The sequence below is a fragment of the Buteo buteo genome, chromosome 12, assembly GCF_964188355.1.
Source record: "Buteo buteo chromosome 12, bButBut1.hap1.1, whole genome shotgun sequence".
NCBI lineage: Eukaryota > Metazoa > Chordata > Aves > Accipitriformes > Accipitridae > Buteo > Buteo buteo.
Window position 1 is genome coordinate 17,797,588 of NC_134182.1, and position 111,333 is coordinate 17,908,920.

The 111,333-nt window shown below is 40.6% G+C and overlaps 3 protein-coding genes and 1 long non-coding RNA gene across 7 annotated transcripts; 2 read left to right on the forward strand and 2 right to left on the reverse strand.

Moving 5' to 3' along the window:
* Nucleotides 1-8,512: 8,512 nt before the first annotated feature.
* On the reverse strand, nt 8,513-11,250 carry LOC142037986 (uncharacterized). Its single transcript, XR_012652489.1, has 3 exons — nt 11,170-11,250; nt 9,490-9,726; nt 8,513-8,827 (listed from the first exon to the last, which is right to left on the reverse strand). It is a non-coding gene; the product is annotated as an uncharacterized LOC142037986 (long non-coding RNA).
* Nucleotides 10,476-35,850, forward strand: RHOQ (ras homolog family member Q). 2 transcript variants are annotated; one of them, XM_075042861.1, is made up of 5 exons: nt 10,476-11,071; nt 11,241-11,299; nt 26,983-27,147; nt 27,907-28,002; nt 28,755-35,850. In XM_075042861.1, exons 1-5 carry the CDS (start codon nt 10,930-10,932, stop codon nt 28,785-28,787), a joined length of 495 nt encoding a protein of 164 aa, XP_074898962.1. In that variant the 5' UTR covers nt 10,476-10,929; the 3' UTR covers nt 28,788-35,850. The 2 variants fall into 2 exon arrangements, with proteins under 2 accessions (XP_074898962.1, XP_074898961.1); XM_075042860.1 differs by having other exon boundaries at nt 10,490-11,071; nt 28,751-35,850.
* Nucleotides 29,088-51,273, reverse strand: PIGF (phosphatidylinositol glycan anchor biosynthesis class F). 2 transcript variants are annotated; one of them, XM_075042858.1, is made up of 6 exons: nt 51,213-51,273; nt 50,497-50,746; nt 48,803-48,894; nt 48,064-48,180; nt 40,507-40,615; nt 29,088-29,463 (listed from the first exon to the last, which is right to left on the reverse strand). In XM_075042858.1, exons 2-6 carry the CDS (start codon nt 50,722-50,724, stop codon nt 29,350-29,352), a joined length of 660 nt encoding a protein of 219 aa, XP_074898959.1. In that variant the 5' UTR covers nt 50,725-50,746; nt 51,213-51,273; the 3' UTR covers nt 29,088-29,349. The 2 variants fall into 2 exon arrangements, with proteins under 2 accessions (XP_074898959.1, XP_074898960.1); XM_075042859.1 differs by lacking the exon at nt 51,213-51,273 and adding an exon at nt 51,084-51,180.
* Nucleotides 51,274-51,292: 19 nt separating this feature from the next.
* On the forward strand, nt 51,293-56,414 carry CRIPT (CXXC repeat containing interactor of PDZ3 domain). Of its 2 annotated transcripts, none has more exons than XM_075042863.1 (5): nt 51,293-51,351; nt 51,586-51,651; nt 52,053-52,107; nt 52,739-52,842; nt 55,655-56,414. In XM_075042863.1, the coding sequence occupies exons 1-5, from the start codon at nt 51,336-51,338 to the stop codon at nt 55,717-55,719; spliced, it is 306 nt and encodes a 101-aa protein (XP_074898964.1). In that variant the 5' UTR covers nt 51,293-51,335; the 3' UTR covers nt 55,720-56,414. The 2 variants fall into 2 exon arrangements, with proteins under 2 accessions (XP_074898964.1, XP_074898963.1); XM_075042862.1 differs by having other exon boundaries at nt 51,304-51,468.
* Nucleotides 56,415-111,333: the final 54,919 nt, after the last annotated feature.

The following is a 111,333-nucleotide window of genomic DNA, read 5'->3' on the forward strand; positions in this document are numbered from 1 at the left end:
TCAGACATCACAGAAGCTGATGTAACTGGGCTGACTCATGCCACCATTGAATTTTTTTCAGAGTCTACTACTGTAAGGCAAAGTCTATATCAGTTTTATCTCCTTGAGCTCTTGTTACTGCCCAGCATCAACTGTCACTTTCTGATGATGGTTTAATGGGTGGAAGGAGCAGTGAATTTGGTAGCAGTGCACTCATGCATATTCATGAATACATGAACTGCTGAGGTGTTTTGTCATTCCTAAGTTGGCATGATAATACCAGTTTTCCAATGGAAAACATTTCTTCATGTTACTCTTTAAAAATTTCATTTTAAATGTTTGAATTGATCTTTAAAACATTTTTTCTCTGCCCTCATCACCACAGCTTTTTCCAGCCATCCTGGGAGGAGGTTTTTCAGACTGTGGAAATGGAAGGTCAAGAAGGTTGCAGCCACCTTTAAGAGATGGCTGTGGTATATAGTTTACATCACAAGATGGAGGTGGCGAGAGGTGTGCATCCCATTTCCACTGACACCATTGATCCTTCACCCCTATTATCCTCATTACTGACAAATGTCAACATTAGTGATGTGCCACAGCATTTCCATCCTATTTTAGAGATGTAGAACTGAAAAATTAAGTGATGAGTTAATGGCTGAGTTTTGATAGACCTTGGACTAAAGGGTTAGATAACCTGTAGTCCTAGGTCAAAACTTCAGCTTCACTCTATCTTTCATCTAAAACATAGCCCCACACTAGCTACTGTGAAGAAAATTAACTCTACCCCAGCCAAAACCAGCACAGTCATGTACCACACAAAGAGCCCACTAAGGTACTTCTGAAAATCCAGCTGCTAAATGTGACAGTGATATCCACTGAGTATTTTGGGATAACTATGCTTTTATCTTTCTTATTTTTTTTTCAGAGAGATAGGAGCTGAACTCTGTTGAAAACAGGTGCAGTGTTTGTGGCTTCAAACAGTTACACATACATTTTTAAAAGCTAGTTTCTCTACATATACCTGCTGAAGAAGCCTACTCATCCTTAGCTCAGTGTTTTCTGACTGCCATTAAAGACAGAACCCATGAAAGCAATAAAGAAAATAGCAAACCAGTGGTGAACCCCACCGCCAGTATAAAAGAGCCAGTCAGCAGGAAAATGTTCAAAACCAAATCACCACCCCACACATAGCAAAAAACCCCCAGCCTACCACTCCCTCATGCATCTGGTCCTTACTAGAAACTTCAGGACTCCACTAGCCTCAGATTTTTTTTCTCATCCTGAATCACAGACCAATGCTTTGCAAAGATGCTCAAGCCATATTTTGAGGATGAAGGAAAGAGTGAATTTCAGGCCCTTAAAGCATCTTTCCTTCTTACTGACTGACAAACCCCCTTAATTAATGCAGAGTTAGGATTTCCTGGCAGTAGCTGGAGCCCTTATAAAATATCAGCTTCAGCAAAATTCAGACTTTCAAAAGCCAGGAAATACAGAGTTTAGGTCAACATTCAGGCAACCTTTATTTTTCCCTCCTGGGAGCTGGCAATAGGAATAGAGAACTGGCAGTATTTGCTGAGTTGAGTATTGCTGTGTTGAATGGTAGCAGACTTGGTAAACTATGATAGTAGGAAAGATGGGAGGCCATACCTCTCAGATGGGGCTGCAGCCCCATCACTTCTGTGGGAGGGATCAAAAGAACAACATATATATATAGATATATATATATACCCTGAGATATCTGTGTCCCTCTTTTCATGACTGAGTTCTGTACATTGAGTCAGCTCTGGGAGACAGAGACATTTTAGCCCCTGGCACTTGGGTAAAGTAAAATAGGGAAAATATTCTGTGGACTTAATAATATATATGTGACCAAATATTGATACCTGATGAGTAATGGGAAAGAAAAAAATTAATTATTATGGAATTGTTTCTAGGAAATTGTATCAGAGTATGCGTGTAAAGGAAGTGTCACTGTAAATACAGCCCACTTCTCCAAAGAGAAGGTGTGCCTATGCTATAGTAGGTACATACTATGTTCTCTGAAAGACACTCACTGAAAAGGTGAATTATTTCCATTACAGATATATTGAGGCATTGCTATAAATGTTGGAGTTAATATTGCTTTATTATCCTCTGTATTTCCTGGTTTCTCAGAGGTTTGAATTATGCTGAGCTTGACTTTATGGAAGCAAGTGAGCAATCTTAACCATATGTTAGCAAATCTTTCCAGCAAAGTAATGTTTTTAATAGGGACATATTTTTTGTAGATCTTAGAGGTTCTTCAGGTGGTTGTAGTTACTATTACAACAACGGCACTACTGAAGTGAAGGGAGCCCTGTGACTCTGTAGCCCTGTTCTCCATTGTTATATGGAAAGTCACCACTCACTGAAATATTTGGAAGGTAAGTTATTGACAGTGTGATGAGAGAATCCTCAGAAATTATGGTTGATTACAATAAAAATCTAAGAAGAAAATTATGCGTCTCTCCTCCCTCCCCTTCATTTCCTATCAGGATATACATAACCCGACCTGAGAAAATTTCCAACATGGTTCTTCTCTTCCAGCCTTATTAAGCCATTAGCTTTTTAGAAACTATTAGCACTTAAAGAGTTTCTCTTTGCTCTCTGATACTCTGCTGCTGCAAGCGTGCTTCACAGCAAGCCCCTTACAGCCCCATGCTCCCCTGTATATGCTAGATTCCCCAAGTCTGGATTTCTGTCCTCAGGTCTGCTTTTGAGTCCCTTCCAGCGTTCTCCACATGACAAATTACATGACAAGTTGTTGAAGAGGACAGCCAAGGAAGGACTTATCCTTTCCCTCCTAGTGCAGGGTGGGTTTAGGTCCTAGAGCAGGACTGAGCGGGGGTACTGCGGGGTTCCCTGCCTTCCCATTCACTTCTCCCGTTCTCTGCCATCCACCCCCATTTCCCAGCATCCCATCCATCACCATTCTTTACCTCCACATGACATTAGACTTTACAAGGCACTTCACTAGGAAGCTGCTAACTGGCATGGGTTAAAATATGGCTACATTTTTCTGTGTGAAACACCCTTAAATCAAGAAAGGTGTTTGTATCAGCATTTGGCTTTACAATTGAATCTTACAGTTATACAGAAGATTAACTAGTTTGTGGGCTTTCTTCCATCTATCAAGCAGATCAAGAATCAGCTTCAAAGAAGCTGATGGAAGAAGTTCAGACTTCATGAAAATTCAACCCCAAATCCAGACTTCATCAAAGGTTGGGGAAAATCCAGAGGTCAGCTTTAGGCACAGATTCATGTGTAATAAGTGGAATTTAAAAAGGTGTTTTTTCATGTATATATGTTTAGAGCTGGAGGATTTCTTGGTTGGTTAGTTGTTTTTTGCATGGAAGGAAACATTACCAGATTTACCACAATTAATCAGTAATAAATACTGGTAAGAACCAAGGGAAATAATTTGCATTGGAATTAGTACAGCTCAGTAAAAATGAGATTCAGAACACATAGGCCTTGCAATGATGACACCTATACTAGTAAATTAAACAAAGGCAGGGTATATTCTTGAATGCTAAGACTCAGCTGTCAGCACTGTGATATCCCTAGAACATTTCTGGGGGTAGTTTCAGGTGGAGCAACACCAGGATTCTCCCAGGGAACTTGCCAATGCCACGCAGAAGTCAGCTTTGACAAGGCACCAGTCCCAACAGGGTACGAGACATCAATGTCATGGACATGGCCAGATTGTGCCTGCTGGTCCCAGAGCCATGGAATAGGCTCAGGCACAATTTAATTTAGTTGAAGGGTTACAGCTTGTGGCCTTTTTGGCTCCTCAAAGATTGCTTTCCTTTAGCTAAAATGAGAGATTGCTAAAGTTTTAATTTTGCCCTCCAAGTGCCACATCTGGGATAATCACAGGCATGAGCAGCAACCTGAGACACAACACAGCAGTGATCCTGGTGCCCTCTGGAAATCTAGTGTACAGTGAAGTACACAATGGGAAAACTGTTATCTCACGGATTCATCGTACGATGCCCTTAGCATCCAGCAAGGCCAGTAGAACTGGAGGATGATTTGTAATGAACAAAAAGATGCTAAATTTTAACTTTCCAGAACTAGGCATTTCAGGGGATTAGTTTTGTTCCAAAATACACGGTGTCAGGAAGGAGTCAGTATTCCCTATGCAAATCCTATTCTGTTCCTGTAACAAGAATACTTCTTCTGATGTCTGGTATTGAGCCAAGGTTCAAGATCTTATTTAATTCTCCTTTTTGGTACACCGTAGTACATAACAGCCATGCCAGACTATACAGTCTTCAGCGCTGGAATGAGTCAGAGGTGTGCATTTCTTAGCAACCATGAAAGGGATATTCTTATACTGTGGTGATGTATGGAGCTGTATAGGTAGCATCAACAGAGGATGTTAAGTGCTTAGAGGAAGTGTTTTGCTTGCTTAGTCCTCTATTCTGTGCCTGGGAATGGTGGTGACTGTAGCTGTACAAAAAGCCCACCATGATACAGATTTTATTTCCAACAAAATGTCTGGTGAGCTGCAAGTAATTGTCACCAGGTTGGCCTGAGGAAGAGAATTGCTTCTTTTTGACACATAGCCCAGTGCTAAATAGCTGAGTAGTGATTTATTCTGTTCAGGCTCCTTCACTGAATAGGGAACAGCACCAAAAGAGTGCTAGCATCATTTATTTTATAGTTTAATACTATAGCTTGAAATCCTAGATTTTTCAAGAAATCTGTGGGAGGTAGGTGCCCTAATCTCACCAAGTTTCCAAGGGATTTATTGTCTCCAGTGCTTAAGTGCTTGTATAGAAAACAGCAATATAGACTAGGCTAGACTAGACTAGACTAGACTATTTCAGTTGGAAGGGACCTACAATGATCATCTAGTCCAACTACTGTTTTTGTTGGCCTGAATGAAACACAAGCTTAATTTTAGGCATGGGCCTGGGTCTCTGAGCTTCTCATATTTGAAACTAAGTGCCCTCTCAGAGGTTAACTGAATCAGACAGTTTTGTTCCTTTTTTGTTTGGCTATTTCTTTTTTCTTTTTTTCATATCTCTTCTACCTCTACTTTCCTATCCATCATTTCCTCATTCTTCCATTTCTCTCCATTTCCTGCAGCATCCTTCACCCTGCTTTGGCTTTGGCTCTCTTTTTTCCTTCCTTTCTCCTTCAGGAATCTTCTTTCCAACTGTAGTAAAGTAGTGTTATATTTCTTGTGTTCCTTAATTTCCTAGGAGGGGCTGGCAAATAGCATGCTAATGAATTTGGCAGCAAACACTAATTTGGGAGGTATTACAGGGGTCAGCTTGGGATAAATAACCCTAGAGAAATCAAGAAAAAGATTAAGTAAGATCTTAAGAAACTTATTTGGGGGAAACCAATCAAATTCACAGCTATTTCTTAGGACAGAGAAACCTGGAAAGCTGGGCATGTACCCATGGTTTGTATCAGCTCACTCACTCTCCTTTTTATGTGTTGTGCACTAGTTGAATTCCTTCAGGGATTGGACCATAAACTCCACAGAAGATAAACTGTTTTCCACTCTATATTTGAGCAGTTCCTACTCAAATCAAACACTCGCCTTAATTAAGGACATGAGACCCTACTGTGATACAGTAGAATAATTATTAACAATAGTGTGGTGATACAGCATTGCTGCAAAATTGGATGTATTCTTGGAACGTATATCTAAAAGACTTGCAGCTCAGAAGTGGACAGCACTTGTTGGGTGGTTATACTTGGATGATGCTGTTGAAAACTGGGCACTTCATTACTGAAAATAATGACAAACAAAGAGATTTCAAGTGAAAAAAGTTATTATGAGTTAGAAGGAAACATACTATCTTACCATAGCATGAGGGAGTGCATAAGAAGTGCAGACGATGAAATTCAGTTTTATGAATATTTTTGAGGTTTGTCTTTGTCCTAATTAGGAATGCAACTATTGAAATGCCTTAAAAAAAACTTCTAGAAGAAAAATGAGGCTGATTGATTGAAATGTTTAATGATGTCACCTTTCCATTTATGTTACACTATATTCTAACACTATGCTGACTTAAACTGAAACCATAGTGATTTAGAAAAGAAAATGTTTTTCTCTAAAAATATAAAAACTGGATGCTTTGAAGCTGCCAGAACATCTTTCTGCTTTCCTTAAAACATTTTCATGGGATTCACATGATTTCAAAAAGTATTCACCTCAAAGGAGCTGCCTCTTCAGAGAAAAGGGTTCCACTGATGTGTTTTCTTTGACCATCTTTAAAGCTCCTGCACTACAGTTATTAAGAAAAAGCACACAGAGTAGCGATTGTGACACTTTCCAGTGTCTAGTGCCGAATTTATTTTTAAAACATTGTACCTCATTCTCAGCAGTGGGCTTTAGTTTTGGTCCTGGTGCCACTGTTTTGTTACTGGCAAGCCATGTATGAAGTCCACTAAAGACTCCCATCTCAGTTACATCCATGCAAAAAGGAAGGAAATTATTTAGGGTGGTTAATAAAGTATCACAAGCTATAATAGCATAACAGAGTAAGATTAGACAATTCAAGAGACCTCACAGAAGCTTTCCCTATAGTGGACCACACTAGGTTGCTCCCTGAAGAGAACAACTGATGTTTCCCCTGCTTGTGACATTCAGCCCCATTCTGGGAAGAGGACCCCTACAGGTACAGTAAAGAGCCAGTGTGCTCTAGCAATCAGATGACTACAGCAGATGACCTAAAATGTGTCATCCTGTTTTATTCTGATTTTATATACTGCATGCCTTTGCTTGGAGACTTCACCGTGTTCATGAAACATATCATGAGGGAAGCAAGCACACAGTTGAGACCCTTTAAATGGAGACAAAATTAGTACCAGTGCTCTTGTAAATTATTAAAAAAATATTTGGGATAGACTAGAGACTGACGTTCAGAAGGAATTGGATCTGCAGCTACTGAATTGCCTATCCATTTCTGGCACATGGGAAACGTGATTTGTTTCCTCTGTGTTAGCTGGGATACATAAACATTCTCTGCTTTACATAATCTGGGGTAGAGAAGCAAGACTGTAATGATCAGATTCATAAATTGTAAAAATGGTGTTCTCACCATATATAACAACAGTAAATCATTCTGACTGAAAGCCAGGCTTGTGTTATGTCCATTCAGGTGTTACCTTCTGCTGCTTAGAGACAGGTCTGCGTGAAAATGAGAGATTGATTGGTCTGAAAGACAATGTGCTGCAAACAGGGCATTCAGATGACATTGCCCTTTTCACTGACTTTCCCAAAGACTTAACATTCCTTATAAGTCTAAAAGTTTTTTTAGAGAATCATAAACCATGGTTCCAATCTTTCACAGAGAGGGTTGCCTAAAAAAATGAATCCTCCAGTGAACTTTTGTGGTACTAATTTGAGTGTTTTTCACACATCACTTTGAGCTTTGGCAGGGACCTGGCATTTTTAGGGGTGTTTCTTCAAATATTGGCTACTCCCATGAAGTCATTTCACCTAATACAGGAAGATGTCCACCTCTGTAGTGAGAAGCATGGCCACTCTCTAGCCATGCACACCAATGTGATGATGAAGTGAGGCGCTGTGGCCTGTCTGGCAGGGTGAACAAGAAGATTTGGACAGAGAAATGCTGGAGTGTACTCACAACACAGAGTGGCAGCACAATTGATGAAAATAACCATATTGTGTAAATTCTGAGGTTAAATTTAGAGACATGTTAATAACTGAGACGGACAGATTTATCTTTTCAAAATGTGTTGAGTTTAGATGATTAAAAACACTTATTCCCTGGTTCCATAGACCAAACAGGTCTTTTGCTGCTTACTAAGGTCTGGCTCCATCACTTCCATTTTTCCTGCTGCTGGTAATTTCATACTAAGGACTTTGCAGTTCTTTTTCATGGTCCCATTACATGTTCTCACTTTCAGAAGTCTGTATACCCCAGAAATTGCTTCCAAGAAATGTTTATCTTCTGTTGTCTAGCTGCATGGTCATCTATGGGGTTTCACTAGGCTTGTGTCCTCATAGGCCTCCCACCATTTATTACACCTTCTTCTCTACACACTTTCCTCCATTTACTGACCTAAACTATTTGGAACAGGCCTGATTTCTAAGGGTAATCTAGCTGTATTTCTTCCTTCTAGTGAATGCTCAGCCTCATATATATAAGGAGGCCTTACAGAAGTCCTACAAAGCAAAATTTTAATTCCTAAAATAAAAAAATGGACTGTTTAGCACTCAGATGTGATGCTGAAGTAACTGTTCAGTGCATAAGCTAGAACTAGTCTCAGACTGTCCTTAGAAATTAAATTTTTTGTGAAAAATTAGATTTTTCTGAATGGTTTTTCATTTCCTAACAACTTTATAGTAAACAATGAGAAATAAAAATACATTTTAAATATCAATAAGATGATAAGGGTTTCCTTTTAACATTTAATACCAGTTTATTTTACTACTTTATGAAAGAAGTTAGGGAAAAATGGTTAGATTTAGTGTCTTTAATAAAAATATTTAAAATAACATTTGCCACAGGTAGGTAATTATTTTAACACTTTTTAATAGGCTTGTACTGCTGAAAAATGGAAGTGTACTACACAGATCAGATTGTTAATCTATCTGAAAAAAGGATGTGATTCCTGGTAAGGTATTCATTGTGCCAAGACACAGCCGAGTTGAATTTGTCCACCAAGCCATGTCACTTGACACCAGCAGAGGCTCTAACACATTCTTAGGGAGCTGCTGAAGTTCAGAAAAGTTTAAGAGAAGAAATCAACTTCCAGGAAGTCTCAGTGAGTGTATTCTCCTTATTGTTGCACCCTCCTTATTGAACTGCTGTGGGTGCTTGCTCGAAAACAACATCTGCAAAGGGTGAAAAAACAAGCACAGGAAATATGCTGTGTATGAAACCACCCGAGCACTTACAGTCCTATGCCCCTATGGGTGATTCCACAGAGCCATATTGGCTGTGGGACTTGTGTGAGGTTTTATGAGGTCTCACTCCTGCAGCTATGCGACTCCCCATGGCTGCACGACTGGCCAGGCTGGTGAGGAGAGTCGAGGCGAGTGTTTCAGTTTACCAGTTCCATATCTACATTTTCTCTAAATATTTAATGCAGAATAATTGGACATCCATTGTCTGAGAAAGATGGGGGACTGGATGAGAATAATTTGGTTGAGATTGTGTAAGTTCAAAATGATGATTACAGGATTTGAGAAGCAACACTAGCAATTAAGCAAACAGCAGACAGGAGGAAGTGTACTTCCCATTGATTGCGCAGGCAGCCTGGGGTGCTGTTGCCCAGGGGTGCAGGTGTTGGGTGTTCCTGAACGTATGCATGGGCAAGTACAACACAAAGGAAGTGGATGTCACCTGAGCCACTGAGTATTTGCACGCTTTCAACAACCTCACAGGTACCTGGGAACATCTAACCTCAGGTAGCCTGAGTCAGATCACTGTAAAGCAGTTTTCCTGGACCTAGTCCCAAAACCCACCCCAAAATAGCTGCTCGTGCAGGACATACCTGCTCATTAGGCAAAGTTGCTCTCTGGGAGACCTGTGCGCCAAGTCCTGCACTGGCTGCCTGCTGACTTCTCAGTAAATCCATCTTTCTTTTATAGCTGGCATTTTAGGAGGGCTGAGGAAATACCTCCTGGGACAGCCTCTGTCTGCTCGTGGGTTTGGGTTGATGCTCTCTGGATGAATCAGGAGGAGATTGCAGCAGCGCAGGCTTGGATGTCCTGCTTTCCCCTTCTGTGGTCTGGAGGCATGAAAGTTTGATTGACTAAGCTGAAAAGCTTGCAAAGTAATAACTTTTCTATTTTGTTGTGATTTGAAAATATGTTTTATTGAATATTCAGATAAGCTTTGTGCAATGTGGGATTTGCATTTATTTTCTCCCTCAAGCATATCAGATCAAATAGAAACACAAACTACACGACACAGAGGCCTCCTCGTGGTTTGCGCTGTTGTGTGCCATCTTTTGTCGTAATTGGATAAGGCTTATAGCATAAATCTGCAAAAAAATACCGGCTAAAAGGCAATTGTTTTCTGTCTGACTCTAAGTGTATTTCACACCATTTGAAAATGTGAAGTTGGAAGCAGCTTGCTAGGGTGAAAGCCCAGTGTCACTGAATGGTGGGATTTTTGACACTGAGATGAGCGGGAACACGATTTCACTCATTTTTCATGCAGTATCTGATCTCTTTAGCTCTTGTCCTCTGGTCCTTCATCCTTTCAAACGGGTACTCAAGGCTGTTGAAACCACACGCGTTGGTGTTCTTAAACACACGGCCACTCCTGACTTTCAGACCCAAAGACAATAAGCTCAGTGCAGAAAAAAAATCCTTTCTCGTCCCATTGATTATTTTCATACTGATGCAGTTACGGGCTAACGCCAGAGGATGCGACTGAAGTTTCCTTTGCACGTAGCGGGCGATGGGGGGGGGGGGGGGGGGCAGTGTGCGTGGGGGGGCGGGGGGTCAGCGCAGGAGAATTCACGAGCCCCCGCTGCTTTCTCGGGGCAGGAGCTGCCCGCAGCGCCCGAGTAACTTGCGGAGCGTGCCTGCGCCCGGGCAAGAGCTGGGTGTTGCTGTGCATGCGTGTGCGGGCGGCGGGGCCGGGGCCAGCGGCCGCTCACGCACGCCGGCTCCAGCCCCGCAGCCCCGGCGGCCGCCCGCCCGCCTCGCCCCGCCACCAGCCCACGCGTGGGCCTCCGCCCCGCGGAGGGGGGGGGGCCCGCTCCCCGCCTCCGCCCGGCCCCGCGCCCGAGCGGGCGCTTCCCCTGCGCGGCGCGGCCACGGCCGGGGGAAGGCGGCTCCCGCCGGGCCCAGCGCGGCGGCGGATGGCGGGGGGGCCGCGCCCGGCGGGGGCCGGCGGGGGCGCCCGCTGAGCGGCGGCGGCGATGCCGGGGGGCCCGGCGCGGCGGGGCGCGCCCGCGGGGCCATGAGGGCGGGCTCCGGCCATGGCCCATGGCAGCGCGGCGGTCATGCTGAAGTGCGTGGTGGTGGGGGACGGCGCGGTGGGCAAGACGTGTCTGCTGATGAGCTACGCCAACGACGCCTTCCCCGAGGAGTACGTGCCCACCGTCTTCGACCACTACGCAGGTGAGCGGGCGGGGGGCCCGGCCGCCGGCGGTGGCAGCCGCCCTCTCTCCCTCCCTCCCTCCCTCCGTCCCCCCCTCCCTCCGTCCCCCCGGCCTTACCCTGCCGGGGGGCGGGGGCGTCGGCCGGGCTTTGCCCCCCTTCACCCGCTGTGTTTCTTCCCCCCTCGCAGTCAGCGTTACCGTCGGGGGCAAGCAGTACCTGCTGGGGCTGTACGACACCGCCGGCCAGGTGAGTGCCGAGCGCTGCCCCCGGCCCCGGCCCCGGCCCCGGCCCCGGCCCCGCGCTGAAGTTACTTGCAGGGCTGCGGTCCGGGCTGGGTGATTCAGAGGCGGGTTGGCGGCGGGGGTGGGGGTGCCGGGGGGGAGGGCGACTGATAAAAATCGGCTTTAGAAGAACACCGTGGATCCGACCCTTACTCTCGAGGGCGGGGAGGCGGAGACGGGCTTTATTTTTAGCGGTGCGTGGCCGGCTGCGGGGGAACTGCGGCCGGGGGGCCACGGCATCGCCCGGCGCTGGGCGAGGCGGCGCGCCCGGCCCAGGCTGTGCCAGCGCTGGCGGGGCATCGCCCCGGGCCGGGCATCGCCCCCGGTCAGATCCCCCCGGAGTGCCGACGGTCCCGCCGGCCTTCAGATGGGGGAAATGTGCCTCCTTTAGCTGGGAGGGAACTTGCTGCCTTAAACGCGGCGGGTCGGATAGAGACCCACAATGCCGCAGCTTGCCTTGTTTACGCTTTACAGCTCTTAAATAGCTAAAAAGAGTTGTCCAACTTAGAGGTGCAAAATAATAAAATGTAATTCTCAGCCACTGCCTTTCAGATAACCTGGGTTTCTTCTGCTATCCCAGACAATTCAAGTGACTCATTTGGTTAAGATTATTACAGCCTGTTGTGAAAGACGCTATGTCAGCATGTATCTTAAGTAACTTTAATGATGGATAAAATGCTTGATGTTTGGAGGGCTCACTGGTGTAGCGGCTACTGAAGGGCTCCGTTATTCAAGTCAATTCTTGGTCAGCTGAACTTGCACGGCACCAGCCGTGGGCCGAGCACAGTCTCCTGGCTTAAAGCAGTCCCGGCTCTGGGGAGATGCCTTGTCGGAAACAACATAGTTTGTGAAGGGCCTGACCCTGGGAGGTGCAGGCATCTCCCAAGGAGGTGCAGAGCGTATATACGGAAATGCCGCATGGTTTTTGTAAAGTTGTGTATTCCTTATATTAAAACTTCTTCTTGCGGTATGAGCATGTGTTTTGGTCTCACATGACCTCAGACATGCTTCCGTGTTGTAAAGAGCAACTAGTAAGATAATCTCACTGGACTTGCATAGACTGAAGCCATATTTTTTAACCATGTTATTCCTATACTTAATTGAACAGCTGCTGCCTATATTAGTGTACCTTTTTAGATCTGCATACAGCCTGAAGAAAAGGAAGCAGCATTTGACCAGTCTTGTATATCTTTGTTAGGCCTGAAATAAGTAATAAAATTAATTCCATGAGAATTGTAGGAAACCGCTCCGTTTCCAGAAAGCTGATACCTGACGGGTATTCCCAAAAAGACTGACTTCATGGTTGTCATCTCACTGACGTAAATACAAACTAGTCAAATTTATGCCAACTAAGTGCATTTCTTATTACTGTCATAGTCCTTTTTTTCAGTAGTAATTGGTTCACAGCTTGTAAAATATTGCTTAAGTAGGTTACAAAATGAGGATCTAGTGCTCAGGCAAATAAAGCATTTGGTTAATATGCAACTATTTTTCTCTTTTTATATAATGAGCATTGGAAAATGTGAAAGTGACCCTAGCACTACTGTACATATGCATCACTTATTTGTGGATGCTGTCTCAAACTGCTTGTGCTGGCTTGTTGCTATTAATGGGAATGTGTGTTGTTAGCTCTGTGTGGTTTTGTGGTATCCCACTCTGCCTGAATGTGCTGAGTACAAAACCGAGTGACCTTTGGCCTCCTCAAAAGCTAGTAGGGTGAACCGGCCAGTGTACAGCAAACGGCTAGTGAAGGTATTCCTGTTACACTAAGAAAAACTTTTTAGTGTGAAATTGTATATCCAGATGTGTAAAAAATTCAGGTAGGCTTTTTTTTTTTTTCCCAAATTCTGAGAAGCTGAAAGCTTAAGTTTGAATTACAGAGCAGTTTCTGATGTACCCAGGACCAGATCTTGCTGGCCTAATTCAGAGGAGCATCAGCTCACATAGGGTGTTTTAATGAGGCTACCTTTACAAATATATCTGGTCTTGGCAAAACTTCCCTTTTAGTCAGACCTGCAGTGCTAATAAAGTCTACCATTATCCCCATCCCACTTCAGCATGTTTGGGGAACTGGTGGACGTCTGGGGCTGCCCACGGGAGCCCCATCCCAACATCCAGCACACCTAAGGAGGGGAGTCTGTGTGAAGATGCCAGCCCAGCAATTTCATTCAGCTAAAAGCTGCTTTGTCAGAGAGTGTGCTGACAAGCCCATCTTCCCAGAGCTATGCGATAACAGAAAACTTACTTTAAAGCTTAAACATATATAGTAAAGAGCAGAAAAGACATGAGCTGATGGTGTCGTCTCTGTGTTGAGGAAACAGCATGCTGCATCTGGTACACACCTGCAATCAGCAGGTGCAATTGCACAGACTTCTGTACGGCTCGGATTCTTTGGTGCTTGAAGTTGGGATTTCTGTGCCAGCATACATCAGTGCTTTAATTTCTAATTCTGTCACCCCCAAATAGTTTTACTGTAAAATACTGGCCTGATAGTATCATTTTATCAAAACTTGGCAGTGCGTGATCACTGTGGTATCTAAGCAGCTGCCAGTCTTCAGCATGTTTATACTCCCGGCTCTGCACAGAGTACATAGGTACAATCTGCAGATCTCATTTCGGGGGGGAGTGAGGGGATAAATGGAGGTTCAGACAGTAACGTACTCCAAATCCATGCAGGAAGCCCATAGCAGAGCAAGGATTGAAGACCTTTTGATTTCTAGCTGGTGCACAGCAGGCTCATCGCACTGAAATACTGACTTACCAGCCTGTGGGTCTCTTTAACTTGCGTGGTTATGTATTTAGAAACTTGTGACAGGCTTCTCTTTGGCAGAGGAGTTGCAAGCTTTTGAGTTCATGGCATTAAGTACTCTTTCTAGCTCACTTCTTCACAACACACACAGAATCATGTGTAGTAACTATACTGATGACATAATGCCTCATATCTTTGTGAGTTTAAAGGAGGTTGAGAATAAGTCTATGAAAATCCCATTTTTTTCCAGGTTAAATATAGCAGGGAAAAATGCCACTAGTGGTTCACAAACTTCAGTTTATATGCAGACAGACCTTCCCTGCTTTGGGTGTGTGTGAGTTCAAGCAGGCTTTTCTCTGGCTGAAAATACTGAGGCCGTGGTTCAGCAGAAAATAGTCAGTACAGCTGCTGGGCAGTGGAGGTTCTTGGAGCCCCTTTGGGTTTGCAGCTGTGGAGGCAGGCTCCCGCGCCAGGGAGGCAGGTGGGAATTTGGTGCTGGTGGTGTCCGAGAGGGCATTCCTCCAGCAATTCCTCCCAGAGGTGGAGCCGGCAGCTCCTTTTAGCCTTGCTGCTGCACATAGCCATGCGCTGAGACTGGGTGGGCTTGGAGTGGGTCCTGGTTTCCCCAGGAAGATGAGAACTGCAGAACCTGCCTATATTGCCTGGAGCTGGGAGCATCAATGCACTGAAGTTTAAACGTGAGGTGCTTGTAAGACTGATGCTTGGATGCCTTTGGCTTTGCAGTAGCCTCTCTTGCTTCGGGAGACTAACTGCCTGTCGGTACTGCTCTTCATTGAGCAGGGGTATGTGGCAAAATCAGCCTGGGAAGAGGACCGTGGCTTCATCAGGGGTCTGTTAACTTCACCGTGTTGGAGTGCTTTTGAACTAGTGACAAGTAATTATCCTTTTGATTTTCCATAATACTAAAACAATACTGCCAACTCTTAGGATATTAAAAGTTTCAGAGAAGTGTCTGTAAGCACTAATGAGGAGGTGTGCTGCGTGTCCCCTTGCCATATCCCAAATGATCGGGATAAGTGGGAGGACACACAGGATTTACCTCTTGGAGATTTTGCTCCATATTGAAGGCTGCTGCTTAAAATGGCAGTTGGGGTCCATCCTCTCAGTCTCTTTTGTTGTGGGGTTTTCATTCGTGGTGTCCCTTTCCTTCAGTAAGTACTGACCACACAGAGATAGAAGCCTTGCTCTTCTCCTGTGTCTTTGCTGTGAAGGACTGTCAGGACCGGGAGGGAGAATGGGGGGGATGCAGGAGCAGAGCCTGTGCTGCTTCCACTGCCCCAGGAAGAGAGATGCTGAGGCATAGCATGGCTGCCTGGTGCAGGTTTGGCACCAAGCCAGCATCTGGGCAGTGCAGAGTGCGGTACAGCCAGAGCAGAGTGAACCTTACTGTGGTGCAGTGCCTAATAATAACATTTGTATCCCTCAGCATCACTTACGTTGTGATACTAGCGTGGCCTGGTTGGACAAAGCTGACGTAAACTGTGTTCCTTGGCTTTCCACTTTTATTTCTGTGCCTTAAAGGCCCTAACACGTGTAGGGCAAGCTGTAGGTCTGGTACTGGGATGCACTCAGTGCCTTCTTAATCATCACCAAAACAGTAGCCACAAAACATGCTAAAGCAGAAGAGCAGACCAAGCCACTTCTTGGTTCCTCTCAGCTCAGATACCGATGGCTACTCTGGTTGCAGCCGCAGCCATCTTAATTCAGAAACGCTGATTTTTCGGTTGTAACGGAAGCCCTGATGTTAAAAGCAATTTTATATTAAAGTTGGTTGGGCTGCTGAGGTGTGTAAAGCTAACTCAAATATTAGCAAGATCAGTGCTTGCATTAAGGCCAGGTGTAAAACCAAATGGTTATAACTGTGAATGTGCCTGTGGGAAAGAGAGGGGTAGAGGTGTGGTTATTAAAATGGATGGTCACCAAACTTGCAGTGGTTGCTATAAATAAAACAAGAAATAGCAGTATTTTTTCTACTTCTTGCTGGCTACTTCTCTTGGCTTTGGTAGGTAGCCCTGGTCTAGCAGGTACCACTTCAGTATCCTGCTGAAAGGAGAAGCAGCTGCTGATCATTTTGGCTGGTCTGTTGTGGAATAGAAACGTCCCTCCTCAGACCAGATTACTCCTTCCAAGTTGCACCTACGATGCAGCTGTAGTGCCAAATGTGAGCCTGGAACATGCAAGCACGGTCTCACGCAACATGAAGCCTGCCACCCTTTACTGTAGAGTTGTAAACACCGAAACCTATAATGTGATTTTGGCAGACCTAAAAATGATATGTTAGCAATTAACATCCTGTCCCCTTTCTGTCCCCTGCTGTGCCTCCCTCCTCCCACATGCATTTTCCCTCACTCCCTTTACATTGTCCCAGCCGAGCTGGCAGCTGGCGCTGGGAAGCTGTGAGCTCACTCAGTCCCGGCTGGCCAGTGTGCTGGCCTATGAACAGCTCAGCCTCTGCTGAAGCTGCTCTGTGCTTCAGGATGTTGCCAGCCACGTAGGTTTAACAGCTCTGCAGCAACAACTGGATGTATGCAGATAAAATAAAAACTTGCCTAGATTCTCCCTTCGAAATTTAAGTTTTTCAACGCAAAAAGAGGTGAAGTGCCTGAGCTTACAATCTCTACGTTGAGAGTTCTGTAGACAAGTGTGTAAGCAAAGACAGGCTTTCCCTTTAAAAGGAAGGGGACTTGTACCTTCAGATTTGCTTTTAAAAATGACCTTCCAACAATAATAATAGCAGTGCAAAGCTTACATTCAGACACCTCATTGTGAGCTGTGACTCACACTTCCAAAGCATTGTGGCTTTCCTGTAAAGATTGGTAAGTATTGTTATCACCAGATGGGGAGTCTCAGGATAGGAGATGCTGCTCTGAGTTCCCCAAAGGATCCACTAAATACATGTTGGAAACTCAGGACAGTTATGTTTCATTTTCAGTGTGTCAGAAGCCCCACAGCACTTCTGAATAGAGGCACTGAGTTATGTTAAAATCAAATGTAAGGGATGTGTTTGAAAATGTAGATCCAGAATGTCTTTGCCAATTTAACAGTAAGTTAATGGCAGACCAAAGTAAAGAACCCAAAGCAAACCAAGTTTGAGAGGTTCTCTGAAACTTCAATTTTTGATATGTTAAAAGCACATTTTTATGAAGACTACTGACCTAGAGAGATTCTTGCTAAACATTGATTATGTGGTCACATAAAAATCCCTTTTTTCTGGGTTAAAAGTCAGTAGATATCCTTTAGTTTGTGACAGTTCTCTCTGAATTTTACTCATTCATAATTTCTTCGAGGTACAGTGACATCTTTCACTGCTATCCAAACATCACCAGCTAAAAAGGCAACACTGAATACAAGCAATAATTATTGCTCTTCCAGCACAATGTTATTGTATATCCTCTTACTTGCTGACTTCATTTTAAGATGGTGTGTGCATCTGTACTCATTTGAGTATCATATATGCTACAGCTATATTGCAGGAGGCAAGAGTGATGGAATAGGGACAACTACGTAAGGTGGCATGAACTGGCAGAGTTTTTCTGATAGAGAACATATGAGACCCTGGGAGTTTTCGGCAGGTCTGTAGTCAGACTTCTTGATTGAATCCATTCCTTTGCAAAGAGCTCTTTATTTTTTGGTAAATATGAAAAGTATAAAAATTGCATATTTTTCATTTATAGCCTAACTCCTGACTCAGCCTCCAAATACATCTTAAAACAAACTAAAGATAATTTAGACTAGAGTACTGCCTCCATAGCGCAGACCTGCAATGCAAAAGGATGTACAATGTGTGTTAGGGTCTGATCCAAAGCTCTGTGTTAGCAGGCACCCCATTGCTGATTTCAGTAAGCATTGTTCCAGTTCCTTTATTGAGAACACATGGACAAAGTGGATGTAAAACTTCAGCAATACTGAGGTTTTGTCAGTCCCAGGCATTCAAAATGATGAGTCAGCTATTTCTATCCGCAGACACCACTACCTAAAAAACCTAGGAAATCAAAATGGTTTGAGACTTTTTCTTTTGCCCTTTGCTGGATGTGGGTTTTCTTTAAGCCTTTGGGCTTCAAGTGTTCAAGTTTTCTCTGTATCTGTGGGGTACTAGAAATTTATCTTTCATTTAAAGGCGAAAAGGATGTGATTTTTCTTTATATAATCATGAGACTCTAGGAACCTGGGCTTTAAGAAATAATATAAAGCACACTGATTCCAAATCCTGCAGTTTTATTGTGAATTACTAAAACCAACATTACTAAAATGGATGCTTTGGGACAAAGCTTCAGGACTTTTTTTTAAACCTCCAAATTAGCAGTTACATTTCTAACAAAACTGCCCTTCCTCTAATTAGAGAAGATGCAAATTGAGGGAAGAGAGGAGGGGAACTGTATCTTTTTACTGCTCTGTTCTGTGGTTTTATAGGCAGTCTATTGGTTTGGATTGGCTACTGCATGATTTTTGTTAAGAAAAATGTGTCTGAACACTACACAACACTTTCAGCAGTTCTGAAGAGGTTGTGTCATTTGATGTGTTAGCGGCTACTGTCCTCAGTCTGTTCTAGTCCTGCTCTGTGCTGCATCCATGTTGTGGCACATGTGCAATAATTCTTTGCGATGGCTGGCACTCACTGGTGTGTGTATAAAAATGCAAGTGGCAGCATTATTCTCCAGAGCAAAGGACCATCTATCAGCATTCTAGGTGAGCTTACTGCTTCATATGAATAAAACACAGACTGAAAGTGCCTCAGGCAGCTTGCGCTCTAAATTAGATATAGCTGTGAATGCTAAAAGATCATCAGTAGGTCTTAATGCTAGTTCCTTGTTGGTCTGATTTCCATTTGGGATGCAGAGGTGGAGTCAATAAGGGATGGATACCAGGCATGAACTGGGTGGCATCTTTAGCTATGACCAACAGATAGCCCAGCCATGGGCAGTGAGATGGCTTACATATTCCTCACTTAAGAAAGAAAAATCGTAGGCAGTTTTTCAAATGCCTAAACATCTGCTGCAGTGAAATCGTTGAGTGTTTTACTACCTTCTTCCATGGAAGCTGTTAGCCCTGACAAATCGGGACTTGACGTAAATGAAGATGCAGAATACTCTTAGGAACTCCTTTAATTCCAAAAATTGTTTCACCATTATGTGTTTATTCAACGTGCACATGATGGCACCAGTACTCTGGCACTTCGTCTTCTGAGAAGTTGCGTAATGGGAATTAATCTTGAGGAGTCAGTGTGAAGGCTTAGTCTACTGTCTTACAAAGCTGTTGCTCAACAGTAGACTGAAGAACATGGGTTTGGGGTTTATTTGTAAAAAGTGAAAGGGAATGGGACACCTAACTGATCAGTCTTTCTTGTCTGGGCAGGATTTATATGATTAGTAAATGAAAAGACATGTCTGATATGATATGGAGAACTATACTAAACCATCTTTATTCCATAGTCTGTTTTCCCTGTGAGAACAGATTTATTGATGGTCACATTCCTCTGTAAAAACAAAGTGAAAGAACCCATCTTTACAAAGAGCAGGTTCTTCAGAGGGTAGATCTGACCAGATCCCCTGAGCCAGGGTGAATTTTGTATTTTTCCTTTGCTTGCCCATATCTGAAAGAATGGAAAATACTGATTGTTCATGGCTACAGTCACCAAAACCAGGGTGAATTCCTTTCCTGGAGAAAGTGGAAATCCTGTGTGGGAAGAGTGCTGTTCATGACGTCACTGTCGGTGAGAAAGGAACCAGCACAGGAACGCACCACAGCCTTGTGATTTCTCATGGCTAAGGAGTGAAAAGGCTTGTCTACGGCAGTTACTCTGCCACTTCTTAAGAGCTCCACAGTGGATAAGCAACTGATACAAGGTTTTTAAGCAAAGTTGTGCTTGGTGATACTGCTTGCAGTCAGTTGAATTCATCTTCTGTTGTTACAGATGCTAAAATAGTAAGTCTTACAGAGAAAATTCAGGGACTTCCACTTTTATAAAACCATGAAGAAGCCAGCAAGTTGAAGTTCCTTTGGTGATGGAGTGGAGAGAAGGAGTGTTCTGTTAAGACTGTCTAGGAGAATAGTTTAGCATCACCACATGGCAAGATGTAGGATTTGGACAGTATTTAATCCCACATTAAGACTGGGATCAATTCTGATTGCCTAAAGGCAATTTGGTGTATAATTAAAGGAATATTCTGTCCTTGTCTCTAATGCTCTAAAATCCATCTTACTAGGCTCCAGCTTCCAGGTAGTTACTTCTCTCTATACAGAAAAGGTTTTCAGACATGTAAGCAGCTGCACAGTCCTCAAATATGCCAGAAGGAAAGTTTTGTCAAAAAAAAAAAAATCCGTAATTCACAAACCCTGGCTTTTTCAATGTATAATTCATACCTCCTTTGAACAGTCCTCCTCACAGGAATTTAGAGATGGATTTAGATCAGCTTACTTCATTTTTAGAATACAATGGAAGAGCACTTACCCTGCATTCTTGCAGCCTGTTCTATAAATTAAACATAGATGCTGGGCCCAAATCGGCAGCTTTTTGCACTCCCTAGGAAACCTGTGCTAACAAGCCACAACAGGACAATTCTGCTTTCTTTAGCAATGCAAGCTATATCGCCAGAAGCCTGTGAAGAGACAGAGGGTCTGTAGTGCACTTTTCCCCTGCAGCCAGGGAATAATCACCACATCTTGTTTTGCGTGTTCAGAAGCTAGTGGCTACAGATGCAGGCAACTGAAAAAGAAAATGTAGCAATCAGTGTTAACAGGGCTTGGGTTGCAGAATTGGACAAGCAGATGTTTTATGGCAATGCTGTGTCAGACCAAATTGCAGCTTGCCAAGTGGTCCTGCATTAGTGGTGCCTTGTGGGTGGCAGTGCCAGGAAGCCAGCATCCTGGGGACACTCCACCCTCCTTCCTTGCAAAGGGTTACAGCATTATACAGCCCAGACTGAAAAAATTCGGAGAGTTTTTTTAGCCAGGGAAGCAGTTTGTGCTTGGCATGGGGCAGTACAGACCACTTCCCTCTTTCTCCTGCCCCACCCAAGCATCTCGTAGGATCAGAAACCACAGGGTGATTCAGTGGGATGAATCTGTTTCCTGGTGTGCTTCTGGAGTAGGCAGTTGCTCTAGGAGGCTTTCCCTGGTGCTTATGGCAAAGCTGCAGATCAGCCTTTAATTCTAAATAATCTGGGGGAGATGGCAGGATGTGTCCACTGGGGTAACTGTGAGCTGGTACCAAGTCCCTAGGGCACATGTTAGATACAGTAGTCATTATGGTTCACTTGTTAACATTTTCTGAAATATTACAGGGGGCCTTCTGAAACAAATTTATTTTCAAGGAGGAAAAATATGAAAAATGCAGTCTTGAAGGACAGCTTTGAAATGCACTTCAAAAGTTAAAGCATGGCAATTCATATTGAGAGGACTTTCGACTGTCGTTACCGAGACCTAATATGAAATGGGCTAAAACTTGGACTTTTAGCTGGGATTTTGCTACGCAGAAACCAGCTAGTTACATATGTGTACCTCACTGAGACCCTCTGAGCAGCAGTAGTGATTACCCTTCCCTGCATGAAGGTTGGATTCCTCTAGCAACTCTGCCTGATGTCTATTTTTGGCTTCCCCTCTAAAAACAGATGGTTGGGAGTGAGAACTCCCTCTTATGATTGCTGTTGTAAGCTCTGAAAGCAACAGATGGTTGCTAACACAAGAGATCACAAACCTAGAGTTGTTGAGCTCCAGTTTTTCTTCCAGTGGCACAAGCTCTATTTTGTTCCCTCCCATCCACTTTATACCTTCTCAGAATAGAACAGAAATAGGCCTAGCCTTTGTTTATAAGAGTATGTCAGTATGATATAACTGGAGATGTATTGTTAAAATTTTGTTCCTAAGCTGCAAAACACATAAAATCATTAACTACTTCAGTTCTGTCAGAATACAAAACACTGGGCCTGGATTGAAACACAAGCATGACATACCTTGCTCAGGGCCCTTGCCACAATGTTAATAACATACCAGAATTTGGTTTCTCCTGTTTGCTTAAAGACTCTAGCCCTCATGTTTGCAAGGAAAAAAAAATCAAACAGATCTAGGTTAACATCTTCTTTGCTACCTGTAACAGTAGATCTGAGAGGTATGAATTTCCCCAAAGGTCTTGGTCAAGGTGTGGGAAGGTATTGACTGCAAAGGTGACTCCTCTAATTGCCTTTCATCTCTCCAAGTTGGATAAAGAGACCCTAATACCATTCCAGAGGAGAAGGAGGCCTGTGGTCTTACACATTACTGAGAGGGGGTAAGGACCTCTGTCCCCATCACTTGAACTTGGGCAGGGAGGAGTGTGATACCATAAAACAGGGGAGCTACAGGCACTATGGGATCTCATGCCTGCACCTCTTACTTCTGTTTTCTAATACAAGGAAATAATGCTTTTTGTGGGTCAAGTAGGTTGTCCAGAAATTATTAGACTTCACTTTGTCTTAGCTTTTTTTTTTTAAAAAAAATCCCACTGCACATAAGCTATGTACATCAGAGGCTTTTGGAATGCTTTACAAAGACTAATGCATTATTAAGCTAGCAATCCCCTACAGATGGGAAGATGCAAGTAGAGAGAGGATAATAATTTGCTAAGGGCTACATATTGTGTCAGTGGCAGAGTTAGGAATACAGTTTGTGTGTTTTTAACTATGTCTCTCAGGTGATATCCGTGGAATTGGGCAAGAGTATTAGTTCAAAATCAATTGTACAGCTTGAAATATGGCACTGCATTCTGCTTTTAGTCTGAGAAAACCCTTGAAATGAAGAAGAACATAATGCTGCAGAATTGCAATACCATTCTTCAGTCTGCATACAAAAAGTTCCTCAAGACCTCTGTTTTTGAGCAGGTAAATGTCAGGAAAAGAAGTAGCCAAATTTTGAACATGTTAAAACAAATCCACCTGAACATCCAAAATACAATGAAAATTAGTGATTCAGTATTCAAGTACAAGGCAGCAGAAAATCTTAGAGGCAGATTATGAGATACTGTAACATGGAAAAAGAGACCTAAAGGAGAGATTTTAAGGAGCTAAGATAAAGGCAATGCTAGACTTACCTGCAGAATATAAAAACTAGGGCAAAATGAAAATTTGAAAGTATGAATTTCCATTCTCCCCTCTTAAAAACAAAACAAAAAACCCAAACAGTACTTCCCAGTTTGTAGCTGAGAAGCTAAGTCAAGTCATTAGTTCCTCATCTCCTTTCCCATGTCTGTTCTGTATTCGCAGCTGTCCTGGGTTACCACAGAGATACTAGGTAAATGATGAATGGTCCTGCTGCAATGTTGTATCTTTTATAAGCATCGCAGCTCCATGTAACGTTAATTAAGCCAACATACTTGTGTCCAATTTGCTTAAAGTTCTTACAACTCATATTTTCAGCGTGTTTTTCTATCTGTATTCAACCGCTTCAGTAAACAGCGAACAATTCTGTTTAAAAGTCCAGAGTATGTTGGAGAATGAGCCATTTCATTATTACAGCCTGGAGTTTTTGAGACTTCTATTGCATATTTTGAACCTTAGTGGCTTTCTTACCCATCTAATTCACATTCTTAAAATATTCCAGTTAAATTCTTTAAATATTTTTAATGCCTAAATATACACGCAGTGCCTCCCCCAATTAGATTGGAAGTGTAATTGCTGTACAGTGTGGTGTGTACATGCACTCAAATTGGAATTTATATTGACTGGCGAGTATAATTAGATTTCACCATTGCATTTAATTTTAGAATAAACCACATTTATTTCCCTTACACTAGATTCAGGAAATAAATTACAGTTGAAGCAATCAGATTTTTCCAGGCTTCTCTAATTTTCAGTCTAAATTCATTTGGTATTTCAGATTCTTCTGCCAAGCGCAGCAGTTATTTAGACCCAATACATCAGAGGAAGTTTTCATGTTTGATTGCTATTTCTGAGGGGCTGTTGGGGAACAGGAGTCTTTAAGCAGAGATGGCCATGCTGGTAGCATTTAAGCCAGGGTCTCTCTTGGAGAACCCAGGACCAGTCTAATTGTGTGGTGGGAGGCTTTATTAGAATTATCTGCCATTATTAGTATTAACATGAACCTAATTATCATAGCACAGACAAGACTTAAAGGAGAGCCTGACAGCACTGACTTGTTTCAAGCAGCAGGATTGGCAGATATAGCCAAATTCTCTGTTAATTTAAGTAAGTGTAAATGCAGTGAAGTCACTGTAGTGAATACCACATACATCTTTGGCCATGATACATGATGTATCCAATCACACTGTACTTGCCTTCATTTTAACTTCTTAATTACACAGGATGGACCCATGGCTTGCCCAGTGCAGATGGGACAGGGTATAAATCAAAAGGCATATAAATAGATGCAGGGACAGGGAAGGAGTTCAGCAACGCACATGCCTTAAAAAGCAGTAACACTGCTCACTCCCAGATGACTGCTGATGAATATGTGGGAAGTAAGGTGCAGTACCAAGATGTGGCTAAATGTACAAGGATTTGTATCCAATGGGATTTTAAAAGATAAACTAAATATGGAAGTTTTGAAGTAAACCATGCAAATGTAACTCAGCTTTGAGATCAGAAAATGATTAGTATTTGCTATGAATAAAAGGTCTGTCTGTAATTTGAAATGGATTAACTAAAGACATTTTTTTAAGGTCAATGGACTAACAGTAACTTCTGGTGACAGTGAAATGTTTTCTCCATTCCAGCATTTAATGCTGACAATATTCTAGTTACTGTAACTCAGATGTGAGATTTTTAGAAATGTTGAGTGTAGTGAAGGCAGCGCTTTGGTGGTAGGACCAAAATACAATTTTAAACTAGATTTTTTTTTTTAAGAAAACCTCTTCTGTAATACCACACATACAGTTTATTAGAACTGAATTTGAGAGCAACTGATGGATCTGCCTGCGTGTTCTTGCATGCAGATTTTGTACTCCAGGGACCAGTGTAATTTGCAGTTGGGAAGCTTCTTTTAGGATTTTGATCTCCACCCCAGAAAACAGAGTGGCAATCCTGAGCAGGATCTAACTATATTCAGTAGTAGAAGTGAAACATAAAAGAGATGCTTAAAAAAAGAATTGAATGTTGAATAGTTTCAAGTTGCTGTTGTGAAGTTCTTAAAAGTTATTTCTGCTTTCCATGATGAACATCCACAGATGTGGAAGACACAGTTACTGTTTTTTTCTTTTGACTCAGGATAGGAGCCTGACACTAGAAGGGAAACAACTAATCTTCAGAAAGGCCTGAAATGTTGTAGTTTCACAGTAGTGTCAGTTACTGTGGTTGTGAAATTGAGAGCCCATGTTTACAGCTAAGCATGCTCTAGGTAATTGACAAAACTGAAGAGCATACAAGAATGGCAGTAGAGTGTATAATCAAAATGGCACATGAGAATACCGATTACAAATAAGAATATTATATAAATAGACACCGAAGAGTACTGGCCAATGGTCACCTCATTGCTAGTGCAGAGTCTCCTCCAGTGCTTGTCTTTTCTCCATTTCATGATGAGGGTAATGGTCCTCTTCCCATAGCTGTTGACTTCCAAATGAAAAGATGGGTCTAGCAGAAACTGTTCTGAGGAAGTTCTCACACGTTTTCTGAAATTCTAGTGACACTATATTTAAAACTTAACAATCAATGAAGGGCTTTTTTGAGGGTGCAACTATAGGTTAATAATCTGGTAATGTGACTGTTGCCAAGGAGATGAAAATTTAATTTTCTGGCTTGTCTGAAACGTGGAGTTGAATTACATTTCTGTCTCTACATTTAATGAACAAATCATTCCAATATTTGTGAGATTTAATTAAGATGGGGAGCTTACATGGGGAAGAGGGAGGCTGCTGCAGCAGCCATAATAAACTGGTGTTTATTGTGGAAGAGGAAGTATAAACCCAGCATTCTTCACTGTCTCTGCAATGCCAGGGCTCAGTCTTAGTTATCTATGTTAAAAAAGAAAAAAAAAAAAGTAATGTAGGAATGATAAGGCATTGTTTCACTGCCATAGACCAAAGGAAGCCTTGCAGAGAGAAGCTGGGGCATGTTGCCTCCTGCTCTTAGCTAAAAAATAGGGCAAAATCCACTTTCTCTCTTGCTAGAAAGAACTCTGTTTTACAATAGGGACAATGCTCCTAGGTGCCTCTGTTGCCACAGTATTGTATGTCCTGGCTATGCTCTAAATGACCCAAATAATAATCTTTTCACACTAACTTTCCCCCAAAAAGGGCATTAATGTTCCCCTGATGGTGTTCTTGATCCTTAATTTCTGTTCCCTCCCACTCTTTGCTGGGCTTGCTTACAGAAAGCAGAGTCTGGACAGAAGAGGTCCCTTCTGATTCTTACTTTGTCTGAACACTAGCAACAGGACAGTAAGGTTTCTAAGAGACAGAAAGAAAATTCTAAGGAGAGCTTTAAATATCACCTCTACATACAATCCAAAAGAGAACATTTAAGTGCATTAAATAGCCTTAATCTAGCCTAGCTTTGTATCACCTGTATAACCTATAGCAGCCACATCTGCTTATTTCTTTTTGGTTAAACAAATGCTAAACTTTGATCTGCAAGTATGTTTGAACCATAAGACTTTTTTTTTCTTTAAGTGAAAACTTTTTAAAAGGTAGTCTTCTGTATATTCTTGTACAGAAGTAAGTTTCTATCAGCATTAACACACTTTCTGAAATATTTATATTCACATATAGTTACCCTCATATGCAGATTTTGCTCTAACAGCCACACTAACTAACGTGGAATAGTTGTAAACATTCAAAAAGTTTGCCTCAACAAAATTCCTGAAATGCAAATACAGCTTCTGAATGTAACTGTTAATTAACAAAATACAAGCAACAATTTAATATTGCAGATAACAGAATTTTTCTTTCTCAGGAAGACTATGATCGTCTGAGACCTTTATCTTATCCTATGACCGATGTCTTCCTTATCTGCTTCTCAGTGGTAAACCCTGCTTCATTTCAAAATGTGAAGGAAGAGTGGGTACCGGAGTTGAAGGAATATGCACCTAATGTTCCCTTTTTACTAGTAGGAACACAGGTATATCTGATTCTGTTCTACTTTATTTAAACAATTCAGATCATTGTATGGTGCCTTTTCTTTGGGCTGGAAGTTCAGGCCCAACAGGACTTGAGCCGCACCTCCTCCTGGCTTTGGAAGAATGACCCTAACAAGTGGCAGAAAAACCTAGATCTCTGTTGTTCTCTAATGAGCTACCTCCATTTTGTTAAAATAGATTCACTGTAAACAGGGTGGCAAGATTGGCTACATCTCTCCGTGTGACTTTATAGAAAGTAATAGGAATAAAATTGTCCGGGAATAAAATTGTCTGTTCCTACCCATGTTACTGGAATTACTTGGGTCTACAACTGTTGGTCATATCCAGTACCTGCTGAAGCAAAGGAGCAAGGGGAGAAGTGAGACAATTTCCTCTTGCTTCTTGTGGGCAGTGGACTGGGCTTCAATTACAAAGTGACCCACATGTTGGTATTATGTTTGGGTTAATCTTTCTGCCACTGCTGGATATACATTCCGGTATCCCGAGATGATCACATCTAATTGAAGAGCTGAATTACAAAATAAATATATGTTCCTTCTGGATTAAAGGTAGTAGTTCACAGCTTAAATTTCCAGGTCTTTTGGATCAGGAAGGGTCCATGATCTGAGTCATGATGTGACTCCATTCTTATACATGTAATATTCCACTAAATTATTCTGCTTTAAAAAGAGGGTATCATATAGCCTGCTGACTTTTGTTTAGAAAAAGTATTCCAACATAACTGCAATCTTTCTTGCTAGATTGATCTTCGTGATGATCCAAAAACTTTGGCAAGACTGAACAATATGAAAGAGAAGCCCATATCTGTGGAGCAAGGACAGAAGTTAGCGAAAGAGGTAAACCGGACACTCTTAAATGAAACCAATTAGCAAAGAAGCAAAAAACACTATTTCAATTGACTTTTTCTTCCTTTACTGCTTTGCCCATTTCTTTTACCAGTCAACATATGAAACCTTATGACTGGTTACCAGTTAACAATATTTACTTACATTGTTGAATACAGCTAACAAGCAGACCTGTGTAATAGTACTTCCCTGTTAGTAATAGTTCTAACTTTCTGTGTAGACACTTGTAAAAACTACATAAGCATTAGTCAGAGAGAATTAAAATCATGGAATGGTTGAGGTTGGAAGAGACCTCTTCTGCTCAAGCAAAGTGTTGGAAGCATCTTCAAGAAATTATTTGAGAATGCTGTACTACCATTTTAACACACTGCGTGGATAATGCTTATCAGGACACTTATTTATAGAGTCTTATTTTTGAAACATAAATTGGTCATGTAATTCTGTAATTCTTTTTTGCTGTTCAATTATCAAAAATACCTTAGGACCCCACTGCTAATCCAAAGAGCTTGTTTAATATGCTTCCTTTATAAATGAAACCAACTTAAATACATTCCAGATCTTTGGCCAAAAGACAAACCTTCTTTTCTCCCACGGGGGGATGCACATGCAGATAATTTTTCTAGATCACAGCCAAACATTGTGATGTCACTATAGAAAAAAAACCAAAAATGCAGAAGTGCGCAGATAGAATTGAACATCTAAAATACATTACTATTGAATTAACTTATTTTCTTGACAGATAGGGGCCTACTGCTATGTGGAGTGTTCAGCTTTAACACAGAAAGGACTGAAGACCGTTTTTGATGAAGCTATTATAGCGATCCTAACTCCAAAGAAACACACAGTGAAGAAGAGAATAGGCTCAAGATGCATAAACTGCTGTTTGATCACGTGAGATATATTTGGCAATGGCCAGACTTACTGTGAAATTCTACTGAATTTAAATACAATGCATTAAGTACACAGCAAACTTCTTACAGGTCTGAAAGCTAAAACTACATTTCTGCCTTCTACAACCAGTGAAATCCGGAGGAATAGAATCAAACTCAATGAACTTGTAATAAGAAGCCACCACATCTGTTAGAAATATTTTATTCAGACTGGAAGGTACAATCTCTCAGGGTTACATAGTCTAGAGGAAGCAAAAACTGAACCATGCTGAAACAGCATCTGTGTGATTTTATTGAGTGGAGATGCTTGGTCTGAAATACTCTAAATGAATTTGGATAGTCTTCTGCTTTGACTATACATATCTCTCTCTCTCTTAAAAAAAACAACTTTTGCACAGTCTGTATGGAATCTGCACAAAGAAATACCTTGTCTCTCTCTTAGCTCCAGTTATCTGCTTTTGTATGTAAGCTGCTTCCGGTTCCAGTGTATCCACAAAGGTGCAATAATCAGACCAGCCATATATCCAAAGGTAGCTCCGAGGGAACAGGAAATGGGCCATACCTGAGGGGAGAACACAAGGTAAAAGCAGGCAATGAGGAAAATGTGTTTTTTTGTACTTCGTGAGCACAAATTCTCAGTGTAATCTAGGTACTAAAAGACAGTACAGTCTTACTCTACTTTAAAGTTTGACGTGCTTTCCTAAAAATGCCAAAAGTGTAAACAATCATCTTCATGAACACTAAATGCTGTTGTACAGGTTTTAATTAATATGCATTAAAATGTAACCAGGCTTCTGGCTATTGCAGACTTTAGTTCGATATTCCCAAAACTGTGTGAAAAAACTTACAACTATTTATATTCTCTGAAGTGTTCAGCTAATCTAACTTCCTGTTCTGCTGCACACGTTTGGAAATCTACAGATTTCTTGGCAATCTCTCCTTCCAATCTCCCATGGTGTTCTGAAACTTTTAGAGGTGTGTATAAATGAATGAATATCCCAATAAGGCCAGAGACTGAGGTGGATAGAGGGTTTTTCTTTCTTTTTTTTGTCTTGAAAAGTAGGCAAACAGATGAATTTCCCTCCGGCTAGCAGTAGGGAAGGAACATAAATTTGGAAACTGACTGAACATCTTGCACCCAGTTCAGCAAACATAGTAAGCCAAGTTATGCTAAAGAGAGCTTATAATTAAAGCTTTATGCCCTAGTATAATAACAGGGAACTGACTCAATACAGCTGACTCACTTTAACAAACCACCTAGTACTGAGGCATAGTAGTAATGGGATTCTCCCCCTGCCCCCTTTTATTTTTAAAATTGGTATTAATTTGCAGGGAGGATTGGCCAAAACAAAACTTAACCAGTCTGTCCTCAGATGTAGCTTATATTACCAGTCAACTGTGTACTGCATTTGACGAAAGTCTCAACTAAGTTAGTGATTAAAAATATTTATTGTAAAATAAACTGAATTCCCATCCCTCTTCAAAATTCTCCTTTGCATATTTTTTTTGCAAGGACAATTTTGCACTTCCTGCTGTACAGTGCACGTTCCTGAAGCAAGTACAGACCGCACACTCCTATTTTTTTAAGTTTTAAATTAAGGGGGATATTTCCACCTTCTGTCGTACTTGAGACTGAGAAATGCACTAGACATTAAAGAAAATATCCACATCTCTGTGTCCAGCCTTCTTTTCTACTTCATTTTGACTTGCAATTCATGAATATCGAATGAACTTGCTCTTAATGGTACTGGTTCCTCCTAGCTCTGATTTTTCTCTTTACTTCATTATCACTTGGAAAAACATATTTATTCACATCCTTTGATCATGGGAATTTTAACTAGGAATAAGAGTAACGTATTTTGTCCTCTGCTGTTTCATCTTCATAGTCTCCTCAGTTGTTTCATCTTCACATTCCTTAGCATTTGCAGTTTTTATATTATTTGGAGGTCTTAAGGAGTGTAGCAAAGATGACTATAAACAAGGTGCCTTAGGTACTCTTTATTGACCTTGTTTCATTCTTCCGTTTCTGGACATTCTGTCTCTGCTACTTGTTTTTGTTGCTGAATATTTTGGCTGTTGCCTCTCAAACCAAAGACTTGCTTGTTTTCATTCATTTAACAGTGGTATTATAGATCTTCTATAAAAAGCCTTGAGAACCTTTGGCATGGTAAGACACTATGTGTATTTAAAACTCACATGAGTTTGTGGCCTTGGCTAAACCTACACTTCAGGTGGATCTTTTCAACTTTTAGATGAAATGTAATTAAGTTATTTCTAGCACTTTGCATATTACACGTCTAAAGGATAAAACAATAAAAAAGTCCCTGCAACCCCAGCTGCTTATTCAGTAATGTTCAGTTGGAACAGGAGCCGTACTTTCTTATCCATTGGTGAAGTCAAATACCACTCTAATATCTATAAAACTATGGACAGAGGGTTCATAACTCAGTGGTCTTTTTATATCAAATTCTCTGAGTGATCAATGATCCTTCATTAAATTTTACCTACATTAGGTGAATCTGTAGTTGCCTATTTGGTTTTCAGAAGCATAGGTAGATGTTGGACTCCAAATTTTTCATGTTCCCTTAACTAGAGAGTCAATATCCCTGATGACCCATTGACCCTGTACCTTTTGGTATTTTGTGTATAGTGGGTGACTGCTGGTATGATTAAAAGGATCTCTGGTGATTGTTGTAGCTTCTTTTACCAGACTGAACTGCAACTTGGAACATGGTTTTTCAATAGTTATGTAACTTTCAATATTAATTATGCCTCTGCCTGTCTTCCAAAGCATTCAATTTTTGCTTTGCTTTTTAAAAAAAGTGTTACCTTACAGAAGTTTCAGGCTGTCTCTCACTTAACACATGAGCCTCTGACCTCTGAAATCCAACCCTCACCGATGGCAGTTGGCAAAGATACGGGTCAAAGCAAAGAAACCATAAAACACTTCATCTCACTGTCTATGAATGAGACAGAAAAGAAACACCACCTCATCCCTTCCAGTGGCATAGAACAGAAAGGTACTAGGCCAGGTACTCATTATGCTGGTCAGATGGCCCAAAGTAGTTCTGAAGACAGTTTAATTGGCCTTTTGAAAACTCCCTAAGCACAGGAATTAAAAGCCTGGACTTAAGAGCGTTGCTGTCCTTATGCTATTTTCTCTAACCCTCAAGGCAGGGCAAAAAAGACCCTAACAAACAGGTAATGATACTAGTTCTGCACCTTTAATTTTGACTGCTGGCCTTTGGGCTACATATAGCCGGATGCACCACCGATGGGTGTATCTAAAGCAGCAAGTTATCAGAGACAGATAAGATGTGGCTCTTAAGCACATCAGCTGCGCTAATGTAATAACCCTTGCAATAGCCCTTTTTGTCTATCTATGAAAGTGGCTTGCTTTATTTTGCATTAACTACTGGCCTCGTTTTTCTGAGGCCTGATCACTTTCCACTGGACCTTTTTAAATGAATTTGACTTGCTTGATCAGTCTGCTTTTGCCCTGTCTTTCATATTATCTCTTAAACTTGGTTTAGCTTCCCTGACTTGGTATGAACTGCCTCTAAGTGATAAAAATATAAGCAGTTAATATCCATCTGCCTGTTCTAAGGGATTCCATTTTGCTTGTATTACAAGTATGCAACTTGTAATACACCACTCACCCCCTGAGAACTATTCAGCTCAGTTTCTGCTACTTTATGCTCCCTTCTGCCGTGAGAAAGCTGACATATCCTATCCCAGTATTGATGTCATGTCTAGGCTGGGTCAGCAGCAGGGGAATAAGATGTTAGGCAACATTGCCTAACTGCACTTCTTCTAAGGGGGAAGAAGATTGATCTGTAGACAAAAGTGTGGGGAGTGCAAGACACAGGACAGAGCATTCTTCAGGAAACTGTCATGAAATGCTTTGTCTGTCCCAGCAGCTGGGAAGCATCAGCTACCATCCTCACAGCCTAGTACAAGAAGAGTCAGTTTATGTATCAAATGCAAGCAGAAAAAGGCAATTTTAACAACCTGTATATGATTACTAGAAATCTGAACAGCAGCTTGGCAAAAACAAATCTCCACCTACATGCTTAACAAGCAAAAAAATTGCATTTTAAGGGACAGAGCATGAGCCAGTGGTTAATGCAAAACAGTCCTGACTTCTACTATTTGTTTAAATTTTCTTTTTGCCTTTTCATCTGGCAGCAGTGATAGGACTTAGCTGGCTAAATAGACACTGCAGAACTGCCAGGTTTCTAGTATATGTTGGAACTCATTTTAAGAATAAGGACTCAATATAGGAATTGCCAACCTTTCAGGACACAAATGAGCTAGTTTCCTGAGTGCTTTTTAGAAGACCTATAAGCTAATGTGAGAATGCTTAGCATATTGCATGGAAAGCAAAGCATGTTGCAGGAGCCCAGCAAGGTACCTAGCTCTGCTCTACTATGCATGTAGCTAGTTAAACCACAATTCTGACTGCATGACAGCTTTGTCATCTATTACAAGTCTGTAACTTGCATCCTATGTAATAGGAATTACATAGACATTGATAAGGACATAGGCCAGATTCTTATAGGCCAGAGCAGCAACACCTTAGTAAAGTTTTTAAAGATACTATAAAGTAAGCAGCTGACTGCTGGAACTTTAATTATACAAATGCAAATACAGTGGGGCAATCTACGGTACTTACTTTTTTTTTTTTTCTTTAGATGAGTGCTTTCCTCATATTCTTAAACTCAATTTTTTTGTATGCTTACTATTTCAAACGATCCATTTCTGACTGTCAATTAGAAAGCTGTGTAATAATTTGTTTCATTTTAAAACTGAATAAATGAGCACAATTACTTTCCCTTCCTGTTTCTAACATGCCTTAAATTCCTGATTGTTTAGTCTGTACTGTCTTAAAAATTTCAGTACAAGCCTTTAATCTATTTTGGTTGCATGCACGTGTTAACTAAAAGCGTCTTATCACACTGTACAGAATGTGTGTGTTGACAAGCACATGCTGAGGAGAAGAAAGTGTGAGGTTTTTTTCAGGCTGGCATTTGTAACCAGAAGTTGTTTTTGTGGATTTGTGTTCTAAAGTTATAGCAAGCATAACTGCCTTTGATCTCACTATTAAGGTTTACATTAAGAAAACATATCATTAAATAAACAATGATAACCACACTGAAGTGGAACAAACTTATACCTCAGTTTAAAAAAAACTAAACCACCGGGTATTATATCCCCTTTACTCACATAAAGCAACTTCTTTTACAATAAAACTTTCACAATAGGTAGTAGATCGAAAAGGAAATACAAGAAGGGAACTCTCTGACCTGTGTTAAGAATAACAAAGTACTATGAAAGTTTGTAGTCCTATTTCAGCTTACTCAAGTAACCACCAAGAACTGTAACCAAGATTCTCCAGATTATTTTTCAGGTTACAAATATCTGAGAGGTACCTAGGTTAATATTTACAGTCATATTGGCTAAATTACATGACAGTCAATCAACTCATTTGAGTTACATCAGCACTACCTATTATATTTGTGGTATCTAGTATAAAGTGGGAATATATCAATTTCACTTTTACCTAATGATATGAAAACACTGTAGGCAGAATATTGTTTCAAGTCACTTTTTATGGTTAGTAACAGGTACTAGGGATCACAACTATGCTACAAAAAAAACAGATGGATGGATGGGCATGCACCCAGTAAACCCAGGAACATGTTTTAAAAAGTCTGTTATCAAAATATGCAATAAATACAGGAACTTCACAATTTCCAAAATTCAGTTGTTGTCAATGATGAATGGAGTGTCTGGAATGCTAGTTCCACCACATATAAAGCCTGCTGATAAGGTTCTGGTCTTTAATTATAGCATCTTGTTCTGCAACTAAATTACCTCTGCTGAGCAGAGAAAGGATGTGTCACAATGTGTCTAGTAACACCTAAACGATCCCCTTGTGTTACAGTGGTGTTGTGCTTTAAGGTGCCATTTCTCATATGACACATGAAGCCAGGATCACACATGGTTATTAAAAGTACACCACCAACTTGAAACAGGCAATCTGAAAAAATTGAGCAACTGTAACAAAGGAAGTTATTTTCTATTTCTCTGCTAGAACTGTCCTAATGAACCGTAATGCTTAGATACCCACTGTGCATCAGAGGGCTAGAGGTGAATGTACAACTGTCTAAATCTTTTGAACGTTGTCTAGAATAGCCTTATTTAAATGATCATAATTAAGTGTTGCAAACCTTTTTTAAAATTGTTTAAGAATTAGATAGCAATCTCAAAACATTGGCAAAATTATTCTACCAGTCTGACACTTGTAATAAACTGAAACATGTCTTGCAGAGTAAGTCTTGAAAAGTTTGGGGGGTGTTTTTGTGGTTGGTTTGTTTTTGTGTTTTTTTTCCTTTAAGTACAGAAGTGTAACTACTGTAGGGACTAACTTGCATTCCTGTAAGACAGCTATCTTTACCTTTGTCTGAGATAGGCTTAATTCTGCAGACCTAGAGCCAGGAACAACCATAGAGTAGGCCTCCCTGACCAACTGTTTTGCATAGTTACAAAATATTTTTTTCTGAAAACTAGCAGGGGGGCAATAGGCATGGCCAACTTATATTTAAAAGTTACTTTAAGAACAACAACAGAATAATGAAGAACAATGAATCATCAGGATACCAACGTGACTTTCAGCAATATATTTTATACTTCCAACAGAAATGCTTTATATATTTTTCATTTCCATTCTGAAAAATTATTCAGATAATTAATGGCATTTTATTTCCAAAACAATATTCTGTTCCTATTAAGTAATATTTACTTAGTGCAAAAGTTGTTGTATGCTAAAAGAAATGCATTTTGCAGTATTATTTTTAAATGTAGACAGGCCCACAAATCTGAATATCCCCTGTATGCAGTATTTTTCAAACAAACATGGAAAATAAAGTGAAGATTTTCTGAGGAATCTGTATTTATCTCGGTTTTGTTGCATGTCACAAGAGGTATGTGTAAAGAACCAATGTTTTCTTTGGTTATGAATAACTCAGGATGAAGTAGCATTTTGGTTTTAGCCATTAGCACATGAATTGGAACTCCTGATGATTAATTTCATACCAAGTTTACTCCACAGAAGTCTGAAGTACTTCGAATTAAAAACAAATTCTAGTGAAAGATAGACAAAACATTGACATCTGACTTTCTGATCAGGTAAGATATAGGTAATGGTACTACAAACTTCTCAGCTTCTACTAATATATCTCAACCATGATGGGATGACTACCATATAATTTTTCAGTTCTTCTATTCAGATTGCAGGAAAAGATGCTAGTCCCAATACAGACAGCTAAGGATGGGGAAATAGATTAACAAAAAATGAACCTAATGTTGCCCTCAATTGCTTTTTCTTTTAAGGCCACAAAGCAGCAACGAAGTGACATTAGAAGAACTGCCATATTTATCAGTGTGGCAATTCAGACAACGGGTGCCTTGCAGAAAAATGCAGGCAGCTTTTTTCAATGCTCTGTTGGAAGTCCAGCATCCTCAGTACTCTCTCTTTCCTTCAATCTCTTGTTTGCTTCAGGTGAGTGACTACAGGCCATTTTCATTTGAAGCCATTTCTGTGAACAAAACTGACTTCACAGAAGTGGCTTTACATACTCCACTCTCTGAACTGGACTACAGTCAATTTAAAAGTAGACAGTAGACACTCAGAAACCGTCTGCACTTTAAAGTATAGGCACTAGATTTGATAAAGTGCTAAATCCTGATCAAGTGGAAAAATGTACCAACTCAAGACACAGTGCTTAACTTTTTGTGTAAACCTCAGGTTATAATAGATTGTTCTAACAGAGCTAAATCAATAGCAATAACATTTTTCATTCCAAACTCATAGTGCATTTCTGCATCTGCTGGATGTCAGATGTTTTTGCCAACTTTTAACATAAACCACAACACAGGGCTATAGCACAAGGCAGCAGCAGCAATGCTGTGGTTTGCTTTATCACATATTTCTCAACTGTTGTTGACCCATCCAATTCTTGTAATATCAATTTCACCTTGTCTACAACACTCCTTAAATAATGAATTGTCTGAAGCTAAAGGTACAAATGCAGCTGTGTTTTCCACAACATGTTGTTAAACCACAAACACTAACCATAACCAATAGAAACAACAGAACCAGATTTTGCAACAAGCAGTCTTAAAGGCCTTAACATTGCTCTCTAAAATGCTAATACCACTTTAGTCTTGCCCATATAACAAGATTTAAACCACATTTTCTGTTCTAGAGCAGAGCCATTTCCACTACAGATTTAAAAAAACAAACAAATTTGTTTACAACAGAAAGTCTAAAATACAAAAAGGAGAACAATCACTAATGAAACCTGTTCTTATCTCAAAAGCTGGCCTTGAGTCCAAAGACTAAGCTGTTCTGTTTAAGTCCCTTTTTGGATCTGAGAAGGGTAAGTCCAAAACTGTAATCCTCAAGCTCTCTGCTTCTAGGCTAATACAAGAAACAGCTGATTTCAAAAGCATGACAGCTTAATACTTTATTCATACAGATGCCTAGAAGTAATTTGGTTTTGACTGGGCTCTGATTACTTTTAAGCCTACATTAAGATCTACATGATTTTTTTTCAGACCTTGCTTGGGACTTAATCTGTAGGTGTTCCTGTAAGCATACCAGTTGGGTTAGATTCTATACAAAACACTGACAGTCCATGTCTTTTGGGGAGATTTGTTTGTTTGTTTGTTTGTTTTAAATAAAGAATCTCTTCCTGCAACTGCATTATGTACAGGTATTTTTATGTTCAGTAAGTTAGTGGTTAGATCAGTCACTCAGGAGATAAACAATCTGCACTAAGGATACTCTTCTCTCTTTCATTGCTACAGTGAAAGAATCTACTATGAATTTCTGTAATCACCTGACATCAGGTAGCAAAAGGAATACTCTTGTGAAAAGGGGTTTTGTTGCTAGTGCCCAGTGAACTTCTGAAGAATAGAAATGTCTCTTGGCTCTGAATATTTCTGAGACAGCAATGCAGAACTACTACACACAACTCAATACCTGTGTTGTTGAATCCATACTACTCAGTGAGGATAGAAAGACAAAAGACTCACATCAACTGTTGCATGAAGTTCAGTGTTTCCGGAGAACTGGATTCATATATATCTCAGTATGGCTGAACTGGGAAACAGTGTTTCCTGGGCAACTATTGAAAATGCCTGGCCAAGACACCTTCTCTCCCCCCCCCCCGCTTCTTCTGTGCCTTGGTGACCAATATTTAAGAGATCACCTTCACAAAATATTAAATTATCAATAGGTGATTGAAAACTTCGAGAGCTGTGAATAGGATCTCTAACAAGCTACTTTAAAGAGGTTAATTTCTGTCTTGAAGATTTGTTACCATTTTGGTGCTTCACTGTTGCTTTGCTGAGATAATTGACTTTAAAAACTACATTACATTTTAACAATAACTTCTTTCATTTCCCTTTATACAGCAGATCTTAAAAAATTAGCACTTAAAACTGCAGTTTTCAAAGACCATTGAAGTGGCAGCCTGCAGGACTGATAAGCAAACTTCTTGAATTGCTCACATGATGATTAATGATCAAGCAGTTCAGACCCAAAATGGAAAGCAAGATTTCTCACACACAGACACAGACACAGACACACACACACTATTTTAAACCCTACAAAGTAAAAGGTGGAGAAATGGCGATGGGGAAGTGAGGGAAACTTAAGGGAAAGAGAATAGCAGCAAATGCTCTGGATCTAGGTACAGGAAAACTGCTTTGATGCAGGACTTGATAGTCAGAAACTCCCCTGCCAACTTGGGTATCAGGAGTATATCAGATATGCGGGTGGAGACAGGAAACGGGAAATGCACACATACAGTTTCTGCTGCTACCTGAATTTTCTGGGGAGCATTCATGCCCAGAAACAGCTAGTGACAAGTTACGGCATCTGAGGTTTCTGCAGATGCTTTGCTGTTCTGAAGAGTCAGATAATATCTTTTTAAGATGCCTAAGTATAGATTATAGAGCTTAACTTCTGTCAGTCATGTGTGGCTTTTATTGACTTGGAAGAGTTTTCAAACAAAGAGCTGCCAGACCATCACCAAACTTGTGTCTCCTACTATGGGAGGAGGGGGGAATGGACAAATAAAGTAAAAAATTAACTGTACTTAAAGTATCTGTCTTAATCTATCAGTGTCTTTGTTTTGTTAATCAGAGCCTACTGACTTATGATTAAGTTTTCCTTCTATCATTGGGGCATAAAAGGTGAACTTCTTATACACAGCATATTAGCAAAGTCTGAGATTTTGGGAATAAAATAAAACCTGCCAGATGTGACATGCCATTTTAAAATTCTACCTGAGCAAGAAAAAAGTGCATGCCTCTCATTGGAACAGGAAAGCGAATAAGACTTTGCAAAAAGACATGAGATTGTACTTCAATGAAACCCTTGATTTTTGGGTTACATTCATGTCCATCAACAGTTAACTAGTCCCAACACATACTTATGTCAGGCTGATTATGAAACATCTTGCAAGAGTAAAACCAAGTGTTTTTAGGGAAGAAAACATGATTTTTTTTAACTTAAAAGTATTGACCTACTCCTCTATTATTTTTTAAATAGAAATTTTAATATCTCATTACACTGTTGTAAAGAAAGGCTGGTGGCATAAAAGCAGTCTATTAGCTACTTACAGAAGACAATTTTCCATTGCAGCTGTAAGCCACAACATCTCTACAATATCAGAGAAAACTGTGTTGCCTGTTATACTATTTTCTGAAAGAAACCTTTGAAGCCATCTGCTTAAGAACAGGCCTGGTAGATACTACTCAGCTGAGAGCTTATGAGTTCAGTAACCCGAGGAAAGAAAATATCCACTGAGGACATTTAGGAAAAAGTGTCTCGTCATTTTGTGGCAATTGCAGACTTCAGTTATGTTTAATGGAATCACTTCTCCATGCCAACAAAAATATTAAGAAAATGGCATGGACATTTGAATTTATAAAGACAGAATCTGCGATGCTAGCTTCACATTTTTTATCATGCAACTACAAAGCTAATGCTTGCCTGCCTTTGAAATCAGAAGGTAAGTTTTTAGTACAGTGTGTTGGCCACACCATTTCCACAAATCAATCCAAATCCATTTAAAATGCATTCTGTTAAGTGCTTTTATGGAAGATAGAGGGGAACTAAAACACTAGGAAAGCATCTTTCCTTTCCTACCCATAAACAATAAAAGCTACCAGACTGAAGGCAGACAAACTTGGAGCCATCTTCATCATTTCACATTTCTCCTCCTGCTTGTCTAGCTGCTTCTTATCAAAATACTTACAGCTCTATTTCATGATAAAATTTGCATGCAACAGACACTCATAAATCTGTAACAAAGAACCTATCAAAAATGGAGGTAAAAATTTTGCATTTTACATCCTTACACTGTAAGCACAGATGCTTCCAATGACTTCTTAAATGTCTGGCATAACCCTGTAGGAACAGCTTATGAGTAAGTCCAATATACCTGTACAGTTTCAGAGCAATTTTGTGTGGCATGCATATCCAGAAAATTAATATTTTTATATTTATAATAAAGGTGTACATACTAACCTGCCAAGGCCGATCCCAATCAAGAGGAATAGGAAATGCTCCAAACCAAGCTCCAAGTATACTGCACATGGTAGTAATCTGTAGACTGCTTTCCCAGATGGACGTAGCTCTGCAAAAACAGTGTTACAAGATTTCAAGAGCAGAAATTATCACGTCAGAATGTTAGATCTGATTTCTCCCAAGATTTTTGAGACTACAAACAGATATAAAAATCCATATATTTGATAAATAGCATGCAGGTTTCTCCTAAAAGATACAAACTACGTAAAATGTAAGTTGCATATTTTAACTATAATCACAATCCTTCTATACCACACATTCAGGAGATTTTTTCCCCCTTGAGATGTTTACTGCAAAAGCTAATTTATTTTACCTGGAAATACTCCTATTGAGCTTGAAACACTGACTGAGCAAATGAAAATATCACAATGATATTGTGTGCATTGCAGGGAGAAGCAGACATGAAAGGGTAGCTTGGGATTGTACAGAAAAGCACAAGCACAGTCATGAAGTACTCTATGATATAGACATGTTATTATTTGACAACTACGACAATTTGTAATTTAAAATAGAAGTCCACTGTGTGAATATTCCAAAGCAAGTTTCCATCAACTGAAAAGACACACTGCAAATAAATGCAACCTGCATGTTGCAGCACTTCAGCAATATTGCATCCAAGTTCAAGTATGCTGGCTGCCCAATAAATTTATTGCACGCTAAAGAATTCTTGCATTGCCAATCATGGCACATATCATATCATAAGAGATGTTAATGACTTCAGTTCTCAGCTTATAGCCTTCTACCACTACTGACTTCAAAAGTTTTGTAACAGTTGGATTTCTATTTAATAGATAAGCACTTACTGCCTATCATCAGTCTACCAAGTGATTGCTTTTGCTTTTCTCAAGCCATGATCATTTGAGTAGAATCATAGAATCAGTTAGGTTGGAAAAGACCTTCAAGATCATCAAGTCCAACCATCATCCATGCCCACTAAACCATGTTCTGGAGTACCTCGTCTACGTGCTTTTTGAATATGTCCAGGGATGGTGACTCAACCACTTCCCTGGGCAGCCTGTTCCAATACCTGACAACCCTCTCAGTAAAGAAATTTTTCCTAATATCCAACCTAAACCTCCCTTGCCGCAACTTGAGGCCATTTCCTCTGGTCCTATCTCCAGCCACCTGACAGAATAGACCAGCACCCACCTCACTACAACCCCCCTTCAGGTAGTTGTAGAGAGCAATAAGGTCTCCCCTCAGTCTCCTCTTCTCCAGGCTAAACAACCCCAACTCCCTCAGCCGCTCCTCATAAGACTTGTGCTCCAGGCCCCTCACCAACTTGGTTGCTCTTCTTTGGACACACTCCAGCAACTCAATGTCTTTCCTGTAGTGAGGGGCCCAAAACTGAACACAGTACTTGAGGCGCGGCCTCACCAGTACTGAGTACAGGGGAACAATCACCTCCCTGCTCCTGCTGGCCACACTATTTCTGATACAGGCCAGGATGCCGTTGGCCCCCTTGGCCACCTGGGCACACTGCTGGCTCATATTCAGTCGGCTGTCAACCAGCACTCCCAGGTCTTTCTCTGCCAGGCAGCTTTCCAGCCACTCTTCCCCAAGCCTGTAGTGCTGCACGGGGTTGCTGTGACCCAAGTGCAGGACCCGGCACTTGGCCTTCTTGAACTTCATACACTTGGCCTCAGCCCATCAATCCAGCCTGTCCAGATCTCTCTGTAGAGCCTTCCTACCCTCAAGCAGATCGACCCTGCCTCTCAACTTGGTGTCATCTGCAAACTTGCTGAGGGTGCACTCAATCCCCTCATCCAAATCATTGATAAAGATATTACACAGAATTGGCCCCAATACTGAGCCCTGGGGAACACCACTTGTGACCTGCTGCCAACTGGATTTCACCCCATTCACCACAACCCTCTGGGCTCGTCCATCCAGCCAGTTTTTTACCCAGTGAAGAGTACACTTGTCCAAGCCATGAGACGCCAGCTTCTCAAGGAGCATGCCATGATGAGAGACAGTGTCAAAGGCCTTGCTGAAGTCAAGGAAGATAACATCCACAGCCTTTCCCTCATCCACTAGGTGGGTCACCTGGTCGTAGAAGGAGATCAGGTTGGTCAAGCAGGACCTGCCTCTCGTAAACCCATGCTGACTGGGCCTGATCCCCTGCTTGTCCTGGACTTGCCATGCGAGTGCTCTCAGGACAAACCATTCCATAATCTTACCCGGTACCGAGGTCAGGCTGACAGGCCTGTAGTTCCCCAGATCCTCCCTCCGACCCTTCTTGTAAATGGGAGTCACACTGTCAAGCCTCCAGTCCTCTGGGACGTCCCCTGTTGACCAGGATCGCTGATAGATGATAGAGAGTGGCTTGACAAGCACCTCTTCCAGTTCCCTCAGTACTTTTGGATGGATCCCATCGGGTCCCATAGATTTGTGAGTGTCCAGATGGCGTAGTAGGTCACTAACTGTTTCCTCCTGGATTAAGGGAAGTATATTCTGCTCTTCATCCTTGCCTTCCAGCTCAGAGGGCAGAGTACCCTGAGGATAACTAGTCTCCCTATTAAAGACTGAGGCAAAGAAGGCATTAAGTACCTCAGCCTTTTCCTCATCTCTGGTGGCTATGTTCCCTTCTGTATCCATTAAAGGATCAATATTGTCCTTGGGATTATTTTTACTGTTAACATATTTGTAAAAACATTTTTTGTTGTCCCTTACAATAGCGGCCAGATTGAGTTCTAGCTGAGCTTTTGCCTTTCTAATTTTCTCTCTGTATGATCTAACAAGATCCCTGTACTCCTCCCAAGTTGCCCGAGTACTTGGTACCAATTAAGAAACAAGAACAGCAGAAGTTCAGAACACAGCAGGGCAGAGTTCTGAGATAGGAGAGCCAGGCTGAAATCCCTGCTCCAAATCAGTAAGGTAAGAGATCTGAATCCTAAGTTTGCTACATCTCAGATTATAAACGCAAACTTAGCTTTAGCTAACAGAAGAAAAAAGGTGTGCATTTTAATGGCTAGAAGACTAGATGGATAGTAAATTCTGAACTTCACATGTGCTGTTTAGGTTGCATGACATGAAAGCTTTAACCCTACACCTTGTTTGGAAGAGTCTAAAATTTCTGACTTTACTTCTGAGTACACCTAACTCATTGCTGCTATTGACCGAATGGCTCACAAGTGTAAAGCAAACATTTTTTCATTGTTTGCAAAATAAAGGTCGTACAGATTATAGTATTTATGTGCAAGGTTGACATTTTGAGCAGCTGTTTCGTCCACAATAACCTCATCCCTTTAACTTAAAACACTCCATTTCAATTCACAATCCTACTAGCTTGAGATTTTTTTTTAAAGGGAAAGGTCCTGATTTAACTATAAAACTGTTTAGGAGTCTGCACATAGAAAATTCTTGTAAATTATTTTCAGAAGCTGAATAACTGAGTGGAGAGCTGTTACGCAGCATGGGGAAGAGAACATTCACTACAGCCTTAAAGCAGTGAAAGAGGCAGCAGAATACACTGAGGACTGACTGAGGTACATTTATACCCCACAAGACATCTTACCTGGTAAATCTACACACACATTGCTGCACCATATGGACATATCAGACTGAGTCCAAAAGCAAAACAACAGAATTAGCAAGGCACAGTGCCCAAGTGTAGAACAGCCATTGGTAGTTTGGCAACCATTTGGGCTGCTAATTCAACTACTCTGCAGCATGGACACTGGCTACTCAAATACAACCTGACTTGTCCTCCAACGTTATCCCGAAGGAACTACGCTTTGGTTATTCTCTTTTCTTTGTGGAATGTCACCTATTGGGATTTTCGCAGGTATTCTTTAACCCACTAACCCATCACATAAAACCCGCATTTGCACGAGGCTAACAACTGTATCAACATTTATAAACTTTGAGTTTTATAGGTTTCTTTATTTTTTAACTATGAATGAACTACAACTAAAATCATTCTGCAGGCAAAACTAGCAATACTTAAGATAATAAATGATCACTAGTGGCACAAAGGCCTTTTAAAGCCTAAAGTAATTAATTAACCCCTCTAAATAATACAATACATTAAGTGCTGTTTTAAACAATGTTTGAATTAAGAGATTAGCTAACATAAAAGAATTTACTAAGATAACTCCTGACTAGACAAGATCTGGAATTTTGGGCTGCAGCAGCACTTTGCATTTGATGGTGCCTACCTTTACAAAGGATGTTTCCAAGACTGTACGAGTTTGCAGTTCACAAACAAGTGATAACATAGGTGAAATGAAAACTGGAAGGAGCCCTAAAGTTATGTTTTTATACTAGATTTTGGCAAGCTCCAAATAAAATCTATTTCCCATCCAGATGACATCTTATAATTGCTATTATACGAGAAATTTCAACACAATTACTCAGACTAGTGATTTGAAATAAGTCTCCAAAAGGAGCAATAAAAAAATCAGCAATTGAAAGCTGATTTCTTAAAGGCTTTTACGCAGGAGGCTATTTCAGCCAACAACTACTGAAAAGCCATTTAAAGAATAGTCACCTGCTTCCATTAGTGCCAATAACCCTTTCTGTATCTTTTACTTCCCACTGTCAGCTTACAGCAGCACATGATAGCATAAGATCAGTGTCACGACATAGGTCACAACACTAGATGTCAGAATACGGCATCCAGAAATAGCTGGCATGGGCCTACCCCTTCCCAAATGCAGAATTAGTGAAAAGAGCCCTATTTACAGCCTAGTTAGAATTGAAGTTTTTATGATGTAGAATACACAAACTTACTTTCCTCACACATTCTATGTGTACACAGAGTATAAATACGTGGGTAAGAACAAATTGTTCAAATTTCTTAATATAAAGTAATTAAAAAAAAAGAAATCTATTTAGTCTATCAAATCAACATTTCCAATTCAAAAGTGTACTCAGTTTGAAAACGTGGAGCATGTGCAATTTTCTAAGCTGCAACTGTTTTTCATGCAATTGTTTCATGTATATAAAAAAACCCACCCCAACCAAATAACACCTCCCCTCCACCCCACCAACAACCCAAACTTTATAATATAACCATTACACCTGCAGTGTCACAGGTTACATGTTGTCATGAGACGGCACATATAATCCACCTCCTAGAGGCATGGGCACTTAATGACTGATCTTGTAGTAACCTTATTAGAAGTGATTTTAATAGCAGTGACTGCACTTCCAAGTGCTGCAAGTAGAAACAGAGAAAGCTAAGCATCTCTGCAGAAAAAATAAGCACTTTGCAAGTTTATACCCAAAATATTTAAGTCAGACTGACTCAGTTGTACCATAGCTATTATGATGCAATAATTACATGCAAGATACATGAATGTAACTTTATGAATGGTCCTATGAAAAGACATTACATACATCACTATTTTCATACTAGATCACCTAAAACATAGCAGAGAGCTATCCAGAGCAATAGCTAGGTAATTAATATCTGTTACTTATTTAGACTTGGTATGTCAAGATAAACTTTCTAGATGTCTTCTTCTGTCTTTCTGCAAAGACAATAGCACAAGCACATTTTGATCTTGTAAATATTGCACAGGCAAGTAAAAGTAACAAAAATAAATGCTAAATTGTATTCAGATATTTTTAAAACACATTCTTTTTTCATACTGTCCTGGTTTTGGCTGGGATAGAGTTAATTTTTTTCCTAGTAGCTGGTATAGTGTTATGTCTTGGATTCTGTATGAGAAGAATGTTGATAACACTGATGGTTTTAGTTATTGCCAACTAGTGTTTAGACTAAGTCAAGGATTTTTCAGCTTCTCCTGCCCAGCCAGCAAGAAGGCTGGAGGGGCACAAGAAGTTGGGAGGGGACACAGCCAGGACAGCTGACCCAAACTGGCCAAAGGGGTATTCCATACCATGTGATGTCATGCCCAGCATACAAACTGGGGGGAGCTGGCCTGGGGGTGCATCGCTGCTCAGGAACTATCTGGGCATCGGTCAGCAGGTGGTGAACAACTGCATTGTGCATCACTTGTTTTGTATATTCCAATCCTTTTATTATTATCATTATTATTTTTATTATTATTGTAATTTTATTATTTTTATTACTATCATTATTAGTTTCTTCCTTTCTGTTCTATTAGACTGTTCTTATCTCAACCCACGAGTTTTACCTTTTTTCTTTTTCCCCCCAATTCTCTCCTCCATCCCACTGGGTGGGGGGGAAGTGAGTGAGCAGCTGTGTGGTGCTTAGTTGCTGGCTGGAGTTAAAACACAACACATACTAAGCTGTACACTTAATCAGACTTTCCAGCTTGCTGTTCCAGTGCAATTCAATTTGCTAAACTCTTCTTTCAAGGCAAACAGCTGTATTGATCTTACCTAACCATCCTTTTCCTCCATTCAACCAGTCCCACCTCATTCCACATGGTTAAGTTAGAGACCTTTTAATACATCATGTCTACACTCAGCTCACACCTAAACACAATACATTCCAACTCATTCGTAAGGTCAAATGAAAAATCACGGGATTGTTTTTAAAAGAGCAGCTTGCTACAGTCCATAAAAAATTTGCTACATATTTCTTTGTAGTCTATTTTCATTCAAAGGCTAGTCTGAATAAACATCATTATTAAATAGACATTTTATTCAGATAACGTCATATGGCTCACTAATAACAAGTATGTACAAGTTGTTTTGACATTTTTGCTGTGACAAGACAGCTCTGTTTCCTATGCAATAATTGTGCTGAAATAACATCAAGATGTAGACTAGGAAAGAACAAAATTGACAGGCAGTCAAAATCTAACCTGGCACAAAGACAGACTGTTGTCAAACATCTGTTACTTCAATTCAACTATTTCCAGTTGCAAAACCTCCACAGATGACTAAGTGAATCAGCAATGATTTGTTTTGACTAAACAACTCCATGCTTTTATTAGTCTATTCAGCCTTTCCACTGAAAATAAAAAAAACCAAGCATAACTGACTTGAAAAGGCTTCAAGATATTTTTCAGTAAGCTGAGAACTGAGATAAACCAAAAGTCAATACCTGAAACTACCATAAAAAGTCTACTTTCGTCCTCTTCTACAGAAGTTTAAACCAAAAGTAACTCCATAGGTCATCAGCATTATACAACTTTTCACTTTCTTTTGAGATGAGACTTTACTCTTATGAACTATTAAAAAGGAATGAATGCTAACATCTTATTATTAAATCTCAAGTATGTGTGGGGCTTCTTTATGTTTCAGTGCCCCAGTCTTTCAACAACTCTGTTATTTAGTGAGTGAAAAAAGACAGAAGAGAGAGAATGCTTCTGAAAAATACATTATCCTTGATACATGCTAATGTAATGGCTGCCACTGAGGTGAAAAGGAGGTTAAAAGACTCATTTTACTTTAAACATACTCTTGAAAAAAATTAATGCTTGAAAACTTACACTGAAAACAGCTTTCTTTGAAATTTGAAAAAGAGCATGAGTGAAGATTACATGATACATTGTTTACATCAATTCTGTCCATTTCTGTTCTGTATAAAATCAGAAACTTTAGAATAGAACTTACCCATTTTTACTAAATACCCGTATCCATGCTTGTATGTTTGGTCCCAGCATACACAAGCATTGTAAAGTAGTAAAGGTAGACAGGAGAACTGCAAACAAAAACGTCTCAGTCACTGACCTACAAAGAAGGAATATTACAGAATTAAGCGAGGTAGTTACTAATTTTCTAAGAGTTCCAAGATTTAGGAAAAAAATGCTTGGATATTTACTTCATTATTCCATTTGTGTTTCTAGTTTGATGTTGTGGAAGCAACCATGAAACCAAACTACATGATGCCATTGTTAGTAACTTAGTATCTCTTTCAGAAATCAGGCTGCTTCATGTCCCTCCCCCCCTTTGTTTTTCTTTTTTAATCATTCCTAAAAATGAAAACACTAATATCAAAAGGATGAAAGATATGCAAGATGCATGTTTTAGAATCTTATGGGGAAAATGACTAAATGAAACTTAGAAAAATGTTTGTACCTGTTTAACATAAATACTAGTAAGTAAAAGGAGTTGTTTGTAACTGCCTTGAGCAACATTATGTCCAAATATTCAGAAATTGCAGGAGCCAGCTTCTAAAAAAAACCAAACCTCCAAACAGAAAAACCCCCAAAACAGCCACCCGTCTTCCCCCAGCCAGAAGCATATGCTTTACCTTCCAATGTACCAGGAAATACACAAGTACTTATACCAGTATCTGCAAGGAGAACTGTCCCTTAAAACATTTAGAGAAAGATAGGGTCTTCTGACTTACTCTATGAGAGGTGCTCCATAAAGAACAATAATCGCATGAAACAGTATGCAAGACATGAAAAAGTATATACAGCATTTTAGAAATCTGGATATCTAAAAAAAGAGCAATAAAATATCAGAATAATGTTTCAAAAGAGAACATAAGTAACATACATATTCTATACCTTATCAACAGCATTGTACTCAACCCATTTCTTTAATTTCAGCTGCAGCACAGGATGATAATAGTATGGCATATTTCAAAAGTTTTCCCTATGTTTAATACTTTAAATAATTAATTAAAAATGATCACACTCCATCTAAAATTTTTTCATGCACCCTATTATAAGACAAACGTACAAAAAATGTAACTGGAAATAACAAGATAAACAGAGATGATTTTACTGGATATTTTTACAGTTCTGTTTTACATCTGAGTGTTATATCCATTCATTAAAAGGCATCTTTCACAGAAAGTGAAAAAATATTTAAAAGCAAGAAAATATGTAATATGAAAAAACCCCATTACATTTGAACTTAGCATCTTAAATTCTAAAACCATTTGAGAAATGTCCATGACTTTCTATAAATCTGTAAAACACATATAATTTTCTTTGAATTTAAACAACAGTTTCTGGGTATTCACTATGTCATATAGAAGCATAGTCACTTGATAAACAGTTCTGGTTAGGTCTGTTCGGATCAGGTCAGCAATGGAAATCCTTAATTTCCCTTGAACACTTTTTTTTGACATGCTAGGCTGGGATGAGATCTCACCTAGAACACAAAGCCTGCTTCATTTTTAAATCACAGATGGTTAAAATACTTGTTTTCCATCAATATTTTGTGTATGTCACATCCCCCCTCAGTCAGCAAAACTAGACAGAAGCTTTGCATACAAAGACACAGCTTTCAGGGATGTTTGCTTAAATGTTTAAGAATCACCACATCAGAGCACTAAATCTTGTCTGACTCAGCAAGTTGGGAGTACAAGACTATCCACCTGACTTCAAAATGCTGTATATTCCCCCATTCCTGAACAAGTTGTGTGCTGCTCCAAATTCGCTTTGTTCAAACCTAATTTCATTGGGATTCATACCTTAATGCTCCTGTTACAAACTGTAACTACAAAAATTTCTCCCAGATTTAGGTTCTTCTGTATGCATATTTCATCATTCAGGGAAATGTAGCCATTTCAATACTTTTCCATGTGATTTTTTAAAATTTACCAATTTTGTTTAAATTGTAATGAGCTAGTCTCTCTTTTATGTTTCAAATCCAAAAAACTACTTCTCTTCCTTTAAAGTTATTGGAAACTTATAACTGCACATAAGAACAGTGTTTCTTCATAATGCTGAAGGTCAGGCCTGGACTATGAAACGAATTCTGTGCCTAATCGATTTTGCCAATTTTTGCCACCATGCAACTTGCCTGAAAGATCAACCACTGGGACTACAAACAACAATATATTGACAAGAAAAAGGAAAGGCACAGAATCACTCACCTGAACAGATTATTACAGGTAAAGAAAGTTTCACGTCACAAAAATATTGGAGAACTTATTTCAAAAGGTGCTACACTCAGCTCATTCATGGAAAATGGAAAACAAGAATTCACCAGCAAATTGTCTTCTCTCTTTCTCATTTGATCATTTCAGTGAAAGAATTCACTTCCCTTCCATACTGCCTGGCAGCAATTTAAGAATAAAAGTCTTACCTTGTGAGCAAACGAACTTCTCTTAGGAGACAGATTTGGTTTAAGGACTAAGTGCAAGATTATATTAAGGGTACTAACACAAACAGAACATATACACAGCCACGCGAGGTGTGTTCCAAAAACTGTGAATCCGTCCCAGAAGGAAGCCGGAACAACCGCTGACAGAATAATTGAAAAAACACAGAGGAGGTTGGCAGCCAAGAGCCTCCTTACTTCTGCTTCTTTCATTGTGTTCCTATTAACCGGCCACCTGCAAGACAGCAAGTCGCACCCCGTTACTGAAGCACTACAGGGTAACGTTTTTCCCAGTCGCACTACACAGGGCAGAACTCTGAGTTTAGTTTGGAGGTAAAAGTGATTATTTGGGGGCAGAAGAACGTCGCTTGTTTAAAAGCCAACCCCAAGCCCACGGACGCAACAGCACGGCGCTGTGAGAGCCGGGCGAGCTGCTGAGCGCTCCCACCGAGCAGGCAGGCAGGCAGGCAGCCTGCCTGCCCCGCACCAGCACCCTTCGCGCCACCGAGCTCCCTTCCTGACAGAGGCAACCGACTCAGCCCCTGCCGCGCCCGGGCTGGGCTGCTTCTCACCGCTCCCTCTTCAGCCGGGAGACAGCGGCGGTGCGGCCTCCTGACAGGCCTCGCTCGGCGGCAACTGTCCCAGGCCGTGAGGAGGGGAGGAGGGGGAGGGGAGGGGGCGGGTGCTGGGCCGCCTCTTACCGCAGCGTCGCCGCCGCCGTCGCGGTGCCCGCGCGGCGCCACCCGGCAACGGAAACCGGCGGCGCGCTCGCGTCAGTTCTGGGGCGGGGCCGGAAACGGCAGTTTGTTGTGGTGGGGGCCGCCATGGTGTGCGAGAAGTGTGAGTGGGGGCGGTCTGGGAGACTAGGGTCGGGGGGCCCTGCCCGAGCCGCCGGTCCCTGCCCTCTCGAGTCCTGGGCGTCCGCTGAGCTGAGCTGCAACGGACGGCGGGCTGTAGGTGGTGGTTCTGGGAATGTCTGTGTGCGAGCTGTCATTCTCCCGCAGGCAGCGATTGTTGCGGGTGTTAATGCAGTATAGTTTTAATTTTTTTCCTTTGTAATGTTTCCTTACGTAGGTGAGAAGAAACTCGGTACGGTAATCACTCCCGATACGTGGAAAGATGGTGCAAGAAACACTACAGGTAATCTTGGGGAGGTTTAACGCTTGTTTTTCAGGTATCTTAAAGCCAGTTGGGCACCTGAGCTATCTTACAATCTTAAGGCTAAAATTTGTAAGAGTTAATCAGGATAGTTTTTAATTGCTGTAGTTTTCTTTCTATGCTAATTTGATGCATTGGGAATGTATTTGTCCTGAGCTTTTCAGTATTGAGCTTGTCTGGTTTTTTTCTCCTTGTATGGAATGACAATACACAAACAGAGCGCAGTAGAAGGAATCCTGCTGTCCTGTGCTTTAATGCTGTCTTACATGTTTTAGCTCTTTTTCTGGCTTCATTTGCACATGTGTAAAACCTGTAAACCAAGGTTTTTTAAGTATGTTTGGAACTGGGAAATTTATTGGTTTATGGTTTTATTCTTTTCATAGAAAGTGGTGGCCGCAAGTTAAATGAAAACAAGGCATTGACCTCAAAGAAGGCACGGTTAGTATTTAATACTGATTTTGGCCAAAAAAAATTTGCTTTAACCGAGGCCTGTTTCCTGCATATTTGGGCAACTGTTCAAAACTTGTCCAAACTACTTTTTTTTTTTTTTAATTTGTGGGGATTGTGACATTTGATTAGTTGGTAAAAGTATGTCCATACATATATCATGGGTGCTTTCTGCTGAGTCATAGACTCTGGGCAACTATTTTACTGTAGTTCTTACCAAAATTGCTAGAGTTTGATACTTTTGTTAGGAAAGAAGCCGGGAAGGCTTATTTTCTGTGCTAAGATTGCTTTTCCTTAATGTCCAGGAGACATTCTATTATGCAAGGGGGCAAGGTGCTGCTGGAAGGTGTTTAAGTTCAAAATAGTCCAGTACCTTAATAAAAAGACACATTTTTAGTTCTGCTTTTGTTAAGTTTTTGTCTGTAATGCAAGAAATCTCTCTTAATGGCAAAAGTGGGAGTTTTTCTGTAGACTTTGTGCAGCCTGTTAGAAATAATCCTTGTATGTCCCTTTTCTAAATCATAGTTTTTGTCTGTACACTCTGGGTCAGACATTTTAGGATGAGGTAGAGGAAATACTTTATTTCAAGGTGTATAAATAAAATACTTTTGCTTTTTCGCAGGTTTGATCCTTATGGAAAGAACAAATTTGCAATATGTCGGATTTGTAAGAGTTCTGTCCATCAGCCAGGGTCTCACTATTGTCAAGGATGTGCCTATAAAAAAGGTGAATTTCACTGAGTGCCAAATTACCCCAGTTTGGTTTGAAATTAGAGAGCAAGTAGAACTCTTGATTTTGTTTTGCCTTACAAAGAGAAGGGTAAGATGTGATTTAATTGCTATCTTCAATTACTAATAGGAAGGCATAGAAAAGATGGAGTCAGACCCTTCTGAGGTGCACAGTAATAGAAGAAGAGACAATGTGGGTTAGAATATGGAAAATTCTAATTACATACAAGGAAAGCAGTTTTCACTGTGAGGGTGGTCAAATATTGTAATAACAGGGACCCACAGAGGTTGTGGAATCTCTACAGGAGGTATTCAGAGCTTGACTTGAAAAGCCCTGAGCCAGACTCATCCAAGTTGGCCATGTTTTGAGTGGGGCAGGGGCAGGACTAGTGACTGCTGGAGATCCTTTCCAACCTAATTCATTCTATGATTCTGCTTCTTTTAGAATGTTACTGGTATCTAAAGCAGTATCATTGGAAGAATAACTGTAAGCTTGATCTTGGAAATTGCATAGAAAACTGTCATCTAGCAGTTTTTCTGATTTTTATTAGTTCTAAAAAAAAATTAGGTTTTGTAAAATACAATTACTTGTTGCAGTCCCTTTTCTACTCCCTTCTCCCCTCTCCCCTTCTTATAATAGCTAAATCTAAATAGTGGTCTCAGAAAAAAACAGTAACAAAACCACCCACCCAAAAAACCACCCCAGACCTATCCACCCGCCCCCAAAACCCACAAAATGACCAAAAATCCAACTTCTGATCTTGGTACAGTGATAGGCTAGCTTAACAAAAGTAGAATACATGGGCAATAAAAGGCAAAGAGAAAAAAATAAATAAAAGCAATTAAGAAAGTATGTCTGAAGGCAAATCATGCTTATGGTTGTCTTTGTGCCTGCATGTATTCTTATGCATTCAGTGGCTTAACATAAGCCATTGAAAGGTTAATTTCTCTGAAAGGAGTCTCTGGTCCAGTAGGGAACATGCTTGATGCATTGTAAGTCAAGCTTGGCTTAAGGCAAAAATGAAAAATGAAAAAGAATAATATATTCATCATCCCTAGAAAGCAAGATACTGCACTGTGCAGTACATAATATATAAAACCTTTTTGTACTCATGTATGAATGACTGCACTGAAATTCTGCTTATACCTGGAAGCTTTCTATCTCCTATATTCATAATAAGTCTTCAGTATTGTTAAAAACTGTTCAAAAATTCCTGAGGGAAAAAGAAGGAATTTCAAGCAAATTTGATGGAGAGCCTTAAGGATAGAAAACTTTTACTAGTCTTGTGATTTTGAGTACGTAAGCAAAAGGGCTCAAACTTGTAATTCCTGCGGGGCGGGGAAAGCAACACACACTCAAGTTATGTTACTAATACCAAGGAACCCACATAGCACACAGACATGGGGTGAGCCAATTGCTAGATGTAGAGCTACAGCTAAGCAGTAGTAAGTTTTGTTTATGAAATTACTTTTAATTGTTCCATAAATGTGCACTGAGTCAGCGGTTTAGCAGCCTGCTGTAGGAGGGTTGCCTTTTCTAGTTGCTAGATGCTGACCAGATGGCTGCCTGAATCCCATATGGTAGAACCTTGTTCCCTTTCTCAAACTTATGGCTAATTTGAGTGGGCTTCAGGATTTCATCTTTGTCTGCTTGTGTATCCTTCCAGGCTGAATCTGGTTTCTTCACAAAGTTCAGAACTTTAAGTGCGTTAGGTTCTAGTTCTGACCATCAAAGAGGTGGTTGTGGCATGTTTCTTGAAGCAAGTGCAGTCATATGGCTTAGTGCTTCCAACTGTTGCATATCACTCAAATTGAGAGGCAATCTAAAGTTAATTACTCGTCAATTTAGACCTGAAGTGAACAGCCTGTGGGCTGGATTTTGCTCTCCAAAGTAAATCATGTGACACGTTCCCTGCTGTTCTCTTTTCTAATGGACTTTTAAATATGTGTCCAGTCACATGCTGTCAATATGTGAAAGCACAGGATTTGGAGAGAGTTAACAGGAAGAGTTGCCACTTGACTTTTTTTTTTTGTCTGCTGATGAATGGCCTTGTAAAATGAGATGTGGCCCTACCAGACAAAAGATTTAGCACCTTTCTGCTTTAGAAGAGGGAAACATTGAGACAACCACCACCTCTGCCTCTTCTGAACTTGGGTACTTTTTGCTGCTCTAGTCTTCTGACTTGCCACTCTTTCAGTTTAGGTCAAAGTCCTCTGGGACATCAGTGGTCATCTTCAAGTATTCTTGGTGTCCATTGTTTCTCACTTCTACTCCTCTATAAATAGCTCAATTCTATGAAACTGTATTCTTCTCCAACTTTATCCGTTATCTGAAGCTCCCTACCTGTTAAACTTCCATTTAGCAGTCAGTTTGTTGGTGACTGTTTTCTTAGCCTAGCTACTTTCTGTCCATCTTGGGCCTCAGTTTGGCTACAGGACTTAGGAAGTTTAATAATACACCATTTTTACCTGTTTGCCAGATGGGAGCCTTTCCTGGCTCTCTTCCAACATTCCAGCAAATTACAGAGGCTTCGGGCAGTGTTGTGAATCATAATGCTCTCAAAATAGAGTTTATTTTTTTGAACTGGCAGTATTACACATATGCTGCAAATACTAATTTGTATTAGGAGTCATATTATTACTTCTGAATTTGCAATATCTGGTGAGAAAATGGACAGATGGATTGTCAATGAGAGCTCATTTAAACAATTTTTTGAAAATTATCTTTACAGATACATACATAGCAACTATGTTTTTGAAGAGAAACTAATGATTTTAAAATAATTTACACACCTTTTATGTGCTTATAGGTATCTGCTCAATGTGTGGCAAGAAGGTCTTGGATACGAAGAACTACAAGCAAACTTCTGTCTAATTGTATTCACTAGTCTTTTTATGAACTTTAACTTCTGTGTCTTTGTACAGTAACTTTTCTCTAAAATAATATGTGAATATTAGTTTCTGGAAGATAATACATTTACTTGGAATAAGATGAGAGGTAAAGACAGCCTGATTGTTTACCTAGAAATGTACATAATATTTGATTTTTGTTGTTTTAGCACTAATGTTAACTGATATTTAAAGGTAATCAACTGATACAGTTCAAAGTGAATGAGAAGATCCTAGTGGATGAGTTGAAGCTATGTTACTATCATAACACAGATCTTTGAGATTAACACTTTTATTCTTTTACTGTATCTTGAGTCTTCTGCTTGTCTGATAGTAGTATTTTATAGATGTACAAAATATGAGCTTGTATCACCTCATTAAAGTAGTATCTTCATTTAGTTCTGTGCTTACAGGTATTTATAATTACTCTCACCCCAAACTATTACATCCTCCCTTCTAAATGTTGCTCTTCAGATTTTAATGCAATCGTCCTGTCGAGTTTTGTTTCTGCCTACAGCTGAGTTGGTTCAATCACAAATTGTTAAACTACTGAAATCCAGTGTGTTACTCTGCCAGTTCTTACTTTGGCAGTAAGACTGGTTAGCTATTCCCTTGTCAGACTCTAAGGAAGCTTTACATATGGCATCGGGTTGCCCAAGGCAATAAAATAATGAGCATCAATTTCTAATGCCAGGTCTTGGTCTCATCATTTCCTAAGTTAGTCTGGCTTTTAAATACTTGGTTTGAAACTGGCTGTTGAACTCTATGATGTAATTGCTTATATACATGTCAAATTTGAAAGATCAAATCAGGCTGCCTTCTTTCAGCATTCGTTTGATATGAGACTTAAAGTGAGCGTCTCTGACCATGAGAAACTGAGTGTGGCTCTGCATTTCTTTTTTGTCCTTTGGTTAATTTCTATATAAGAAAGCAATTTCTGTTATGGAGAGTAGTAACTGTTCACTGTTTATGCATTTTAAGGGAAAAGAATTGCACTCTTAATTCATGGTGGGGTTTTAACTAGACCTATTTAAGTGTTTCCTCCTCCCAGCAATCTTGGCAATCGCTTATGCTTTTGCAACTTTCTTTCAACTGTAACACGAAAAACTATTAATGGGAATTTCCCTATGAATAGATACTCTGGTTTAGGTTTCCTTTTGTTCTCATATCTTTTACTGAGACAACTGCATGACTAGGCAACTGAAAAATCAATGTTCTTTCTATGTGTTAGTGGGCTTTTCATTTTAAAAGCTTCACCTACCTTAACAATTGAATGGAGGTATGTGGATTAGTTAGCTGGTGATTGCTGGCAGCCTGCAAAGTTATTTCTACGTGGTGGTGGCCACTTGTTTCCAAACACATCAAGGAATTCTAATGTTAGTGTACATCTCTATGGCACATCCTTTGTATGGATGAAAAGAAAATTTCTATAATTGGCTTTAAGTTTTGCAGCAAGTGCTTTCAGTAGAGTGTGTGGCGATTTCAGGTGGCAGATTCTCTGATATTCTGTGAACTCTTCACCCTTTATGGATGTGTTCTATAAAATTGATTGATTTTTGCTATTCTGTGAATAAAATTTCTTGTCTTCCTAAAACTTGCCAATATCTATTTCAAAAGCAGTACTGTTTGTAATTCTTGGAATACATGGTATGAATTGAATGTTTATTACACTCTGTAAATATTGGCACTAAGTGAACTCTTACCTCATTTTGTAACTTATTTAAGAATGACAAGGATTTAAATAATATGATCCTTTTTTCATAATTATTTTGTGAATAGAGCTTTTATACACCTGTATCCTATTACTGGGCAGCTGATTTTGCATGTTAGAATGTATTTTTCCTGGAAAAGGAGGACAGGTTTTGTTTTGGGTTTTTTTAATAGTTGATACAAATAGTGGTTTGTTGTTCTAGTGGTTTGTACAGGCCTGGGATCTGCCATCTGTAGCTCTCAACCTTCTTAGCTTTGTGAGAGCTTCAATTCCTGAGATCTGTAAAATTTGCTGATGTAACAGTCAACTTTCAGAAAAGCCCATTTTCCAAACATTGTTTTGGAGACCTGTTGCTTTAAGTTTAGATCACAAGCCCTCTCCTGCACCTCTGAGACGCACCACAGTTCAAGGCAATCTTGGCAAAGAAGCACTTAAAGTTAGCTTTACACTTATATACACCTTCAGTATAATTGAATTGTCATATAAAAGCATTTTTGTTGATACTAAAAGTGTTTTGTTTGCATGGGCTGCCTTTCCTGAGACATGCAGTGAAAAACAAAAGAAAATCTGTAGTGGAAAGTTGCCATTTTTGTTTAATGTACTGAGAAGAACACATTAATGTTCCCAGATGATCAGACTGTCCTCTAAATCACAGGTTATGTAAGAGATTTGTGCTGCCAAATTTAGTAGGATTAGAATTTTCCTCAGTACTGCTGAATTCCTATACTGTCCTTGCTGTTTCTGTGCGTTCAATGGCTAGAGCTATTACTGAGCTAAGTATAAGCAATGTTTTGATGCAGATTATTGAGAGAAAAGAACAGATTAGATAGAAAAATGTTACTGTGCTTGTAGCAGCCAGTCAGATGAAAATTGAACAGGGACTGTTGGAGGGTCCTTGTTGTATCAGAGTGTTCTCATGTACTTCCCCATCCTTACCATTTGTTACTGTGATGTTTTTTTTTTTGTGGGTTTGGGTTTTGTTTTTTTTTAATCCTGTTCTTTTGCTGCAGAAGCTGGAGAAAGAACCATCCAGGACAGTAATTTGGCAATACTGTTCCAAGGCATTAGGACTATTTTAATTGTTTACCTGTAGAAATGTGGCAGGTTTTTTCCCCTCTTATGTTTATTCTGTTCCTTCATTATCAGAAGGATAGCAAGAAAGACTTTGTCTTAGATACAGGGATGTCACTGAGCACTTTGCATTTAGTTTCTCTTGAGAATGGCCCAGACTTGCACCAAAATATCTTATTTAGCAAAATAAGAGATGTAGAGGTTTCAGATTGTCTGTTGCACCTACATGCTTGTTCTGGTATCACTGCTATTATCAGCCCGTCTCTTCACAGTGCCTCAGATTACACAAGTATTCCAGTTCTGTACTAACTGGGCATCACTCTACCCAGAGACACTTAAGCCAGGACCCTCTGGCAATCTTACTGTCATAAATTCTGGGCAAGAATGAATGGTGCCTTTGTATTGTCAGTGGACATAAGAGGTATGTGCAAAAATTAAAAAGCAATAGATTGAATTAAGCAACTGAACAAACAATGAACCATGTTGCTATATTTTCTTAATACAAAGCTGTAAGTTTCCCAGCCACAGAAAGAATCTCCAGCATGAGAGATTCATTATTCATTGAAAGACAGTAAGCTAAGAGCAGGAGCTGTGGCTCTTTATGTTTGGTATGGCAAAACTTGGTTTGTGATAGGGCCACTACACTTGAGAATAAGATTCTGTGGCTAATAAAGTCTTTAAAAAACTCCTCAGACAAGTCCCTGTATTCCCTGAATTGAAACTGGGCTTTCTGATCTCCTGTAAGTATATACAGCCTAAAGATGAACTGTTTTCTGTCATTTGCTTTGGATGTTGGAGAATCCAAGAGTCAGTTTTCGGATGTTGCTGCCCAGCCACTGACTTACTGGTTGCTCAATAGAATGGTCTGCTCAGCAAGCACTGGTTCAGCATGGGATCATGCAGGTATCTCTTTGCTTATAGCATCTTACCAGATCACTGGTTTAGAAAAAAATTGTGGCAGGGTGCAAAACGGAGTACTTGTGACAGGAAAACTTGCCCTGAATATCATGAGAGAATGAACACTTAGCCACATCACAGCTGAGGTTTGCTATTAAGCAAAAATATTTTTGCTCTCCCAATTGGCAGAACTGGTTGGACAATCTGATAAGACATGATGACAGCCCTGACAAATAACAGAACCAAATGTTTCTTTTAGTTAGGATTATAAATGTGCCTCATGTGAAGTCCAGCTGCTTTTTGAACTGATTGTCTTCCTCCCAGACTGTTGCTTTATGGAAGAATTTATCATCTGAAATTCATCAGAAACTGATTCTGCATCAACTTGTATGGGTGGGGTCATAGTTCACAGAACTTGCATGAGGTATACACGTTTGTCATGTCTGGCTAATGCCTGTAGAAAACACGAGTTCTCCTTTGACAAGGAGTGCTTCCTTCATCCACTTAAGGGGAAGAGGAACAGATGTGTTGAAGGGACCTGGAAGAATTTGTCTGAAATCTTGCCAAGGAACCGAAGAAAGAGCTGAGTGGAGTATTCTCCATGTGGGTATTGGTGGTAAAGATTACTTTTTTACATCATTCACAAAGACACTTCTGACATTTTTTTGCCTTGCTGCCATTCATTTGCAATAAATAGCAAGTAGATTTTTCAGGCACCACTGAACTGATGGTCAAATAACTACCTAATTAAGCAGACATTTCCAGATTGACTTTCTAGTAGAAAACCTCTAGAAACTACTTTTCCTTCCTTTCTGTCTCTCTCTTTACACTGAAAGATGCAGACTGAACTTAGCAATTTTAGGGATTCATTAAGCCTAAGCACTTCCAGCAAATGCACTTACTATATGCTCATCTGCCAAGTGGTATTGGGAAAACAAATGTTGAGATTTCTTCTTCTGCCTTATCATGGTTATGATGATTAGATATCTGTATTGTTAACTGTTTCAGGTCACATGCAAACACACAGAACTCAGAGTTGTCATTTTCTACTGGCTAATGGGTCTAATCACAAGCATCTTAAATATATCATTATCAGTCCAGTCTCCAGGAAATCACTCCTTTTGCTGTTAATTTTCTGTTACTTGTTTTGCTGCCATAGAACGTAAGGATTTTAAATTTATACAGCTCCCAGATTGTGTTGTGGACACTTACCGTTCTGGTATGTTTGCTACTGTTCAGTAACACATCAGCTCAACTGAGATTATGTGTGACAAAAGGCATGGCTCTCAGGGAGTTGGCATCTAGCCCAGTCCAATTGTCATCTTTTATTGATTAAAATATTTAAATGCTAATTGGATTAGCAAAGACTTTGCTGTCTTAAATCTCTGTCTTTCTATGGAAGGCTTTTGAAAAAGTGATGACATGACATTTCAGTGATGAATAGTTTCTTTTCATGACTTCCAAAATAATTGTTTCCTAAAGGATGGAAAGTAAGCAAAAGCAATAGAAGGGAAGAGTTATTCTACTGATTTTCAGATTTGTTTGGGGTTTTTTTTCAGGTAGCCCCTACTTACTAAAGTTTCACAGAAATCTTTAAAAGGTCAGGCATATTTTGTGTATGCAATGGTGTCAACCTGAATTTGCAGAGAGCCTGAAGCAGTGACTGAGAGATTAGTTGCTCTAAACTTAAAAATAGATCCTTGTTTGGATAATGAGATATTAGTAACATTAATTGCTGCCGTTGTCATCAGAACACATAAAATCTAAATTCAGAAACTCACCAAACAGGCACATTTCCCAGCCTAGGTTAGGAGTAGTGGACAGGTAAGTAGATCAATATGTATTTACATAGATTTGGTAGGGCTGCAGTGAAGAGGAAGAGGGGGCCATCATGCACTCACTCCATGTGGCATCCTGTAGTGCTGTTATGGAGGTTCTGGGCAGAGGGGCTCTGTGTGCCTCTCCAGGCGGTAGCTAAGAAAAAAAAGTGTCTGCTACGCAGGCTTTAAGAGTCAAAGTGTTCAAATTTAATGTCTGCTGCAGATTCTAAAACATTACAAATAGTGAACTGTGTGAGTGAATCTTTGCAACTTCTAGGAAAACTCTGTAGAGAAGAGCAAAAACAATTGATTTCTTAAGATTTGCTGATAATAGTCACCCCATTTCCTTCTGTTTTATCCAAATTTCCTGTTGTAACTACCTCTCTGCACCTGGCTAACATGCAAGCATACATTATTGCTGAACTTTGAGTAAGTGCAGCATTGATAGTTGCACTGAGGAAAAAATAGACCACCAGGTATTATGGTACATGAAGAAAAAACCCCTGTTTTTTAAAGACTGTCACATACATTCATTATAAAAGAGAAAACTTTTAAAATTATTTATCTTAGCTAAATTAAAAACAAACGATCATGCAAATATTAAGGATATGAACTAGCTTGCAATGTCCATGCCTTTTTAGTCTATAAAAGATTTCTGAAGATTGGTGGTTTTTTCAGAAACAGCTGTGTGCCAGGGACAATTTTTTTCAAGGTTAAGTTTATTTAAGCAAATAATAAAAAGTTTCAAATCCTTTCCAATATAAGACTATATATGGCAAGGTCATGAAGATTGTTTGGAGGTAAATATATAGGTTAGCCAGGTTCTGTCAGGTGCACCTGTCACATGCTAGTTGTGAAATGCAATTTTATAAAGACTGCTCTACCATAAAGTGCCATATGCTCTGGCTTTATTCCTGACTTTATATTTGTAATGAAAAATCAATGCTTAGATTGAGGGAGGAAATTGTAGTACTAGCAACAGTAAAAGTGTGTGGAGCACAGGTGCATGCTTCTGTCATTGAGCACTCGGTAAGCATTATTTTTCCCTCATAATGTCATGCAAGGTGGATAAATAAGAACCATTCAGCCAGTTTGTCCAAGGCTGCTGAGGAAGTTGATGTCAGGTTGGGGTTAGAACTTATTTAAAAAAACTGTGGCATATATATAGATTGCTAGGAGATGGCTTGTCTCTGTGTGTCTTTTGCATGTGTAATACTTCCAATACCTGTATGACCAGGGCAGTAAGCTAAGAGTTTGACACGAGAACCCCTGTATTGAAGGAATTAGTTAATTTGGATAACAAATAAAGCATAGTTTTCATATGGGATTTTTTTCCCCTGGAGGTCCATTCAAGCAGTTTTCAGTAACATTTTATGAGTGTGTATGTGCATGTGTCTGTGTACGTAAGTTGCACCACCAGTACTTAACACTTTGGGCTACACAGCTGTTTTATTTGTGTAAGCACTTTCTCTGTATAATTGTTCAACTTCCAGTGTTGATTAAAGTTAGGCAGGAAATATGATATTTATTGAACATTTCATACATAAAACTATCTATCAGTTTAACTTGTTCTTCTTTGGACACCTATGGGTTATGATATATTACCCCAATTCTGCCAAAGATTAAGGCATATCCAGGTTGTTGTAGGACAACTTTTTCTCAGGAAGATGGATCAACAGAATTACAGTACATTGGGGAACACACAACTGTATCTCAAGGTACATTTGCATGTGAAACATTATATTTATAAAATTGGTAAAACTAAGAATGCTGAAGAAAGAGCAGGTATTAAAATAAATCAATAATCCAATAGGAAAAACCCCAAACTTCTCTAGAAGATAAACTTTTGATTCAAATTCAGGTTAACAATCAGATTTTGCCACTCTTCTTGATGTAGAATAGTATCTTTTTCTCCAAGTATTGCTCCTAGTTTGGTTCAGAGGTGCAAATATTTGAAGGTAGTTAGGGGCCTAATTCCCATTGAATTGGTTTCAATGAGAATGGGTGCTTGCATCAAGCTGTGTAATAAGGTACTGCACAGTATGAATAAGGTACAAAATGTGGGATATTAGGGATGGTATATAAAAAATGCCACTTGTTCTATCTGATTTACTGTTGCTGCAGGTTTATTTCCCCTAACGCTTTAATAAAAATTCAGCTTGCTACTAGCAGGTAAATAGCAACATGGTAGCAACTGATCTTTTCCCTATGTAAGACTATTTGATCCCAGAGATCTTAAGAAACAGCATCTTGTTAACTTGTTGGTTCTGTATTCCCTTCAAAAAGTGACAAACAGGACTTCTGAGCTGGAATTTCTAGGTAGTGTTAAATAAATTGCCTTCACAGGAGGAATGAGGCAGCCTCTTAACTGATGATTGAGCATTTTCCATGTATTGAAACAGGCTGATAGTGCAGCACTGATTTACTACAATATATACATTGCATGGTATATCATTTCATGATACAGTATGTCATCCAAACCTTTTCCAGGCTGTCCTCAGAAATTGCCTTAGGTTTAGGAAAAGGATTAAAAATATTTTTTGAGGGCTAAACAAATACAGCTTTGTCCTCTTCTTTGAATCCTGCAGAAGGCCCCGTAACATTTCTATGTATTTGAGAGTCCTAATGGCAGAATGTAGAAGCATTTGTGCAGAGGAAAGGGGTGGTTCTGGAGGAGAATTACTCTCTGCAGCCATTTACCCATATTTTATTGTAGTCCACCTAAATTTCTGCTAGTGACTTTTAGGAATGGGCACATAATTGCCTTGCTGTTTTTCCAGTGGGCTGTGACTTCCAAAGGGCAGCTTACCAGGCAGCAGTTTCTGAAGCATTGTGGCATGCTTGTCTTGCCATGCCTGCTGGGAATTTTAGCTTACACTCTAATTCTGCGAGCCAGAAAGGATAGAGGACAGTGTAGAAGCAGATTACATCAATCTTATATCTTTTGGCTATTCACAGGGGGAATGCTGGCTGGGGAGACCTCTTCTGTTTTTTTTTTTGATCAAAGCATCTTTTGGAGAGTAACCATAGAATCCTTTGAAATGGGATAGAATCCCCACAAGCAAGGATTAGGGGTCTGGATCCTCAAAGAAGTGTGGTCATGCAGCTCCTACTGAAATCTGCCTGAGTGTGTCTTTGGGGACACTTAGTTAATTTTGTCTCCTGTAAGCTTTGTTAGTAGTTGGGATGAGTTGGTTTGTTTTTCATTTCTTGTGTGGGGATGAGTAGGTCATTTTAGATTCCAGCTAGTAGAATATTACAGTAGTATTGTGCTGTAAACAGTGAGAGAATACGTTGTCTGGTTCTTGTTGGGTAGCTATGAATGAAATACTTTTACCCTTTAGCAAGAATTTCAGGAGACTGCAAGGTGCTAACAAGAAGTGAGAACAAAACTGTCAAATAGCTGTTTCTCTTGTACAGAGTCTCCAAACATAACACAACCATACCACATATGGTAATCACTGTCTGGCAATTGTTTTTACTGTTAGTGCCATCAAACTGTGATTTGGAATCTGTTTCCATTTAATTCTTGATCAGCATGAGAAAATTCTTCCTTGAATTTTGGATCTTCTTGCAGGACTGCAAAATGGTGCTGGTGACTGTCCTGCTGTTTGTCAACACTGAGCAATACCATGTATATGTGTCTACAAAGTGAGTTGTTAAATGTTCAACCTTAATTTAATATTCTAAAATATTGTAAGTCTGGATAAAAGTTCATAGGGGTATCATTCTTAACTTCTGAGAACAGCTCTGAAGTGAACTGTTGTTTTTCAGTAGTCAATATTTAAACATGTTTCAGTTAATCAGAAAACCCATCTATCACCCACTGTGTATTTCTCTTTCTTATAAGAATGATCTGCCTTTTGTCTCTAGAATGGAGTTCATGGTGAAAGTCTGACTGAAGACATGTTCCTCCTCTTCATATTGGGATATTTGATCCCTAGCAACCTGTAAGCATTAAGACCTTAACACAGCTTAGGTAGCTTCTCGCTCAGATTGTTGCCTTTTGAGGATCTGATACTTCAGCCCCCAACAACACACAGGCTTTTGTGCAGGAAAGCTGCAGTGCCCATCTCAAGGCTGAAGATGAATCCCATTGCACGTGAGTTGGCCTAACAGTGAAGCACTGGAACATTGATGTCTCTTTTGTGGAGGTAGCTGCAAGTGACTTCACCAAGGTCATGATATCTGCGTCATTAGCAAAATCAGCTTCGGGAGCTGGCTCAAAATCTCCCCTAAAATCTCCCAAAAGGGAGGTGACAGTGATACACTGGGACTGTGTAGCTGTTCCTGACTTTTTAATAGCAGGCACTACAATTAAACACCAGGAATTCTTTTACTTCTACAACTGTGGGCACCCCAGCAGGTTTCCAATCTTCAGTGACTGTAAGAGCAATCTGTTTTGTAAGCTGTTTTTAAACTAGAGGAAGAAAAGTAGAATCTTGGAAACCCTGCTGTTATTGCCCGTACTTGTGAAGTAACATTGAGATGGTCCTACTGCACTCCAGGTACACACCATCAAATTCTAACTCCAAGAAACTAAGTGAGCTCTTGTGCTAGAAGCATTTCTTTAAGGCTTTTGAAAGCCAGTAAGTGTAGTGCTAATGAGGAGTACTGGGCTGGCAGCTCTAAAACTCGGAGTATTTAAAAAGATGTTTTCCTGATTATTAGTGAACATAAATGATTGTACGCCACCATATGTAATCTGATTAAAAATTAGTTTTAGACATCCAGGCCTATTTATAATATCTTATATAGTAGTTGCCATTACTATATTCTTCTTCGTAGAATTCTCTCTCAAAATATTTCTCTTTTTTTTTTTTTCCTTTTAATACTCAGATGCTATTGCAGTTTAGGTTATGTGACTGTTGTGGCAGTTCTGAGGTGCATTCAAAGAAGGCATGGGACTCCCAGTGAAGCCAGTGGAGTGCATGCCTCTCACTCTGTGGTTCAGCTATGGTCAAACCCATTTGCTCCTCCCCTCCAGCCCAGTCTTTGTCAGGCCGGAGTTACACTAGCATCCACTTATTTTAATCCATGTAGTTTATAAATGTAGTTACAGTCTTCTAAAGTCAGCATATGAAAACCTCTGCTTTTTCTGTGGGACATCTGTCAGTCAAAACAAAGAGATCATATTTTACCAGTCTGATCTATTTCCAGTGCATTATCAGCCTTGCTATCACAATTATAAAGCAACCTCCAGTATCACAGTGTGTTTGTTGCAGTTCAGAGTACAGTAGGAATATAGTAGGATCACTGACAAACATTGTTATTATTTTTGGCTCTTTGTTATGTAGACGATTTTTTCAAATCTAGGGAGTATGCTCATTATTTGATAGCCTCAGCCCCTTCAACAGAAAGGAGAGCTCCTCACTTGTGAGAAATCTTTTTTTTCTATCTAGAAAGAGGCACCAGTGTAACCAAAGTTACAGGTATCCCTGATATGCTTACAAAACTTATCTGGCAAACCTAGCAGATGACCAGCAGGGCCATCAGCAGCTGCCAGTAAAATATGTATGCTTGGTGGTTAGATCTTAACTACACAGATCATGGAATCTACCCTTCATAGAGACCTTAGCTTCCTGCCAAGTCCCTCCCCACTGAGAAGTCTGGGCAATAGGAAAATATTTGCAGCATGCCCGTGAGGCTATTTCAGTTCAGGATGAGGTGCCAACTCCTCAATTAAGTACCTCTCACAGAGAACACACTCCTGCCAATCTCTTTCTGCTTGTAGAAGATGGCAAGTGTTTTGTGTGCAAGCTTTCAAGAAGTCTGATTAGGAAATGCTGTCAGAAGAGATAGCATTTCTGTGGCATAAACAGTCCTGCCCTGAAAAAGCTGCAAGTAACTATATAATAAAATCATATTATGTAAACCCTACTTTCCTACTAAAAAAAAAAATCGAGATCACTGTCATACTCTTTGTTACTGGTATAAACAAACCACAGACAATCTATTGTTGGCACTGTTCCTGTTGTCTGTAAAAGACCCTTGCCTCCTGTGAGAAGGGGAACATATTCCTGGAATTTGGGATGGAGATGGAGTTTCACCTGTGTATGTTGCAGCTGGTCCCTGGAGGTCTTTCTAATTCTTCAGGTTGGGAGACACTGCAGAGCTATCTGCCAGTTTTTTCATGACTCAAAGGAGACACAGCAATACCACAGTGTCAAGACTTCAGTCCTAGCTGTGAATCTGTCTGAGTGGTTCACCACCATGCAGTCTCAGTTCTGAAAATGAGGCTTGTGTCTTGCACCTTACCTATAGTATTCCACAGATTTGGTTGTCTGTATTCATCCAGTTACCTTGCAAGCTTGTGTACTGCAAGTGTCTGACGCATACCTGCAAAAAGAAAGGGTATAAGTGCTGAATGACTAGTAGGAGTGATCTTAGAAGGAAAGGTGAAGTCTAAATAAAGTAAGGACTGAAGAGGATTTCTGTGCCAAGTCTTCGGGGCTGCCCATGGTCGCAGCAGTATAGGTGCAAGTCAGAAACTGTAAACACTGAGCTCTTGAGCTGTGGTCTTCAAGCCTGCATGTCTTCCTATTAATACCAACGTGAAATTCAATACTGCATCTGAAATTCAGAAGAGGTCATCAATAAGTCAGACACACAAAGCATGGTAGTTGTAGAGGTAAACAGTGCACATGTAGAGGTGCTTTACAGCTGAGATGCTAAGAAGCTGAGAAACTCAGTTTCCACCAGTTTCAGAATAAAATTACCTTTAACATTGTGAAGGATGGAATGCCCAGGAACAATTATTTAGTTCATGAAGAAAAGGTGATATTTTAAATGGAAATTTTGTTTTGACAAACCTTTTTATTCCTATAGCTAGGAATTTAACCTGATTTTAGTCAGCTAATAAAACACTACTTTAATATTCTGAATGTTTGTATTATATTTTAATTCCAATTTGCCCCTAAATGTAGCTTAACACTAATCAGGAATCAAAAAGAAATCAACTCTTAAGAAATATCAGCTACCTCTTTCTAGCATCTTTAAATATAAACATTAGAAATCTGAATAAATACATGTCATATTAACTAAGTGCTTATGTATGTAGAGAACGTGTTTTAATGATTAGCAAAAAGAAGACCCAATTTAATGTAGAGGCTACATTCTGCTGCAATTGAACACTAGATTACTAGTCAATGAGAATCCAACTCTTTTCGGGAAGTAACAAAAACATGGGAATGGAACATGATAAACTATTCAAGTCAGGAACTTCCATTTGCCAAATTAAATCATAATCAAAACAGTGAATCAAATTATTAATCCATGTACTTTGAGGCACAGTTTATGCATGTCTGGATCACAAGTAGGATTTTTTGTAAGGATGAAAGCAGGCAGGTATATTTTTGCACATTCTAAATGATTCAAGTTGCCAAAGATTCGGATGGAGTAAGTACTAGAGCCATAAACAGAAAGCTTTAGCTAACAGCAGCATGTGTATAGACAAAGTGTATGGCTGAAGGAAAAAAAAATGAAGTTCTACTGGAGAGAAAAAAATCATCTGGTTTGTTTAAATGTCACTCTAGCAAATAAATGCAGTAGGAGTTTCACTTGTAGAAGGATCTCAAGATTAAGCCAGTGAATGTAAAATTTGGATTAAGTTTGTCTGACTTTGGGTAGAGATACTTCCTTGGTGTAGCTTGCATAGTGTTTACATGAGCAATACTCCTGCTATAGTCATTCACTTCACTGGGAATTATGAATGCCTAAAGGAGAGCAGCAGCTTTACCCATTACTAGGCCATCAGCTTTCAGCTATCTAGCTACAGAAATAAATTTAACTCTATCACTTTTGGTTGATATCTGGAGTGACTAGCACTTTTGGTGGATATCTAGAGTGACCAGCTCTGGACTGCTTTATGCCACAGACACAACTACTTTCATGCTTCATGCTCCTCAAACTACCTTCTTAAGAAGCTACTGTTTTACATATCCCTTTAAAGATTAGTATTTGCTATTCTGGTGTACCTCACTGAACAGTAAGAATTCACAGCATTTTTTCCTCCTTTATTCTCTTTACTATGATGTCCCATTTTATTTCCTTTTATTCAACACAACATCCAAGATTCTACAAAACAGATCTTTTCCATAAAACAGCTGGAGAATAACTAACTTAAAAAAGAAGGGTAGTAAGTGGTGCGTATAAAGGGAGAACTTGTCAATATCCTTAATGGTCATCATCTCATCATGACCTTCATCAAGACAGCATCAGTAAGTGTACTTAAAAGGACAGAGTTGAGCTTTTATGGGAAAGGAAGTATCTGACTTTAGAGCAGAAAACTCTTGCTCTAAAGGGATTTAAGATTGTAATGCAACAAATGAGCCCTACAGCCCAAAGAGCCAGAGAAATTTGGTGAATGGGAAATGCAGGTGTACATTCCAACCCTTGAAAATGGCTTTAATGAAGAAACCTGCAGTTAACCTTTGGGGTTACTCTGAAGACTCAGTAGTTCTAAGAGGAAGTGGGGGTTTGCATCCAGATCTGCCCTTTCCTTTTTCCATCCATTCAAGAAAGTGTGGATTCTGCTCTGGATTCAGATCTGTGACTCAGGTACATTTCCAGTCTTGAACGGTTCACCTTGATCTGAATGTTGCTGAAATTTCACCAGGTTTGAGTTCTGACCAATTTCAGTCCTGGTCACAGTGTGATAAACTTCTAGGATTAAGCTTGATTTGTTTCATTGTTTGTTTTACTGATTTCAAATCAAGGTGCAGTGACATGCCCTTCCAAATGTGAAGTCTTACAATACTTGTAAGGTCATTTTTCAATATTTTGACAAATGACATGGATTTGTTATACAGAAAAAAAATCAAATAAACTCTGAAAAATCAAACTAGAATCCCAGGTTTACAAGTAGTGAGTGTGCTGAGGTAAGGGGATGAGAAAATAGGTCTCCCATGCACAATGCAGCAGTAGAGAAACCTCTTCCCAAATGTATGAGTTACAATGAGAGCAAAATTAAGTTGACACACAGAAGCCATGATCCCTGAATGAAATGAGAGTGACAGCAAAAGCACTGGATAAATCATTATCTTCAGTTTCACAAATAAAAGGCTGCAGCCCAGAAAGCAGTGATAAAAAAGAATGAGCATTTATTTGAGAGGAAGGAAATTTTCCAGTATTAGAGAAACTAAGAAGAAGATGCAATTTATTGAAGGAAGATTTCTGAGTAAAGCAGTTTTCACATTTTCCATATTGTACGTACTTCTTCCCTGCAGCTTATCTCCCATTTTCTTCATTCAAATCCTTCCCTTAAGTCATCACTGCAGTACTGCCTAAAAAATGCCTTTACCAATTATTAACAATGGTACACAGCCTTAAACTGGCCAAAGAACTGAGCAGCTTGCCAGGGGAAAAACAGATGTAAATGCCAGGTGACCTTAGCAAAAGAACCAGAAAGCACAGTCAGACTAAGTACAAAGGATGAGTTCTGCAAACCTCTCTTCTCATCACACCCTAAATGTTCATTTTTTTTAAACTGCTCCTAGATTTTTTTTTGGTCTCAAGAGCACTGTCCGTGAGTACTTTCTGACCTGATGCATGCCCTGGTTCAGTGAACACTTTGGCACCAGCATCGCTTTAATCATGTTAGCCCAGGCAAATTCCATGTGAACAGACATAATAAATATATGTAAACATTTTCAAGGTCTGGCCTTTGTTTTTAGTGTCAAATTATCATACATAATTGAAGGGGAAGCATTGTAAAATGTGGCTCTGGAATAGATTCTCAGAATGGACAATAAACAAAATTGTGTGTGTTGGTGTTTGTTCTTATTTTCATTTCATTAATGACAAATATGTTTGTAACTACTTGCTGATTTTTCCCTTTGCATGGAGATAGCTTTTTTAGTTGGTCTTTAAATAGTGACTCATAAAGGACCCCTACTAAAATGCTTATCCTTGACATACTTTCAACAAAAGAAATAGTAGGAGGACTTTCTAACCTACTGCTATGTGAATATCCAGAATTAAAAAATAACAATAGCAAAGGTGAAACTAATGTGTGCAATGGATTTCTGAAGGGAAGTGAAGATTTTAAAGCATACAAATGTAATCTGTGGGAGTAAAGTTCAGATTATTTATCATCCATGTTATTAAAAATGGAGAGAAGGAAATAAAAACCCTGGGCAATTTTGGAAGCAGGACCTTTTAAAAAAGAAACAAATTTTTTCCATTAAAAAGATTCTTTATGTGTCTGACGTGGCAGACCCATGAGTTAAAATAAGCCATTATAGCAAGAGGCTATCTCATTAAGTAAAAATGATTTCTCAAGAAGTAGGAATACGGTGCTGTTCAGAAAAGAGGAAACCCTGGCTGCATCCTTTGTATCAGGAATAGCTGGTTTTCCTGGCCTTGGGAGGCACATGCTAAAATCTTACAGCTCAGATCTGTAGGGCATATTTCACGTACTGCAGGAGACAATGGGCAGAGAAGGTCCTGAAGAGGTTCATAGCTAGGAAATGATATTACTGCCCCAGGGCCCTCCTGCCCCATTGCAGGATGGGGCTATAATTGGTCTGAATGTCCTGCTGAGCCCTAAAGTGTCCCCAAGATGGCGGCACCAGCAGCCCCAGATGGCTCACTCCTTTTTGCATCTGACATTAAAACTGGGACCTCTCCTCCACAGCCCTGCTAGAACAGGACGTCCTTAGGTTTAGGACCTTGTGACAGGGAAAAGGACCTCTGTTTACAGCCACGTGACTAGCAAGGGAGCAGGTAGGAAAGAATCCTATTATCACAACTTTCTCCTAGTTGACTGGTATTGAAATTTATCTCTTTTGGGGAAAGGCTGTCTTTACACAGCTCTCTCAAAACTTTCCATCTGAAGGTGGAGACCTTACTGCGTGAAATCTGGCTCTATTTATTTGCAGCAATTTGAGCCAGGAAAATCCGAACACCCTTGTTCTCAACAACTAATTTCCCATTACAGATAACACTTTCTTCCAATACTGTCTAGGATGGAGAAGTTAAGAAGAGGGAAATCTAGGGGAGAAATACTCAGTCACCAGTGGAAGAGTAAAAAGCAGTAGAGGTAAGAGCAGTGTGGTCCAGCTGGACGGGCTTGCCTGCAGCTGAGAAAGGGCCATGCTGCCCTATAGGTGCCTTTGCCTGAAGCACAGCTTGCTATTCCTAGGGCATCCCTGCCTCCCCCAGTCAACCCCGGCCTGCTAATGAGGTCACGGGGTCTGTCAGCCCAGTATAGCCCAGCACAAGCCGGTATGGCATGACCTGTCACAGCTGGGTACGGTCTGTCCTGGTATGGGACATGCCAGCACAGCATGGTATTGTGCAGTCCAGTATGTCATAAGCTGGGCCATTATGGCCCAGCACAGCATGGCTCAGTGTGGCATGGCACAGCCGCCTTCCCCTCAGCTAAGCTGCACGCTGCCTGGCACCCACAGACCTCATGTTTCCCTGGTCCAGACCTCGACCAGCTCCCCCTCCCTGCATCCTGCATGCAACTGAAGCTGCCATTGAGCGATGCTGAACAGCCTGTTTTCCTGAGTCTTGATTCATGTATCTTGCCACTCCAACCATCCAGGCTTTCCTTAATGACACATTTGCACTTTAACCCATGCTATTATGAAATCAATCTCATACTGTGTTTGGAGAATGTTTGTTACAAAGAAAATTGTAAAGCTAGCAGAACTGGTGTGGGGCTTCCAGTACCAGTGTGAGCTGTGCACAACAGCAGTAAGCACACAGCAGGCTTGACCCACTTGTTATGCAGAGAGAACTTGTGAGGCTCTGTACTGGCCAAATCAGAACAAGGTAAGATCTGTTCATATCTATTAATTTGAGACAACATCTTTATGTATAGCAGTGGCTGTTCTGGATCAAATAGTAGATAATTTGCCATTGCTCTCTGATTTTGCCATTCACTTGAAGTATGACATTATTGATTTTCCTTTTACTCAAGCAATTAGCTGAAATTAATCTCTGAACCATTGGCAATCATCTCATAGATACCTACAAGGTCTAAAAAAGAGAAATGGTATGGATTCAGCTCCAAAGAGAATGCAGAAATTATAGACTCATCAGCCTAACTTCATGCCCTGAAGAGTTTTGGCATAAAACACCAAAGAATGAATATGTGAGAGCTGAGATAAGGCACTGATAAGTGTCCACCCACAACCTCCCCTCCCCCCCCAACCTGTCATTAGATGAACAGGTCTAATTTTCTCCTTTAAGAGGATAACAAGCCTAGCAAGGAAGGGAGAAATTGTAGATGTATATATAGAAAATAACCACCTGTGTAGCAGTGCAGCAGAAAAGTATGTGGGAACAAAAGTATTTTACAAACTACAGATGAGTCAACTAAATAGTGTCATTCTGGGATGAATGAACAGGGCTGTCATATTTTAAACAAGGGAAGTAATTATTCTGCTCTACTTGATCCTTTTAAAGACTCAGTTGGAAAACTTTGTCCTGATGGCAGATTTTAGAAAACACAACTTAAAGTGAAGGGTAAGGAACTAGTTTGTTCACTTAAAAAAGAGAGGGTTATGGGTCGAGATTTTAACAATTTTCCAATGCAGGAATGGATGTTATAAAAATGTAGTGCTCAGCTGTTCTTCATCCTTACAACAGTAAATTATTTCATATGTTCAACATGTATCTTCCTTGCTGAAAATTAGGCTGATTTATTTTCATCTTTTGATTATATAAAGTGCTAAAATAGGTTGAATAGGGATGCTGTATAATTGCCTTCATTGCAGCTTTTCAAGAAAATGGACAAATACATTTGTGCTTGGTCTAAACACACTTTAGTTGGCTTTAATGCATGGAGTTGGACTATACTATCTCTTGAAGTCCTTTCTGGCTCTGCACTTTTATGTTTCAATAATTCTGTTCTATTACATCTTTCAGACATAAAACTCTCTGAGGCAGGGTATGTCACCATTGTGTTTGTGCAGTGTCTGAAACAATGATGTCCTATATAGTACATCTGTCTGCATAATTATCTAGAGAGTAGTCAAGAATTAATGATGCAGACACAAAAGCTAATGTCATGACAAGTAATACACTGGAAAAGATAAGGTAAATATATCTAGGGTGGTTATCTGAGTAAGATACATATTTATGTTTATTTGTTTATATTTTCTGGTATGGATGTATACAGATACAGATCTTCTCTATATTATAATATCTTAATCTATATACTTTTTTTTTTTGGCATGTGATATTTTATCATCATTTAGCTAACATAGTACTATTAACATTTTTGCAAAGGTCTAGTTTTAATTGGTTGGCATGCTATGGAAAACAAAATTGTTCTAATTCTCCCAAAGTTTCCCTACAACCTTCGATCCGCCTATGTATGATTAAAGCTGGGTACAGAAATTTTTCCTGTCTCATAAAACTTACAAAACAAGAATAGTGTTATTCCACAGTGTGGAACTTCCACCAGCTTTCACAGTTCTCCATAAAAAGCAAACCCAAAACCCTGACCAACTAACCATGAGGACCCTTAGTCCTACAGGAAGGTCCTGCTACAGGAAGACCCTTTCCCACCACCCAAACAGCCTCCTGCTTACTGCACTCACGTGCAGTGAAGGGTACTTGGGTAGGGATGCCTGGTTTACTTTCATCGGATCAGCACATTGAAGCTCCCTGTACTGTATTTTAAAAGACCCTGGTTGCCACCTCCAGCTGGGCTTCACTTTATTCATAAGAATGTAAGAAAATGCTTAGAACAGAGCAGTTAGTTAGACAGACAGATGGGGAGGACCTACCAGCCCACAAGGTGAAGAGCAGTCCCTCAAGAACTCATGTCTAGCTGTTAAAGTAAGCATGGCCTACTAGGCTTGCTAACTTGGGGATTTTGGCCTTATGAATCTAGATTACCAGATACTGGTTTTAGAAAAGTTTTCTTGCATACCTATTATTATTTCTGCTAAATCCCCATTTTAGTGCAGGCTTAGGTCACAGTTAAGCAGAGGCATGGGTGTTTCCAAACCCAGAAATTAAGGGCATTGCAAAAATCACATGAAGAGCTAGATTCATTGGATACTTGCAGAGGCTGCGTAAAGTCCTGGGCCTACACAAAAAATGGTTGACACAAACCCTGCGACTCTGAGAGGCATGTGAAGCCTGGAGACTGAACATGCAGAAGGCTCGTTCAAGAGGTGGAAGCTGCTCTGAGAGGCACATCTCCTCCTCACCTCTAGGCAGAAACACAGCTAAGACCAGAGCCTCTGCTCAGAGTCACAGACTGGCCAGTCAGTTGGAGAGGAAGTTTCACCTGTTCAGAAAGGTGGGATGCATCTGACTAAATCTAGATGTCAACACCTAAATGTCAAAATCTAGATGTCAACAGGGGTATACACATGAACTATCTAACCTAGTCTCCCTATATATTCACTAGACTTCTGCACCACTGTCTTTTTCCCTTTTCCTTTATGGTGGTTGTGGTAGGTTGACCTTGGCTCGACACCAGGTGCCCACCAAGCCCCTCTATCACTCCCCCTCATCACCTGGACAGGGGAGAGAAAATACGAACAAAAGGCTCATGGGTCGAGATAAGGACAGGGAGATCACTCAGCAATTACTCTCATGGGCAAAAGAGACTCAACTTGGGGAAAATGAATTTAATTTATTGCCAATCAAATCAGAGTAGGATAATGAGAAACAAAACCAAGTCTTAAAACACCTTCCCCCCTACCCCTCCCTTCTTCCCGGGCTCAACTTTACTCTCAAATTCTCTATTTTCCCCCTGAGCAGCACAGGGGGACAGGGAATGGGTGTTGGAGTCAGTTGATCACACGTTGTCTCTGCTGCTCCTTCCTCCTCACTCTTCCCCTCCTCCAGCATGAGGACCCTCCCACAGGACACAGTCCTCCATGAACTTCTCCAACATGAGTCCTTCCTACAGGCTGCAGTTCTTCATAATCTGCTGCAGCGTGGGTCCCTTCCATTGGGTGCAGTCCTTCAGGAGCACACTGCTCCAACGTGGGTCCCCCACGGGGTCACAAGTCCTGCCAGAAAACCTGCTCCAGTGTGGGCTCCTCTCTCCATGGGGCCACAGGTCCTGCCAGGAGCCTGCTCCAGCGCAGGCTTCCCACGGGGTCACAGCCTCCTTCAGGCATCCACCTGCTCCGGTGTGGGGGTCCTCCACGGGCTGCAGGTGGAGATCTGCTCCACCGTGGACCGCCGTGGGCTGCAGGGGGACAGCCTGCCTCACCATGGTCTTCCCCACGGGCTGCAGGGGAATCTCTGCTCCGGTGCCTGGAGCATCTCCTCCCCCTCCTTCTTCACTGACCTGGGGGTCTGCAGGGTTGTTTCTCTTACATGTTCTCACTCTTCTCTCTGGCTGCAGTTTCTGTTGCACAGCAACTTTTTCTCCTTCTTAAATCTGTTATCCCAGACGTGCTACCACCATCGCTGATGGGCTTGGCCTTGGCCAGCGGCAGGTCCATCTTGGAGCTGTCTGGCATTGACTCTGTTGGACACAGGGGAAGCTTCTAGCAGCTTCTCACAGAAGCCACTCCTGTAGCCCCCCCCACTACCAAAACCTTGCCAAGCAAACCCAATACAGTGATTGATCACACATCATCTGGAAGTTCAATGTCCGGTCTGAGCTAATCACCTTTGTTCTCCTTACCATCAGTGGAAAGAAATCTGTATTTCCAGACTGTGATTCATCCCATCTTAGATGTGCCTCTTACACATCTTCCCCTGGCATGGCTTTTGCAGGCTGGAAACACACAGTGTGATTGCCCCCCTGTAACTGGCTCAGGAGATGGCTTTGTGCATGGCCAGTGGCTGAAACTCAGACACCCACTGCAGACTGAAATGAGGGTCTCGGCGTTTCAGTGGAACATTCAAACTGAACTTCTATGTCCTCTGTGAATTTAGCTCACATTCCCTTGTCATTCCCTGCCTTGAGAAATAAAACCAGGTGTCTTTTAGACTGTAGGTGGTAGGGAGAGATGTGCAGAAAATGAAAGTCATGGATGGATATTTAGATAGTACTGCCATAATTCAAGTACTTATCAGTTGTCAGCCAGTGAAATGAGCTGTTAGTGGGCTGTAGGAGTGGATTTCTAATACATTGACTGTTACCTCTTCTGAAATTCAGAGCTGAAAATATTAATGAAAATCCCCTAATCACAAATCAGGCTAGGTGCCATAAACAGAAGTTCCTTTTCCTACTAGTGTTGTATCAAGGTTTTCCAGCAGAGATGAACCTAAAATATTGTATTAGGACTTGCAGACTTAGGTCTTAATCAGACAGATAAAGAAATAAGTAACACACAAGAAGTTCCTTGAAATTTCATCCGTGGTCCTTGATTTGATGGGAGAGTCTGCATGCCTCTTATGGATCAGAATGCACTGGAAATTCACAGGTGATACCACAAATTAATTCCTGTGAAAACAGCAAGCAGTTTTCTTATGAATAGCAGAGTAGCATAAGATAACTTGGTATGCAGAGCTAATAAAGTACTTAGACTTTTTTGGAGCAGTATATTATGTAGTTGCTCTTGCAATAGTTTCTGTGTTGAAGAAATTTGGATACAGCGGCAGATCATATACAGAAATAGATGGCACTGTCAGTAATCATTTTTGTACCAGTAACAGAGCCTTGGAATTGCAAATAGCTATTCATATATGCATAAGCATTTGTATATATAAATGTTTGCCAAAGCTGTATTATATTCTGTATATGACACAGGTTTCCCTCTAGAAAAAAATAACCTGATGCATTCTTAGATATTTTTGCAGAAGGTCTTCTAACATCTCTTCCAGTTTGATTTTATACAACGATTGAGGCAGACTATAATGTTGTAGTTTAAACAGCATTTTTAAATCCATTTGCATATTAGTTTATGGTAAAATTAATTTTGCTGACAAGCTACATGACTTTTCCCCTTTTTAAATTTTTAGGTTTTGGACAGCCTCTGGCATGATGGGAGTGCTGACTCAGTTGAGAGTCTTTAGGAAATGTAATGGCACACAGAATAATTATCCAGCACAGTGAGACAGAGTCATTAACAATATTAAGCATTTCAAAGTGAATCAGACCTCCAAACTATGAAGCTGATTTAAAAATCATAGCATCTTACCACAAATCATTTTGGGAAGAGGGACTTGGCCTTCTTATTTTTGAGCTTTTAGGATTTATGGTTTTCTACCTTTCTCTGTAGTCTTAAAAGCAGTTAACTTACTTTTTTCCTTTTGTTCTTTTTCGTTTTTAAGATGAAAGCTGAGAGTTTCACAGAACTCTGGAAACTTATATCAACGGATTGCATTTCATGAAATTCATGCAATTGTGAAGAGCACTGGGATCCTACCTTCTCTCCAACTCAATAAAGACCCAGAAAGGGCAAAACCATCTGTTTTTTACATTAGGTTTTCACTTTCTGGAATAAATCTTGGAATGAATGTAGTTCTGATGTTCAGCTCTAGCTCAGCTTCCATTACAGTAGATGAAACAGCTTCTGCTGATTTCAGTGAGACCTGGGGCAGACCCTCATGAGCAATGGGGCTTTTTCCACATCTCTGCGTTCAGAAAACAGTTCAGTACTTTGTGACAGTTTCCAACGGACTTTAAATATGGGGAACCTAATGGAAGAAAAGGACTTTAATGTCAGATCAAACTAGGCACATGGAAGTGCCTCAGTCAACTTCCTTTTAGGTCAATAGGAACTTTCCATTGACTTCACTGGGCATTGAATCAAGCCAAATAAATCAAAGCCTAGCCATAAATTTAAAATCTGAATGGAATCTAAATAAAACTGATAGCCTCAAGAGAGGTCCTAGGTAATAAGCTTCATACGTTGCTGAGCCAAAATTCAGAGGGCATGTGCACAGCAATACAAAAAGTTTAGGCAGAGTGCATCAAAGCGTATGGGGAAATTGCTTTGTTGCTGAAAGCATAAGTGAGTAGATTTAAATATAGCAGCAAATAAAATTTAAATTATCAAACATATTATTAGGCTATATAATGTATAAAAAATACTAGATGCATCATTTGACCAGGTTATTGCTACAACAAATATTTTTCCAAAAGTCCTATGGAAGTAATATCTGCAGCTCTGGCTGCAGTATGTATCAGCACAGTCAATCAAAAATAACTCAAAGCAGGACTTGTGTAATGTCAGTAATAGATGTGACAAATCAGGGCCTGCAGATACTCTACACAAATGACATTTATAAAGACTGAATTCTGTTAATGACACTGCATAGGACTGCATATGGCAAGCAGTACAGATAAAATGTAGTAATTGTGCACTGGCAGTTTGTCTGCTTTGTCCTGCTGTCACTCAGATATGCCCACAGCTTTCCCCATTTCAGTCCTGGCATGCTTTTGTGTTTCTAGTGTCCTTACTTTTGAACAGAGTTACTGGTGATGATTACAGTAATACCATATGGTTCCAGTGCAGATGAGGTCTGAGTGACCCTAGTCCACAAAAAAAGAGCAAATGGAAACTGCTGCCACCACAAGCTGAGATACCACTGTGTGTGGGGAAAGATGCCAGCATTGCTACTGTCATTTTGCCAAAATGTCTAAGTACCAATAAAATGTCTACATGTGAACAAAGAAGATGGAAATGGCATCACTGATTCTGGGTGATTCTTCATAGAAGTAATGAATAATGTTTCAATTTTGCATCTCTGGCTTTTGTCACTTTCTTTAAAGCTTTGTTTTGGAGCAGGCTGTTTCTGCTAATCTTTCATTGTTCTGTGGGAAAGCTGTGAGTTTCAGTTAGTATTGTAAATGTTTATTCGGGTCTACAAGTGTTAATGAAGGTTTTGCAATGACTCATGAGAACTTAGGCTGTGATTCATCTAACCTCTACTGAAAATTCTTTCCAGAGCCAGGTCTCCCAGACTGAGAATGCTTCGTCCTACGCTCTCACACACTGTATGTGAGGCTTTGAGATCTGATTCATTCCCTCAGCAGAATCATTGAGCCTTTTAACTTGAATGGCTTTCAAAGTGATAAGATACGATTTAGTTTTTAGTCTTAAAGTAGTTCTTCACGCAGTATTCCTATCACTTCAATGTATTCCTACTTATTTCTTCCTGCAGTTTGTCCTCCAGATTACTACTCCTCTTTCCTTCTTGCCTAGCCATGTCTTACACTCAGAATATAATGTTCTCCGTGACCCATATTCCAGGCAAAATGCCATTCATCCTAATAGAGTGAAACAGAGTATATTTTCCTCTTATTAATTTACCCAACTCTGTTTTTTGTTCAGATCATTTTCTGTACTTTCAAATAAATCTTATTTGCTCCTAACATCTTCTAGCTGAGAATCTCATCACACTTTACAGTTTAATAAATTAGACCTTATAACTTCACTATAAAGCATGTAAATACTAAGATTTGTTGTATATTTTTTTTGATGAAAAATTCACATATGGATAACTTACAAAATTTGTTAATAGGTAAATGAGTTGTGATCTGATTCAATATCTCATTATTCCTTAGCCTGAGCTTAGCTCCTACTTACTTGGTACGTAAGCAGAGTTTCCTAGGTGAACATGTGTGTAAACCTCACTTTTGAAGGTGAAAAGTCTGGCATAATCTGTATCACATAACAAGTTTTGTTTTAAGTTGGGAAAGAAAGTTAAGGAACACAGTTCTGACACCCATGGCCATTTTAATGCTCTATAATAGTTCCATATTGCAGGTTGAAAATACTGATGTGGTCTGTATCACAAAGTGACTATATTTTTGTAAGCTGCTTGCCAAGTCTAGAGAATGAGCATCCTCTTTATAGGGTGCTCATAGATGTACCCACCAGCTCATCCCTTTTGAGGCTGAACACTGAACCATGAACAGTAGCTGTTTTTCTCAGCCATTCCTGATAGCTTTTGGAGGAGAATTATGATGGATCTATTTCCAACCTCATGTTGGGAGTGATGTGGTTGACCTGTGCATTATGTACTATTCTAGTGGATATGTTGTTGTTTTTCCTTTTCTCTTGTCTCCAGTAAAAAAGGGTTAAATTAAAACCATTTATTTGATCTTTTGCTTGTTAGTGGGGAAGTTTTGCTTATTGAGCATTGCAGCAGTATCATTTAGTTTGCAGATTCCTGGCTTTGGGCTTGAGTTGATGCTGTGTAGGTGGTTTTGTAAGGACTCTTACAAACTGAAGTTAGCCTTTTGAAACTAATCAGTCTTTGGCAGATGATCTACAATTACAATGTTAGGAAATGACACTGTCTGCAAAGGAGTGCTTAAGGCAGGACTGATTAGCATCTGGGCAACAAGGCTGCATTTGGCCCACAAATGCAGTACTACTCTCCAGCTTGTGCTCACCCCCAGATCACATGAATTGTATTCATGTGTCAGCAGTACTTGCCTATGTACTCAGGACTTCCCTGGATTTCAGGGAGTGGTGTCACAGCAATTAGTTGTTCAGCCAGACATGACTTGAACCTTGAGGTGGCTGATTCTCAGAATAGGGTTTTTAACCAAAGTCCTTATTTCCATTAGATCTCTAATGAAAGGGTAATAGATTCTTCTCCTGTCACAGGCCTTCTCTTTCTTTTAGAATATTTAACCTAACTTTGCAAAATGCAACTGTGTCAAAATGAGATTGAAAATGACCCCATCCTAGGAACTTGATCTACCCATGTACTGAGGAGTGACACAGTGCACCCAGTGAGCATGTGAAGTAATGCTAGTCTGCAGAGGAACTGCACAGGGGGTTATGGACTTATGTTTGTTTCATAAGCAAAGCAAAGCAAATTCCTGAAATATTTCACTACAAAATGTTTTCCAATTTTTAATGGCAATTGTGAGTCTTCTCTAAACCTTCTCAGTGTCTCAACACTGAATTTAGTGGAGATCAATCACACAAATTTCAAAAAGGTCCCTTCACTTTTGATTTATGAGTACATTTATGGATTGCATTAGTGCTCTTGGCTACAGAATCAGATCAGAAGCTGAATACTCAGCTGAAAATCCACCTTACTCATTGCTGAGTACTTTCCAATGTCACATCTTCACAGGACAGATCTTCCAGCTTTCACCCGTTGTCTGAATATGATCTGCATGCTTTCATCCTAGATCTATAACTTGATGTTTGATTAGATTGTCTGCTGTGTCCAGTTGACCATGCCACCCAAATTATCCTGTATTACTGACCTGGCTTCATTCTTCACAACTGTTGTAATCTTCGTTGTATCTCTAAACATCATCATCAGTTAGGCATAAGTATACTGTTGTTTCCCCTTTGGTATGTTTGTCTTATGCACCCTCCCACCACAGCTTCTGTACGCAAGTTTGTTGAGGCAGCATAGTTGTCATAAATGCAAGATGTACAAGCAACAGAGACATGGTGCCTTCTGTTTGCTCAGTCTGCTTTATGGTGGGCTGCATCACATCACTTCTGTTGCCTATGGACTGAGCCTCACTCTGTAAGCCTGTAAGCCTACTGGTAAGAGATACCTGTAGTCTTGAAGACCAGTCATGTAAAAGTAACTTTATTTATTTACATACATGATGCTGCCACAAAAGACACAGAGACACAGCACTGTGTAGGCATCACAGCCCAGTTTCCAGGGAATATTTTACATCAAGAGTGGATCCAAGGGTCCTTCTTAAAGACTTGGGTCAGAAGGATTTAAGAAATGGTACTTACTTCTCCTCTGAGAAAGTAAACTCTCTGTCCAGCTACATTGACATCTATGAGAGGTTCCCTATGATAATCCTTCTGATCACAGAACCAGGATCTACCATCTGTACTGACAAATAACTATGTGAAATGAGCCCTTCCCCCAAGACTCAGATAATTGCACCCTCTTGCATATCCTTGGCAGACAGAAATTCCTCTTCCCACAGAACTCCAACCGTGTACAAACAGGAAAATCTGGACTGGGAAAAGAGAACACTGTCAATAACTTTGAAACAATAGAGTATCAGAATAGAAATGCTAATAAGCTGTCAAATATTCCTTCTCTTTGTGTCCTTTCTTGCTAGTAATTTAATAACAGTCTTCCTACAAACTATCAATATCATTATCTCACAGATTATAGTCTCATACAAACTGCCTCAGGAAAGTATGATACTGGCTTGCAGAATGGCTACAGATTTTTTCCCCAAATATTGCTGTAAAGCAGTATGCAGTGGATATTATGCATTTCTGATTTAAAGTTATGGTAATTTGTTTCTCATTCCCTAGAGTTTGATCATATAGCGAGACCAGTAAGACTGTCAGATAAGCAAATATGAAATTTTCTATTCAAGAAAGCAGTAAATCTAGAAAAAGTTAAAGATTTTTATCATCTTTGTTATTATGTAGGCATGGATACAGTTTGCAGACATTTGCATCTTTTAATCTTGCAATTGGTGTCCATAGTTAAGTTATAAAATAGGTCAACTAGGTTTTTTTATATCTAGCAAGAACAACCAATTTTTTAATTAGAAACACCTTTTTGCAATGTTTGGTTTCATATGCTAGAGCTTAAGCCAACCTGTAAGTGTTAGGTACCATGCTAAGACCGAGGGTAAGACTCTGACTATCTGCTTGCCACAGGGCTTTTACAGGTTTCTTTGAAGCACTTTGTACCAGTCACCGTCAGAGAAAAGGTTTTGAACTAGATGAATCTGGACCTGCCTATGCTGGTTACATCCCTGTATTGAAACTTCATTTCTGAGTTGCTGTCCTCTCTGCAAACTCCAGCACTAAATTACTCGTGAGTTTACCTGGGTTACTATCATCCTGTACAAAATTTTTTCTGTCACTTCGTAGGTAATGAGACATTTTAACAGTAGATTTTGAACTAATTCACAGAACTGCACAGAGACCAAACTATGTAAGTATTGCCATTAAAATGGAACATTTTTGTTTCTTTTAGTCAGCTTTTCTTTATTTGTGGACCCTTGGCACCATCTAGTGTTTAAAAGTGTAGACCAACTCCAGACCACTGAGCACAGAACATCACTACAAAGAGGTTTCAGCCATAATAAAAGTTAGTGGTGCTCTGAACCATCACCTGATTAATTCCACACAATTACATTTTTCCAGTTACAAGATACAAATATACCAGACCAGGATATGGAAAAGACTTTCCATGGTCGTGATTTCCAATCCCTTGTCTCTCCCATGATGTTACACTGGAACTAATAGATCAGTTCAGTGTCAGAAATGGACAGCTGTGTGTCCACTCGTGGCAAATGTACAATACTTTTCATGGAAATAAGTATGGTAGTAGATAAATATTCAAGTACAGCTTGGATGGAGAAAATTATTTTCTGCTCCTGTTCTAGATTAGTGGCAGCTTCTGACCCAACCATAACAGCAGCCCTCCGCATCCCAAATTTAGCTGCTCTTTATCCCTCTTTCGGGGGAATGATGTTGACCTTCCAGTTCTTGCATGAAGTTCTGCAGAAACAGAACCAAAATTACATATATGTGTACTGTGTAATTACATGTGCTACTCTGCAAAAAAATCTACCAGCAAAGCTTTTCTGTCAACAGTTTGCATTTCATGAGTTTGCTAACAAAAAAATCTGCTTTAATAAGATCAGTAAAGCATGTATAGTTTTAGCAGAGAATTCTAAGGCTTCTAACAAAGCTGAGACAGCATAGTCTCTGATTTCTGGTACCTCAGGACCACTACTTGCAGCAGCTGAGTGAAAAGATCTGTGTGAAATGTATAGTGTGGTTAGCCAACTGTGAGAGGGAAAAATGGCTGTGATAGCAAATTACGCTTCCTTCTACATGCTACGAGAAGTGTGGTCAGGCAAAAAAAATGACATCCCTTATGCCAGGCCGAATGAAAGCCAGGGAGAGGAGATATCATTTTTAACTGATAGCTTTGTCTTGTTCTTGTGACTCCATGAATGTGACCCAGCTGCTGGTTATTGAGGTATGGCCAGGAATGGCTAGGAAAAGACAATCTGCTACAGATAACTAGAGCTAGAGGCAGAGGATGTGTGGAAGACAGAGAACAGAGAGGATATTCAGCAATTAAACTAAACTTTATGGATTCTCATACATACACTGAATTTGGCTATGCGTAGAACAGATTATGAGAGCTTTCCTGGAAAAGTAATCAGGTGGACTAGAGAGCCTGGGCCATCATTAAGGAAAAAATTGTGATTGTCTTTCCATGGCTGTCAAAGAATTGGACACCCAGCCTAAGGCTGTCCTGGTCACTCCCTCACTGGTCAACAGAGAGAGGCAGCACGTTTGGGAAGTGATTCATGCCTTGTCTCAAAGACATTTATTTTGGAACAGGGTGAATCCAGAGCTCAGAAGGTAGTTCTTCCTTTCCCAGACTGCAAACAAAACTGAAAGGGGCTCAGACACAATGCCAGTTTTAGATCATTTAGGTGGGATGAATCTTCTGCTAAGTTGGATGTAGAAGCAAGGTGAGAAGAAGGCACCTGAAGAAAAGCACACCATTAGTGGTGTGAATCCCCTTCTCTGTTCTTTATTCAGCATACTGAGGGTAAAGGTAATAGGCATGACAGTCTTGAGACCCATGCCCTGTAAGCATATAAACTGACCTGCATGCGCTTGACATCTCTCTTCCTCACTGCCCTCTGCCCGTGGTCTCCATTTAAATTTGTTTCAGTCTGTTTTTGTTGTATTAAATGATCTGATGAATGCAAAGGTCTACTCGTAAAACCAGTGGCAGGATCAAGCCTTTCTCTGGGACTGACTGCACCCAGGTCTCTGTGCAAACTAATTGACAGCACTTTACTTGAGCTATGTCTAGTCTGGTTGTGGCTGGTGGATACAGGCCCTGAGGCTCTCTTTCCTCACAGCTGTCACAACATGATGTGATATACCCTCGTCTGTCCCTCAGAGTCAGCTCAAGACCCTTACGCAGGGCTCACCACAGTCCTGTCTGCAGAAAAGAACTCAGGGTTACATGGGTCAAGAGCTGAGCATGAGTCAGTTACATGGCAGGATTGCAAAACAGACAAATGATGTTCTGAGAAGTGTTAACAATAGGACCATACATAAGCCAAAGAAGATAATTTTGGGCGTCTGTTTGGCACTGGCTTTTTCTTTCACAGGTGGAATAGAAAGTCCCGTTTTGGGCACTGTGTTTTTAAAGAATGAAAAACTAGAGAGAGCTGAGAGAAAAGCAATGGAGATGACAGGCTCTTCAGAAATCCTGAGTTCTGAGAAAAGACAGAAGGAAGGCTGAAAATAAAGAGGAAACTGAGAGAAGGGGAAATATAGCAGTCTGTCAAGTATGTTTTCAGTTGTCATGAAATTGATTCAGCTGTTGACTGTGTCCAGTGCAGGTACAAATTTAATTTGCAACAAGAGAGATTTGTATTCGCAATTAGAAAAAAATTCTAGTTAGAAGGGCAATGAAGTAATGTGAGAGGATGCTGCTTGTGGTCATTGTGGAATCACCTTCATTGGAAGCTGTTCAAAAATAAGCATCTGTCAGGAATAGCTTGATATACATACATCATTCTGTGCTGGTGCTGGGGAATGGAGGAAATGATACCAGGAAATCCCTTCGAGCTATAGATCTGTAAGTCTTATTAATGCTGTCAAAATACAGGGAAACCTGTATTTACTTTGCTCAGATGGCGTGACAGATATATATGACCTTTCCCATCAATTTAACAATATGCTGACACCCCCCTCCCCCCCCTTTTTTTTTTCCCCCCTAGAGCTTGCATTCCTTGGCTGCCTCTAGATGTGCAAATTGCAGTGGAGGCAGGAACCCCCTTGTGCCTGACAACCAACCTGTGAGTACCTGTCTTGGACAAGGACTGTGCTGCCTTCCTCTGTGCATTTCTCACTTCCATCCTGGATCACTGCATGCATTCTCATCAGAACAAAGGTAATCTGAGCTAATTCAGAAGTGTGCACCTGTACTCTGTATTGTATCATACACAGATAAATGGCATGGCATGGGGGTTAATCAATGTAATGCCTGCCTCAGTAAAAAGCCAGTAAAAACTAAATGCAGTGAACCTATTTAAATGTTTGTATCACATATATTTTTAAAGTACAGGCCAATACAGAATGTAAGGTCCTGTGAAGGATACATTCTTCACTGAATTGTGCCATGTAGGGACCACAGGGGCAGGAGTTTACACTTTATTGTAAAGTGCTTAAGAAGTTCACCAGCTGCCCAGATATCTGAAAGACAATAATTAGCTTTTTCTGTCTGATGCAGAAAGAGAAGAGAGGGGGAAAGAGTTATTAAAAGTGACTATCCTTTGGTAAGAGGAAGATGCAATGGAGTCCTAAGAATGAACCATTTCGTATGATCCCATTTATTTGCTTGCACAGCTCCTGCTAGAGAGACCATGCCTCCAACACAGAATATAGATATCGGAATCCAGTATTAAAAGGGATCTTTTTCAACATTTCCCAAGGTGTTTATAATTGTCAGTCATCCTGCAGATTTTACAGCTCATAATAAAAAGAGAACAGTTTATTGCCAAATTGTGTCTTGAAGGTTATATGTGCCTACACTCTTTAAATAATGACCTTGTCAGATAAGAGCTTAACAAAGGAGGATAACATAGTAAAGCATATAGTTCTTCCAGTTCTGCTGTATAGTATTTTAAATAGTAAGCTGTAGTATTTAATAAACCAAATAAACAGGCTTCCAAATTGGCAGGAGACATAAATTGTGGAAAAGCTAGAAGTACATCTGGTAGGATACTTTCTTCTCTTTCTGTCATCTGCAAGGAATGTTCTCAAGACAATATACTCTGAATTCAGTTGGGAGAATGGTAATTGTTTTCCACTCCTGTCACCAGGAAACTGAAGTCAGAACAAAGTACTTACTTAACTGCTGTTATCACAACCACAGATGTCTGTAGCATTCCCCCCCACCCCTCATACCTTCAAATTGTTTGGTAAGTGTTTGCATTCAGTGGATTTAGTGCTTTAGGATAGGTATGTGGACTGTACAGGCAACCTGAATGTCCATGAATTAAAAAAATCAGTACAGAAGTATTACAAAGGGTTGACTGCAGCTGCATGTAACCTTCAGTGCACTTTATTTCAAGTTGTTCATTCAACAAGATTATAGCTGGCAAAAATTAGTTAGGACCGAGAGAGATATATTCAAAGTTCAGGAGTAACCTTCCAGCTTTAATAGGTCAGATTCTGGCCAACTCCAACAATCATTGCAAGGAAAAAGAGACTCCTTCCTGAGCATCTACTGCTGAACCACCAAGGTACTGGAGTGTTTTCCAGCTCCTTAGGATAAGAGCTACTCAGGCTGGAAATGCAAAGCTACCCCTTGGTTTCTCCAAGGATGAAACTTCTGGTAAGTCAAAAGGACTTTTGCTACTGTTTTGAATAGAGAGGAATTGTCAGCAGGAAGTGATGTGGGTAGGAGGCAGTGTTCCCCCAGCAGTCCCAGAGGAGCAACAGAGCCTGCCTTGCTGGGGAGCAGGGACTACAAGGACTCTTCCTCCATCCTGGATCTGGATAGAGGCTCTCGTAACTCTCAGCTTGGTCTCAAAGGCAAGAAGTGGAGAGGCTGCAGGCCATCCTCCAAGTAACCTTTTCAGTGGATTCTCTAAGGTGGATTCTTTAGCTGTTATCCTATAACATCTTGCCATGGTATCCATACTGGGAAAAAAAGCCTTTTTTGGAGGCATGTGGTAGCTTGCTGCAGGAGCCTGCCAAAGACTGGCTGAGCAGCTACTTCTCTTTCATCTTCACAACCATACTAAGCACCAGGCCTACTGGCATGGGACATCACAGGGAAGAAATGAGAATCTCATCTAAGGATTGACTACTCCTGCATTACTGCTTGTGTCTCCTAAGTAATCCTGTTCAGCTACATATCAATTCTGGTGTCTGCTCAGATGTATGGTATGTCAGTTACTTCAGTCTCTGGCTCCTGTTTGCAAGATTTCATGAATGGTTAATGGGAAAAATATGAAGGACAGAGAGACAACTGATCCAACACTGACTCCTGAACAAGGCACAGTCCCTGAAATGCGCATGTGCAAAATCGACAACTCTTCTAAAAATGATTGCTTGCATATACAGACACAGGAGTTGGTGAGCGCCCCAATGTATGGATTTCCTCAACGATCCTGTTTAAGCGCAGCTCTGAAATGTTAGACACTAGGCGATTCAGTTGCCTAATCAGAAGCATCTATTGTCTTCTTAGATCCTGACTAGCGTCCAGCTGCTGCTGCAAAAGGGCTTAGATCTGTAAGTCCTTATCATACCTGCCAGCCCAATGCAGATGTCTTGGACAACTCAGGTCATCTAAAACTGTATAGATCCCTAGCTCAGATCTGTCCTGGTCACTCCTAAGATGTCTGTGTGTCCTGGTTTCAGCTGGAATAGAGTTAATTGTCTTCCTAGTAGCTGGTACGGTGCTATATTTTGAGTTCAGTATGCAAAGAATGTTGATAACACTGATGCTTTCAGTTGTTGCTAAGTAGTGTTTAGACTAAAGTCAAGGATTTTTCAGCTTCTCATGCTCAGCCAGCGAGAAAGCTGGAGGGGCACAAGAAGTTGGCACAGGACAGAGCCAGGGCAGCTGACCCAAACTGGCCAACCATGTATTCCATACCATGGGACGTCCCATCTAGTATAGGAACTGAGTGGAGTGGGGGCGGGGAATCGCCGCTCGGGGACTAGTTGGGTGTTGGTCGGCGGGTGGTGAGCAATTGCCCTGCGCATCATTTGTACATTCCAATCCTTTTATTACTACTGTTGTCATTTTATTAGTGTTATCATTATCATTATTAGTTTCTTTTCTGTTCTATTAAACCATTCTTATCTCAACCCATGAGTTTTACTTCTTTTCCCGATTTTCTCCCCCATTCCGCTGGGGGGTGGGGGGGGAGTGAGTAAGCGGCTGTGTGGTGCTTAGTTGGTGGCTGGGGTTAAACCACGACACTGTGTAGCTGGGAAAATGGAATACATTTGAAGTTTGAAGCTTGTATTTTCTGTATAGAATAAAAGGGTTTCCTTTGTGTTAGTTAAATGGATCATTAGGAGAACTGTAAGCCCTGATGTTTTTGCACATGAAAGGAAACCCAGAAAGTCATGAGCTGTCACATGCAATGAAAAACTGTAAGTCTGTAGCATGTCTCTAATCTGCATGTAAACCACAGTGAAAAGTGCCAGTTTTGATGTCACCTGACTGTTTTCATGCAATCAAAGGCTGTGGGGTCCTTTGATTAAGAATTTACAAAATTTCAGTGGCACCAAAGACTGTCACTATTTAAATGTGAGTAGACTCTTGTGAGAACTCAAGCCATTGTGTGACAAGAAGAATGTACTGGTTATATGACTTGCATGCTTCATCGCAGTTTTCTACATTTATCGGTTTCTTTCCAGAAATTATTTAAATATGCTTCTTGCCATATGACTCAAGCAATTTCATGAAAGAAGTGAAATGAAATAAAATGGAAATAACCTAAAATCTTAATCATTGCTCTAGAAGCACATAATTTTATTATGTATCTTACAATAGTAGGATGATGTGGAGTTCTTAAATCTAAGTCCTGGCATCATGTTATATCATGTGTAATGGCAAAGAAAAATGATGAATTCTAAAACCCTAAAAATGTTAACAAAAAACCCCCCAACTTATGATTTTGGGGTGCTGCCTTATGAATTTTGAATACTTGTAATTAGCAACACTGAAATAATATGTTGGGCTTTAACTTCTCAGGGTCTTCAGGTTGTTGTTCAAGCACAGCAAACCCTGTGTCTTGCTCCACTGGTCTACACTGGAAACCTCAGTTTTTCCAGTAGCTCCAGGCTGAAGTTCAGCAGTAGTGAACCTGGTGCTCCAGCAATCCCACACCCCTCTCTTTGTGGTCCATAACTTCTATGAGGTCGACAGGAATCCCCTACACCAAAAGTGGAACTGTAAAGGCAATTCATTGCAAGATTTCCTCACCCAGATATCCAGACTGAAGGAAAAGCAGCTGCAGGGAAAGGATTGTGCATTGGGAGAGGGTGAGTGCAATGCCACGCTCACGTGGCATTGCCCCATAGGCAGCTTGTGGCATTTTGGCAAACACAACTAGACTTCAGCAATCTTTCACAGCGCTGTTTGACCCTATTAGAGGAGCAATCACCCTTCAGTCTTTCCCTGACAGTCCCTGCTTTCCTTTTGGAGTCACTCCCCTACATACCTTAGTCATCATTGCTGATGACATCTGTGCATGTGACATCATGGGCTAGCCCTGAAGAGATCATCTGCTGGTTGGTAATTAGACTTCTCCTCCATGAATCCAGTGCCCATCTGGGAGTGTCTCTTTTCTTGTGGGATCTCCCTCAGAGGGAACTTCCCTTCATGCTACAAGAATCAACCAAAACACATGCCCCGCCAAAGGGCTTTGGCATGGCTGATGCACATATATGTCAGAGTTCTCCACAGACTACCAAGTAAGCAAATGACAGCTGTGCTGAATGCCAACCTTTTGCCCTCAGCAACATCCTGGATGTTTCCTTTCTGCCTGCCTTAGGGCTACAGCTCACTCAACTGTTCTGGCTGTTTTGGCCATCACCATACTGGCTGCTGGCAAGGCAACCTAATTTGCTGGAGTTGTCAGCAGTAGTGTCACGACTGTGACTAGCCTAGAAGTTGATCTGTGACACAGAGCCACTTGGGCTCTGCATGTTCACAGGCAAATCCGTCTGCACAATAACTCTGGCATAGGCTTGACTGGCCAAAGCTACTGCACATGCAGAGTGTCGGGGGGTTTTTTTGTTTGGTTTTAGATTTTTTTGTTTTAAAACTGTCCAGCTAGCAAGCTAGCTAGCTTGGTTCTCTGCTGTATGGACTAGAAAAAATGGACACAGGGAGGCACCAATTAGCCAAAGGCCTGGTCAGTTCTTTTGCAACCTCTTCTGTGCTTTCCATCAAGGCTTATGTGTCCTATGGGACGTAGGGCATCTGCTGTGCTTGGTGGGTTTTGTCGCACTTGACAAACCCTGTCTTGGGAACACCTAAATTTGGTACCTCCTTGTACTTGCTGTAGCACCTCTCCCCAGGGGTCCCAATCTGTCCTGGTTTCCTTCTTCCAGCCTGAGCGGACTGAGAACCTTCCACCTCAGCTGGCCTTGTGCGAGTAAAAAACAAGGTATTAGGTGAGACAGCATGCCTTGTAAGGTAATCAAATATTCTTTAAACTATGGTACACACTATGACAAGCCTTGTCCTAGAAGAAGAGGTAACTCTTGAGAAAAAAAAAAATCAGGCTTATTATATATAAGAGCTGAAAAATGTAACCTGGAACTGACCCTCAGGATAGGAGCTGAAAGAACATATGTACTGCTAAGCAGTATTTCGAAACACTATGATGGACATTGTGATGGGCTGTGGACTCCCAGATGAAATGAGAGCAGAGGAACCAGGCTGTTTCTTGCTCTCTGCCTTCCAGAAGAGGCATTAGACTTGCCTGGATATACTATCATCTAAGTCTGCTTGCACTGGATGGACATGCCTGGAACGGTAGTATCAGGGAAGGCTGAGGGTATAGCTAGATTGATGCATGTGGCATGCATACTTCTGGTATGCAGTTTTATGAGTTCTGGATAAAACCCCACTTTTCAGTGCAAACCAAGTCAGTTGGGCTGTCCCAGACCCAAGTCTGAGTGCATAGTGGCTTCTGGACAGCTTGTGGACAAACAGCAACTTTGACTTTGAAAGTGGGTTTGAGAGCAAGCTTTGAAGCCATGGATGTATCCAGGAAGAGATAATTCTGCAACCTTCACTTCTCTGGAAACTTACTCTGCAAGTCACTTAACTGACTTTCACATCTTTATTCACTGATTCACACAGCAGTGTACAGAGGAAAGATGACAGAAGTAGCAAGTCTGGGATTTGTTTACCTGTGCCTCAAGTCATGCATGCTACATCAAATTAGTGGGGTTCTCTAATTTGGATTTTGAATCTGCAATGAAATTTTGTACATAAATAAGGTATTGAATGGCTTCCTTATGACCAGGCTTGTCTTTTTTTAACACATGTATGCATTTTTTCTCTCCCAAAAAGCTCCTTCTCTCCTGCAGGGAAAGAGGTAAACACGCCTGGAGAGAGAAGGACCTGTGCAAAATTGCAGGATCTACTGAAGGAGCAGAGCGGGAGCAGGAGGAGTGAGGGGACAATAGGTCATGCAGGACAGGACAATAGGGAGGAGAATTGTTCACTTCAGTAGTATGTAGGCTTATGCAAACTCAGAGCTTTGTTTGGGTCCCTTTTGAATCAGTATGAAAGACTGACTATGCTGGAATCTATGGAATAAATTTCAAGGAGGTGAAAGCTAGGCCTCTAGTCTCCTTTTTTTCTGGGGCCTTCCTAATTTATCCATAGCTTTGCTCTAGATCCTTAGGTCTCCAAGGTGGAATTTGCTCTGTATGACCATGAAGGCCAGATGCTCAAGAGCACAAACAACGCACCCGCTTATGCGGCTGCATGCAAAAACTGCCTTGGTGGTCACTGTTACTGCATGACCAAGAGCCTTGAGTTTCTTGTGTGCCCAGGCAAGGAGAGGAGGGATGGAGCATACACTGAATCAGCACGTTGCACAAATGGATTGAACAATACATGGGAGGCGAGCTTCAGGCATGTGCAACAATGGTGCACTTGAAATGTTGCCACTAAGTCATTCTGAAGGATCTGTACATCTAAAAAGAACTATTAAATTTATATGTCAGTTAAGCAGACATCACTAGTCCAAATAATGTTTTGGATTTTTTTAAAAACTAAAGGGAAATGATTGAGAACAGACAAGGTAAACAATTATCTAAACAATAAGCTTTATTGCAAAAATATATAGTGGGCTGAAAGACAATTTCATATGATGCCATTCTAAATCCTAAAAATCATGTTAGAACACTGAAAAGCTGACTAGCATTTAACTGTAATGGAGCTGTAAGACTAAGACAAATTTATTTGAAGAAATATTAAAAGTGCCAGGATAATTAATGTACTTATAATGCTCTCTACTCTCTTGCAAAGCCCTGTATTCTTCCCTGCTGATTTTTCCTCTAAAGCAAAACAAATGTAGCAATAATAGTGGCTCATATCACCTTACAAAGCTGTAAAATCATATATATAATAAGAAATGAGAATTCTTTGCCAATGAAAATAGAAAAAGACTTTTGCATTCTCAAATGTCTTAGCTTTTGGCATTTGGAGTAAAACCAACTCTTTTTGAAAAAAAAGCATTATTTTATGGAAAACTTATGTTCCTTAAGAGCCTAGAAGCTATAAAAAGAGGCTTTCTTGAAATCATGGCAATTTTTAAAAACAATAATGCAACTCACAGGTTTTCTAAAACAAATTTAATTAGTTTTAGTAAATATCTCATAAAAAGAGTAAATCTTTCTAGCAAACCAACATATCATACCAGAATCCGCAACTGTTTTTCAGTGTCTTTCTATTGTAGCATATTGATGAGATCAGTCAGTAAGAGTTGAAGAAAATTTCAGAGGTAGAAAAATGTGTTGCAACAGAATGAATGACACATGGGAATCCCACAGCCACAGTGTCAGTGCTGTTACAGTGCTGTGTCAGTACTACTCTGTCAGGAGAAGAAGGCAATTACTACTCAAAAATAAATCTTTTCAGATTTCCTAAATGTAACAATAGAGGTGTCAGTTGTGTTCAAATTATAGATGAATTCTATGGAAAACCTTCACCTTAAAAAAGGTAGGAAGCAAAGTTCACAGATCTTGGGAAATAATAATTTGAAGGTCCTTTAAGTTTCTCTAACTCTGCTTCTTGTGCACGTGAACATATTTACTGTTCCTCATGTGTGAGAGGACTCCCCAAGAACATGGGCTCTTTCTCTATGGCTCTTCATCTCTTAATTTATTCATAAGCCCTGCAGCCAGAAGAGTCATCGCAGATCATCTTGTCTTACTCCAACATAATAGAGGCAGTTGGATTTCAAAAATCAAGCCCACCACTTCCAGCAGACAGATACCCAGCCTGGATTTTGAAATGGCAAATGCCAAGGAGTCCACAAGCCAGCCTTCTCTAATTTCCCTGCAGCCCTCAAGGTAAGCCCAAGAGCTCTGCCCCCCCCCCCCAAAAGAAGGGAGCTTACCTGTGTGGAGTGAGTGACTTGCAAAGACATAGGAAAGTAGGAAGGATTCCCTTGGAGTCCCTCTTCCTGAAGGAAAGCTCCATTTATTGGGGGAGAATTTCCTGAAGTTACATGCAGAAGCCCAGAATAAATCTACAGTGTTGGATAAGGGTAGACTATTGAAAATTCGGGGAGAGTGAAAAGTCCTTTTCAAACTTTTCAATTTCAAACAATATTTACTGCAGATCACAGAAGTCACATCAGCAACTGAGTTTGTTTGGTTTTTTTTCTGCTGGAGAATCTCAAATCACACAGCAGTGCTAAATGAATAGAAGAGAAAAAGAATAAATTCTAAGTCCTTTTCTTGGCTCACTTCATCATAAAACACATTTCAGTCATATTACAGAAAGCCTTCTGAGCAGAGTATGAATCTGCCAAATTTTAGGACCAAAGAAGGGGAAAAATGTTAAGAGAGATCCACAGATAATCCCTCAGATCAGAGAGCTGTATTGCTGCACCAGTAGGTATCAACCTGCTGCAATAACACCATAATTCTATACTGTGTGAAACAATGGCAAAGAAAGTCAAGGAGATTTCAAATGCATTCAAATTTGAAGGGAAAGTGAAAAAATCAGTTCTCTTTATTCATAGTGCAATGAATTTCTGCAGTACTTTGTAAAATGCCCTTAGTTATCAATCTAAGTTCAGAGCATGCTGAAAAAAGATACAACCATCTTTGTAACCATCCTGAAGACATAGTTTAAACACTAATAGGAATGAGCATCTTCCTGACAATGAGAGAACTGCACTGCTGGCTACACATTAAAGCAAAAATTTTGATCTCATTTGAACTGAGATACTTTAACCATAACTCCAGAGCAGTCAGCAGAGATCTCTGGATTTACTCCTGTGAAAAAGAGGACAGAGCCTGGTCCTGAATGAGTTCATTGCTTTCTGCTCTGCATGCACAGAAATTATAAAGAGAAGAAGGATTTAGCTGATTTTAATCGAGCACTTTGGTAAAGAGGCAAGACTGTTCTAACACACTTCCTATGTTTGTAGGGATAAAAGAGAAAAGAATAATAGAATGAAATTAATCTTACAGAAAGACAAGTAAAGTTATATAGAAATCCACATTATTGCTATTAAGTAAAAATAATTTTTAGAATTACTGAGACATGAAACTACATAAGCATGGGAAGGGGGGGAAAAATGCATTCCACTACCAAGAAGCAGTTACAGAGATTTGGGAACACAACTGAACAGATCTGAAAATTCATATCTAAACTTGCTATCTTGATAGTGTCCATCACAAACATACTGCAAGCATTAGGAGGACAAAAAAGAAGTTTATTATAAGCATTATTCCTGGTTGTTGAAAAAATTGTGAAATTTCTGCTCTGACACACCCCGTTAACTTTTAGCATTTGGTACCTTTAAATCAGAATGAGAAGCTAATGCAATCCACCCAGAGACTCATCTAACAATCTTCCAGCAACGCACTACCAAAATTTAAAAAAAAGATAAGAAATTGAAGGCAGAGTTAAACTGAAACACTGGCAAAACTAAATGAGTTCCCAGTAATATGAAAAATAGAGCCAAAGTGTTATTCCAGATGGAGATTATTTGGTGTTACAGCAGTGAACTGTGTAAAGCTAAAGGAGTGGTAATAAAGAATGAAAATGAATCTGACTATTAAATGGAGGGGATTGGAAATGGTGCCATTGAGAGATGGGTGTGTTATTCAGCAGTGCGAAATGGGGTACTCGAATGGTTCCAGAGCTGACAATTCTGCAACATGTCAATTCTTTTCAAAGCAAAACCAGCAACTCATATTAAATATCAGATCATCCGCAGTGAGTTATGAAAGCCGACTTGCCCATGCACTATTACTTGACAACAGGGAACAGAGAACAGGTAAAATAACTCCCTCCATCCTTCCCTTGCTCCATAGGCTGGCCAGCAGAGCTTTGCAGTACTAACTCTGGGAGCCTCCTGCTGTAGTAGTGAAAGCTGATAGAGGACTTCATGCCTCAGGGAGATGGGTGCTGCAGCACCTTTGCACTGGAGCCCTAAGTCCCAAAGCTTAGTGACAGTATCCAGCGAGCATTCACCAATTTCCTCTTCACTCTTAAAGGTGGTGGGATAAGGGATAAAGAAGGTATCTGGAGTGAGAGAGAGTTTGAAAGGGTCTCCCTGGTGCCATCAAAACTAGCCATAGTCAAGGTCTCAGGTGCTTAGTAGGGTTTCTGAACTTCTGTGCCCCAGCTGGCCAGACAGTGCAGGCTGGACAGCCTCCGCCCCAGTAGGGGAGCAGCAGCAGCAGCAGCTGGGCAGAGAATTCCAGGCACTGATCTGCCATGCTCCAGGGCATCAAGGCATCCAAATCTTTCTTAAGGCCCGAAGAGTTCATTATAAATGTATTTTATTTCAATGTGATGTTAGGCTACAGATGACATTCACACTTAAAGGCCTCTGCACAGCTCAGTTTCCAGTTTGCTTTCACCTCTCTTTATCAGAAACCACCTCCACCCTGCTCCACCTCCACTGCACTCACAGCCAACCTGTGGCCTTATTAAATATTTAACCTAGGGAGTGGCAAAATCTTCTCCCTGCTAAGGACTGAAAACCTTCTCAACACCTTTAAGAGGTCACAACTTGACACACATCTTAATATTATCCAATAGTAACCAGAAAAATAAATATGTGTTGGCAAGCAGCCTGAAATAAAATCACAAGCCACATTGAGGTTTGACTCCTATCTCCCTCTCCTTGTTGTTCCTTTCTCTCTACGTCAGCAATTTATAATCTTACTCTTCCTCAAAGCAGCCATTTAAGGCTGTGATCAGGGAGTAAAAGCCATAGCCTTTACATACCTTCCTTTCTCCCACTGACTGAAGAGATGCACAGCAGCAGCTGGGAAGGGCATCGTTTTCCTGGACACAACTATGCCCTGAACTCCAAAGTCTGGGTGGGTGTCTGCTATTTCTGCACCAGCCTCCATTTGTCTGGCCCATTGCTGTTTGCTGCTTTTCCTTCAGTTTATTCACCCACTTTTAAGTCTCCCTGCCCATACTGGTTTTCACTCTCACCCTCCTCTCTCCAGACTCCTTCTTACACAGTTGCTCCTTCCTTTCTTCATCTCTGTAAACCTCAGTACCTCCCTGCATCACCCTCTAACATCCAGCACCAATATCGTCTGTAACAGTATGTTCTGACCTCTCCCTTCATGCTCATGCGCACACACCCATTATGTGACCCTTACATATAAAAAGACATGCTTAATAAAGGAGTCAATAGTTATCTTCATTCATCAGGTTGAGTGGAGAGAGGTGATTTATTCACACAAGTACCTGCTCTTTGGAAATTACTTGCATCAGAGCAGTGGTTCACTCCCTACTCTGTTGCTTGAAACCACAATCAGGATCATCCAGGAAGGAAGGGACAGATTAGACTGGTTCTGTCCCAAGGGTAAAGGCAGCAAAGAGAGGGAAAAAAACCCCCTCCACACACAAAAGAAAGCAGACAAGACCAAAGTCCTTCTTACAGGAATCAGGCCAGGTCAAAGGTTTAGCAGTAGGAACAGTATCACAGAGGAGAACTTTATATGCCAAATATCACATCATATGTGGTAAAAACGTGGAGTCAGATGTCACTGAATCTTCAGAAGTCATGTGTGTTGACATCCTCTGTACAACTCCTAGGGGAAGGAAATATTTATATTTAAAGCCTTCTGTTTCTATATTGTTTCTTAAGTTACATTTATTGCTTGACAGTGAAAAATTAAACTACACCTGTTGTATCTCTTAACCAATTTGAAGTATACCAGAACAGAACATCTATTTGACATTTAAAAGAATGAGACAGTTGTGTCCTGTCTTTAGCTGTGACACTGTCAATTAGCTCATTTTTATGTTAAATACATTGTGCTCACAAAATGTGTGAAATGTTTTCCACATACAATGGGAATGTAATCCTGACCTTTAAAAAAGAGTAAAATCTAGATAGTTCACTTGCACATTTGGTATATTTTACTGCTAAGACATATTTAGCACAGTCCTAGAATTGAGACTCTTATCAGAGCTAATGTAGAGTGGAAAGTAAAATTCAGTAAGAATGTCCTTAAATTAAATGGTATCAGGCTTTCCCACAGTTCCTGTGATATGTTCCAAATGGGTGGCAGTCAGACGGTAATTATAAATCATTGCTTTCAGTTCTCTAACTTGAGCACTATCCAAGATAGACAGTGAACACCTCTGAAATAGCTTATACAGTCACCTCAAAGACTTCAGGAAGACATTACATTTGCTGTTGTTCTATAGCACTTACATGGCAAAATCTGAAAAAAGTCTTCTCACATCAGTTTTTTTCACTGCTTTGCAATTTGAGAAGTCATTGGGCAGCAGCAGAGACTCTGGAATTATCTTCTGCAGACTCAGGAAGATGGTACTATACTGTGTCATTCTCAAATCAAATTTTAATTTTTTTTTTTCAGGAGCAGCACTAGAAACTTTTTTAAAAAATGAAAGTTACTGGCATTCACAGGGGGACATCCTTACTACTGCTAAGCAGATTTTAGACACTTTTTATTGGATCAAATTCTTCTATCTTCACTAACTCATGGAGATCTATTAATATTGTTTGAAGGATCATGTATCACACTCTTGATCTGCAAAAAGTATAGACTAGGAAGGTTTCCTACTTGCAGTTTTCTCTTGCACAGTTTACAGGATCCTGTGAAATGTTCCAGCAAATTCAGGCTGGAGTAATACTAGAACAGCTACAGAAAGTGCTGGAGACACAAAAACTGAACAGTGGGCAGTAGGGGCCTTTTCAAAATGAAGGTTAAGAACACATAAATGTATTTCAAACAAAAGTCCTAAACCTGGCAAAATTTGTGCAGATGCTTAACATTTTACTTTGTGAGTAGCTCCATTTAAATCAATGAGGCTCTTCACAGCATGTAAAACTTGACACATACACAAGCCTTTGCAGGATGAGGCCCCCAATTTTTTTATTTTTTTTTTTAAGAGTGTGACTTGCTTGGAGACATTCCAGGGTTAAAAAACATGTAGGGCTTTCTATAAAATTGTTGGCACCATGCTGCTCATTAAACAGACATTAATTCACTCAAATAAGATAAGGTCTAGACATTTATATCAAGTATGTGGAAGTTTGTGCCTATTCCTAAGTTTAAAAAAAAATAGCAATAATGCTTCTAGATTTGTATGCTGGGTTAAATTCTTGATATATATTTATTTAGAGTTTTATAATATTACCTCTCTTACCTATTTTACTATCTTATCCATAGTTCTGCTACCAGGCAAAATTTGCTCTGTCAGCTAATAAATTGTTATAACTTTCAGGCAGACTGCACAGAAAACAGTTTCTGTTATTTACTTTGTGACCTTAGATATGGCAAAAGGTAAATCTTCCTACCTTATCTCAAGCTAATTCAACACTAAGTATATAAGACAAGAATTTATTGTTCAATTTGCAGCTTGCGTATTGAAGAGCAATATATTCATTTCAGGAACAGAGTCTAATTTTAGATCAGCATGGAAGGTGCAATGAAAATGCAAATGCTGAGAGTGTCAGTAGGACTTTTCAAGAGCAAGCCCAGTATATGCCTTGAACTACAATGATTGTGAGATAAAAGAAACCATAGGACAGACTTTACTGGTCTAACTGGAACCTGTTAAATACTTGAAATTATTCACCCCCTAGCTGTTATCATGGGCATGGCCTCAAACTACTTCAGATAAATGCTTCGACATTATAGCTCTTCAAGAAAACAGAAATAGTTGTTTGGCCCACTGGGTGCTGGACTGGTTGGTGGTAGATGCTGCCAGCACTTTCAATAAGCAGCCTAGGGAGACACGTGGAACATCTGGTGACAGCAGCTACTTTTAATCACACAGGCCAGAGGTCACATTGTACCACAGCACAGAAAATCAGTGTCACATTTAGCAAAGCACGTTTACTTGACCACAAGGTGTCCTGAGGTCAGATTTAAAAGCTTCTGCAGATGCAGACAGGAACCCAGCAGGATTTTCACAACCCCCTAAGTGCTTATTTCCCACTGGTTTCTCACTAGGGCTGTCTTTGAGGTAATACTTTAAAAATACTTCAGAAATATGGCATTAGGTGTCTCAAGGCACACTGCCTTGCTTCAGGCTGCAGAAAGCCAGATGCTGCCAGTTGGGTAACTGGTTTTCAACTACAGTTACTTTTAGGGCAGCTGTCCCATGCCCACAGCAAAATCCTCTGGGGCTCCTAGTCTGGGAACGCAGGAGACCTGGATGAGTTAACAGGGACAATTGCTATATGAACCAGATACATTTTAAACAGAATTGCACTGAAAGTCTTGGAAGTCTTTTCATCTCCTGGAGTGTGGTAATCCCTATGGATTTTTCAAACAGACACAGCACCCCATATATACAGGGAAAAGAATAGTTTCTTCACCATTTGGGCTGGTCTTGGTACTTCAAAATGATCTTTGCAAGCAAGAATATGTCCCCTTTCCTTGCTGGTGCTCACCAGCCCCATACCCAGACTGGCCATACTGGAAGGTGTCAGGCCCCTTCTCTAGGCATACTTTCCTGGGCAACTTCTGCATTCCTATTTTTAAAAGTTGCACATCTTGAAGATACGGGAACACATGCTCTTTGCAAGATAATCTCCAGTTCCTTCTCCACTGCACACAGTCACACTGCTCAGAACCAGTTTTAATGCATTGCTGGAAGGTCTGTTATAGAAATGTATATAATCTATATTATGACTTGCCTGAGAAAAAATGGAGGGGGGAAAGGGGAAATGTTCCCGAGGAAGTTAATTGCATTTTCAGGATTTGGTGTTTAGAGCTAGAAGTAATGAATTCAGAGCAACATCCTTGGAAATGCTATACAGCAAATGCAAGGATCAGCAGAGCAGCACTAGATGGCACTACAGTAATTTTCACTCAAAAAGCATAGGCCAAGCCCAGGGAAAGATGGGCTCAGGTCCAGCTGTGAATGGGCAGCTCAGATTTACCATCTAAATTTTACCTGGGTGGCCTGTGGAGATCCTGAGGAATATGAGACTTGGCATTCTTTCTAAGGATTGTAATATATAGCCTTGAGTAGGTTAATAAGTGATATAATATATATGATGAAGAGGAGTGTGGAAAGCTACCTGAATGATTTCATTTCACAAAGTGAGACCACAAGGCACCTGAAGACGTGTTATGTTCTATTGAACCCAAGGTAAGGATATACAGATTTGGTACATCTAAAACCATCTCGCCAAAAAGCACACCAAAAATGTTATGTGTCATCTAGGCAATTGGATAGTTCAATGTCTGTCTGCAGGTATAAACTGGCAGTTTAGATCTACAGTGTTCTGTGCCTAAAAATGAAAATTTGACTTAGTGGGCCAAAATCAGCTAGATTTTGGGACTAGACTCATAGCTTGCATTTCATGTCATACAGAGTTAAATGCTGACTATTGCCAATTTCTTTTAATGTTTCCCACAGGTGGTAGCTAACATCAAAGTTTGACACATATCTGGTTCCTAATAACAGACAATACAGCTTGTTGCCTCTAACAGGTACTGCAATAAGCTGATTTAAGGGCCTGCTTTTAGAACTTTGCAGAAGTATAGCCTTTTATAGGAACAACTGAGTGATTGTGTAGTTTATATTATCAAATACATATAGGAGAAAATAGAGCCTGTTGAAAAAATTATACTAATTCTTGTAAGTTGAACTGATTTAAACTAAATTCAGGTGGTTTTTGCAATTTAAAGGACATGGTCTTTCTCAGATTTGAGTTCTAAAACATTGTAGAACCAGACTTATAAATCTTGTAAATCCTTTTAAAGGAAACATCTAAGTGCAGAATATTCACTACAATAGCACTACAAGTTATTTTTATAATATCATGATTATTTTTCTATTATGCATTTCTGTGAGTTATATTTTGCCTTCTGTTATGCTCCAGGTTCAAATCCTCTAAGGGTAATTAGTATCTATTTCACTGGAATCAGTGGGAGTTAAATATTTCAGAGATAGGGAACTCTGACATTTAAGTTTTAAGGAGAGATTGGCATGAATGTTTAAGTTTCTTCAAGTAAATCTTATTCTAGTCATATAGCTACATACCTATACCAGCTAAAAGGCCATCTACTTGTCAGTTACAAATAAAAAAATCTAATAGAACATTCCTTTACTACAAGAATGGTTTTTATCAATGGAAATAGCCCAACTGGAGACAATAGGATTGCTTAGAAAAATAAGCACTGGAAGCAGTAGTATTACTTGACCATAGGTTGTGCTCCCATGCAGCCAATATGTAGAGGTTAACCCCAATGGGCTTTCAACACAAAAAGGGTGGAGAAGAGGGGTCATAAAAGTTAGAGTATAAAAATCTAGCATTGCACCATTGCTTCAAACTGCCAACATTTAAACAGCATTGTTTAATAAGAAATTAAATGCCCCTTGTGCTGGAATTGGACTGTTTGCCCATGCAAGGCTAAATCTGTGGTAAAGATGAGAGATATATGATGTCCAAAACCACTTTAAACTGTCTCTTTAAGTCATAAGCCACTGCTCTTTGAAACAATTCCTGTGTGGTTCTGAGCACATCCTGAGAAAATGTTCTAGTTGTCCTACTTCTTCTAATGGGTACTCTAATAAGGGCTCCTTTAATGTGTGCTTTAAGTCTCCTTTAATCTGGTCACTGCTTTACACTTTGAGATGTACCCCTGAGGCCTCCTCTTGCCTCAGAAGAGACTTGAAAACAACCATAACTTGCTGCTTGCTTTCTCAGACATGTCTATGTCTACATTCTTGGAGTTGATGTTGGTCCTGATAGACATGTCCTAAAAGCAGACTCCATCCTAGATGCAAAAGTGGTCTGTGTAGCTGGCAATGAAGCATGGCACTCATGGAAATTCTCACTGGTGAAGTGGAAGTCTGATGAGACATGCAGTTTGTTGTTCAGCCCATTTTGCAACCTGGGTGACTTAACAAAAGTCAGTCCCAACAACCCATTTGAAGTCCAGAAGAGCAACTGGAAAATTTTCCCAAACAGTGTGGTAAGCCTGTGGGAAACAACAACAATGCCCCGAAGCTCACTGTTTTCACTGTCACCCCAACAGTACAGGGTGACACAGAAGTAAATGAAGCAGTGCCTAGCTTTACCTTAAGCAAGTAAAGCCACAGTAGTGGTGTATCGTTGCCCAGCTGTGCAGGCTTGGGAAGAGGTATGTACTTGACAAATGTGTTTGGTTCAGTGCTAATTACATTGCCAAACCACTGTGTGTGTATGTGGATGTGGATGTGTGAGGTAGGAAGTCAGGGAGTTGTCTTTTACTCTCTATTATCCGAGTACCAGATATCTTGCCTAAACTAGTCCCTAATGCTCCCTTTGTATCAATGGCAAGGTAGGTAGGGTAATACATCCTGATCTAACCTAGGAGATAAAGCTTAGAAAACTAATTCAGAAAACGAATAGCTACTATTTAGTTAGCTGAACATGTGATAGAAACCTCCCCTCATTTAAAAAATAAGTCAAACTATCATGAAATATTTTCAAAATACAGCACATTTAAGACAATTTAATTCCCTTTTAGGTTTAAAATTCTGTGATGGGTTGACCCTGGCTGGACGCCAGGTGCCCACCAAAGCCGTTCTATCACTCTCCCCTCCTCAGCTGGACAGGGGAGAGAAAAATATAACAAAGAGCTTGCGGGTCAAGATAAGGACAGGAGAGATCATTCACCAATTACCGTCATGAGCAAAACAGACTCAGTTTGGGGAAAATTAACTCAATTTATTACAAATCAACCAGAGTAAGGCAATGAGAAATAAACCCAAATCTCAGAACACCTTCCCTCCACCCCTCCCTTCTTCCCACGCACAACTTCACTCCTGGATTCTCTACCAACCCCCCCCCAGCGGCACAGGGGGACGGGGATGGGGTTTACAGTCATCACACCTTATTTTCTGCCACTTCATCCTCCTCAGGGTGAGGGCTCATCACACTCTTCCCCTGCTCCAGCGTGGGGTCCCACCCATGGGAGACAGTCCTCCACGAACTTCTCCAATGTGGGTCCTTCCCACAGGCTGCAGTTCTTCACGAACTGCTCCAGCATGGGTCCTTTCCACGGTGTGCAGTCCTTCAGGAGTACACTGCTCCAGCGTGGGTCCTCCACGGGGTCACAGGTCCTGCCAGAAAACCTGCTCCAGCGTGGGCTCCTCTCTCCACAGATCACAGGTCCTGCCAGGAGCCTGCTCCAGCTCTGGGTTCCCACGGGGTCACAGCCTCCTTTGGGAACCCACCTGCTCCGGCGTGGGGTCCTCCCTGGGCTGCAGGTGGAGATCTGCTCCACTGTGGACCTCCATGGGCTGCAGGGGGACAGCCTGCCTCACCATGGTCTTCCCCACGGGCTGCAGGGGAATCTCCGCTCCGGCGCCTGGAGCATCTCCTCCCCCTCCTTCCTCACTGACCTTGGTGTCCGCAGGGTTGTTTCTCTTACATGTTCTCACTCCTCTCTCCGGCGGCTGTTTTTCTCTGTCCCAACTTTTTTCCTTCTTAAAAATGTTATCACAGAGGTGTTACCACCATCGCTGATGGGCTCGGCCTTGGCCGGCAGCGGGTCCGTCTTAAAGCCGGCTGGTATGGGCTCTCTCGAACACAGGGGAAGCTTCCAGCAGCTTCTTACAGAAGCCACCCCTGTAATCCCCTCCCCCCCCCAAAACCTTGCCACACAAACCCAATACAAATTCACATCTAAAACTTTCTCAACTTCTTTCATTTGTCTATTGCAATGAATTTTGACACTCTCTATTCCAGCCTAGCCTGGTTCACTCCTTCTTAGGCAGCCTGGTGACTCTGAGCTCCCTGGGGATCACCATACTGATGCTGGCCTTAGCGTGGACATCTGCTCAGCATAGCACGCTGCAGCCCGTGACTCCTGGGCTCAAGCGATCTGGTGGACTTCGCCTCCCAGGTAGCTGGGACTGCAGACATGTACCACTGTGCCCAGAAAACAGCATGCCAACAGCATCCTGGGCAGCACTAGGAGGAGCTTTGGTCAAGGGAGGTGATCCTTCCCTTCTACTCAGTCCTGGTGAGGCCACACCTGGAGTACTGTGTCCAGTTCTGGGCTCCCCAATACAAGAGAGATATGGACTTACTGGGAAAAGTCCAGCCAGCACAGGGCCACAAAGCTGATTAAGAGACTGGAGCCTCTTTCATAGGAGGAGTGGCTGGTAGAGGGGGGACTGTTTAGCCTAGAGAAAAGGAGGTGCAGGGGGATCTTATCCACGTGTACAAATACCTGATGGGAGGGAATGCAGAAGAGGGAGTCTGGCTCTTCTCAGTAGCGCCCAGAGGCAGGATAAGAGGCAATGGGCACAAATTGAAACACATGAAATTCCATCTGAACACAAGAAGACAATTTTTTACTGTGAGAGTGATCAAACACTGGCACAGGTTGGCCAGAGAAGTTGTGGAGTCTCCATCCTTGGAGATATTCAAAACTCAACTGGACACAGCCCTGGGCAACCTGCACTAGCTGACCCTGCTTGAGCAGGGGCTTGGACATGATGACCTCCAGAGGTCCCTTCCAACCTCAACCATTCTGTGATTTTGTGATTCTGTGAATTTGCTTCAAGAAAAGAAAGCTTCAAGTCTTTATTCAGCTGGTACTATAGGGACAACATCTTTTAATGTCCAATCTGTAGTAAATCCAGACAGCCCTGATACAGGAAATAGGTGCTAATTTTAACATAAACCCAGGTTACCCTTATGTAAATGACACTGGATTCACATGAATTGTATGCTTATTAGTATTCTATCCCTTTCACTTTCACTTTCACTTGCCTATAATTTTCATTTGTGCAGCTCTCTTCAATTATGGTTTTAGTTGTATTTCCCAGTTTGTATTCTCCCCTCAACAAAAAAAAACCCAACCCCCAAACCAAAACCAAACCCAAATAAATAAACACACTGTGTATCTTCTATGTTTCTTGATGGAGAGTTAAGAAAATTGGAGACATGTTCTCTCTTTTTTTACTACCTTCCTATTGATTACTATCTATATTTATATTTATGCATACACACATGCACATGTTCAAACACAAGATCATTAAGTTAAATCATCCAGGTGTTTTGACATTGTATGGACTCCTTCAACACTTTCTTCCATTCTTTAAGTTTAGCTGTCAGCCTTCAGAAATCACATTAGTAGCCAATAACACTGAATATTACTGATTATAATCAGATTTTTATGAGAGTAAGAGATCTAAATCCTCAATCCTACATCACTGATCTTCAGTGCTCTGCAAACACAGAGCAAGTTCAAAACTTCTTTGCTACAAGTGTGGAAATCTCCAAGTGGAGTGAAGCCACCAACCAGAATGCCTTCTAAACCACCTCCTGGTAGGCAGTGCCACAGAAGAATATAGCTTGCACAGATATTCTTGGGGACTGTTCAGCTGCTTTGTTTTATACTCAAATTATGCTGACAGTCAAGTGACCTGGGGAGCAAAGAGATGTTTTAAAGCAACTTTTTAGGTTGCTCATACCTATATTCAAAAACCTTCGCCCATGTCTCTTGCATTGATTCCTTACCTGTTTGCACCTAAGTTTCCTTCTAAAACTCAGAAAGATAAAATAATGCAACCCTGTTCATGGTATTGTCAGGCATCCGAGTTATACATCATTTTGCTTTGTCTCTTTCTAACTAACTGTGACTTCTACAGATGAAAAGTGCTATATCAATGCTGAAAACTGGTCTTCCATGTTGAATCATGGAAGGTGTGGTCTGCCAATCTTGCAGCACAGTGCACAGTCACAGGGACCGAGCACTGAAAACACAAACCTGGAATGTATTTGGGTGGCATTAACTAGGTTTCAACCCAATCTTTTCGTACTGTTGCTGTAGCCTGAAAAACTATGTGAGTGCTGCTGAAGAAAGGACGGAAAACAAAACAAGTCCAGACAACAGAACCGCCAGCTCACATTAGTATTCTGCCATGGTGAAATAAACCAGATTGTTCAGACAAAATAGGCACAAACGAAGGTCTCATTGGGTATATAGCTGCTTGAATAGGAACGGCTCTAATGTCAGCAGTGGCACAAATCCCCTTTGAGAAAATGAATTTTGGAACACTTTAAATTTTTAACTGGTTTTCAGTTTCCATGGAATAGCACCATGCCTCAGGTCACTCTAATAACACTCCTGGCTCACCCTGCTGTAACAATCTGTAAAAACTCATCCAGTCAGATGATTAGGGTTTTAATATCAAGTTGCTTTGGAGAACATTCATGGTTGGAAGTGCATAATAATATGTTTTATTACTGCTGTAAAAAAAAAAAAAAAAAGAAAAAGAAAAGACAGAAGAGAATTGGTTTGCTTTTGCCCATTGGGGAGCACTGGTTTGCTATTACATTCTATGCAATGATAATTAATGACTCCACAACCAGCACTAAAAAAGTGTTCCCTGGCTAAAATTTTCAAAAGTAACTAATGATTTGGGGTTTCTTTGCTTTTATGTGTTCAGTTTGAAATACCTTAAAGAGGGACCTGGTTTTCAGAAAATGCTAAGTACTGACTTTTTGCAAATTGTCTGCCTTCCTCTTAAAACCTTCAGACCCTGTCATTTTAAGGTCATGGTAGATGCTGTTTACTGGTAATAAAAGGAAAGAATGTCAATTCACAAATTAGTAACAGCACCAGAGTAGATCACAAATAAATCCATTTCAAAGGAAAATATTTTAAAATTATACTCTCCTTGCACCTGCAAGAACAGACTTCTAGACTCTTGGGATGATTGGAAGCTACTTAATGAACAAGCATGTAAGCAAAAGAGGTTAGGCTAGGGACCGGTTCTAGCAGTTGTTTTGTATTACTCAGTAAAAGAAAGATCAAGACCACATCCTACAGTCTTGGGTGGTGCTTGGACATGTCAGAGTACTTTTGAATGTCACTTGCCTGAAGCTGTCCTGGAGCCTGGTTGTCCTTTGCCTGGCAGGAGGAATAACTATTAACACCTGTGCAAAGTAGGAAACCTGCAACTGAATCAGAAAGCTGATGTTTCAGCCTTGGTGTCAATGCTTATTCAAGGTATGCAATGATGGAGAAAGGAGCATCATAGATGTTCTTACTTCATCCACCCAAATTACTCAGCTTCAGAAAAATCCAGAAAGACTTCTAGTCTTTCCCCCAGCTCAGCTGTACTGGAGCAGGCAGAAGAAGGCAAAGGACTGAAGGAGAAAGCAAGTAACTGCTTCTGAGCTCTTCCTCCACCACAGTGATTAAACCAGGGTATCCTTATTTCATGCCCCTCTACTTCTAGTCATGTTCCGTTAGCCCAGATTAAAAACCTTTGGACCTCTGTCTCCCCAGCTTGGTTCTAGTCATTTAAGCAGCCTTGCCTTTTCTTTGAAGGGCAGTCCCTGTCCAGGGTAGGTGTGCTGGATGTTCAGGTCAACATTTCAAAAATATGTCTCTCTTCTGATACCTGAGGTTCTCACATTTTTAAGTGCAAATTTGCTTTCTATTCATTTGGGCAAGATGCAACTTTTGGTTCTGTAAAATTAACAATGAATATGCTTGCAAACAACCAGATCACTGTACTACAGCTGATTTTACATGCAAGCAAAACTGTCAGAGGTCAGTGAAGGCAAAGCAGGGTAGCACTTGGTAGCTTAAGGTGCCCAGCTGCATGGAGCTGGCTGGCCTGCTGATGGGAGTTCCTCAGCTCTTAATCCAAAATCTGTCCCATGTTGGGATTTTTTTGTTGGATTAGACACCAGACAAGGCTCCCCACTTGCTCTGCCTTCCCCAGGATTGTCCACTTTTGTTTTGCAGAGGTCTCTGTCCCTATTGCAAGTCCCTCTTCCCAAATCTTGTGGTTTATCTTGTACATGCTCATAATTATTTTGCTTTAAGATGTCCTTTGCTGACAGGATTTATCCATAGACACCAAGACTTCCTCAGCAGGATAATGAAAGTGGTTATTGTTTTACTCCAGCTCTCTTTCCTTGCTATTATCTTAGATTTTCCATCACGAATTCTTCTCCTCTGCCTGGCTGAAGGAAAGAGGAGTGTTCATCTAGTTCCAGTCCGAAGGGAAAAAGCCTGGAAGTAAGGAGGCAGCATTAAATGATCACACTTCTGACAGCTGCTCTGACTTTCATGGGCAATCCTCTGGCTGTGTCACTATGACCTAGAAGCAGCATGCTAGCACAGGAGAGCCCTACCACTATAGCTGCACCATGGTTCACACAGACTTCTGGGCGCAGGGCAGGGATGCTGGGTCTGCAGAGAAGGCTGCTTGCTACATCAGCCAGAATTGAAAGGGCACTGTTTTGCTTTGCTGAACTACAATTTGATTTTACAACTCCTGACGCAGTAACTGAGGTTTGGTATGTGACTGATGTTGCTTCTAAGAGTGAGGGGAGAATCCTAGAATCACAGAATCATTTAGGTTGTAAAAGACCTTCAAGATCATCGAGTCCAACCATCAACCATGCCCACTAAACCATGTCCTGAAGTGCCTTGTCTACAGACTTTTTGAATACGTCCAGGGATGGTGACTCAACCATTTCCCTGGGCAGCCTGTTCCAATGTCTGACAACCCTCTCAGTAAAGAAATTTTTCCTAATATCCAACCTAAACCTCCCCTGCTGCAACTTGAGGCCATTTCCTCTCGTCCTATCTCCAGCCACCTGACAGAAGAGACCAGTACCCACCTCACTACAACCCCCCTTTCAGGTAGTTGTAGAGAGCGATAAGGTCTCCCTCAGCCTCCTCTTCTCCAGGCTAAACAACCCCAGCTCCCCCAGCCGCTCCTCATAAGTCTTGTTCTCCAGGCCCCTCACCAACTGGGTTGCTCTTCTTTGGACACACTCCAGCAACTCAATGTCTTTTCTGTAGTGAGGGGCCCAAAACTGAACACAGTACTTGAGGCGCGGCCTCACCAGTACCGAGTACAGGGGAACAATCACCTCCCTGCTCCTGCTGGCCACACTATTTCTGATACAAGCCAGGATGCCGTTGGCCTTCGTGGCCACCTGAGCACACTGCTGGCTCATATTCAGCCGGCTGTCAACCAGCACCCCCAGGTC

What these genes read in the sequence shown, in the direction of transcription:
- PIGF (XM_075042858.1), bottom strand. Translation starts at nt 50,724, where the DNA reads ATGAAAGAAGCAGAAGTAAGGAGGCTCTTGGCTGCCAACCTCCTCTGT. An exon ending in GAAGTTCGTTTGCTCACAAG is followed by an intron (nt 48,895 to 50,496) that starts GTAAGACTTTTA and finishes CTCTTTTTTTAG; the next exon opens with ATATCCAGATTTCTAAAATG. An exon ending in TATGGAGCACCTCTCATAGA is followed by an intron (nt 48,181 to 48,802) that starts GTAAGTCAGAAG and finishes CCTTCTTTGTAG; the next exon opens with GTCAGTGACTGAGACGTTTT.
- CRIPT (XM_075042862.1), top strand. Translation starts at nt 51,336, where the DNA reads ATGGTGTGCGAGAAGTGTGAGTGGGGGCGGTCTGGGAGACTAGGGTCG. An exon ending in TGGTGCAAGAAACACTACAG is followed by an intron (nt 51,652 to 52,052) that starts GTAATCTTGGGG and finishes TTCTTTTCATAG; the next exon opens with AAAGTGGTGGCCGCAAGTTA. An exon ending in TTGACCTCAAAGAAGGCACG is followed by an intron (nt 52,108 to 52,738) that starts GTTAGTATTTAA and finishes GCTTTTTCGCAG; the next exon opens with GTTTGATCCTTATGGAAAGA.
- RHOQ (XM_075042860.1), top strand. Translation starts at nt 10,930, where the DNA reads ATGGCCCATGGCAGCGCGGCGGTCATGCTGAAGTGCGTGGTGGTGGGG. An exon ending in CGTCTTCGACCACTACGCAG is followed by an intron (nt 11,072 to 11,240) that starts GTGAGCGGGCGG and finishes CCCCCCTCGCAG; the next exon opens with TCAGCGTTACCGTCGGGGGC. An exon ending in TGTACGACACCGCCGGCCAG is followed by an intron (nt 11,300 to 26,982) that starts GTGAGTGCCGAG and finishes TTTCTTTCTCAG; the next exon opens with GAAGACTATGATCGTCTGAG.